We start from the raw sequence: 144179 nt of genomic DNA, 5'->3' as shown, positions 1-144179 counted from the left end.
TTCCCCCATGGCTCAGTGGTAAAGAATGTGCCTGCAATGCAGGAAATACAGGAGCCACAGGTCCAACCTCTTGGTTAGGAAGATCCCCTGGAGGAGAGCATGGCAACCCACTCCAATATTCTTGCCTGGAGAATCCCAAGGACAGAGAAGCCTGGTGGGCTCCCTACAGTCCATGGAGTCACAAAGAGTCAGACATGACTGAGCACAGCACAGAAAAGCACATCCCTTAATTCTAAACTGAGCACTTGCTCCATTGAAGAAACCACCTGTAGTTTTTCTTTATTTTCTTCTTTATTCTTCCATTTCTCAGCTCCCTTTTATAAAAGTAAAAAGTCTGGAAGTTTACGTTTTGCATATGTACTATTTTTCTGTACATTATTCATTTTCTGCACATTACTACATGCCTCTGTCATTTGTACATATCAAGAGTTGAGGATGTAAAACCATACATATTATATTTTATCTGGGATTCAAGGGATTTCCAAGGTAATTATTTACAAGAACTGATTTTTGTCCTACATTTTGACCTTACAATATTGTCTTGAGCTTCTTCTCCTTTGAAATCACTCTACATTGCTTAACGTTTTTTCTCATGGTTCTAATTTTTGAATGATTGTTTTGTCTGATGTTTATTATGTAAATACTTGTAGGTCATAAATTAGTCTTCTCTAATCACCAGCATCCACAGAGGCAGCATGGTCTCAGGGGGGACAGATTGACACTAAGGCAGAGACAAACCATAATTGGAGAAAGAAACCTGGAAACAGCCAGGAAATGGTCCAGCCCCCCAGGGACACAAAGGTGTTCTGGTTCCTGAATTTTGTATTCTGCTTCTAGAAGTTTCTTCCCTAAATTTATTATGTTGTTTTTGGCTGTTCTGTTGGAGTTTCTGTCTCTTACAAACAAACAATGCCTTAATAATGCAGTGACCTTAGGGTCCGTCTAATTTTAAAAAGTCTGTGCTTTGATTCTGGGATTCTAATGCTAAGATTGATTGGAGGGGTCAATTTAGTGTTCTAAATTGTGTTCTAGAGGGACAATAGGAAATGATTGCTCCCAATAATTTTTACACTATGCTCATCTGTAGAGAACTAAGCATCTAAGTTTGATACCCAAGTAGTGAAAAATATTTCAGCAGAGAAGAAATCTAAAGGCTGATATAAAAGGATATAAAAAGTTGTTCTCTCCATGATGACAATAGAAAGGGGTTTCCAAAGTGTGTTTCTGTTAGAATAGGGTGACCATAGAATTTACTCTCCAAACTGGTACACTTTGGGGAATGGAAGTAGATGCCTATAGCAATTATGCAAGGACAGCAGGTGTGAACAAGGTCATCCTGTGTAAAATACGTCTCAACAAAGGGGGTTCCTTGACCCCAAAAGCTTGGAAAGTCTACATACTGTATAGTCTACATACTACATTCTTAAGAATCACATCACACTCATTCCATTAAAAGCTATGATTCTTACAGTAAAGAAACCTATTAAATGTCTACACCAGAATTTCCCAACTGACTTGATTACGGAATCTTTATTTTCAATAATATCTTCTACCATCCTACAGACTCAGTGTTCCTTAGAATATATCTCAAAATATGTTGACCTTGAACATGCCTTATTCAGTTACAGTGTAACCTGATACCTGTATGAATGACCCAAATCTGGAGGACACCAAAACAAAAATATCTTCCCACCAAGTTCCCATTTGCTTGAAATTTCTGCCATTATTTCCTGCTTTAAGGACCTTTTAAACGATAAGCACATTGTAATGAGGTTAGGCATTGTGTCATCTGGAAAGAATAACTCATTAGCTACCTAAACATTAGCAATAATTAGTTTATCTGAATAGCCACTTACCACCCATAGATTCTGAGCAAGAACAGGTCCCCCAGGAATTGTCTTCATTGGAGGAATCGGGAAAAAGGGCCTGAAATGGGGAACACTAGCCTCGCTTGTGTGGTATTTTAGTGAAAGATTTGGTATTTAATATGTTTCCCAGTCTTTACTCCACCAAAGTCCACTTGTCTTTACTGGCTTCCCCGTAGCCCTAGTTTTAAAAGATATTGCCTCCCAAATAAACTGAACTTCCTCAACCGTAGCATTTGTAACTTTATGGGCATTTCCCCTCCTGCCCTTTACTCTCCTGCCTCTGAGAAAGCTCCTTCCCAACTTCATGAAGTTCTAGAAAGCATTTCTCTGTCTTCTAAAATCCCATCTCTCCAGACCTACTGACTAGTCTAGGGTGAGCCTCTGAACAAAGCTGGGCCAATCAGGGAGCTTCCCTGGGAATACTGACATTTGGATCAGCAGGAGCAAGTGTCAGTCCCTCTTGGATTGCCAAAGCTGTTGGATGTGGGCCTGGGAGCTGCCAGCAGCCAGTTTCAACTATACAGAGGAAGCTGGTCTTCGACCAGGGTTTCCCACCTACTACTGACTATGGAATGAGGTTCGTGACATTGTACAGGAGACAGGGATCAAGACCATTCCCATAGAAAAGAAATGCAAAAAAGCAAAATGGCTGTCTGGGGAAGCCTTACAAATAGCTGTGAAAAGAAGAGAAGCGAAAAGCAAAGGAGAAAAGGAAAGATATAAACATCTGAATGCAGAGTTCCAAAGAATAGCAAGAAGAGATAAAAAAGCCTTCTTCAGGGATCAATGCAAAGAAATAGAGGAAAACAAGAGAATGGGAAAGACTGGGGATCTCTTCAAGAAAATCAGAGATACCAAAGGAACATTTCATGCAAAGACGAGCTCGATAAAGGACAGAAATGGTATGGACCTAACAGAAGCAGAAGATATTAAGAAGAGATGGCAAGAATACACAGAAGAACTGTACAAAAAAGAGCTTCATGACCCAGATAATCACGATGGTGTGATCACTGACCTAGAGCCAGACGTCCTGGAATGTGAAGTCAAGTGGGCCTTAGAAAGCATCACTACGAACAAAGCTAGTGGAGCTGATGGAATTCCAGTTGAGCTATTCCAAATCCTGAAAGATGATGCTGTGAAAGTGCTGCACTCAATATGCCAGCAAATTTGGAAAACTCAGCAGTGGCCACAGGATTGGTCACAGGAAAAGGTCAGTTTTCATTCCAATCCCTAAGAAAGGCAATGCCAAAGAATGCTCAAACTACCGCACAATTGCACTCATCTCACACGCTAGTAAAGTAATGCTCAAAATTCTCCAAGCCAGGCTTCAGCAATATGTGAACCATCAACTTCCTGATGTTCAAGCTGGTTTTAGAAAAGGCAGAGGAACCAGAGATCAAATTGCCAACATCTGCTGGATCATGGAAAAAGCAAGAGAGTTCCAGAAAAACATCTATTTCTGCTTTATTGACTATGCCAAAGCTTTTGACTGTGTGGATCACAATAAACTGTGGAAAATTTTGAAAGATATGGGAATACCAGACCACATGATCCGCCTCTTGAGAAATTTGTATGCAGGTCAGGAAGCAACAGTTAGAACTGGACATGGAACAACAGACTGGTTCCAAACAGGAAAAGGAGTTCGTCAAGGCTGTATATTGTCACCCTGCTTATTTAACTTCTATGCAGAGTACATCATGAGAAACGCTGGACTGGAAGAAACACAAACTGGAATCAAGATTGCTGGGAGAAATCTCAATAACCTCAGATATGCAGATGACACCACCCTTATGGCAGAAAGTGAAGAGGAACTCAAAAGCCTCTTGATGAAAGTGAAAGTGGAGAGTGAAAAAGTTGGCTTAAAGCTCAACATTCAGAAAATGAAGATCATGGCATCCAGTCCCACCACTTCATGGGAAATAGATGGGGAAACAGTGTCAGACTTTATTTTTCTGGGCTCCAAAATCACTGCAGATGGTGACTGCAGCCATGAAATTAAAAGACGCTTACTCCTTGGAAGGAAAGTTATGACCAACCTAGACAGCATATTCAAAAGCAGAGACATTACTTTGCCAACAAAGGTTCGTCTAGTCAAAGCTATGGTTTTTCCTGTGGTCATGTATGGATGTGAGAGTTGGACTGTGAAAAAGGCTGAGCACCGAAGAATTGATGCTTTTGAACTGCGGTGTTGGAGAAGACTCTTGAAAGTCCCTTGGACTGCAAGGAGATCCAAGCAGTCCATTCTGAAGGAGATCAGCCCTGAGATTTCTTTGGAAGGAATGATGCTAAAGCTGAAACTCCAGGACTTTGGCCACCTCATGGGAAGAGTTGACTCATTGGAAAAGACTCTGATGCTGGGAGGGATTGGGGGCAGGAGGAGAAGGGGACGACAGAGGATGAGATGGCTGTATGGCATCACTGATTCGATGGACGTGAGTCTGAGTGAACTCCGGGAGTTGGTGATGGCCAGGGAGGCCTGGCGTGCTGCGATTCATGGGGTCGCAAAGAGTCAGACATGACTGAGCGACTGATCTGATCTGATTGACATTTTGGGTGAGATAATCTTTTATTTTTTTGGAGGGGGGGCTCTGTTCTGTGCATTGTAGAATGTTTAGCAGCGTCCTTGGCCTCTACCCACTAGACGCCAGTAGCATGTCCACCCAGATATTGCCAAATGTCCCCTGGTGCAGGGGATTGGGGAGGGATGGGTAGGGTAAAGTCACTCTTCATCACTGGTCGAGAACCACTGACCCAGAGAAGGAATCCCATATTTAGGGGAGAGCACAGGTGAGAGCTGGGGACATGCAAGAATGTCCTGGTGACATTTAAGGCACTGGTCCCAGCTGTCCCCGAGGCTCAGCACACCCCAGTTCTTCCTGTATATTGATTTCATGAGCTAATTAATTCCACTTTTTTTTACCCTTAAGCTGGCTCAAGTTGAATTTCTCTAGATCCACACAAGGGTGTTGTGTTCATCTATAATTTCCATTTGGATTCTTGACAAACTGAAAATAGCTCACTTCCTTTCTCTCCTCCTCCTGTCCTTCCCCTCACCCCCAGCCAGGTCTGTGATTCCACCCAAAGATCCCAAGTGTCAAGGTTCCTCTACCTCTGTCCTGATGCATGCAACTAAAACAGTGCCTTTCCTTGCTCTAGCAAGCTGCAGAACTGAGTTTGCCTTAAAAAAAAAAAAAAAATGTTTTTCATGGGGATGAGAGCTGTAAGGAAGGGGAAGTCTTGTTTCTTCAATAGTAGAAATCAGCAAGGCAAAAAACAGAATAGAACACTGATGTCTTAGTGCCACAGGAAGCCTTTCCCTGGAGCTGTTATAGGCCACAGGAAATTGGGCTCCGAAGACTGTGACCATGCCTGCTGGGCCTAAGGAAAGGCTGTGGCCTGTCCTGCCAGCTCAGGGCTACACAGACACTGCCTCTCTCTCTTTTTTTTTTAATGTTTTATTTATTTATTTATGGCTGTGCTGGGTCTTCACTGCTACTCAAGCTTTCTCTGGTTGTGGTGAGTGGGGCCTACTCTTTAGTTGTGGCACACAGGTTTCTCATTGCAGTGACTTCTCTTGTTGCAGAGCACAGGCTCTCGGGCACACGAGCTTCAGTCGTGGTGTGTGGGTCAATAACTGCGGCTCCTGGGCTCTAGAGCACAGGCTCAGTAGCTGTGGTGTATGGGCTTTGTTGCTCTGCGGCATGTGGGATCTCCCTGGATCAGGGATCAAACCTGTGTCTTCTGCATTGGCAGGGATTCTTTACCAGCGCACCATCAGGGAAGCCCCCAGACACTGCCTTTTGAGCCACCAAGCCCTGGTCATCTTCAGGATGACCCTCACACCTTCCCTAGGACTGAGCCCACTGACAACTCCTCCCCTACCAAAGTGCACAGGCCAGTGCGAGGTAGAACTTTCATTGGCCCAGCTTCACCCCAGCTTTGGGTCCAAAAGCAGAGTCCCTGGAAAGGGGCAGGGGCTGGTACTCAGGCAGGACACACCAGGATAGCCATAAAGTTGTTAAAATATTGGAATGCTTCTGGAACTGAGCAGAACCCTACTGGGCCTTCCCAGGACAGGTCTTTCACCATATCCTCTGCTTTAGCCCCTCTCTGAAGTACCTAGATAATATCTGATGCAAATTTCCTGGGTTGTTTTGGAGATGTGAACCCCCTGACCACCACCAAATGGGAAAACTACCTGATGATCCTGAGCACATAGCCTCAGGCCTCCAGGAGTCTAACGACTGATAATGTTAACCACTATAACTCCATCATGCTGTGCGTCAGGCACACATACTTATGTCAACATTTCCATGTTGGTAGATAAATGGATGCTATTCTGAGCTAACTAGGCAAATCTTGCCTTGTCCTGTCTCTCCCTTGGAACTTGATGCTCCAGGAACTTGTTGCTGGGCCGGTGGCCCAAGACCCAGTTTCAGAACAAGCCTGCTTCCATTCTGATTGGGTGGTGCTGGTGCCTTCCTGGTTGTTACATATTGTAATATTACCACTGAAAGGGAAAACAGAATCCTGGAGGAAAGGAATATTTCCACATTCTGCTTTGGAATGATCCTGCATTGCTGCCTCTTCTTCATGAATGAGCTTATTCTGGAAGCATTTTGGATTTGCTCTTGAAGATGAAGCAGCCTTGGCTCCCGCTGAAGATGCTCACAAGCCAGCAGGGGAGAGCAGATATGTGCAGTAGGCAGAAAGCACACAGGTGATGGAAAAGGTCCGCAAGCAGGAAGGCTGCCGGGGACTCAGCTGGTGATGCCTTCATGTCCTCTGGAGGTGTGTGCAGCTTTCTGTGGTTTCCCAGGAGCTGGGATGATTGGCAGTGTGCATCCACAGCTCTCATTTGATCTTTCCTAATGTGCACAGGTTGGCAAGTCCACTAGTAGGAATTTGGCTTACCTCCTACCACAGAGGAAGCACACCCATCATCCAGGCCACGTCCAGTCTTTGCTGCCACCCACCAGCCCCCAAGCTACATGTTTGCCATGGCACTGATGCCATCAAACAGAGCTAAATTTAAACTGGAAGGGGGCACTGTTTTAGTTATTTCATTGGATTACTTTTACTCTTTCTTACTCAGGCATGACAGACGAGAGAGGCTCCAGCATCCCTCCTTAATTCAACTTACTCTCAGGTCAAGGGGAAAACAACCAACCATTTAAAAATGGCTCCTGTTGAGAAGGTAAAGGAAAAGACTATGGATAAGTGTGAGCAGAGTTCATTCTGGTCAAAATATAAGACCCCAAATGACCCCTTTGATATTCTCTCCCCTTCTTTCTGAATCTATTCGTCCTTCCACAAAATCACCACATTCCTCTGCCATCCTGGCCCCATTAAAGCAGGATCCTATGCTTATGCAAGAGTCAACTATTAACTGATAAGGCTTAACAACTCCCAGTAGGTATTTGCATTTTAATAGAGAATTATTGAAGACCAAAAAGCTTTCAGAGTCCAAAAGAACAAAGCACAGAATTAGAGGTTGTGAGGTGGATATTTGGGAGAACAGAACATAGTCCAGATTATTCTCAAACTTGCCATGTTCATTTTGTCCCCTTCACAAGGGACACCTCTTGTCAAACCCCCTTCCTGTGTTATCCCCTCCCAGTGCCACTCCCATCCCATCTCTACAAACACATTAGTTGTGGGGTACCTGAGAGAGAGAACTGTCTTATTTAGTGAAAAATTTGATAAGCCATTCTGGTTATGGAAGGCTAGCACTCAGGGTGGGGCCTGCCTGGAGACAGTAGCCAGGGCAGTGAACTGCTTGACTTGGAAAATATAAAGGGAGATGGCTGGATTTGGAGACTATCCTCTAAAATGGAGGAAATAAGAAAAAAGAGATTAAAAAAAAAAAGAATGGAGAATATGGGGGTAGATCATGTTTTTAAATGGCAGATTGTGTGTGTGTTACTCACTCAGTCATGTCCAACTCTTTGCAACCCCGTGGACTGTGGCCCACCAGGCTCCTTTGTCCATGGAATTCTCCAGGCAAGAATAGGAGTGAAATGCCATTCCCTTCTCCAGGGGATCTTCCCAATCCATGGATAGAATCCGAGTCCCCTGCATTGCAGGCAGATTCTTTACCATCTGAGCCACCAGAGAATCTGATATGCAAGATTGGCCAAGAACTTCATGGTACAAGAAAGGCTAATGGACATAATAGAGATGTTTAGTGTTTAAGCTGTGATGTGTAGGTAGGTATATACACTTGCCTGAGCTACACTGAGTTAACAGCAACCCTCATACACTCAAAATTTCAATAAAAGTTTGCTATGCCTGTGTCAACATGGAATTTTAGGAAAGCTCATGTACTTGAGTAAGCAATTCTGGCTGCAAATGCAGTTGAACCTAAACCCCACGGGCCTTCATTTCTCACTCTAGCCACAACAAGGATCTGGCATTTGAAACATGGCCTCCAAGATCAAGGACCTGCCTGATGTTAAGAATAGACAGCAACTGGATGATGCGGAAAAGAAACAGCACAGAGGACGTACAATGGAGATTGAGAATCAAATGGCAACAGGAGACTGAAGCCTGAGGCAACTGGGAGGCACTTAAAGCCACAGAGAATAGAGCTATTGGTTGGGAGGAATGTTGAATTCCTCCAAAAGTAAGATAGGAAATTGAGTTGATCTTTAAATCTTTAAAGACATGGTGAGTGCAGGCTAAGAGAACTGAATTGGGGACTTCTAGATTGCTGACACTTAGTCACTCTGAGACAGGGTGTTTATCTGCCCCTCCCCAGTGCTGTTTGGAAGAAAAGTTATGACCAACCTAGACAGCACAGTAAAAAACAGAGACATTACTTTGCCAACAAAGGTCCGTCTAGTCAAGGCTATGGTTTTCCAGTAGTCATGTATAGATGTGAGAGTTAAACTGTAAAGAAAGCTGAGGGCCGAAGAATTGATGCTTTTGAACTGTGGTGTTGGAGAATACTCTTGAGAGTCCCTTGGACTGCAAGGAGGTCCAACCAGTCCATTCTAAAGGAGATCAGTCCTGGGTGTTCATTGGAAGGACTGATGTTGAAGCTGAAACTCTAATATTTTGGCCACCTGATACAAAGAGCTGACTCATTTGAGAAGACCGTGATGCTGGGAAAAATTGAAGGCAGGCAGAGAAGGGGGACGACAGAGGATGAGATGGTTGGATGGCATCATCGACTCAATGGACATGAGTTTGGGTGAACTCGAGGAGTTGGTGATGGACAGGGAAGCCTGGTATGGTGCAGTCCATGGGGTTGCAAAGAGTTGGACATGACTGAGTGACTGAACTGAACTGAACTGTGTGTGGACATGGAAGGAATAAATTAATTTTCCAGGAAAAATTGGAGCCAAGTCCCATCATTTCCACTCTTAGACACCGGACCACGAGAAATCACAGGCTACCAAGCTGTTGAGCTTGATGTGATCATAGCAGCAACATCTTTGAGTGGTGACGTCAGGGCTGTTTTCAGTAATAGTACCCAGGTCGTGTCATAGCACCACCCAACAGGGAACTCTGCTTTCAGGCCAGATCCCAAGTGAAAAGAGACTCTTCCCACCCAAGAAGGTTAAACTCCTGCTCACACTATTATAGGCAGTGGTTGGGAAACAGCAACTAAACCAGAGAGAGGGTGGGAAGTGCATTATTAGCATCCTCAAAGGTACATTCATGGTATAAACATTAATGCAGAAACTATGCAGGTCTTCAAGGGAATCTGCTTGGCTGCAGAAACCACGGCTGACCCAGGTCAGCTTGAAAGGAATCATGGCCAACAGAGCGCTCAGAATAGAAACAGAGCGCTCAGAATAGAGACAGAGCCATGGGCCCAAGAATCCAGACGAAAAATTTGCGAAAAGGACAGGAGAGAGGCCAAGCCTCCCTAGACATAATACATGGAATTTTGAACATTATGGATGCAAATGCCAAGATCTTTCTGCAGATAGCTATAAGGGCATAGCAGTGGCTGTCCTAAGATCCATTTTTCATCCTTTCCCTGCTCGGCTGTACATCCCTCAAGTTGTATGTGTTAAGAGAATGAGAGATCGGCTCACCCTGGGTTCAGCCACAGAGAGACAGTCCTGGGTGACAGTAGCTGAAGGAAAGGAGAGGCAGGGACTGTACTTGCTGCCAGCTCTTGTCAGACGTGGTTCCTGTGTCCGTCAGGAACCCTAGCCTCTGGACTCCAGCAACATTGCCTTCCCTTTTGTCCCTCCAGCTCAGAAGTGGCTGTGACTTTCTGCCATTGCAAATCTCTGGGCGGTCTCAATCTCCCATTTATCTTCTCAAGTCTTCCATCACCCAGGTAACCAATTCCCCACATTAAGCTCCCTCTGTTTTCAATACCTAGAAGGTTTCCATTATCCTAGGTGGAACCTGGCTAACATAGCCATGAAATAAGAAATATCACCAGGCAGAATAGGGTGATGAGATTTTATAGGCATAACCAGGAAGTGGGGCACAGGCAGAGGACCTTCCCGCCCCCACTGGTTAAGGACCTCATCCCTGTCTAGAGACAGGGTATCAGAAGGTGATGCTTGAAGGCTGGCTATGCTTAAGCACATGTTTAGTAAAGTGTTTGAACATAGTTTTCATTCCAGTGTGTGGACTCTTATGATTCTACCCCAATCTTCTTGTAATCTTAATGAATGTGGGCTCTATGAGATCAAAATTTTTATTTGAAAAATAATTGTAAACTCAGAAAAGTGGTAAACATAAGAACAGGACAGAGAATCCCCATGACCCCTATCCCCAGGTTGACCTATCATTAGCATTTTATCCAGATGCATTATGATTTACTCCCTCCCTCTCACATATAAAATGTATGTGATTATTTTAATTATACAACCATACTATGTGATTATATAATACTTTTCTGAACATTTGAAAGTAGGTTGCCTGCATCATGCTCTATTATACCTAATTATTTCAGTATGTCTTTCCTAAGAATTGGGATATTATAAATCACTCTAATATAGTTACCAACTTCAGCAAATTTAACTTTGATAAAATGCTCTAATCTAATGTGTTTAAGTGTTTAATCTAATGTTGATAAGTGACACAATAATGTCAATAGACCTAGCACTGTTCTTTATAGCTTGTTTTCTCCAAGTCAGCCTTTCTTTGTATTTTATAACATTGAATCTTCTGAAGGCTATCGTGTTTTTTCTCACCCCCTGCCTCTCTCTCAATAAAACTTTCCTCATTTGGGAATGATTGGTCTGATTAGTTCTTCACAGTTACATCCATGTTAGGTATTCTCAACCAGAGTACATCATTAATGACATGTGTCCTTTTCAATGAGCGGCATTTGGAAGCACACACTGGTGTTTCTCGTGGGCGATACCAGTTTTTATCATCTGGTCAAGATGTTGTTTAGTTTCTACACTGAACAGTTAATGTTCTTTCCTTTGCAACTGATGACCAGTCTCTAGAGAGACACCTAAGACCATGAAGATCTCCTGTTCCCTATGAAAATTAACTCCTAGATGTACAACCTATTGATGATTCTTGCCTAAGCCAATCTTTATTATGATAGTAATAAAATGGTAGTTTCCAACTGTAGCATTCGCAGCCCACTGACCAACAGGAACTTGGCATTTTACTATAAGCAAGAGCTTTCCCTTCTCCCTTGTGCGTTTGTTTATCTACCTATCATTACAGTGGATTCATCAATTTCTATTTCTTTAATAATTTATAATTCACTATTTTCTTTCATTATTTGGTATTCACATTACCCCAGATTTTGCTGGTGGGAACCCTTTCAAGCAGGCTCTTGCGTCCGCGTGACATGCACTCATCATTTTTTTAAGCATATCCTTACCCTCTAGTATTCATTAGAAAATGTCTGAGGCTCTCTTTTACTCACCCAGGGTAGGGATTTGTGTGTGTGTTGTTCACTGGTGTCTCTAGTACCGAGAACCATACCCAGTCATAACAGGTGTTCAATAAATATACATTGCTTGTATGAATAAGGTTTTGAAAAAAAACCCTTCAGGTACTAAGATAGATATCTGTACTGGGCAAAATCTAAATGTTAAAGTTAAAATTTTGGTGACCAGAAGCTTGTGAAAATGCTTAAACCCTGTAACCTACTAATTGTATTTCTAGAAATCTATTCCTCAAAGGAATAATCTGAAATTAACATAAAATGTGATTACAGAGTGATGTAAATATAGTATTATTTGCACAAAAAAAATTTAAACACAGTGTCCAGAACTGGGGGAATGATTAGGTAAAACTATGTCACATTCACAAGCTATAATATAATGCAGTCATTAGAATTCAGATTTCTGGAGATGTATTAATAATGCTTACCATGCTTTTGTTCTGATAACAACTGGAAAAGAAGAATACAAAAACTGAAGAAAATAGTATACATGAAACATTAAAATATGCATAGAAGAAAAATCAAAATAAAATACAGAAAAAAAATTAGGAAGAAGTTGCCTATATGTAGGATGATGTGTCTTTCTTCTTTTTACTTCTTTTTGTATTTCCAGTTTTTCTACAATGTGCCTGCATTTCCTTTATGACTCAGAAAGCTAATTTTTTGAGAAAGAAAAAAAATTTAAGGTGGCTAATGAGTAACTAGGTCAACGGTATCCCTCATGTTTGCTTTGTGCACTGCATGTTACAAAATCGGCCTGGGTTCTGAAAAGCACTTCTGGACAAACAAAATAGATGAGCTCAGAACAGCTTCAAGACCTTATCAAATGAAATCTTCTGCCTGGAACACTGCACAGGCCTTCCCCTATCTGTCAATATCTTGTCCGTCCTTCAAAGTGTCTTCCTTTGATTTCCTACAAAAGCAGATCCTAAGACAAGGGCTTGGGTGCAGGTGGCTTCTTTGAAAGAGGAGGGTGGTATGGTGTGTGTTAATGAGTAGGTTACTACTGAGAGTAACCTGGGGCAAGGTCCCCAGGGGGATCATCTCAGGAACTGTGTAAGATATGCCATGGAATTATTCCACCCAGGATGGGGAAGCTGGGTTGTTGACTCCTCAGCTCCTACCCCACACTGGCTGAGGGTTGCCCCTGAGAGGGCATTAACTCTGACACTCGCTGGCTCCCCTGCAAGGAGAAGAGTGAACTTTGATGACCTTGGAGAAAGCCTCAAGCAGAGGAGCTAAGAGTCCTTTGAGGTGAGAAGCCGATCAGCTACTCCCAACAGCTGCTGGTGTGCTCAGAGGTGGTCCTGGTGTGTATTGGGGTGAGGCATCAGCAGCATCTGTTACAGTGCCCCAGCTCTGATTCATCCCCATACCAAAGAAGATTTCAAGTCTTTCTTAAAAGCATCAATCTCTTTCTTCATCAGTGCTTCCATGGCCCTTTTGTTTAAGATGCCACTACTTTCTGAGGTGGCTCTAGCAGTAAAGAACGCACCTGCCAATACAGGAGACATAAGAGACGTGGGTTCCATCCCTAGGTCTGGAAGATCCCCTGGAGGAGGGCATGGCAACCCACTCCGGTATTCTTGCCTAAAGAATCCCATAGACGGAGGAACCTGGTGGGCTACAGTCCATGGGGGTCACACAGAGTCAGATATGACTGAAGCAACTTAGCCTGCATGCACTTTCTGTGGGAACTTAGGTACCTCTTTATGCATCAGTTTCTTCATCTGTAAAATGGGGATGATAGTAGTCCCTATGGTAGATTACAGAAGTGTCTACTGCAATTCTTCACTGCTCTGGCACCCATGCTCTTTACAGAGTAACTGCAGAGCTCCTCTCATTAAGAGGTGGAGCCTCTCCTCCATTCCCTGAATCTAGGTTACCCTTGTAAATTTACTTTGGCCAAGTGCAAGTATAGCAGAACTGACTGTGGGCCAGTTTCAAGTTTCAGCCTCTAGAGGTTTGTGAGCTTCCATGTTTTTGGAATCCTGCCTTTGCCATAAGGATAAGCCAGAGCTGCCCTGGTGAAGGAGGAAAGACAGAGTAAAACGGAGGCAAAGCGTCTCATCTGAGAGTTTCTCAGACCAGCCAACCCCCAGATGCACGAGAGCACTCAGCCAAAATGCCTTGGCCAACAGCCAGCTGCCCCAGAAGCAGAAGCTCCCAGCCAATGCTCAGATTTGTGAGCAAAAATAAATGTTGCTGCATGTCACTGAGGTTTTATGGTCGTTACACAGCCTTACTAAGATAGTAGATAACTGCTACAGCACGGATTTCACTAAGGATTAAAGATATATAGAAACACGTGCTGGATTTAGCACAGTGCCAGGACCATGATACCCTCTCCTTAAATGTAATCGTTGTTATAATACTATTGCACTACCACAGGGTGCTATGTTTTCAAATTATGTATATATACGTCAGTTTCTCCTACTAAACTAGAGACTCCTGGATGACAGAAAATCAGATCCAATTCATCCCTGATGACTTATTTCCCTACACTCAGGAACCCATAATTCAGCAGGGGGACAGGTGGGTACAGAAAGTGGGCTGAGGGGACCGGAGATAGCAAGCATCCAAAGTGCTGAATGCAGAGCTGAGCTCGGAGAAGATGCCCAACGACGACAGAATAATGAAAACCAAGCATCCTCCATGTCAGGGCATTTCTGTGCAAGGTGAGATTTGTAAGGACTGGACCGGCCCTCACCTCCACTTCACAGAAGCACAGCCAAGGTAATGACGAGTTTATTTGGTGCTTTTATAGCCACGGCTGCTGCTTATGCTTTCAAACTCTCTCTTCCTCCAGAGACCAACCGCCACATGATGAAAAAACTAATTAGAGCAAGCATGATGCTCAGAATAAGCAGCTATTAAGGAAATTTGAGTCAAATGAATACAAGAAGACATCTATCATAAATATATCCTCAAAAAATATTTATTTGTGTGTATGTGTTTTCCCCCAACTTTTCTAGGAGAGTTTATTATTTGAGAAAAGCCCTGGTAAAAATCAGAATATTTTTACAACTGGCTTCCTGATCCCCAGAGAGGAACTCTCAGTGGTCAGCAGGTTGCAAGGAGCCAGGTCCCAGCAGGAATGTGCAGGTAGCATGCGCTGAGCCTGGACAGAGGGTTAACACAGCCTCAGACAGATTCATCTTCATTTCATGTCCTCGACAGCCTCTCAACTCAGGTCAAGTCCAAGGCAAAGCAAAGGATTTTACAAGAGGCAGGGAGGGGTGGTGGAGACCCTGTGAACTAACTTAGATTCCATTCCCAGCTCCATGACCCACCAGCAGGGAGGCCTCAACCTAGTTACTTAATTTCTCTGAGTCTCAATTCCCTCATCTGTAAAATAGGGATAACAAGAGTCACCTTGTGGGGCATTATGAAGGCCAGAGAAGACACGTCACATGCCTGGCTCTTCATGGTAGGAGTTTCGGGGTAGGGAAGACTCATGGGTAAGCAAATAAGCTTGAGAGCCGGATGGCCTGCCTGTGTTTATTCCAGCTCTGCCACTTACGGATGGTCTTCAACCTCTCTGTGCCTCAGATTCTACAAAATCTGTAAAGTGGGGGAAATTACCACTAGTTCTTAAGGTTGTCATGAGGATTAATTGAGTTCGAATACGTAAAGTCCTTAGAATAGTATCTGGTACATGGCAAGCTCTTGGTGTTAGCTATTATTGTTCTTCAGGTCGAATTATTAACAGAAATCTCTGATGACCAGAGACCTCCTAATCATCTCGCCTTAGTCCAGCTATCAGCTGCAATACATTAGCTCTTACACACAAATGGCAAGAGTGTGGATTTAAGCAAATCATAATTCAGAGAGTCACAATTCCCATTTATAAGCAGAGAAACACAATTCAATTTTATAGGCAGCTGGGCTGCTAATTAAGAAGAAGCCCTTAATTACAGCACCTGATGTAGGAGATGCGTCTTGTGCTCGCTTCTTTATTTTGCCCATCTCTGTTCCCTCCATCTATCAACCACCTATATATTTCTCTGCATTCAATTTACTTCCCTGTCTCCTCAGGGGGTAGGTCAGTTGTCTACAAACCTAAATTCTAAAACTGCTTCCTTACTCTGGAACTCACACATCCCTACTTGAAGTGAGAATGGTGCTCAGCCCCTCCAAACTGGGGCTTTGAGGATTATGCAGGCAAGCGTGAAGCAGCCACAGGAGTTTGGGGGGCTGAGAAAATGGCACACAGGACTGACCCAAGGGAGATGAAAACCTACGTTCATACAGAAATCTGTATGCGGATATTTACAGTGGCTTGATTCATAATCACCCAAACCTGGAAACAACCCAAATGTCCTGCAACTGTGAATGGATAAACAAGCCGCAGTGCATGCACACAATGCAACAGTGTTCAGCAAAAACAAAGAGCAAGCCACCGGTACAACTTCGTGGGTGCATCTCGAATGCATTCACTGAGTAAAAGGAGCCAGACTCAAAAGGCTATGTAGTATAATGTTTCATTAACATGCCTTTCTGAAAAAGACAAAACTTCAGAGGCTGCAAACCAATCTGTGATTGCCAGGGCCTGGGGGTGGGAGAGGGGAGTTGGCATCACGGGGCCCTAGGGAATTTGGAGGAGGCCTGGGGCTGTTTTACACCTTGATTGTGGTGATTACACAGAACACATGTTTGTGAGAACTCATAGACCTCTACACCAAAAAAGGTACATTTTCCTGCATGTAAATTACACCTCAGTAAACCTAACTTTAAACAGTCCACTGGGACCATGAAGCAGCAAATAAAAGGACCTTGACACTTACTAAAGTCAAACAAATAACTGCTATTTTCCCCTGCTTTATATTTTTACTTCATGTATTTCTTGACATACTTGTTGGCTGTCAAAATATGCATTTTTAAAGCTTGGGGGCAATTAATCTCATCAAATGTAATAACCCTAGGATTTTTTTAAAAAATGTCTTTTCCAAATGAAATTAGCCTTGCAGGAAGAAGCAGCTATGAATTCCATTGGGCAAAACATGTTAACAGTCACTACCCATGTCAGAGGATGTGTAGGATGGCACGTGTATGTTTTTCAGACCCTGGAGAAGAGGGGACAACATGCTTTGCCCAAATGATTCATATCTGACCTCAATGCACAATGACCTCAACACAAAGGGAAGCTGGTCCTACAAAATTAGGGCACAGTTGAATATAGACACGTGCCAGATGGGTATTTCAGAAAAACAGCTTTGTCCAAGTGGAAGAATGACAATATGGATAACAATCCAAGAATTCACATTCCGAATCCCCTCAAAATGCCCAGGGTTTAGCATTGCAGAACAAGACCGAGTTTTCACAGTTCATCACGGAAGTACAAACGAATGTGGATTGTTGTGAGCTTTTCCCACCAGTATAAAGATTTTCATCAGCTTAAAACATACTTCACTGATGAGTCACTAGTGCCAGCTTTTCATACAACAAGAGAGCTCCAAAAACTATCACTGGATAAAGGAGTAACCCGAGTCTGAAAGGGGTGGGGACCAGCAGAGAGATAAGAGCCAGTGAGTATCTAGTGTTTACCTAGACTGGCATGACCCAGTCTTGTCCCATCACGACTTGGAGGAAGATGTTATCACCACTTTACTGACAGGACTTAGAGAATGTGAAGCCACTTGGTCTTAACAATTTTATATTTTTAAATGTAAATGTTTTGTGACTCCATAGCGAGTGGAAATAGTGACTTCTGAATTAAATTCAGACAGAGGTAAGAAAATAAAATCATTTAATAAATGAGCAATCATGTGCTGGTAAGTATTTAACAACAGTTCTGGTATAGGGAGGGGTGGTTTATAGTCACTCTATCATGGCCAAGTTGAAACTATCCATGTGAAATCAACCAGCTGGCAAATTTCCTGACAATTCAACAATTTACTATTCTGAGAGTTACTGGTGGGGAACTCTGGGGTGAAAAATATCAGTTCAGAGAAAGCCTTAAGAAAACCCTGAATGAACTGGAACATGAAGATGGTAATAGAAGGGTAACTGGAATAGGAAAGAAACAGTGGATATGGAAGAAATAATAAAGGTAAGACAGAATTCAGGGCATACATATAAAAGATCTGCTGATGAAGATGGAAGTCCTTCTGGGTGTTCAAAGAAACCAGAGAAGCCCCAGATCTGTCCATGGCCCTCTGCCTGTGGCCCCCAAGGTTAAGCTAGTCAGGGATCAAGGAACTCAACAGAAGCCTTTGTCTAAGGAAAGGCTGGAAAATGGTGATCCCTGGTCAGGGTTTAAAAAAGGGATCTGTGGAACAGAAAAAGGACTGAGTTGTCGACAAGAGGAAATGCTGATTTCCAGTGACCACACTGTCAAGCTTGCTCAGATGTCTGAGCATAAAATAGCAACTATCTGGTCATGAGTTCCTCTGATGGCCACTATCAGGGATATCACACACTATTAACTCCAGCATCTCTTGCTGCTCGTAGATCTTACTTCAGAGTATGTGATGCCAACAGTTCCTCCTATCAAGTAGTGTCTGACTCTGCTGCTTTGATTCTGACCTTATTCCCCATCCTTCCACTTGCAGCCTCACCATGCCTTTCAGGCTTGATGGGCACAAAGTCTTTTCCCCTACACACTGGGCTTCCTGTTGGAGTCTCCCAAGGCCACACTCATGACAGTTATAAAATAAGGTTGCAAAATCTTTGAAACTCCTTCCTTCCAGAGGCAGGACCTATGTTTCCTGCCTCTTGAATCTGGGTAGGCTTGTGCTTAACTGTTCAGTTGTGTCCGATTCTTTTTGACCCCATGTACTATAGCCCACCAGGCTCTTCTATACATGGGATTTCCCAGGCAAGAATACTGGAGTGGATTGCCATTTCCTTCTCCAGTAGGTAGGCTTGAACCAAGAGAATAGGGTGGAAGTGCCACCATATAGCTGCGGGCTGTCAAGTAAGAAGACCAGTAATCCTGAGGTCACCTTGAGTAGGAAAAGGAGTACGTCAAGGCTGTATATTGTCATCCTGCTTATTTAACTTCTATGCAGAGTACATCATGAGAAATGCTGGGCTGGAGGAAGCACAAGCTGGAATGAAGATTGCCGGGAGAAAGAGCAATAACCTCAGATATGCAGATGACACCACCCTTATGGCAGAAAGTGAAAAAGAACTAAAGAGCCTCTTGATGAAAGTGAAAGAAGAGAGTGAAAAAGTTGGCTTAAAGCTCAACATTCAGAAAACTAAGATCGTGGCATCCAGTCCTGTCACTTCATGGCAAATAGATGGGGAAACAGTGGAAACACAGTGGCTGACTTTATTTTTTTGGGCTCCAAAATCACTGCAGATGGTGATTGCAGCCATGAAATTAAAAGACGCTTACTCCTTGGAAGGAAAGTTATGACTAATCTAGATAGCATATTGAAAAGCAGAGACATTACTTTGTCAACAAAGGTCCATCTAGTCAAGGCTATGGTTTTTCCAGTGGTCATGTATGGATGTGGGAGTTGGACTATAAAGAAAGATGAGTGCCAAAGAATTGATGCTTTTGAAGTGTGGTGTTGGAGAAGGCTCTTGACAGTCTGTTGGACTGCAAGGAGATCCAACCAGTCCATCCTAAAGGAGATCAGTCCTGAGTGTTCATTGGCAGCACTGATGTTGAAGCTGAAACTCAAATACTTTGGCCACCTGATGGGAAGAGCTGACTCATTTGAAAAGATCCTGATGCTGGGAAAGATTGAAGGCAGGAGAAGACGGGGACGACTGAGGATGAGATGGTTGGATGGCATCACTGACTTGAGGGACATGGGTTTTGGTGGACTCTGGGAGTTGGTGATGGACTGGGAGGCCTGGCGTGCTGTGGTTCATGGGGTTGCAAAGAGTTGGACACGATTGAGAGACTGAACTGAACTGAACCTTGATAGAAAAACCACACATAGGCACTTCAATGGATAGTCATAGCTGAGTTGAGCCTTTCATCGGACTCATCAAGCCACCAGACAAGTGAACAAAGCCAACTGGTACCCTCCTGGCCAGCCCAGCTCCAGCCAAATATTGTCAAGGGATCTTACATGATGCCACATGGACCACTGTTGCTGACTTCAGCCTAAATTCTTCATGCACAAAATCGTGAGATAATTAGATGATTAATGATTAAAGTTTGTTAGAGCAATGTACAACTAGAACACCCTGCTTGCTCCCAGGCTTTTTATGCCTCCCTCTTTGGAGAGCTTTTGGGTCGACAGTGCATCTAGTCCTAAAAGCTGAACAGTTGAGAAAGTTCTTTGAATAGCATCATGAAATATTGGTTTATTTAATTCCATTATATGAACCAAAAAAACAGTTTAACCATCCTAGATATGACATGAGTACCTGTGTGCAATAAAAAACACAGACTTCAGCACGTATTTCCTTGAAAATCACCTCTGGACCTAATGATATCAGATATTTCTAAAATGCCCTATTAATATTGGTTTGCTACTTGGTTATTTGCTTGTTTGTGAACCGTTCCCTATCAGAGAAATAGAAGCAGATTCTAAAGAGTCAGGAACAATCTAAATGAGGAAATTCTACCCATTTATGTCACTTTTTATTCTTGCACTGGAGAAAAACATTCTTCAAATTGAGGAACAAAACACTTCTATCACAAGTCACAAAATAAAGAAGGATAGATTGAGAATCACCCCTTTCAAACCTGTCAGTGCAACTAAATAACTGATACATGAACACATACTATTAGTTATCTGACTGGTTTATAGTTTGCATTTCCCCATTCATTCCACGGCATTTATTGAGCACATAAAACATACCAAGTACCATGCTGGACACTAGGAACACAGATAAGAAGGAGAAAAATAGCAGAACTAAGGGGTTCATAGTTTTGTGAAGGACACAAACACATAACAACAACCTTAATTTTGTGTTGATAGATGCAAATGTGTGTTAAGTTTTTCTATTTCTGGAATTGAAATGTGCCTTTATAATCAGTGCCAATCCTTGTTCTCCTACCAGCCACCAGGTAGAAGAGTGAGTTGCCCCTTCCTGGGATACTACAAGCGAGAAGGCCTGAACACAGGAGCATTTAGTGCAGCACGGTGAGTATATTACTTTTTTTCTCACCGTTATTTGTATTGGTGATAAAATTTTAACTGAACTTCAAATTCCCAACTGTTGCTTAAGTGTCTTCCAAAAAATTATGTTATGATGAAGTAGTAAAACAAACAAACAAAACAACAAAAAAAAATTCCTCTCTTCAGTAAGCAAAGCAATTAAGGACTGTAGAAACAGCCAAGTCTCTCAGGAATAGCTGATAGAACTTTCGAACCTGGGAGAGACAGGTGTAACCAGTTCACACAGCACTCAGGCTTTAGAAGTCTCTGTTCAAAGCTTCTCACTTAAAAAGAAATCATTTAACTTCCAGCAATATATTATTTAATTAATGGCAACCAAGACTCTGAGTTTAACCAACTAAGAAACAACAACAAAACTTTGATAATCTTTAATATACTTTCATACTTAATGGTCTTACCTAAGGATGCTAAAGAGGTCATTATCACCAGCACAGATTACAAAATGATCATGATACACCCACGATGCCATGCAAACTGTATGTGATGAGATGTGATGCAGATTCTCTCATTATGTTGAAGACGTACACTCAGATTCTGTAACACTAAACAAAAAAAGTAAAATGTAATTATCTGGATAAATTTGTTTAAAAAATGTAGATTGATGTAGATTAATAGCCTTTTTAAAAATGTATTACTAAGTAAATATAGCATCTTAAAGTCAACAGTGTCTTAAAATCAAGATGACATTATACCATCAAGTGTACTTACGGAGGGCATGATTTAAGAATATTTGAATATATTGTAATTACAATATATTGTCAAATGTGCTATGTCGTCTTAATTTAAAGTATTTTGTCTGATTGTCCTCATTAGTATAATTAAATTTAACAGAAAATGTTAACTTATTGATTAAGAAGATAAGGTCACAGGTGAAAGGGTAAAGGACTATGGGACATGACAAAGGGAGTGAGACATTTTCTGTGAAACAGGAGAGGGAGGAAAGTAATTGGCTTTCTGAAGTGGTGACTTCTTTAAAGTTTGTCTTTAAAAATAGGTACATTTTTGTCATAGGAGTAATGAAGGTTAAAATTAGAGGAAAATTACATGAGTGAATAAGAACACTTGACTTATTCAGGAAATTCTGAGTAGTTCAATGGCTAGAGTTTGGTGTAATGAGGATGGAGATAGAAGAAGTACACTGGTTGGAGTGATTAGGCCTGTGAAGGGTCTGGTGTTTTACTTTATACATGAGGGGATCACAAAAGGCTTTAAACAGGGAAGTCTCATAAGAAAATGTGTGTATTTTTAAAAACTGAAATAGATGTATAGAAAATGAATTGGAAGAGAATGAGGCTGGAGGCAGGGAGGCCAATTGGAGGCTGTGACAATATCCCCAGGGAGAGATGACGAGGGCCTCAACTAGGTAGGTGGCTGTATGGACGGCTGACGAAAGTGACTCCCTTGGGTTCCTGTTGTCATTCCATTTCCTCACCATAACCCTGAATTCTGTGTGTAGGGCCAGAGCAGACAAGAAGGGGAAATATTACCATTTGAGATAAAGAAGATAGAGCAGAAAAAGTATATGAATCCAGAGATTTATTCTTTGGAGAGAAAATTCCCCTTTTTGATTCATTTTGATTTCTTCTACAGGCAAAAGAAAGTTACCAGAAGTTGATAAGAATTTATTATAGCTACTGAAGCCATTTCCTCAAGGATGGTATAAATGGGAAAGTGCCTTTTTTATTACACAATTGTGTTAAGTTGCAAAAGTCCAGTCATATTTCTGCTATATTTTGGAATGGTAAAATAATTACTAAAGTTTAAAAAAAAAAAAAACTAAATTAATTTACTTTTGAAACATTACTATAAAAGTATTAAAAATATTTTAGTTAAGAAAAAAGTTACCTATAATCTAAACTCTCTCATAAAATTTTCATAATTTTATACAATTAGCACAGTGCAGCATATATATGAACATACTTTTTATCCCCTTCTGAATAATTTCCTCAGAATGACATTTCACAGGTGGGATGGTTGGGTTAAATGTAACCTTTTTATGGCTCATGTGCTTGGAGTAGGGTGAGGAAGTGAGTCACTCTCCCTAGGTGCAAAATATAAGGTGACACCAAAAACTCAGTAATCAAGAGAAATAGTATTAAAATGCAATATTTAAAAAGATCAGTAATGCAAAAAATCAAGGCAAGGAGAACACTGGTGCCCACAATTTATTCCAGAAAATATAAAAGAGTGCACACTTCCCAACTCATCCCATGAATGTAGTATTATCCTGAAACCAAAACCAACCACAGTACAAAAAAAAAAAAGAAAAGAAAAGAAAACTGCAAAGATCTCTCATGAATATTGATGCAAATTTTTAAAATAAATATTAGCAAATAAAACCAGATTTATGTAAGAAGGATTGCACATGATGAACAAGTGGAGCTATTAAGTGGCTAAAAGAGAAAAGTGATGCTGAAAAAACTTTCAACATAATTGAAAACCCATTCATGATAAAAACTCTCCTGAAATTGAGTATATAGGAGAACTTCCTCCATTGGATAAAGAATATCTACAAAAATCTTCAGCTAACATCACACTTAGTAATGAAAGACTAAATGTTCTCCCCCAAAAGATGAAGAAGAAGATAACACTATTTGACATAGCACTGGATATTTTAGACTCTGTAATAGGGGGGAAAGGAACAGTTGGACAGGAAGAAGTAAAACTGCTAATATTTGCAAATCCTGTGATCAGATCAGATCAGATCAGTCACTCAGTCGTGTCTGACTCTTTGCGACCCCATGCATCGCAGCACGCCAGGCCTCCCTGGCCATCACCAACTCCCAGAGTTCACTCAGACTCACGTCCATCGAGTCAGTGATGCCATCCAGCCATCTCATCCTCTGTTGTCCCCTTCTCCTCCTGCCCCTAATGCCTCCCAGCATCAGAGTCTTTTCCAATGAGTTAACTCTTCGCATGAGGTGGCCAAAGTACTGGAGTTTCAGCTTTAGCATCATTCCTTCCAAAGAAATCTCAGGGCTGATCTCCTTCAGAATGGACTGGTTGGATCTCCTTGCAGTCCAAGGGACTTGCAAGAGTCTTCTCCAGAACCGCAGTTCAAAAGCATCAATTCTTCGGCGCTCAGCCTTCTTCACAGTCCAACTCTCACATCCATACATGACCACAGGGAAAACCATAGCCTTGACTAGACGAACCTTTGTTGGCAAAGTAATATCTCTGCTTTTGAACATGCTATCTAGGTTGGTCATAACTTTCCTTCCAAGGAGTAAGCGTCTTTTAATTTCATGGCTGCAGTCACCATCTGCAGTGATTTTGGAGCCCAGAAAAATAAAGTCTGACACTGTTTCCACTGTTTCCCCATCTATTTCCCATGAAGTGGTGGGACTGGATGCCATGATCTTCGTTTTCTGAATGTTGAGCTTTAAGCCAACTTTTTCACTCTCCACTTTCACTTTCATCAAGAGGCTTTTGAGTTCCTCTTCACTTTCTGCCATAAGGGTGGTGTCATCTGCATATCTGAGGTTATTGAGATTTCTCCCGGCAATCTTGATTCCAGTTTGTGTTTCTTCCAGTCCAGCGTTTCTCATGATGTACTCTGCATGTAAGTTAAATAAGCAGGGTGACAATATACAGCCTTGACAGACTCCTTTTCCTATTTGGAACCAGTCTGTTGTTCCATGTCCAGTTCTAACTGTTGCTTCCTGACCTGCATACAAATTTCTCAAGAGGCAGGTCAGGTGGTCTGGTATTCCCATCTCTTTCAGAATTTTCCACAGTTTATTGTGATCCGCACAGCAAAGGCTTCGGCATAGTCAATAAAGCAGAAATACATGTCTTTCTGGAACTCTCTTGCTTTTTCCATGATCCAGCAGATGTTGGCAATTTGATCTCTGGTTCCTCTGCCTTTTCTAAAACCAGCTTGAACATCAGGAAGTTCACGGTTCTCGTATTGCTGAAGCCAGGCTTGGAGAATTTTGAGCATTACTTTACTAGCGTGTGAGATGAGTGCAACTCTGCGGTAGTTTGAGCGTTCATCCTGTGATGATCTACAAAAAAAAAAATTACAAGAATTCGACAAAAACTCCTAGAATTAATAAGCAATGTTAGCAAAGTTGAAGGATACAAGATCAGCATATCAAAATGAATTACATGCTAGTAGTGGAGAAGGCAATGCCACCCCACTCCAGTACTCTTGCCTGGAAAATCCCATGGACGGAGGAGCCTGGTAGGCTGCAGTCCATGGCGTCACGAAGAGTCTGACGCGACTGAGCGACTTCACTTTCACTTTTCACTTTGATGCATTGGAGGAGGAAATGGCAACCCACTCCAGTGTTCTTGCCTGGAGAATCCCAGGGACGGGGGAACCTGGTGACTTGCCGTCTATGGGGTCACACAGAGTTGGACATGACTGAAGCGACTTAGCAGCAGCAGCAGCAGCAGCAGAGATACTAGTAATTGTGTATAGTCTAGCAACAAACATGTGGAAACCAAAATTTAAAATACAACAATTGCGCCCCAAAAGTGAAACACTTAGGTGTGATGTAGCAAAACATGTACAAGACCTGTCTACTGATAACTACAAAATTCTGATGAAAGAAATCAAAGACAAGTTAAGTAAACAGAGTCTCCATATACATCGATTGGAAGACTCAGTGTACCAAAGATATCAGTTCTCTCTAAACTGATATACAGCTTTTATGCAATTCCTAACAATCTTTCTTGTAGATACACAACATAATTCTAAAATTTATATATAAAGGTAAAGAAAGTTAAACAGCTAAAACCACCTGAAAAAGAATAAAATGGGAGAAATCACTCTATCCGATTTCAAGACTTATTATAGAGCTACAGTAATCAAGGTTGTGTGGTTTTGGCAGAGGGACAGATATATAGATCAGTGAAAGACTGAATATAGAGAACCCAAAAATAACCCCACATAAGTACAAGCGAGTAATTTTTTACAGAGGTGAAATGCAATCCAGTAGCAGAAAGATAATCTTTTTAATCAATTATGCTGGAACAATTAGCTATCCATAATCAAAAAAAACAAAACTCTCAAAGATAAATATGAAACTTGACCCAAACCTCACACCTCATAAAAAAAAAATTAACTCAAAATGGATCATAGAGTTAACTGTAAAACGTAAAGCTATAAAATTTTTAAAAGATAATACAGGAGAAAGTCTTTAGGACCTTGGACTTAATGAAGATTTCTTAGACATAACACCCAAAGCACAACCCATAGAAGAAAAAATATGGATAAATTGAACTTCATCAAAATTAAAACTTTGCTCTGTGAAAGACCCTATTAAGAGGATGAAAAGGCAAGCTCTAGACTGGAAGAAAATATTTGCAAATCATGTATTTGATAAAGGTCTCATTTGTAGACTATCCAAAGACCACTTAAAAGTCAACATTATGAAAACAAGCAATCCAATTAGAAAGCAGGCAAAAGGTGTGAAGAGACATTTTACCAAAAAGGATATACAAGTGGCAAATAAGCACATGAGCAGATGTTCAACATCGTTAGCCATTAGGAAAATGCAAATTAATGGTACAATGAGATGTCACTACACACCTGTCAGACAGTTAAAATAAAAAATTGTGACAATACTGCATTAGTTTACTAAAACTGCCATAAAAAATACCACAGACTGGATGGTTGAAGACAGCAGCAATTTATTTCTCACAATTCTGGAGGCTAGAAGTTTAAGAGCAAAGTGTGAGCAGGGTTGATTTCATTCTGAAGCCTCTTTAGTTGACTTATAGATGGCTGAATTCTCCCTGTGTTTTCACATGGTCTTTTCTCTGTGTATGGTTAGTCCTAATCTCTTCTCATAAGGACACCAGTCATATTGGATTACAGTCCACACCAATGACCTCATTTAACCTCTTTAAAGACACTATCTTCAAATATAATCACATTCTGATGTACTGGGGGTTAGAGCTTCAACGTATAAGAAAGACATAATTCAGCCCAGGCTGCTAAGTCACGTCAGTCGTGTCTGACTCTGTGTGACCCCATAGACGGCAGCCCACCAGGCTCCCCCACCCCTGGGATTCTCTAGGCAAGAACACTGGAGTGGGTTGCAGTTTCCCTCTCCAATGCATGAAAGTGAAAAGTCAAAGTGAAGTTGCTCAGTTGTGTCCGACTCTTAGCGACCCCATGGACTGCAGCCTACCAGGCTCCTCCGTCCATGGGATTTTCCAGGCGAGAGTACTGGAGTAGGGTGCCATCGCCTTCTCCGAATTCAGCCCATAACATACACCAAATGCTAGGGAGGATGCAGAGAAACTGGATCACTTGCTGGTGGAGATATAAAATGGTACAGTACAGCCGTCTGTACCAAAGAAACAGTTTGTCAGTTTCTTAGACAACTAACATACACTTCCAATATAACACAGCAGTAAATGAAAACATCTGCACAAAAGCCAGTACATGATTTTTCATAGCAGTTGTAACAGCCCCAAACTGGAAACAGCTGCAACTTCCCTCAACAGGTGAATGTTTGAACAATGGCATGGTAACATCCATACTATGGAATGCTACTCCACAAAGAATACAAATTACTGATGCATGTGATAATTCAGATGAATTTTAAAAGGTCATTATGCTGAATTAAAAAACCTAATCTCAAAAGGTCACATATTGTATGATTCTGTTTATATACTACTCTTAAAATAACAAAGTTACAGATACGAGAATCCGATTAGTTTTGGCTAAAAATTAAGGATAGGGGAGGAGAGGGGATGAGCGTGACTGTAAAGGACAGCAGGAGAGAGATCTTTCAAGGGATGGAATCATTTTGTATCTCAGTTGTAGTGGTGGTTACATCTGTCTACACTGGCTACAAAATGACACAGAAAAACATGCATTCATTGTACCAAATTCAAATTCTTGGTTTCAACAGACTGGTTCCAAATAGGAAAAGGAGGACGTCAAGGCTGTATATTGTCACCCTGCTTATTTAACTTCTATGCAGAATACATCATGAGAAACGCTGGGCTGCAAGAAGCACAAGCTGGAATCAAGATTGCCGGGGGAAAGATCAATAACCTCAGATATGCAGATGACACCACCCTTATGGCAGAAAGTGAAAAGGAACTGAAGAGCCTCTTGATGAAAGTGAAAGAGGAGAGTGAAAAAGTTGGTGTAAAGCTCAACATTCAGAAAACTAAGATCATGGCATCTGGTCCCATCACTTCATGGGAAATAGATGGGGAAACAGTGGAAACAGTGTCAGACTTTATATTTTGGGACTCCAAAATCACTGCAGATGGTGATTGCAGCCATGAAATTAAAAGACGCTTACTCCTTGGAAGGAAAGTTATGACCAACCTAGATAGCATATTGAAAAGCAGAGACATTACTTTGCCAACAAAGGTCCATCTAGTCAAGGCTATTGTTTTTCCAGTGGTCATGTATGGATGTGAGAGTTGGACTGTGAAGAAAGCTGAGCACTGAAGAATTGATGCTTTTGAACTGTGGTGTTGGAGAAGACTCTTGCAAGTCCCTTGGACTGCCAGGAGATCCAACTAGTCCATTCTAGATGAGATCAGTCCAGGGTGTTCATTGGAAGGACTGATGCTAAAGCTGAAATTCCAGTACTTTGGCCACCTCATGGGAAGAGTTGACTCATTGGAAAAGACTCTGATACTGGGAGGGATTGGGGGCAGGAGGAGAAGGGGACAACAGAGGATGAGATGGCTGGATGGCATCACTGACTCGATGGACATGAGTCTGAGTGAACTCTGGGAGTTGGTGATGGCCAGGGAGGCCTGGCGTGCTGCGATGCATGGGGTCGCAAAGAGTCGGACACGACTGAGCGACTGAACTGACTGACTGAAGGTAATGTAAGATATAAGCATTGTGGGAAACTAAGTAAAGAACATGCAGATTCTATCTCTGAAATTTCCTGTGACTGCATAATTATTTCAAAGTAAAAAGTTTTTCTTTAAAAAATCAATAATAAATAACAATAACATTTTTAAAAAAGACAGAATGCAAGAGGACCACGATTGGGGGTGGTAAGTGAGGTGAGTCATACAATTGCAGGACTTCATTTAATTTTTCGATATTTCGCTCATAATAGACTTTTTTACATTAACTTTAATTTTTTAAAATAGTGCATTAATTAGAGGATGTGGAGAAAAAACCCTTCTACTCAGTTGGTGGGAATATAAATTAGTCCAACCACTATGGAAAACAGTATGGAGGTTCCTTAAAACACTTAAAACTAGTGTTACCATAGGATCCAGCAATCCAACTCCTGGGCATATAACTAGAAAAGACAAAAACTGTAATTCAAAAGGTTCATACAGCCCAATGTTCATAGCAGCACTCATTACAATAGCCAAAACATGAAAGCAATGTAAGTGTCCGTCACCAGATGAATGGACAAAGAAGATGTGGTATATGTGGTATACATATAATAGAATATTGCTGCTGCTGCGTCGCTTCAGTCGTGTCCGACTCTGTGTGACCCCATAGATATTACTTGGACATAAAAGAGAATGAAATGTTGTCATTTGCAGCAAGATGGATGGACCTAGAGATTATTATACTGAAAGAAATATACAGATAGAGAAACACAAACATTATATGATATCCTATATATGAAATCTAAAAAATAATACAAACAAACTTATTTACAAACAGACTCACAGACAAAAAAAAATTTATGGTTGTCAGAGGGGAAAGAGATGGGAGGAAGGATAACTTAGGAGTATGGGATCAACAGACAAACACCAAGATGCATAAAATAGATTGAAACAGGGATTTACTATATGAGCAGGGAACTATATTCAGTATCTTATAATAACCTATAATGGAAAAGAATTAGTAAAAATATGTATTTATAACTGAATCATTTTGCTATACACCTAAAAAGACACAATACTGTAAATTAACTATAGTTCAATAAGATATATTTTTTAAATAGTGCATTAAAATCTCATTCATCTTGATTTCTGGGCTTTTTAATATCCTGTTAGATTTTATGCCCAAAGGCTTGTCCCATTCGGTGGCTCAGCACCTGTTGCCTAATTGTTTGTCCAAGGGTTTTGCCTTTAATGCCTGCTATATAAAAAAGTGAGCATTATTTTGCAATGTTTTAAAATTTAATTACAAACATATAATACTTCATATTCATAAAAAGTAAAAGAAAGTTAAAAAAAAAGTCTCTCGTAACTATCACCTCTCAATCCCATTTCCAGAAGTAGCCACCATTAATAAACTGTATGTCTTTTCAGATAGTTTTTATACAAATATGTGAAAAGTATGCATGCTATAAATATTCTTTAAAAAACAAATAGGATCCTATTCTAATTGTCCTCAACTTGCTTTTTTTTTGATTAATGACATAAGACACACCTTTTCATATTCTATTCTAGTATATTCTCTTTGAGAATGTAGAGATCCATTATATACATAGAATGCATAGAGATCCATTGTATTGCTCTGTGATAATAGAATTCCTTATTGATGGACATTCAGTTTGCATCTAGCATTTATTGTTTCAAACAACGCTACCACAAAAGTCCTTAAACATATTTTTGTTTGGTTGTTCTAATTTAAATATTATAATGTTGCCAAATTTCCCTCTCAAATATTTTACATAATTTATGCATCTTCTCACCCTCCGCCAATTTTGGGGGAAGTATTTATCTCCTCTCTCTGTAGCCAAAAGTGTATGTCATAGATTGTTTTAAATTACTAATCTAATAGGTAAAAAATGGAATTTCATTGTTTTACTTTGATACTATTTTATTACCTTTTTATAGATTTATTAGCCATTTACTATCCTCCTATGAATTTTGTGTTCCTATCCTTTGCCCATCTTTTTATTGGAATATTAATCATTTCTATATAGATTGGTATGAACTCTTTGCCTATTGAATAGATTAGTAATTCATGTATTACAAACATTATTCTTTCTGTTCCTTGCCTGTCTTTTTTTTAATCTATGGAGAGTTTTCTGTTTGTTTTGTATGCTTTTTTGCTGCATGGAGATTTAGAGAACTTAAAAAATTTAAACAATCAGTCTAACCTTTTGTGGTTTCATAATATCATGTCATGCTTAGTATAGCCTTCCTCATTCCAACTTTTTAAAAATTTATTCTCATGTTCTTCTGGGGGTTTTGTTATTGTTGTCATTGTATTGGATTAAACGTTTAAGCCATTGAATTTTCTTTGGTGAAAGAAATGAGGTAGAGATTCAGATGACCTTTGCCAAATGTCTTTCCATTTCTCATAACATACATTATTGGAGAGACCACCTTTCCACCACTACTTTTCAAAGGCTAACTTTATTATAAAATAATTTTATACATTCTTCTGATAACCCCGGAATTTCTCAGTCTATTTCTTTAATAGAATCTTTCTGTTTCCATAACAGTCCATAGCATGTTAATTAGTGTAATTTAGTGAAACATTTAAATATTTGATATGCCATTTCCCTTCATTATTTCTTTTTATCTGGCTCTTCTCTTACCTCTATTTCTCTAGATGGACTTCAGAATGAGTGCATTACATTTTTAAGAACCCTGTAAACTGACTGTCATTGTAATACTTGGATAACTTATTTCCAGGCACACTCTTACCTTTTCATTTCTTTTAATAATATTCATATTTTTAAATTCCTAGATAAAAAGAACATATGTCCACCAACACATTAAAGTCTTTTTGAAAAAATAATATTGCATTATATATGTAGACCTTTGATTAAGAGCTTGAGAAGGAAGACCTTTCTGTAATTCTATAATTACTATTTACATTTATGTTAACATGAATTAATTCATTCTATAAGCAATTCTGAAGCACCTACTGCATGTAGTATACAGCATGTTAGACAATGAAAAGATAATGAAGCAAAACATTGTCCCTTCTCTGACATCTTATGAAGATTTCCAGGAAGAAGACAGTCTTATAAATAATTGCAGAATAATATTGTGACTATTACAACATATGCAGTACAGTGTGTCACAGAATACAGGATCACAGGTTTGAAGAAGAGCTTGCTTTCTCTTGAAGCTTCTTGAAGACTGCCAAGATATGACATGTCAACTAGATTTTGAGGAAAAGTGACTGTTGGCTAATAAGAATATTGTCTATTCATGATTCATGTATCTACCGGAGTCTTGATGTTACTCAAAAGGATGGTTTTAAATGAAAATAACCAAAATATTTTTAAATGAACACAATTATTAATTAAAAATTGGATCTTATATATAAGCAGATTTTTCGTAAAAGTAAATTCTTTATATTGTATAGACATGAATTTATTTTTACTATTTTAATGTGATGCAAATACTTTCCTAGCCAACTTTATTAATTTTCATGGAATTGCAATTGAAAAATTTTAGACAGTTAAATCTGTCATTTCCTGTTTAATTTCTCCTATTGTTTCAATCTTTCAAAATCTACCATCTCTACAAAGATCTGGTAAATGGGGTCCCATTTTGGCCACATTTCAGTAATCACATGCAGTTGCTGAACAGCATCCAAAAATGATGAGAAATGAAAAGTAAGCTTCCATTTTTTCACAAGTAAAAATTAGAATAGGGCAAAAAGAGATCTTGTGCATTGTCTCTTAGGATAATACAGAGGATGATGAGCAATGATTTTCCATGGCCAATAATTTTAATTAAGAGAAAATGAGTTGACAGTAAAGGAAAACATTCTAGATGAGCACAGGAAAGAACTTATTTACTATCAGGGTGCTAGAATATTGGAATAAACTCCAAAATAAGATGAGGGGCTCCATTCCCATAGGTTTTCTCAAGATAATAGAAACCATTTATACCAATGGTTTACAAGCCAGAATTCTTAATTGGTGTACCTTGGAGAAAGTAGGGGAAAAGGATAAAACTATTAACAGGAGGCCAAGGACATAGGTCTATTGAACAGAAAGATCTCAGAAAACTGGTTTATCCACATGTTCATCCATAGCTGATTCATGTTGATGTATGGCAAAAACCACCACAATATTGTAAAGTAATTAGCCTCCAATTAAAATAAATTAATTAATTGAAAAAAAAACTGGTCTATCCAGTTGACAGTTGGGATGTTGACAGGTGGGCCGCTGATTTGGCTGACAGCTCAAGCTGTCTTCTCAATCTTGGCTGAGATAAGTAGTCAAAGGGCAAGTCACATTTTTAAAAAATAGTAAATTTTAATTACTTCCCTGGCAGTATGAAGAACAGGATGAATGCATGGAAGATGAAAGAGTGTGGTCCTGCTCACTTCCACTGCAGGGGCCATGGGTTCCACCCTAGGTCAGGTAACTAAAATCCTGCATGTCTTTTGGCTCTGTTAAACAAATAAGTAGATAATTTCCATTACAGTTTTGTGATTATCTATCTATGTTAATTCATATTTAGTCTTGGAAAAAATGGGTTCACAGTGAACACTTTTCCTCCAAATCTAACATAGTCATCAGTTCAGTTCAGTTCAGTCTCTCAGTCGTGTCCGACTCTTTGCGACCCCATGAATTGCAGCACGCCAGGCCTTCTTGTCCATCACCAACTCCCGGAATTCACTCAAACTCACATCCATCGAGTCAGTGATGCCATCCAGCCATCTCATCCTCCATCGTCCCCTTTTCCTCCTACCCCCAATCCCTCCCAGCATCAGAGTCTTTTCCAATCAGTCAACTCTTCACATGAGGTGGCCAAAGTCCCGGAGTTTCAGCTTTAGCATCATTCCTTCCAAAGAACACCCAGGGTTGATCTCCTTCAGAATGGACTGGTTGGATCTCCTTGCAGTCCAAGGGACTCGCAAGAGTCTTCTCCAGCACCACAGTTCAAAAGCATCAATTCTTCAGCGCTCAGCTTTCTTCACAGTCCAACTCTCACATCCATACATGACCGCTGGAAAAACCATAGCCTTGACTAGACAGACCTTTGTTGGCAAAGTAATGTCTCTGCTTTTGAATATGCTATCTAGGTTCGTCATAACTTTCCTTCCAAGCAGTAAGCATCTTTTAATTTCATGGCCATCAAATTACATAAAACTAAAAAAACTGAACCAAGAGTTCCAGAAAAAACATCTACTTCTGTTTTATTGACTACGCCAAAGCCTTTGACTTCGTGGACCACAACAAACTCTAGAAAATTCTTCAAGAGATGGAAATACCAGACCACCTGACCTGCCTCCTGAAAAATCTATATACAGGTCAAGAAGCAACAGCTAGAACTGGATATGGAACAACAGACTGGTTCCAAATTGGGAAAGGAGTACTTCAAGGCTGTATATTGTCACCCTGTTTATTTAACTTATATGTGGAGTACATCATGCGAAATGCCAGACTGGATGAAGCACAAGAGGATTCAATATTGCCGGGAGAAATATCAATAACCTCAGATACTCAGATGACACCACCCTTATGGCAGAAAGTGAAGAACTAAAGGGCCTTTTGATGAAAGTGAAAAAGGAGAGTGAAAAAGTTGGCTTAAAACTCAATATTCAGAAAACTAAGATCATGGCATCCAGTCCCATAACTTCATGGCAAATAGGTGGGGAAAAAATAGAAACAGTGAGAGACTTTATTTTGGGGGCTCCAAAATCACTGCAGATGGTGGCTGCAGTCATGAAATTAAAAGACGGTTGTTCCTTGTGAAAGGTTGTTGTTGAATCACGCGAATACACAGGCATTCTTGGCCCCTGGAGGAGAAGAATTCAATCCGGGGCCAGAGATGAGGCTTGATCACTCAGAGCTTTTGTGTAATAAAGTTTTATTAAAGTATAAAGGAGATAGAGAAAGCTTCTGACATAGGCATCAGAAGGGAGGAGAAAGAGTACCCGCTTGCTAGTGTTAACAATGAAGTTATATACTCTCCAATGAATCCAAAGAATGTCTGGAGGTTGTAAAGACCTCATCAGACCTACTCCCATAATTTACATTTTAAGGTAACAGAATTAGCCAGAAGGTTTAATCCAAAGACAGTCCTTAATCCAGAGACTGTCCTCAGGCAGGATACATTATTGTTATATAATCCTAAGGAATGTAGAAAAAGAAAAAAATTTGTCCTTTCTTCCTCCTTGAGAATTCCAGACCCCTCTCTCCTTGGGGACCCCTAGACTCCTTATCAACCTGCCTAGGAAATGACTCTCTCACTTGGAAGAAAAGTTATGACCAACCTAGACAGCATATTAAAAAGCAGAGACATTACTTTGCCAACAAAGGTCCACAAAGTCGAAGCTGTGGTTTTTCCAGTAGTCATGTATGGATGTGAGAGTTGGTCTATAAAGAAATGTGAGTGCAGAAGAATTGACGGTTTTGAACGGTGGTGTTGGAGAAGACTCTTGAGAGTCTCTTGGACTGCAAGGAGATCCAACCACTCCATCCTAAAGGAAATCAGTTCTAAATATTCATTGGAAGGACTGATGTTGAAGCTGAAACTCCAATACTTTGGCCACGTGATACAAAGAACTGACTCTTTGGAAAAGACCCTGAAGCTGGGAAAGATTGAAGGCAGGAGGAGAAGGAGATGACAGAGGATAAGATGGTTTGATGGCATCACTGATATGATGGACATGAGTTTGAGCAAGCTCCGGGAGTTGGTGATGGACAGGAAAGCCTGGCATGCTGCAGTCAATGGGGTCGCAAAGAGTTGAACGTGACTGAGCAAATGAGCTGAACTGAAAAAAACCTAGAGCATTGAAAACATAAAATTTTTTTTAAATGAGGGACTAAAAAGCACATTTTTATGTGGTTTCTAAATGCTATGCTGGTAGGAAAGTTAGTTTAAAAATAGTTTTGCACACTCCTAGAACTCCCAAATTAACCGAATTTCTTTTCATAGGGTAGGCATATTCAGCATATAAATCAATGGTCAAAATCTGGTCTTTAGTGACTTTGAAAATAGACATAAAAATGCATATTTTACATTTTGAAAAGTCTTTAATTGACTAGTAGAGCCATGCGAAAGGAGATTAGAAATTTTTCAGCTGCATAAGATTTTCAATGAGTTCCCTAAGGATGTGGGTGGATATCTTTGATTTTAAGATTGAGCCGATCAGTAAGAAGAAAAAGTGGTGTCAGACATTAGAACCTGATTTTTCTTATTTAGCTTTTATGCAATTCATTTCCTCTCTGAATTGAAAAAAAATAATTATAATATCTTGGTTAATGAGAGCAGTGTTACGTTTGAAAGGCTAGAGCTGGAGATCTTAGAGGAAGAGCAGCTGGTGGCCTAGCCAGGCTTCATAAGGCTACTCTGTATTGATGGGGTCACTAGGGCCTGCAGTCCAGTAATTTCGGTTCGTCAGATTCAATCAGACTCAGAGAGTTTGATGCAAACTAACAAACCCCTAATTCTCTGAGGTTGAGGATGGGAGGAGGGAGCACAAATACCTGCCTTTCCTTCCTCATCAAATCCTATGAAATCATCATAGTGTTACTTTAAAAGGAAATAAATCTACAATAGTATGGGGAAACAAACAAACAAAAAAACGTCTTCAGTAATGAGCCAGAAATTTGGAATGATTCCTAAAAGAGTCATATTTAAGAGAAATTTAAAAACCTTATATAACATAACAGCTCAAAACACATATAAAAGAAGAATCATAGCATTGAAAGAACTGGCTTGAGGGGAGCTCCATGCTTAGAGCTAATATAATTTATGAATTCATTCTTTCATTCAACAAATATTAGGCATCTATCATGTGTCAGGCAGTGTTCTAGGCATCTTGTCACATCAGTAAACAAAATAAAGTTCTTGTCCTCTTGGATCTGTGTTTGAGAGGCGTGAGACAGACGATAAAAGATAAACGTTTCAGTATGGAGAAGAGGATGAAAGCATGGAAGATGAAAAAGTAGATGGAGCGAGAGGGATATGTCTTGAGGGAGTGGGAGGCTGGATATTGAATAAAGTGGTCAAGGTAGGGCTCGTTGAGGGGAGGAGAGAGTTAGCTAAGCAGCTATCTGGGAGAAGGGCATTCAGAACAGAGGGGATGGGGAGTGTGAAGGCTCCAGGGTGGGAGCTGTATACCTACAATGTTCTAGGAATCTGGAGGGAGCTGAAAGTAGCAGATGAGGTCGAGAGGTCACAGGGCGCTTGACCCTGTAGCCCTTGTATGGACCTTGGGTTTTAATCTAAATGAATTGGGGGTAGTGTCAGGGGAAGTGTGTAGGCAGGGAAGGGAGAATGCAGAGTTTTGAGCAAAGGAGTGATATGGTCTCATGAACCTTTAAATGACTTGACCCCCCACCCCCGCCCCAGCATGTCCTGTTGAAGGTCAAGAACAGACACAGGAAGATCAGTAACGCAGGTGAGAGAACGTGGTGGTTCCAACCAGGATGGAAGTATTGGTGGTAATGAAAGCGGTTAATTCTAATATATTCTGAAGGTAGAATGAATGGAATTTCCTGATGCGTTGAGTGTAGAATGTGAAAGAGAAACATCACAAATGATACATTTTTTCTGGCCTGAGAACTAGTTAGCTGTGGTTGTCCTCACCTGTTATAGGGACACCTGCATGTAGAATAAGTTTGGGGAGATTTGGGGGCTGAGAACTAGTTAGCTGTGGTTGTCCTCACCTGATATAGGGACACCTGCATGTAGAATAAGTTTGGGGAGATTTGGGGGAGGAAGGAGAGGTGTTTGTGAGTTTCATTTTGGGCATATTAAGTTTGAGATGTCTTTAGACATTCCAGAGGAGATGTCCCATGGCTGATTCATGTCAATGTATGGCAAAAACCACTACAATATTGTAAAGTAATTAACCTCCAATTAAAATAAATAAATTAAAAATAATAACAATAAAAAAAGAGATATCAACAGGAAGTTTTCCAGGATCTAGAGTTTGGAAGAGAAGTCTGGGCTGGAGACATGTATTTGGGGATAGTTAGCACATGTAATGATGTTTGAAGCCATGAAACTGAATATCAGGTGGGAGAGTACAGATATTGAAGAGAAAATAGCATTATTTAATTAGAGGAGAAAAAACAGATGATCATCTCAATAGATGCCCCCCAAATATTTGATAAACCTGAAACACTCATTTCTGACTAACAAAACAACAGTTATCAAGAAACTTTAAGGGGAAAAAAAGACTTAAATATATAATGAAAGATAATACGTTCTGTCAGTGGAAGACTACATTTTTTCTTTGTTCCTTCTGCTTGATGTTCCTCAAGTTATCAAGCAATATGGCTTTATTGTAAACCAGTACGATGATGTGTAAAGAAAAAGTTAACCATCATTTCATCCCCATCTCAACCCCCTTTGAGGTAACAAATGTTAACAACTGGCATTTATGCCTTCACATCTTGTTCATGGCTCATTCAGTATTACGAGTTATACAGCCCACAGTTACAGTGGTTTGTTTATATATGCTTTGTTTTGACCAAACAGAATCATGCCATACACATTTTTAGCTTTTAAAAATTTAACAACATATCAAGGACATCTCTGCAGATATATTGATATAGATTTAACTCCAGCTTTTGCTCTTAATATATAGACACACATATTATACTTGTATATAACTTGTGTATATATAATGTGTATACATACTAATGTGTGTAATTATATATACATATATATACATTTAATATCATCATACTAGTTTTAAAATTTTCTATAGCTTTTTCTTTCTTTAATCCTCTTCAACCTAAATCTAACCTCCCTACCCTCAACCCAGCATAGACCTTATTAACAATGTTTTTCAGAGCATTCCATGCTTTTTTCCCCAAGCTCATGTAACCATAAGCGAACTGAAGTTTGTATAAATATATACATTTACATAAATATACACACACAAACATATGCTAGTTTATATATGGGAACCATAACATATACAGTTCCCAGCATTGTGCCTTTATGATCACTCAACATCATGAAGAAATCCTTCTGATTTGTGGGCAGTAGTTCTAATTCCTTCTTCTTAGTAGCAGCATAGTATTTTATGATGCAGATACATGCACAATCTATTCAACCATTTCCTTATGGATGCATATTCACTTTGCTTTTAGATTTTTGCTACTATAATTCTGCAATAAGCAAGTTATATATAGCCTTCCATACTGGTTCTTTTATTTCTTCTGGCTACATTCCCAGTAGTACAATCATTGGGTCAAAATGTATGTGGATTGTTTAATAGATGCTATTAGATTTTTTTTTTCCAAAAGGCAGTTAACAACTCACATTTTCACAAGTAATGCATGAGACTGCAATAGATAATATTATTCTTTTAAATTTTTACCAGTCTGATGGATGTAATGTCTCATTATTATTTTAATTTGCAGTTTCCTGACTGCTGTTGAGTTTGCATGCTCAGTTGCTCAGTCGTGTCTGACTCTTTGCAACCCCACAGACTGTAGCCCACTAGGCTCCTCTGTCCATGGGATTATCCCAGCAGGAATACTGGATTGGGTTGCCATTTCATCCTCCAGGGGATCTCCCCTACCCAGGGATCGAACCCACGACTCCTATGGCTCCTGCATTGACAGGTGGATTCTTACTGCTGAGCCACCTGGGAAGCCTCCTGCATTACATGTATTTTACTAAATGCCTATTTTTAATCTTGACTTCATTTATGGTATATTTTGCTATATAAAAGTTTTCCATTTTTAGGTAATCAAATTTGTCTATCTTTTATACTTCCGGTTTCTGGTTTTAGTTAAGAGGTGTTTTCTATCCCTTCGATTTCCATGTAGCCACCTAAATGTTCTTCTAAGATTTACTGTTTACCTTTAAGTTTTTAATCCACTTGGAATTTATTTTTGGATTTGTTGTGAAATTGGGATACAAGTTCATTTTGTTCTAGATGAATAGCCAGTTATGCCAGCACTATTTATTAAATAAACCATTCTTTCCCAAAGAATTGAAATACTACCTTTGTCACATATTAAATTATGATATATACTGAGATCTATTTTTGGATCCGTTCTTCTGTTCCACTGATTTGTCTACTCTTACGCCAATATCGTGCTGGTTGTATTACAGTGATTTTTATTACAGTGGCTTTCAGTTGAAGGCAACTCTCTCATTATTTATCTTCTTTGTAGTTTTCTTTGCTATTCAGGGATTTATATTTCCATCTATATTTTTAAATAATTTTACCACCTCTCAAAAAAACTTTTAGGATAATAAGCGGAATTCTGTTATATTTATTTGGGGGTAATATTGTTATTTTTTTATCTATAAGAGTTTCAGTATTTATTTCTTTTAAAAAGAAATACCATTATCACATCTTAAAAATTAACAAATTCTTGATAATTAAATGTCTAGTCATTGTTTATAAATGAATACTGGAGTGAGTCATTGTTTAAATTTCCCCAATTTTCTCATGATTGTTTAGTCTATTTGTTAGACTCAGAATCAAAATAAGGTCATAAATTTCAGTTGGTGGTAAAAGGTCTTTAAGTCTTTTTTGGATCTATAGATTCCTCCACACTTTTTTCTTGCAATTACTGAAGAAAAAGGGTTGTTTTTTCCAGCAGCGTTTCCTAGCCTGCACTTTGATATTTGTATCTCTGTGGTGTCATTTAATGTATTATTTTGTCTGCAGTAGTTTCTGCCTATTGGTGGTTAGATCTAGAAGTTTGATCAGATTCAGGTTCAGTTTTCTGGGAAATCCTCTTTGCAGAGGATGGCATAGGATGCCTTGTCGTCTCTTTGCTGTTCAGCACTCCTCTATCCATGGATTTGTTAGAATTTGCACAGTGGTAATGTTTTGAGTCCATCACTCTTTCTGTATTGTTAACAGAAGCAGCTTTCAAAGTTTCTTCTACGAAAGTGTTTTCACTACTTAGGTACCTTGACATACATGTTATACAAAAAACTACAAGATCAATTATTGATTTTGGATGAGCTGACTTCCTAGAATCCTCTGAAAGTGACCACTAAGTTTTGTTTTTGTTTGCTCTGTTATGAACTGGTGGGCATAATCATATTGGATACATCAATCTGTTAAAGATATTACTTATGTTTCAGTGGACTGTGGGAGTCTCTTCAAGTTGGCTTGGAGGCCTTTGGACATGGCCCTGGGACTCTAAAGTCACACCAGAGAGCAGGGAGCTCAGTTATTCCAGGTAGGTGGTGTGTTTCCTACCCTAGATCTGTCAAGGCTATAATCCAAGGGGCCCTTTGGCCTTCTAGGTGAAACTGAATTTGGGACCACCATCTGGGCACTTGATGTTAAAGGCTTAATCAGTTTTTCTGGACTTTGTCAGTGGATGAAGAAGAAAATAGCATTTGTTGGTAAGATTATATGTCATGAATTTATACTAACAGGTTTGATTCAAATTAAAGACTACAATGTTATTACTAAACTCATTGAAATCCTTTCTACAACAAAAAATTTCAGTTGTTAATCCCAGCAGAATTGCCCGTTTTCTTCAGGCCACTCTGCATACACTTCAGTCTGAAAATAATGGTCTCTATACTGCCACAAAAATGTGGAATTTCTCAGAGCAGCTTAAGATTTTTTTTGCAATTCTTTTTTTTGTCTGTGGGGCATATCTCACTAGGCATGGGCTATCAAACTAGTGTGCTTTAAAAGTCACTTTAAATTGGTTCTCTTCGGGTAGCTGTGCCACCAACCTGATTCTGGTTGAGTTGGGTTCATTTGTTTTATTTTGCTTTCAGTGTTTAGAGATTGCTTTTTAAAAATTTAAGTTTGACGTACAATTGTGTAAAATATACAGTTTTAAAGTCAGCTCTAAAAGCATGGTATGTTACTCTCTGCTTGTCCACTACTTCCCCACAGGATGTCATTTAAAAATGGTTTTATAATGAATTAACTTTGTATTTTTAAATTTAAGTAGTTATGGATTTATGCACGTGTGTGTGTGTGTATGTGTGTGTGTATTATGTGTATTTGTATCTCCTATTTCCTAAACATATATATATATACTATATATGCTTCTCTCCATGTTGTTTTCTCATTAAAAAGAAAACTATCTCAGAGATTACTCTGTCTCCTTACACTTTAGAATTTCAATTTTTTAAAAATTCTTATTTTATTTTATTTTTTTAAATATAAATGTATTTATTTTAATTGGAGGCTAATTACTTTACAATATTGTATTGGTTTTGCCATACATCAACATGAATCTGCCACGGGTATACACGTGATCCCCATCTTGAACGCCCCACCCACCTCCCTCCCTGTACCATCCCTCTGGGTCATCCCAGTGCACCAGCCCCAAGCATCCTATATCATGCATCAAACCTGGACTGGTGATTCGTTTCATATATGATATTATACATGTTTCAATGCCATTCTCCCAAATCATCCCCCTCTCTCCCTCTCCCACAGAGTCCAAAAGACTGTTCTATACATCTGTGTCTCTTTTGCTGTCTCTCATACAGAGTTATCGTTACCATCTTTCTAAAGCCCATATATATGCGTTAGTATACTGTATTAGCGGAGAAGGCAATGGCATCCCACTCCAGTACTCTTGCCTGGAAAGTCTCATGGACGGAGGAGCCTGGTGGGCTGCAGTCCATGGGGTCGCTAAGAGTCGGACACGACTGAGAAGCTTCAATTTCACTTTTCACTTTTCACTTTCATGCATTGGAGAAGGAAATGGCAGCCCACTCCAGTGTTCTTGCCTGGAGAATCCCAGGGACGGGGGAGCCTGGTGGGCTGCCGTCTCTGGGGTCACACAGAGTCGGACACAACTGAAGTGACTCAGCATAGCATAGCATACTGTATTAGTATTTTTCTTTCTGGCTTACTTCACTCTGTATAATAGGCTCCAGTTTCATCCACCTCATTAGAACTGATTCAAATGTATTCTTTTTAAAGGCTGAGTAATACTCCATTGTGTATATGTACCACAGCTTTCTTATCCATTCGTCTGCTGATGGACATCTAGGTTGCTTCCATGTCCTGGCTATTATAAACATTTTCATCCAGTAGAATTCCACTGCCTTCCAGCTTATTAACCTTGCATTGGCCAGAGTGTTCTCCATTGGGTCTTCAAACGCCCAGTCCAATTGTATCATGCATCCTCCCTTTCCAGGTTATCAACAGGCATCCAGCAGCTGAGAAGTAGTATTTTATGATATTAATTTTTCCCATCCAAGGGCAAGGTATGTGCAAGCATAAAGGTATCAGTTATATCTCATATTATTATACTGAATATAAATTTAATTCAATATCAATCCAAAATCAAATAAGATTTTCTAAAGGAATTGGGTAACCTAGCCATACAATTCCTGTGAAAGAGAAAGGGATCCATATGGCCAAGAAAGTTTTGAAATAAAAAGAAAAATGAGGGAAGACTTTCCCTACTAGATACTGGAACATTGAATCTACAGTATAAACTTAGTTTACTAACACACTGTAAGGCTTATGCTCCTGGCCGTGATGAAACAACAGGGTCTGGATTTAGCCTCCTCTGTATGCAATGAAATTAGAAAACAAGAAAAAGTATGTAAAACACCAGTTTTCAGTCACTGAACAGACAACAGAAGGAAAACAAGCAAGGTGAACCCTAAGATTGTCCGAGCATACTGCCTAGAGAGAATTTCTCAGCTGCAGCCCAGGAAGGAGCACCTCAACAGAGTGGTCTCTGACCCCCGAGGAGGTCTAGGTGGCTGGAATTTGTGGGGCAGGCTAGAGAGTGAAGAGCCATGTGGAGAGAACTTGGAAGATCTGCTAAGAGTTTCTCTTAAGAAGTCAGCTTGGGACTCAGTACGTGTGTCTTAGTCAGCTCAGTTGCTGCAACAAATGCCGTAGACAGTGTGGCTTAAAAAACACTTATTTCTCTATAGCCATTACTTTGAAATAACTTTAAGTAGCGTATAATCTATAAAAATATTGAATAGATACGTTGTACACCTGAAATTAACATAATATTGTAAAGTAAAAAACACACACATTTATTCCTTACAATTCTGGAAGTTGGAAGTTTGAGATCAAGGTGTCTGGTTGGGTTCTTGGTGAGGGCTCTCTTCCTGTTTATACTGTCACATGGCCTTCCTTGGTGCCTAGGAGAGACTGAGATGCCCAGGATCGTCCTCCTTTTATAAGGGCATTAATCCCATCATAAGGGCCCCACCCTCATGATCTCATCTAAACCTAATTACCTTCCGAAGACCCCCTCTAAATGCCATCACATTGGAGGTTAGGGTTTCAACATGTGAATTTGTGGGGACACAAGCACTGTATGTGAGAAAACTACATGAGGCTAGGAAAAGACCACCAGAAAAGATCAGGCAGAGAACAATCTCCAGAACTAGCCCTAGACTCAAAGCTGTCCTGAACACAATTAGCAAAGTATAAGTAAGACAAGTTTCGAAAGGATTGAATTCCTTCCAAGTAACTTAACTGTGTCCTAAAACAGAACACAAAGCTATCCAAAGGAACAAAGAATAACCAGTATTGAACAAGACAAAATTCAAACCATTTGCATCCAATAAAAATTTGCTAGGCATGCAGAGAAGCAGAATAATATAACTCAAAAAGATGAGAAAAATCAAAGTATAAAACAGATCCAGAAATAACACAGATGATAAAATTATTAAATCATAGCATTATAAGAGTAATCACAAGTATGTTCAAGAAGGTTGAGGAAAGCATGAGCATGTTAAGGAGAGACATGGAAGACACAGAAAAAAAAATCCATGCCAGACTCCTTCCTGGTGATTTGAGTTTGGAGACTGGGCCATTCGGTATATCAGCTTTCAGTGAGTTGGCTTTTAGAAAACTGGCTTTGGAGAACTGACCAAGAACTGTATTTTAGATGTGAGATTGATAGTGATGCTAATACTTCTTTCCTTTTTGAATGGAGGTAGCACAGCTTGGGAACTACAGGCCTCCCTCCTCTTGTTGGAGGAACAGGTTGGGGTGGGTGAGAGCAGTGTGGGTGCTCTCTTTTTGGAAGCTTCTTCTGAGGATCAGGAGTGGAGAGGGAGAATGGACTCTGTGGGCGTGCAGATCCAGGAGAGCAAAAACCAAAAGTCTGGTTGCACAGTGACACTTATTTCACCCAACTGAGAAACTGGGACCAGTGGAAGGCAGGCTCTGCTGAGTTGGTGAAAGTGGTGAAATCTTCCTCATTGGTACTTTACCAAGAGAAAGATGTGCCTTAAAAGACTGTAAAGCTGGGGATGGAGAGAGAAGCTGTCCTCATATACCTAGAAAGTTCCTAGTAAGGCATTGTGTTGAAGATCCAAGCTTGGGTGTAATGTGGCCACTGTTCTTCAGTCTCTCACAGTCTAATGGGCTTGCCTTCCTCACTTTCTGTTCATTTTTATTTTCTTTATTGGCTCCCATTCTTCTTGCATGCATACTAAGTTATTTCAGATGTGTCCACCTCTTTCGACCCTATGGGTCACAGCCCATCAGGCTCCTCTGTCCATGGAATTCTCCAGGCAAGAATAGTGGAGTGGGTTGCCATGCCCTTCTCCAGGGGATCTTCCCAACCCAGGGATCGAACACAGGTCTGCTGCATTGCAGGCAGATTCTTTACTGTCTGAGCCACCCGGGAAGCCCAAGAATACTGGAGTGGGTTGATATTTCCTCCTCCAGGAGATCTTCCCAACTCAGGGATCAAACCAGTGTCTCTTTCATCATCTGCATTGGTAGGTGGGTTCTTTACCACTAGTGCCACCTGGGGAGTCCTCATTCTTCTTGCTGCTGCTGCTGCTAATTCGCTTCAGTCATGTCCGACTCTATGCGACCCCATAGACTGCAGCCCATCAGGCTCCCCATCCCTGGGATTCTCCAGGCCAAGAATACTGGAGTAGGTTGCCATTTCCTTCTCCAATTCATGAAAGTGAAAAGTAAAAGTGAAGTCGCTCAGTTGTGCCCTACTCTTAGCGACCCTATGGACTGCAGCCTACCAGGCTCCTCCGTCCATGGGATTTTCCAGGCAAGAGTACTGGAGTGGGGTGCCATTGCCTTCTCCACCATTCTTCTTACTAGCCTCTTAAATAATTTGGTGCCTATATGGAGCTGATAACAAGGTATCCTGAGCTTCCTACTGCTCTATTTATACAGTTATCATGATGGAGAGGGGGAGGAAACTGTACACATTATTAGAGCCTAGAATGAGAATTCCCTTAGACCCAGGGAACCAGGGCTCCTGCCTTGAGCTCTGCGCTACAGAGGGCTCGCCCAGGGCTCTTCTCAGGCAATACTAGCCCACTTGGCCGGAGGTCCAAAGCCCAAAGGCAATGTGACTGTTTCAAGTCCATGCCCCCAGGAACCCAGACCAGAGCCATCACAGTTGGGCTGGAGTGTCCACACAGGGAAGAGAGACAAGGTGTATGTGCCACAGGAAAGGAGACACTTCCCTGCTGGCTCAGATGGTAAAGCGTCTGCCTACAAATTGGGAGACCCGGGTTTGATCCCTGGGTCAGGAAGATCCTCTGGAGAAGGAAATGGGGACCCACTCCAGTACTCTTGCTTGGAAAATCCCATGGACAGAGGAGTGTGGTAGGCTACAGTCCTTGGAGTCCCAAAGAGTCGGATACAACTGAATGACTTCACTTTGTTTATTTTCTTTTACCCCAGATACCTCAAATGTTCACAGTAAACTGTCTGGAAATCCAGAGGTGGCCTGACTTCTTGCTGGGGGAGCCCAATATTACTTTTTACCAGCTTGAACCCTGTCTCTGGGGCCTGGGCAGTGTAACAGAACTCATGACTTTACCAGTCATTCTGTGTCATGTCTCTTAGCATCACCAAATTAGAGCTCTCAATTTCATTCCCTTCAACCCACAGTCCTTCCCATCTTAATAAACAGTTTCACCATCTACTCAGTTGATCAGACATTCTTCTCTTGTTATCCTGAGCTTCTGCTGAGACAATCCCTTAGTATGTCCTGTTTGATGTGCCTCTGAAATAGATCCCAAATCCAGCTACATCTTACCTGCTTTATTGCTACCACCTCACATTGAGTCACCATCATTTCTCACCTGGGCTACTTCACCAGCTTCTACAACACTCTCTCACTTTGCCTCTCTTCCCACTAGCTGATTCTCCAACAGCAACTAAAGTGACTTATTAAAAAGTAAGACAGATGATACTATTCCCTTGTTTAAAATCCGCTAATGGATTTCCACTGAGATTAGAATTATTCCAAATTCCTTTCAATGTCCCATAGGTCCTATACAAACTGCCCTCTATCTATGCTCAATAGCCTCCTCTTAGCCCATTCCTTCTTAATCATCACCTCCTTCCCCTCTGGTCTCTATATATTTCAGATGCTCATACTAATTTCCTTCCCTACACATGCTCTTTTGTTTGGTCTGGAATAGTCTTACCAAGTTCTTAAAAGGTGTGTAAATGCTCAGTCGCTCAGTTATGTTTGACTCTTTGCGACCCCACGGACTGTAGCCTGCCAAGTTCCTCTGTCCATAGAATTTTTCAGGCAAGAATACTGGAGTGGGTTGTCACTTCCCACTCCAGGGCATCTTCCCCATCCAGGGATCGAATCTGTGTCTCCTGTGTCTCTTACATCGGCAGGCAGATACTTTACCATTGAGCCACCTAAGAAGCCCTGGGTTCCTCTTATCTGGGCTCAAATGTCATCTTCTAAGAGAAGCTTTACTTAACCACCTTCTCAATGGAGCCTGTCACACCTCTAGCATCTCCAGTCACTCCCTAGCATACTATCCTGTGTTATTTTCTTCATAGCACTCATCAACACCTGAAATTACCTTATTTTGTTCATGCTTATTGTTGGTTGTCCTCCATTAGAACATAAGTTCACAAAGGAAGGACTCTTTTAATGAATTAAAAAAAGAGTCAGCATCTAGAATAGTTCTTGATATACAGTTGGTATATATAAATATCTGTTAAATGAATGAACTAATCAATGTACATATGAGGTTTTCAAGCTTTCTGACAATTCATCCAGAATTTGTTTGCAGGTTGTTCATACTGAAAATAAAGAAATCAATCTGGTATCTTAAACTGGGTTTCCTGGGAAGCAACTCTGACACTGAGATTAGCATATAGGGAGTTTACAAGGGATTGCTTCAGGGATCAACACCAATGGAGAGAAAGTAGAATTTGGCAGAAGGAAAAGTTTGGTTATTAGTCCCATAAAAGGTCTAAGTTGATCCTAATAGGAATTCCAAAGCTAGGGTAACACTCTAAGTTTGGTTTAGATCATGATGGCTGGGACCAGGATTTATATTTCCATGATGCCCCATCATTGTTGTGTCGCCAAGTCATGTCTGACTCTTTGCAGCTCCATGGATTGCGGCATTCCAGGCTTCCCTGTCCCGCACCATCTTCTGGAGTTTGCCCAAGTTCATGTCCATTAAATTGGTGATGCCATCCAACCAGCTTCAGGGTCTTTACCAATGAGTCAGTTGTTTGCATCAGGTGGCTAAGTCCAGTCATTAGACACAGGTTACCTTGGGGAGGAAGTACACCATTGGGGATCAACTACAGATACCACAACTACAGTAGGTCTCAGTGCTGCAACTAGTACTCATCTCCCTCCTCTCCTGGCCATTTATTTTACCCTCACTCTCAGCCTCTGGTGTCACCCTCTGGCGTCCTGGTGGCTTTCCTGGTAGTATGATCCAGACTCTCAACTCTTAAAGAGTCTGAGTCCCTGGTCACCCTGCTGTTCTCGTGCTAGAGCTACTACACTGGTCAATTTACTATCAAAACTAAACAAGACAGTACCAAGAAGTGCTCAAATGGATCACCTGGGTGGAAAGCATATTATTATTATTATTATTTTGCCTCTACTGTCTAATAGAAGTCTTATGTCCTCCTGGTGACTAGGGATGGTGATTTTAGCCAGGATGGTGATTCCTCTTCTTGTTCTCTGATCCTTTGGCATAAGGAGCTTTAAGAGCCCAGGTGGTGGCCATGGTGAAAGTACTCTGTTCTAGCAACCAAGACTCTTGACTGTTCAGAACCAGAATTTCAAGAATAAGAAGCACAAATTCCCCAAGTGGGTCATTAGGAGTGAAAGAAAACAGGACAACTTCTGCTTTCACCTCTTGATTCCTAGGCCTGTGTATTTTACCTCTTGGGGAAACAGCACCACATAAGGGTCGTTTATTTAGAATGTGCCCTGCATTGTGGAGGATGGCATTCCACTTTCATAAGGAGTTGTCTCTGAGTTGGCTCTTCTATCAGGCTAGTGGCTTCTGGGTATTGCAGTATGTGATGTGAACAATGTATTTTCACCATCATGTGCCCATTCCAACTGCCCTTTAAGTGGGTCCCTTTGTGTAACACAGTAGTATGTGAGATCTCATGCTAGAAGATTAAGTATTCTATGTGCACTCGAATAATGAATGGTACTGGGTGAGGCACTGCCAAAAGGAAAAGCAAATCCACATCTAGAACATGTCTATTCTTGGGAAAGGGTAGATGGTAACCAAAGTAGTTAACTTGTCTTCAAGTGGTGGCTTGGTCTCTTGGAGGGACTATGTTCTTGGTTTCTGTTGCAAGAAGGTTGGACATTCAGTCATGGTGGTAGCTCAACCAGCCTTAAGGGAGCCCTGTGCCACTGCATTCATGAAGAACCTTCATTCCTGTTACCATGGGAACCCCATTCACATGCCCATCATGCAAGCAATGGAGTGGCTGATGACAGAGGCTGGCTTGTATCAACTGGGATATGCAGGTTTTTTAGTACCTCTCCTGTGATGCTCTCTGACTGTCATTAACATGTGAAATTAAGATCTTTATACTCTGTGCTCACTTCCATGTATTCACCCACACAGCTTTATCCTTGTTTTAGTTGTTCTCCAACCTTCCAAGCTTTCCGCTCCCAGACCCCTGACCAGATGGCCAAGTTATTCAGCACTGCCCACAAGTACCTGTGTATTCTAATTTCAGGCCACTTTTCTTTCCACATAAAGTGGTTGACCAGGTGGGAGACATTCTTCTCACCATTACCTTTCAAGGCCATATTGGGTGGGGCAGCAGGGCAGTCATCACTCTTTTCTAACTTGCACCAGCAAATGAAGTTGAGCCATTTCTGAGTAAAGCTCAGGCTTTTTCTCCCTATATTAACTGATCATCAAGGATTCCCCCATGCAGTAAGAGATGTGAACTGAGTCGTAAATAACCACCAGTGGTAAATAACTGGTAAATAACAACCAGCTTTCTGAGAAGGGGAAACAACCTGATTTATAACATTAGCTAATATCCTAGCAATTTCTTGTTCATTTTGTCCAGCATGATGTAATCTATTTACTGGATCAGTGTGATATTCTGCACGATGTCCAGCTGGTTCAAGTCTCTTTAGACAATGTTATGACAGAGGACAGAGAGTTAACACAGCTTAAGGACAAGGCTATAAGTGGACACTGTTGCACAGTCCAAGGAATCTGAGTTATTTCTGATTCTCCTTTTGATAGGGATATAAAGAGTCCATTTGTCAGATCACTGGCCACATATCATCTACCTGCATCCATACTAATCTGCTCTAGCAAAGATAACATACCTGACACAGCAGCTGCTAACTATTAGGTTAGATTTGTGATAGTCCATTGCCATTTTCCAGGATTTGTCTGGATTTTGTAAAGGCCAGAATGGTGAATTAAACAGAGTATTCTTGCCTGGAGAATCCCATGGTCAGAGGAGCCTGGCAGGCTACACAGTCCGTGGGGTTGCAAGAGTTGGACATGACTTAGCAACAGAATAACCAACCAACATGATGAGAATCATCACCCAGCCATCTCTTAAGGAGGCAACCACATTTACCTTTTTCTCTCATTCCTTTTAGTTATGAATGGTACAATACATACAGTTGACCCCCCATATCTGTGGGTTCCACATCCACAAAATTCAATCAACAGTGGATGAAAAATATTAAAATAAGTTCTAGAAATTTCTAAAAAGCAAAACTCGAATTTGCCACACTCTGGCAATTATTTGCATAGCATTTACATTGTATTTGCAACTATTTACATAGCATTTACATTGTATTAGGTAATATAAGTAATCTAGAGATGATTTCAGAGCAGGCAATGGCACCCCACTCCAGTACTCTTGCTTGGAAAATCCCATGGACAGAGGAACCTGGTAGGCTACAGTCCATGGGGTCACGAAGAGTCGGACACGACTGAGCTACTTCACTTTCACTTTTCACTTTCATGCATTGGAGAAGGAAATGGCAACCCACTCCAGTGTTCTTGCCTGGAGAATCCCAGGGATGGCGGAGCCTGGTGGGCTGCCATCTATGGGGTTGCACAGAGTCGGACACGACTGAAGCAACTTAGCAGCAGCAGCAGCAGAGATGATTTAAAACATACAGGAGGATGTACATAGGTTATATGCAAATATTACATAATTTTATATAAGGAATTTGAGCATCTGTGGATTTTGGTACCTACAGGGGTCCCAAAAGCACTCCCCCTTGGATACCAAAGGATGATTAGATAATACAAAATTTGCTGATTCAGCCTTTTTTGAGTATACAGTTCTGTGGCATTTAATACATTCACATTATGTGCAACCTCCACCACCATTAATCTCTGTAACTCTCAATATCTCATTTCACTCCACATAATGTCTTCAAGATTGATCTACATTATAGACGGTCTGATTTTCATGTCTTATTAAGGTTAAATAAAATTCTATTGTGTATAAGTACACTAGATTTTATTCATTCATCCATCGTTGAACATTTGGGTTATTTCCACCTTTTGGCTACTGTGAAATGCTTTATGGACATGGATGTATACATGTCTTTCCCTGAAGAAGTTCTGTTAATATTTTTTGCAATGCAGTCTTCATTTCAGTTACAACATTTTTGACTTTTAGCATTTCCTTTTCACTCTTTGTTAGAGTTCCCATCTCTCTACTTATATTACCCAGCTTCCCAGGTGGCTCAGTGGTAAAGAATCCGCCTGCTTTGCAGGAAACACAGGAAACACTGGTTCAATCCCTGGATCAGGAAGATCCCCTGGAGAAGGAAAATGGTAACTCACTCCAGTATTCCTTCCTGTGAAATCCCATGGACAAAAGGAGCCTGGTGGGCCACAGTCCAAAGGATCACAGAGAGTCAAACACAACAAAGTATGCATGCTCATTTAGCTTATGCTTGCCAATTTCCCCATCTCTTCTGGTTTTTTTTTTTTATTGTTGTTTGTTGATGTTCTTTATCAAGCCTTTATCAAGTGTTGTAGTAAAGTTTTTGTATACATATATAAAAATAGTATCTATAATATATATTTTAGAAAATGTATGAATTTTTACTTAACTAAAAAATTTATGACATTTTGATTCTACTTGTTTGGCTTAACATGAATAGAATGCTAGATTTCTAATTTTAAAAAGCAGATATGCAACAAGCAATAAAGATTTACAGTATAATGTGGGAAACTATAGTCAATATCTTATAATAACCCTAATAGAAAATAATCTGAAAAATAATATATATTTTAATATTATATATATATATAATAATAATATATATGCATCTGTAACTGAAATCTCCTTCTGGTGCACCTGAAATATTATAAGTCAATATACTTCAAATATATATATATAAAAAAAAAAAAAACCAGGAACTTCTCTGGTAGTCCAGTAATTAAGAATCCACCTTGCAGTACAGGAAACATGGGTTTGATCCCTGGTCGGAGGACTAGGATTCTACGTGCTACAGAGCGACTAAGCCTGCGCCACCACTGCTGAGCCCACTGCCACAAGCAGAGTCCATGCACCACAACAAAAGATCCCACATGATGCAATGAAGATCTCCATCCCACATCTAAGGCCCGATGCAGTCAAATAAATAAATCTTTTTTAAAAAAACCCAACCCCCCCCAAATAAGAAAATGGAATATTATTTAGCCATTCAATGTCAATGTAGATTTATATTTATTGACATGTGGAGAAAAGTACAATATATTGCTCCATTGAAAAACTACAGAGAATAAAAAGTATTCATAGTGTAAAAAAAAAAAAAAAATCAGTAAGGCTAGAAGGGGTTGGAGTGGGAGAAATGCCCTCCCGTAGGTGAGAAGGCTCTGGTAAAGTCTTCTCTCCTGGAAAGTCAACTCTTGTAATGGAGAATGTTCTGGGCATATTTCACAATGGCTGCTCTTCCTCCATCTCTTCCAGAAGCATAAGGGTATCTACTTGGCTCTTTATTATGAAACTTGGTGAGATTTTTGGAGGTAAAACTCTCTGTGGTGTGGGAGCACAACTAAGACTGAGGCCCAGCAGAGCTTCTCGCTCTCTAGATAGTCCCCACTCAGTCATCAGCGATTGTCAAAACGACCACTGAGATGAGTGTTCCCACCATTTAAGGCTCCAGAGTCTTCTGCTGCTCACAGTCACATCTTTGCTATGACTCTCTGAACTTGTCAGTCTTTTCAGACTTCAGGGTGGCAGTTTACCCTGCAACCTCAGTGTTCTAATGGTTTCAATAAAAGCCAGTGGCTTTCCATTTGTTCAGCTTTTTCTTCTAAGAACAGTAGTGATAACTTCTAAGCTCTTCACATGGTGGTGGTGTAGATGGAAATTCCTCCTCAGGTTGTTTTTATCTAGTACCTTGTCTGAGGTGGGGGGTATGGTTTCATAAGCTTTTACTTGGTGTTCCCTACTATGATAGTTCTTACTCCTTACAGGCCAAAAATTCAGTATGGGGGGCTGTGCAAATACCAAGGACATCTACTCTTAAGTGTACATTTGTACAGTGGGGACATGACAAGTGGTGCGTTTGAAAATCCAGTAAAACTACTACAAGCTGGACCTGGGCTAGACCTCCATCCCAGCACCCTCTCTGCCCCCAGTCTAACAAAGTCCATAAAGATTGAGTCTCTCAGTATCAATGTCAGTTCAAATTCTGCATCCAATTGTCCTTGAAATGTTTGGGTACCTTTTCCCCCAAACATTAGGTACTCTTTCCCCAGCCATAAGCAAATGGCTATAGATCCCTTGAGGAAAGGACTCGATTACTGGGGAATTATTACTGTGTACACTCTATGGGGTCGCACAGAGTCGGACACGATTGAAGTGACTTAGCAGCAGCAGCAGCAGCACACTTTTATGGTGGTGTAGTCCTTCCCCCCCAGGGACATGTTTCTCCTTTAATTAATGTATTCCAGGTCCAAAAATTGGTTGTAAATCCAAAACTAAAATGGAGCCACTTATGTTAGGGACAAAATGGAGCTGGCTAATTCAGGTGTGTTAAAGAAAACTGAAACTTATCTAAATTCACCTTATCTAACTTAAGATGCACGAATTTATAGCTCTTCTCAGAAATCAGCAGGGGATGCCAGCCAGTCGTCAAATGCCAAGTGTGTTCATGCCATCTTCAGGTTTCCTTATTCCTGGGACTCAGCTACCCTGAGCTAAGGCAGAAGACCCCCAGGCAACCAGTCCACTAAAAGTGTTAAATAACTTCTGTATTTATCCTCCCCAACCCCCCACCAAAAAATAAAACCGTTAATCTGAGCAACTTGAACTCATTTCTTGGTAACCTTGAGTGTCCCAGCTTGCAGGTCAAAAGCCTTTCAATAAACTCATCTTTCTGCTTTGTTTTATTCATTGTGAAGAATTTGGGTTTTGACATAGTTCAGGTCCAGAAATTGGGCAAGTTTTCACTGCGGCAACTTTCTTCGACTTCTTGATCTTCCATCCTTGATTTATTTGAGTTGTTCAGATTGAGGACTTCGTTTGATGGTTGCCCATCTATTTTGCCCTAGATGCCTTGTTCTATTTACCATCTCTATAATTTTGTGGGTCAGGCCCCTTTGACTGCACTCCTGCCTTGTAGCATCCACTTGGTTTCGGATATTTAAATGTCACCATAAGATCCCTGTGTTACAGGGTCCTAGTGTCTCTACCTCTCTCAGGAAGCCCAGTACTGAAATGTCATCTTCTACCTGTAGCCCTGGACTCCAAAGAGAGTCACCACTGAATTTATGAGTGATGTTGTCGCCTCTCACTAGAAAATTTCTTTTTGATTTGGTAAGTGGTATATCCTCTGGACTTTCCTGTGAAATATATTCTTCTTCTTAGTTTTCCAGTTCTATATAAGGACTTTTGCTCTAGCATGCTCATTTGTCTGAGCTGTTTAATCCCCCCTTACACTGTCAACCACAGCAGTTCCAGCATTTCTACCTTATTTGGTGTAGCACGGGCCATTGCTTTTTCCCTGCTTCTAGATGACATCTTAAGTGTGTTCACGCCATTACTTGGGGTTCTTGTCTGAGTGTTAAAGCCTGTGTCCTGGGAAGGTAATCCCAAATGAATAAAATTCTCCCTCATCTGACCTTACATTCCACCTCTCTCTTCTCTTTTTATCCAGAACCTTCAGAATTCAATCCTATGCATACTTCCTTGGCTTCTGTTGGTACTTGTCATCTAGCTTCTACAACTTCTTTGGGGTTGCTTTCCAATATTATCAGCCTTAGAATGTCTGTTACTTAACTCTAATCTTTGCCTAGTGGTCAGGAGGGAGTGTGGGGGTGCATCCTGAGGGAGGTACATGTTATCTTGCACAGAAGGTCTCTCAGAATCTCACAAGGCAGGAGCACTAGCTTTTAATAGACACAGTGGAGCATTTTGCCAGGCCAGCAGGTTGTAGCGAATTTAAGATTTTTCATGTATATTGAACTAAATGTCCTCATCCCATGTGTCAGGGTCCCACTCTTTCCCAGGCTTGAAATGGACCTAACCTGCCCAAGTGGAAAGTTTAATCTTCTTTGGAAGTTTCCACTTGGCCTTCTATGAGTATTACAGTTAAGTCCTAGGATGATCCTCAGTTTTCTCTGTCTTCCCACGGCAGGAGATGAGAACTTCTTTATATGCCTCCAGAAGGTCTTCTGGGGTTCACATTGAGCTTTGAATTGTAGATTAATCATACTCAGCCTTTCATAATCTCTCTTCAAAGTATCAAGTCCACTTAGCAATAGCCAATCAAATCCCAAGGGTCTTATAGATACTATTTCCCCTATATTTTGGCAACAGTGCCTGATCTTTCCCAGTACACCATGATAGAAAGCTTTAATAATTGTCCTGCTTTTTTGTGGTAGCTCTGTTTCACCTGCCATCACTGATTTATTGCAAGCCAGTGAAATTGGTGGCCAACTCCAAAATTCAATCATCGTATCTGCTTTCTTGGACCGTTTCTGGTACCAAAGCTTTTAAATCAGGTTCCATGAAAAGTAAACTCTGAAGCAAAGATCAGTGTTCTGGAAGTGTATTAAGAACACTAGTGCAAGGAAAGGCATAAGAGTAGGATCAGACAGAGTGAAAAATTAGGTTATGAGGCTGTTGCATAATAATTTGACTGGCTTTTGTCCCTGGTTCCTGGGAGGTAACTTCTAAACCACTGGAATTTCCAATGGGACAGGAGTGAGTTTGTTATTTATAGTGGGTCCTTGGACCACACCTGAGTTTATGCTAATGAGATGATTCAGGATGAAGGTTGGTCATGCCAAGAAAGACCAACCATGTGGTTAAAGAGTTGAGACTTTCAGCCATGTGATATCAACCCAAGTTCTGGACATCTAGGGAGGTAAAGGGAACTGGAGACTGAGTTCAGTCATGGGGCCAGTGATTCAATCAGTTATGGTTGTGTAATGAAACCCCAATAAAAAGTCAGGACACTGAAGTCAGTGGAGCTTCTTGCTTCATGAACAACACATTGATGTGTCAGGAGGGTGAGATGTCCTGACTCCATAGAGAGAGGGCACAGAAGCTCTGTGTTCAGGACCTTTCCAGACTTCACCCCAGGTATCTCTTCATTTGGCTAGTTCTGATGCGTACTCTTTATAATAAAATTGTAGTCATAAGTGTAGCACATTCTTGAGTCCTGTGAATCATTATTCCCTCAAATTACTGAACCTGAGAAGGTTGTGGGAAATCCCAGAATTGTAGCTTGTCAGTCAGAAGTACAGGTGGCCTATGGGTCCCTGAGCCTGTGGATAACATCTGGAGTAAGGGCAGTCTTATTGGACACTGTGACCTTAAATCATGGGTTTTGAGCTAACTCTGGGTGCTCAGTGGCCAAAATACACAGCAGGACAAGAGATAACATTCTAAATGATACCAACCTCAGCTGATCCCACAGGGAGTTCTGATGCTCTGAAGCTCACTGTTGTTCCAAGTTGCGCAGGGGGATCAGACGTTTATAGTTCCATGACGTCTTCAAGCTGCCCTTGGGCAGCTCTCTTTAACCAAGGGAATTCCTGAAGAGAGCAGATAGCTGAAGGTTATGGCCAGGTAGCATTCCTAGAAACTGAGGGATGCTGTTCAATCTTGAAGCAGAATTACCAGGCAAGTCACAGTGCTTGCTACACTTTGTAACTCCTTCTACTAAATGGTAGTGAGCAGAGTGATTGAACAAAGAACTGAAGATTCTTTTGGATTTGTAAACATTTTGCCCCTAAAGAGAATTCAAAGAGTCAAAGAGCGAGATTGGCTGGTTGATCCTGGCAAATCCTCACAAGTGATCATATCATTTTCCCAATTAAATCTTTTTGACGTCTTCCTATTGCCCTGGGGATGGATAGTCTTAATATCCTTAGCACAACAACTTAGGCTTTGTGTGAAACGGCCCCTTCTTGAATCTGCAGGATCATGTCTTTCTCATCTCACTGCACTCATGTTCTCTCTGTCTGTGGGTTATGCTCAGTCGTTAAGTCACCTCCAACTCTATGTGACCCCAGGGACTGTAGCACACAGGCTTCCCTGTCCTTCACTATCCCCTGGAGTTTGCTCAAATTCATGTCCATTGAGTCAGTGATGCTATCTAACCATTTCATCTGCTGTCACCCCCTTCTCCTTTTGCTTTAAATCTTTCCCGGCATCAGGGTCTTTTCCAGTGAGTCGGATTTTTGCATCAGGTGGCCAAAGTATTAGAATTTCAGCTTCAGCAACAGTCCTTTGAATATTCAAGGTTGATTTTATTTAGGATCGATTGGTTTGATCTTGCTGTCGAAGGGACTTTCAAGAGTCTTCTCCAGCACCATAATTCAAAAGCATTAATTCTTTGGTGCTCATCCTTCTTTATAGTCCAACTCTCATATCTGTACACAACTACTAGAAAAACCATAGCTTTGATTATACAGACCTTTGTCGACAGAGTGATGTCTCTGCTTTTTAATATGCTAGATTTGTCATAGCTTTCCTTCCAAGAAGCAAGTGTCTTAATTTCATGGCTGCAGTCACTGTCTGCAGTGATTTTGAAGCCCAAGAAAATAAAATCCGTCACTGCTTCTACTTTTCCCCCTTTTGTTTGCCATGAAGTGATGGGACCAGATATCATGATCTTAGTTTTCTGAATGTTGAGTTTTAAGCCAGCTTTTTCACTCTCCTCTTTAGAGTGGTATCCTCTGCATATCTGAGGTTGCTGATATTTCTCCCACCAGTCTTGACTCCAGCTTGTGATTCATCCAGCCCAGCAGTTTGCATGATGTACTCTGCATATAAGTTAAATAAGCAGGGTGACAATATACAGCTTTGATGTACTCTTTCCCAATTTTGAACCAGTCCATTTGTCCATGTCCTGCTCTAACTGTTGCTTCTTGACCTGCATACAGCTTTCTCAGGAAGCAAGTAAGGTGGTCGGGTTATTCCCTTCTCTTTAAGAATTTTCCAGTTTGTTGTGATCCACACAGTCAAAGGTTTTAGTGTAGTCAATGAAGCAGATATCTTTCTGGAATTCTTTTGCTTTTTCTATGATCCAATGGATGTTGACAATTTGATCTCCGCTTCCTCTGCCTTTTCTAAACCCAGCTTGAACATCTGGAAGTTCTCAGTTCATGTACTGCTGAAGCCTAACTTGAAGGATTTTGAGCATAAACTTGCTAGCATGTGAAATGAGTGCAATTATTTGGCATTGCCTTTCCGTGGATTGCACCTGACTTTTTAAAGTTTTGGAGTCTTTTCACAGGCTGCTTCCTCTACCTGGAAACGCTTCCCTACCTCTTTACCTGGCCAATTTTTACTGATTTTTAGGTCTTTAAATGTCTGTTTCTCAGAGAGGTCTTCCCTAACCTTCACTCTAGATAAGGGCCACCTGTTATACGCTCTCATAGTACTTGTGCCCTTTAGATGGCCTAAAAATACTTACCAGACATAGTTACCTGTGTGTTTAGCTGTTTAATGCCTGTCTTTCTCCTTCTGGTAAGTGTCATGAAGGCAGGAACTATGGCTATTTTGTTCTTCCCCTTTTCCCAGCACTTAATTCAATGTGGCATGAGAGTTTAATATTTGTTGAGTGAATAAGTAAATGAAGTAATTAAGGATAGACAATATTGATGCAGGTTAGTGGCTAAAATCATATGGCTCTGGAAGCAGATGGGGTTCAAGTGTTTTAAATTCTGATTCTTCTATTGAGAGCTCTGTAAATATGTCCTTACCTTCAACAATGTAGAAACTTCAGATTATCAGTTCACATTGAGTTTGTCTGACTTGGGAAACCTAACTCAATAACCAAATTCTAGGAGAATAATGTGGGATGAGAATACCTATTTATTAGCAGCAGTACTGCATACCCCTGAAGCACATGGACTGTCCTGGGATGAATCCAAAACTGTCATCTTGGCCACAGTATTCAGCCTCTTGGTACATCAGTTTCCTCACCTGTAAACAAAGCACCTGTGTTTAACCTGTCAAACATGTCTAATTCACAGCACCCAGTTTAATGTTGCTATAAGGATCCAATGGAACCTGATAAGTGCTTTATATGTGTTGGCGAATATTACTTATTAATTTAGGTTGAGAGACACCTCTGGCTTGACAGCTGGAGCTGGTTAGCTGCAGAAGACATTCCCTCTGGGTGAGTAAATTCAGGCCATAGACCAAATAGACTAGAGTTGTTTGGTAGGATAAAAGTAATGGAAATATCCTCTGGCAACATTTCCAGAAAGCTGGAAGGGAGCTAGAGGACAGATCTTCTCCTTCCCAAGGACTGTTTTGCCTAAAAATCCATGGCGAATCACTCAGACCCAGAATTCTCCTCCTCCTCACAGAGAGTGTAAACACCCTGGGAGATTTTGGACACTTGCTCCCCTTGTAGATTCCAGGAAGGCCATTATCCTTAAGGAAAAATGGCCTCTCTCCAGTCATTCAGGTCATAACACCATTGATTAGTTTTCTTTAAACACACTAGACCTAAGGAAGAAGTCTTATCACCTTGATTCCAGTTCCTCCTTTGCCAAATTTCCTTGCACATTCATGAGAGGCTGATGCCTCTTATGGTGGAACATTTCTTCAGGTAGAGTTCTAATTTTTCCCTCATCATTTCTGAAAAATTTTAGAGCACTTATATAGTAGCCCTCAAACTGGGAAACTGGAGACCCGAGCCTGGAAAATTATGAGAATGAGATATGGGTTTTAATTCTGACTTTGATACTAATTGGTGAACTTGGTCATAACCTATGGCTTAGGCTTCTTCATTTGAAAATGAAGCAGAAAGAGAAAATAAGCTAGATACCCTCTTAGGTTTGCAATTCAGAGATTTTGCATCATGCTCTCAAAAAAAACTCAATATATTGTTAATGTACTTTCAGAGTAGAAAGTTGTACTGAATATTTTGTAAATGAAGATATTAACTTTTCTTCGTGGTGATCTTGGAAAGTAGATTTGGTACAAAAAAAAAAAAAAAGATTACAATTCTGAGGATTGGATAAGAACCCAAATATGGTCTTCCAGGGCATCCATATGACCATTGCACAAAATATTGGGTTGGCCAAAAGGTTCATTCATTTTCTTCTGTAAGATGGCTCTAATAGTGCTTAGTTGTCTTTAACATCATTCATAACAATTTTGTTAGATTGTATTGTGACAGCTGTCAGATCAGCATGCATTTAAAAAAAACATCAAAACTGATGAATTTTTGTGTAGCCATTTTAATATTGCTGATGGAAGAAAAAAGGCAACATTTTGGGCATATTGTATTTTGTTATTTCAAGAAAAGTAGAAACACAACTGAAATGCAAAAATGATTTGTACAGTATATGAATAAAAATCTGTTGAAGTGGCTTGTGAAGTTATTTATCACTGGACTATGCTCCATGGTTAGGTAGACCAGCTGAAGTTGATGGAGATCGAGACATTGAGAAGAATGTTATACCATGCAGGAGGAAGCCAACATACTCAAAATATCCAAATTAAATACTGAAAATCATTTGCACCGGCTTAGTTATGCTCAATGCTTTGATGTTTGGGTTCCACATAAGTGAAGCTGGGGGGTGGGGTGCAGGCGGGGAAACCTTCTTGATTGTATTTCTGCAAACAATTCTTTACATAAACATAATGAAAATGTTCTACTTTAAAACAGATTGTGATGGGAGATGAAAAGTGGATACTGTACAATCATATTGAAAGGAAGAAATCATTGGGCAAGCAAAATAAACCACTAACAACCACATCAAAGGCTGGTCTTCATCCAAAGAAGGTGATGTTGTGTATTTAGTAAGATTGAGAAGGGATGCTCTATTATGAGCTCTTCCCAGAAAAACAAATTATGATTTCCAACAAGTACTGCTCCCAATTAGAACAACTTAAAGCAGCACTCCACTTAGTCAACAGAAAATGCATAATCTTCCATTAGGATAAGGCAAGACCACATATGTCTTTGATGACAGGCAAAACTGTTACAGCTTGGTTGGGAAGTTCTCATTCATCTGCCATATTCACCAGCCACTGTCCCTTTGGATTTCCATGTATTTTGGCCTTTACAAAATTCTCATAATGGAAAAAAATTTCAATTCCCTAAAAGACTGTACAAGGCACATGGAACAGTTTCTGCTCAAAAAGATAAAAAGTTTTGGGAAGATGGAATTATGAAGTTGCCTGGAAAATGGAAGAAGGTAGTAGAACAAAACAGTGAATACATTGTTTAATACAGGTCTGGGTGAAAATGAAAAATATGTCTTTTTTTTATACTCACCTGGCTTGGGTTGGTTTATAGATCTTTTCCTTGACTACTTCTTCTGGGAAATGAATGTAACTGAGCAAGGAGATAGGTTCTTAGGGGGGAGAGAGTCACAAAAGTCATAGTCATTCTACCCCAACAGTTTGCCATGGCTGTAGAGACAGCTGTAAAGGCTGTGTGACAAAACCTCTCTCAGCCTCAGTATCTATGTCTATAAAATAACACCAACTTTGCAGGGTTACTGTAAGAATGAGAACAGCAGTATATAGTATTTCAGTTCAGTTCAGTCACTCAGTCGTATCCAACTCTTTGTGACCCCATGGACTGCAGCACACCAGGCTTCCCTGTCAATCACCAACTCCCGGAGTTTACTCAAACTCATGTCCGTCGCATCTCCTCCCAACTTCAATCTTTCCCAGAATCAAGGTCTTTTCAAATGAGTCAATTCTTCACATAACATGTCCAAAGTATTGCAGCTTCAGCATCAGTCCTTCCAATGAATATTCAGCACTGATTTCCTTTAGGATGGACTGGTTGGATCTCCTTACTGTCCAAGGGACTCTCAGTAGTCTTCTCCAACACCACAGTTCAAAAGCATCAATTCTTCGGCGCTCAGCTTTCTTTAGAGTCCAACTTTCACATCCATACATGACTACTGGAAAAACCATAGCTTTGATTAGACAGACATTTCTGGGCAAAGTAATGTCTCTGCTTTTTAATATGCTGTCTAGGTTGGTCATAACTTTCCTTCCAAGGAGTAAGCGTCTTTTAATTTCATGGCTGCAGTCACCATCTGCAGTGATTTTGGAGCCCCCAAAAATAAAGTCTGACACTGTTTCCACTGTTTCCCCACCTATTTGCCATGAAGTGATGGGACAGGATGCCATGATCTTAGTTTTCTAAACGTTCAGTTTTAACCCAACTTTTTCATTCTCCTCTATCCCTTTCATCAAGAGGCTCTTTAGTTCTTCTTCACTTTCTGCCATAAGGGTGGTCATCTGCATATCTGAGGTTATTGATATTTCTCCTGGCAAACTTGATTCCAGCTTGTGCTTCATCCACCTGGCATTTCTCATGATGTACTACTCTGCATATAAGTTAAATAAGCAGGGTGACAATATACAGCCTTGATGTACTCCTTTTCCTATTTGGAACCAGTCTGTTGTTCCATGTCCAGTTCTAACTGTTGCTTCTTGACCTGCATACAGATTTCTCAGGAAGCAAGTCAAGTGGTCTGGTACTCCCATCTCTTTCAGAATTTTCCACTGTTTGTTGTGATCCACACAGTCAAAGGCTTTGGCATAGTCAATAAAGGAGAGATAGATGTTTTTCTGGAATTCTCTTGCTTTTTTGATGATCCAGCAGATGTTGGCAATTTGATCTCTGGTTCCTCTGTCTTTTCTAAAACCAGCTTGAACATCTGGGAGTTCATGGTTCACATACTGTTGAAGCCTGGCTTGGAGAATTTTGAGCATTACTTTGCTAGCATATGCTGCTGCTGCTGCTAAGTCGCTTCAGTCGTGTCCAACTCTGTGCGACCCCACAGACGGCAGCCCACCAGGCTCCTCCATCCCTGGGATTCTCCAGGCAAGAACACTGGAGTGGGTTGCCATTTCCTTCTCCAATGCATGAAAGTGAAAAGTGAAAGTGAAGTCGCTCAGTCGTGTCTGACTCTTAGCGACCCCATGGACTGCAGCCCACCAGGCTCCTCCATCCAAGGGATTTTCCAGGCAAGAGTACTGGAGTGGGGTGCCATTGCCTTCTCCGTTGCTAGCATATGAGATGAGCGCAATTGTGTGGCAGTTTGAGCATTATTTGGCATTGCCTTTCTTTGGGATTGGAATGAAAACTGACCTTTTCCAGTTCTGTGGCCACTGTTGAGTTTTCCAAATTTGCTGGCATATTGACTGCAGCACTTTCACAGCACCATCTTTTATTTATTTATTTATTTTTATTTGCTACAACGGTGCTGAAAATCCTTTTTAAAAATATAAATTTATTTATTTTAATTGGAGGCCAATGCAGCCATGAAATTAAAAGACGCCTACTCCTTGGAACGAAATTTATGACCAACCAGAATCATGGATTCCGGTCCCATCACTTCATGGCAGATACATGGGGGAAACAGTGGCTGACGTTATTTTTCCTCGCTCCAAAATCACTGCAGATGGTGATTGCAGCAATGAAATTAAAAGACGCTTACTCCTTGGAAGGAAAGTTATGACCAACCTAGATAGCATATTAAACGGCAGAGATATTACTTTGTCAACAAAGGTCCGTCTAGTCAAGGCTATAGTTTTTCCAGTGGTCATGTATGGATGTGAGAGTTGGACTGTGAAGAAAGCTGAGCGCCGAAGAATTGATGCTTTTGAATGGTGGTGTTGGAGAAGACTCTTGAGAGTCCCTTGGACTGCAAGGAGAACCAAACAGTCCATTATGAAGGAGATAAGTCCTGGGTGTTCATTGGAAGGACTGATGCTAGGGCTGAAACTCCAATACTTTGGCCACCTCATGGGAAGAGTTGACTCATTGGAAAAGACCCTGATGCTGGGAGGGATTGGGGGCAGGAGGAGAAGGGGACAACAGAGGATGAGATGGCTCAATGGCATCACCGACTCAATAGACATGAGTTTGTGTAATCTCTGGGAATTGGTGATGGACAGGGAGGCCTGGCGTGCTGCGATTCATGGGGTCTCAAAGAGTTGGACACGATTGAGTAACTGAATTGAACTGAACTGAATTACTTTACAATATTGTATTGGTTTTGCCATACATTGACATGAATCTGCCATGGGTGTACATGTGTTCCCCACCCTGAACCCTCCTCCCACCTCTCTCCCCATCCCATCCCTCTGGGTCATCCCAGTGCACCAGCCCTGAGCACCCTGTATCATGCATTGGACCTGGACTGGCGATCCATTTCACATATGATAATACACATGTTTCAGTGCCATTCTCCCAAATCATCCCACCTTGAACCTCTCCCACAGAGTCCAGAAGACTGTTCTATACATCTGTGTCTCTTTTGCTATCTCGAATACCTGGTTATCGTTACCATCTTTCTAAATTCCATATATATGCGTTAGTATACTGTATTTATGTTTTTCCTTCTGGCTTACTTCACTCTGTATAATAGGCTCCAGTTTCATTCACCTCATTAGAACTGATTCAAATGTATTCTTTTTAATGGCTGAGTAATACTGCATTATGTATATGTACCACAGCTTTCTTATCCATTCATCTGCTGATGGACATCTAGGTTGCTTCCATGTCCTGGCTATTATAAACAGTGCTGCAATGAACATTGGGGTACACGTGTCTCTTTCAATTCTGGTGTCCTCAATATGTATGCCCAGCAGTGTGTTTGCTGGGTCATATGGCTGTTCTATTTCCAGTTTTTTAAGGAATCTCCACACTGTTCTCCACAGTGGCTGTACTAGTTTGCATTCCCACCAACAGTGTAAGAGGGTTCCCTTTTCTCCACACCCTCTCCAGCATTTATTGCTTGTAGACTTTTGGATAGCAGCCATTCTGACTGGCATGAAATGGTACCTCATAGTGGTTTTGATTTGCATTTCTCTTGAGCATCTTTTCATGTGTTTGTAAGCCATCTGTATGTCTTCTTTGGAGAAATGTCTGTTTAGTTCTTTGGCCCATTTTTTTATTGGGTCGTTTATTTTTCTGGAATTGAGCTGCAGGAGTTGCTTGTATATTTTTGAGATTAATTCTTTGTCAGTTGCTTCATTTGCTATTAGTTTCTCCCATTCTGAAGGCTGTCTTTTCACCTTGCTTATAGTTTCCTTTGTAGTGCAGAAGCTTTTAATTTTAATTAGGTCCCATCTATTTATTTTTGCTTTTATTTCCAATATACTGAGAGGTGGGTCATAGAGGATCCTGCTGTGATGTATGTCAGAGAGTGCTTTGCCTATGTTCTCCTCTAGAAGTTTTATAGTTTCTGGTCTTACGTTTAGATCTTTAATCCATTTTGAGTTTATCTTTGTTTATTGTGTTAGAATGTGTTCTAGTTTCATTCTTTTACAAGTGATTAACCAGTTTTCCAAGCACCACTTGTTAAAGAGATTGTCTTTTCTCCATTGTATATTCTTGCCTCCTTTGTCGAAGATAGCACCATCTTTTAGGATTTGAAATAGCTCAACTGGAATTCCATCACCTCCACTAGCTTTGTTTGCAGTGATGCTTCCTAAGGCCCACTTGACATCACAGTCCAGGATGTCTGGCTCTAGGTGAGTGATCACACCATCGTGATTATGTGAGTCATGAAGATCTTTTTTGTATAGTTCTTCTGTGTATTCTTGCCACCTCTTCTTAATATTTTCTGCTTCTGTTAGGTCCACACCATTTCTGTCCTTTATTGTGCCCATCTTTGCATGAAAAATGCCCTTGGTATCTTTATTTTTTAAAAAAGAGATCTCTAGTCTTTCCCATTCTATTGTTTTCCTCTATTTCTTTGCATTGATCAATGAGGAAGTCTTTCTTATCTCTCCCTGCTATTCTTTGAAACTCTGCATTGACAACAGAGGATGAGATGGTTGGATGGCATCACCTACTCAATGGACATGAGTTTGAGTAAACTCCAGGAATTGGTGATGGACAGGGGGAACTGGCGTGGCAGTCCATGGGGTTGCAAAGAGTCAGACACAACTGAGTGACTGAACTGAACTGATTCAAATTGGTATATCTTTCCTTTTCTCCTTTGCCTTTCACTTCTCTTCTTTTCATAGCTATTTGTAAGGCCTCTTCAGACAACCATTTTGCCTTTTTATATTTTCCTTGGGGATGGTCTTGATCACCGCTTCCTGTACAAGGTCATGAACCTCAGTTCATAGTTCTTTAGGCACTCTATCAGATCTAGTTCTTTGAATCTATTTGTCACTTCCACTGTATAATCGTAAGGGATTTGATTTAGGTCATATCTTAATGGTCTACTGGTTTTCCATACTTTCTTCAACTTAAGTCTGAATTTGGCAATAAGGAGTTCACCATCTGAGCCACAGTCAGCTCCTGGTCTTGTTTTTACTGATTGTATAGAGCTTCTCCATCTTTGGCTGCAAAGAATATAATCAATTTGATTTCAGTATTGACCATCTGGTGATGTCCATGTATAGAGTCTTCTCATGTGTTATTGGAAGAGGGTGTTTGCTATGACCAGTGTGTTTTCTTTAAGCCTTTGCCCTGCTTCATTTTGTACTCCAAGGCCAAATTTGTCTGTTACTCCAGATAGTTCTTGACTACTTTTGCATTCTAGTCCCCAATAATGGAAAGGACATCTTTTTTGGGTGTTAGTTCTAGAAGGTCTTGTAGGTCTTCATAGAACCATTCAACTTCAGCTTCTTCAGCATTACTGGTCAGGGCATAGACTTGGGTTACTGTGATATTGAATGGTTTGCCTTGGAAATGAACAGAGATCATTCTGCCGTTTTTGAGACTGCACCCAAATACTGCAGTTCGGACTCTTTTGTTGACTATGGACCTACAAGACCTTCTAGAACTAAACACAATCACAGAAAACTAACCAATCTGATCACATGGACCACAACCTTGTCTAACTCAACGAAACTATGAGCCATGCCATGTAGGGCCACCCAAGACGGATGGGTCATAGTGGAGAGTTCTGACAAAACATGGTCCACTGGAGAAGGGAATGGCAAACCACTTCAGTATTCTTGCCTTGAGAACCCCATAAACAGTATGAAAAGGCAAAAAATATAGGACACTGAAAGATGAACTCCCCAGGTTGGTAGGTGCCCAATATGCTACTCGAGATCAATAAACTAACTCCAGAAAGAATGAAGAGACTGAACCAAGGCAAAACCAACACCCAGTTGTGGATGTGACTGGTGATGGACATAATGCCTGATGCTGTAAAGAGCAATATTGCATAGGAACCTGGAATGTTAGGTCCCAGAATCAAGGCAAATTGGAAGCAGTCAAACAGGAGATGGCAAGAGTGAACATTGACATTTTAAAAATCAGCTAACTAAAATGGACGAGAGAGGGGGATGAGGGGGTCAAGCTGGTTTTCGAAAAGGCAGAGGAACCAGAGATCAAATTGCCAAAAATCCGCTGGATCATTGCAAAAGCAAGAGAGTTTCAGAAAAACATCTATTTCTGCTTTAGAGACTATGCCAAAGCCTTTGACTGTGTGGATCACAGTAAACTGTGGAAAATTCTGAAAGAGATGGGAATACCAGACTACCTAACCTGCCTTTTGAGAAACCTATATGCAGGTCAGGAAGCAACAGGTAGAACTGGACATGGAACAACAGACTGGTTCCAAATAGGAAAAGGAGTACATCAAGGCTGTATATTGTCACCCTGTTTATTTAACTTATATGCAGAGTACATCATGAGAAACGCTGGGCTGGAAGACGCACAAGCTGTTATCAAGATTGTCGGGAGAAAGATCAATAACCTCAGATATGCAGATGACACCAGCCTTATGGCAGAAAGTGAAGAGGAACTAAAAAGCCTCTTGATGAAAGTGAAAGAGGAGAGTTAAAAAGTTGGCTTAAAGCTGAACATTCAGGAAACTAAGATCATGGCATCTGGTCCCATCATTTCATGGGAAATAGATGGGGAAACAGTGGAAACAGTGTCAGACTTTATTTTTCTGGCTCCAAAATCACTGCAGATGGTGATTGCAGCCATGAAATTAAAAGACGCTTACTCCTTGGAAGGAAAGTTATGACCAACCTAGATAGTATATTCAAAAGCAGAGACATTACTTTGCCAATAAAGGTCCGTCTAGTCAAGGCTATGGTTTTTCCAGTAGTCATGTATGGATGTGAGAGTTGGACTATGAAGAAGACTGAGCGCCGAAGAATTGATGCTTTTGAACTGTGGTGTTGGAGAAGATTCTTGAGAGTCCCTTGGACTGCAAAGAGATCCAACCAGTCCATTCTAAAGGAAATCAGTCCTGGATGTGCTTTGGAAGAAATGACGCTAAAACTGAAACTCCAGTACTTTGGCCACCTCATGCGAAGAGTTGACTCATTGGGAAAGACTCTGATGCTGGGAGGGATTGGGGGCAGGAGGAGAAAGGGACGACAGAGGATGAGATGGCTGGATGGCATCACCGACTCGATGGACGTGAGTTTGAGTGAACTCCGGGAGTTGGTGATGTACAGGGAGGCCTTGCGTGCTGCAATCCATGGGGTCGCAAAGAGTCAGACACGACTGTGCGACTGAACTGAACTAAAATGGACTGGAATGGGTGAATTTAATTCAGATGACCATTATATCTACCACTGTGGGCAAGAATCCCTTGAGGTAGGTAAGTCGCTTCAGTCGTGTCTGACTCTGTGCGACCCCAAAGACGACAGCCCATCAGGCTCCACCTTCCCTGGGATTCTCCAGGCAAGAACACTGGAGTGGGTTGCCATTTCCTTCTCCAATGTATGAAAGCGAAAAGTGAAAGTGAAGTCGCTCAGTCTTCGACTTAGCGATCCCATGGACTGCAGCCTACCAGGCTCATCTGTCCATGGGATTTTCCAGGCAAGAGTACTGGAGTGGGGTGCCATTGCCTTCTCCATAATAGGCACGCAAGAAAAAGTTACACCTTTATTGCCAACTTTCCCTATTCCAGTAAAAACATCGATAGACTGAATGCATATTGTCCTTTTCTAAGACAAAATGTTAAATCAACTGTACTCTGATACAAAAAAAATTTTTTTTAAAGGCAAAACTGATTACGGTAAGTCTTGAAATTTTCTCAATTCAGTTTCCTCACTGCAGCTGAGCTCAGCAGTTTCAAGTTCCAGACCTGGAGTTATAATTGGGTTCCAGTCCTAGCTCTGTCCCCCTAATGCCAGGGTAATACAGATGGATAGAACCACCTACCCAGGATTAGACTTTCTCTTCTCTCAATTTCCAAAATCAGAAGGGCATGAAAGACCCAAAGGCTCAACCCGCCTAGCACCCACCAAGAGGGCGGAAAGTGGTGGCAAGAGGGCGGAAAGTGGTGGCAAGAGGGCGGAAAGTGGTGGCAAGAGGGAGAAGACAGGCACGGAGGAATAAAGGCGGGCCCACGAGGCAGAGGGCGGGGCTGGAGTTCCCGCCTCCGCTGCGCGCGCGCGCACTACAGACGCACGCACGCACATCATACCGCGGAAGCGCGCGCGCAGGCCCAGCCCTCGTCGCCGCCGCCATTTTAGCTCCTGGTTCCGGCCGCACGGTGTAGGCTGTTGTAGCGGGAGGGGTGGGGGTCCTCCAGAGTTTAGTAGGTGCCCTCGACTGCGCCGATAGAGCCGCCAGGGTTTGTTTTTTCCTTCCTTCATAACCGCCTGCTCGAAGAGTTCGAAAATGTCTAAGCGACACCGGTTGGACCTGGGGGAGGATTACCCCTCCGGCAAGAAGCGTGCGGGGACCGATGGGTAAGCCAGGCCGGGGGCGCGAGGCAAGGGCTCGGGCTTTGTTGGGGTCCCGGCGGCGGACGGGCCAGGGAGGGCCAGGCCGAGCGGACTCCGGGGCCCGACGCTTTGTTTCCCTTTCGGCTTGGGTCATTGGCGGCGGGGCACGGGAGAGCGGTGCCACTCCCGGCGTTCGGCCCGGCAAGGGCGCGGGGAGCTGAGTGGCGCGGCCGCCGCCCGCCCAGTCGGGAGAGCGGAGAGGCCTGGCGTGGTCACTGGGCGCCTCCTCCCCGGGCGGAGTCGAGCGAGAGTCACTTCGAGGGGAGCGGACGGGAGGGAACCGCGGACCTCGTGGTCTGGGCTCCCGGTAAGGCCTGGATCCGGAGGAGAGAGTGGGGGAGGGCGCGGCAGGAGTAGTCGCTTCCAAGGGCACTAGGTACTTCTCGGGCAGCGGGGTCTGGAAGAGGGCCTTGGCGGGAGGTTGAGTGCCCAGCAAGGGGAGAAGCGGAGGCCGAAAAGTGAGAGAAGCGCGTGGATTCTGGTGTAGGCGGGGGTGGAGGTGGTGGAAGTTGAGTGAGGCGTGCAGACGAGGAGTTACCGGCGGGTGGGAGAGTAGAGGGCCCGCCTTGAGAATAGAAACTGTGGAATATACCTTTTGGGCAGCAGCTGGTGATTTGAGGCCGCTGAGTTTATACTTTGGCGGGAGAGCGCGTGCCTCGGTCCATTCAAACACTTCAAAGTAGGTACGAGGCAAACTTCCGCTCTCTGCCCACGCTCCCGCCATCTCCTTTATTTCCTGCTTTGGCCGAAACAGTAGTTACAGGGTTATCCCTGGGATAGATATTAGAAGATAGTCTTTCTCTCTCTCTTTTTCCTGTGAGTTCTTGTTTTCTGTCCCTCTTCCCCGCCCTCCTTCGTAAGGAGCTTTTGAAACAAGACCCATTTCAAAAGTGTCTAGTAGTTAAAACGGCAAAATGTCGCCCTTGGGGAGATTGCTTGGGAGTTGAAATACACAGGTGTTTTCAGATTTCTTTCTACTCAGCCTTTTCTTCAAGATGCAGAGGAATTTAACAATTGACTTTCGCAATTGCATGAAAATAAGTTTTTGTTCAGTGTGTACTTTCTTCCCTGATGTACAGAGATTTATTTGAGTAATTCAGGCAGAGACTTGAAAGTCTGGATACCTTCAATACTTTGCATAATTTTGCCTATTATTGTGTGTATACTTGTGCAGAATCGCTGTGTCAAGTGTGTATAACTTTTTTGAATTTCTCTTCACTCAGAGTCCTTCCTTTGGGTTGATTGAGGTGTCTGGGGAGTATAAGCCAGGATAGGGTGTACTTTTTGATATCTTTTCATGTATTGAATACGGGAAGTATAAGTATGTAAGATTTTAATCTGGTAAATTTTTTAGTTTGCAGTGTTACATGTCAACTTTGTCGTTTTCGGCAGTGGACCCTCACTCCCCCCAACACACACAGCAAAATTTTAGCTCCTTACACGTCACAAACTCTTTAGACCTGGAAGTGACTTGAAAGTATAATTGTTTACACTCAAGGGATGGGGAATGGAGATCCAGAGTTGTTAAGGTGGCTTGTGCAACCTTTCAGTTTACAGCTGAATTTAGAACCTTGATCTTTTGATTTGCCTCTTGCTTTTTCCAATACAGCACACAGACATGACTAGTTCAGAGTCATTACAGCCTATTTTAATGACATTTATATTGGGTTAGTAAAGTAGGGAACACTTGGTTCTTTGTTCCTGTGAAGCAACAATAAGTTGCTTGTCATCTGGTTAAGGAGCAACTTAGCATCTTAATCTCTCTCACAGAGTTGAAATTGGAAAACAAATACATTGTAAACGAATGAATTCACTTATATTATGATGTATGTGCACCATTCAAATGCTTGGAATTAGTGGTCCCATGATAGGGACACGGATTTGCGCCTTTTTTCTTGTAAATCTGGCCTCTTTAGTAAAAATATTAACTTTTCGGGTCTTTGATGGTGAACTTATGATTCACCCGGGTATTATAAGTGACATCTACCTTAAATGAAGGAGAGTTCATCTTTGAAATAAAGCTCAAGTTCTGAGATGTTTTGGTGGGGCATTTGTATAGTAATTACTATGTCACCTGAATGCCATTTCTCATAGAACTTTCTCTAGCAGTGAGTTTACAGTGTTTGTAAGTGCTTGGGATTCCCACCCCCTACCCCATTTAATAATTTTAAGTTACTTTTGTTACTGTCATGCAGCCTTGCGGGGTTTTTTTTTTTTTTTAAGCCCTGCTAGTTACAGTTAACAGGTGGCTTTACCTGGGAGAGTAGGCTTGTCGGTCATGTGAACTCCACTGCCAAACATGAATGTCCCATTTTCCCCATTCCTGAGAAGTGAAGGTAATTTCAGTGAGAGATTATACTCAGATTCATGCTCCTAACTATATTTGGCTTTGTTTACTCATGCTATATTTTAGTTTTGGAGTCAGGTAGAGACGTTGAAGGTTTCTGTTACATATTGACTTTCTTTTTTCCATTATTCACAACATTTTCTGTGTAAAATTATTAACCAAGAGACAACTTACTGTTGAGGTATGGAAAAAATTTTTGAAAATAGGGACTTTTTCATCTTAATATTTGTTTTTGTTATTACTGCCTGATAAGTTTTTTCTGTTAAAAATGTGAAGCAAATATAGTGATAAAATAACACGTGTAGTTCCCAAAATATTTTAGGTACTATATGTGTGTGTGTGTATATATATATATGTGTGTGTGTGTATATGTTTTTTTCACTGAAGTTTTGCAATGTAGGTGAGGTTAAGTAATTTGCCCCAGGGAACACAAGAAATGTCCATTCATAAAAATGTAAAGTAAAAGTAAAGTAAAAGGCAAAAAATTCTCAGATGCCTTCATCCCCTTCTTTATTTAATCTCTTGATGAAAATTTGTTTTACTTATATGTCTGCATATTTATTCACAGGTATGAACTATAATATTTGATAGCCATAGGATCTTTTTCTTTTATTTCATTGGGAGGTACTTGCTTTACAGTATTGGGCTAATTTCTGTCATGCACATGAATCAGGCACAGGTATACATATGTCCCCCACTCTTGAACCTCCCTCCCATCTCCCGTCCCATCCCACTCGTCTAGGTTGTCACAGAGCCCTGGGTTGAGTTCTTTGTGTCACAGCAAATACCTACTGGCTGGCTATTTTACATAGGGTAATGTATATGTTTTCACGCTACTCTCAGTTAATCCCAACTTTTCCCTCCCACACTGTATCTACAAGTCTGATTTCTACGTCTGCTTCTCCATTGCTGCCTTTTAATATGTATTACTTAGGCTTTGATTTTTTTTTTTAAATTCACCCAGAAATGTGTCATAAGTTGTGGAATAGATATACATTATTCTTTTCATTGGCTGCATAGTATTCCATTTGTAAAGGAGTATCATAATTTATTTAACTAGTTTCCTGTTCACTGATTTTTTTGGGTAGTTTTCCAATCTTTTAAGTAAAAAGTGTGATGAACATCCTTATGTGTACTTAGTAATATATCTTAAAAGTTCAGTATATCCTTGGAAAGTGAGAATGCCAGATTAAGAGCAGTGCTTATTTAAAATACTTGGATAAACAGGTTACATCTTTAGAGCGTTTCTGTTATTCTGTGTAGAATTTTAACCTGGTATTTTAAATTAAAAAATACGATAACCAATGTTATATTGGACATTTATTATGTTCCAGGCTCTATTTTAAGCACATTACGTATATTAACTCATTTAATCCTTGCATTACCCCATGAGATTTTTATTGATGAGGAAAGAAATAACTGATTATATAGTTAGCTTAAGTGCTGAGGCTGAGGATTAAGCTGAGATAGAATACTGAACCCTGTGCTCAACAACTGTGTCCTGTTGTGTCTCTTCCTGTCAGTATTGTGGCTAAGTGATTATAGTGCACTGCTTTGATAATTGGTTTTTTAAGCATTAGACCTCAATTAGTAAATCTTCTAAATAACAAACTCCTTTATAGTAAGAGTACTTGTGTTAAAAAGGAAATATGCATATATACAATATCCTACATATATTTATGAAGAGGTGAGTTTGAGCCCTCCTTAACTGGCCCTTTTATCTTCCCTGTCCTGTTGAAGTTAGAGAGTTAGAATCATAGGCAACATTTCAAGGTGATTGAATTTGCTTTCTTGTTTTAAGACTCTTAATACTGTTCACTTTGCAGATTAGTACACCGAGGCTTATATATTTCCGGTGGATATGCAACTGTGATCTTGGTGCTCCTTTTACACTTACATCAGAGTTAAACCCCAGTATGTGGTCAGCAGTTAATCTTTGTGTCTTCAGAATGTATTTATTCCTTCCTCTGTTGTGGTTGTTTTTGGTAATAAAGTTTCTGGTGAAGAAGGCCCCTGAAAAACACGCCAGGCCGCCCTGTCCCTCACCAGTTCCTGGAGTTTACTCAAACTCACGTCCATTGAGTTGGTGATGCCATCCACCCTTCTCATCCTCTGTTGTCCCCTTCTCCTCCTGCCCTCAATCTTTCCTAGCATCAGGGTCTTTTCGAATGAGTCAGCTCTTCACATCAGGTAGCTGAAGTATTGGAGTTTCAGCTTCAACATCAGTCCTTCCAATGAACACCCAGGATTGATCTCCTTTAGGATGGGCTGGCTGGATCTCCTTACAGTCCAAGGGACTGTTAAGAATCTTCTCCAACACCACAGTTCAAAAGCATCAATTCTTCTGCACTCAACTTTCTTTATAGTCCAGCTCACATCCATACATGACTACTGGAAAAACCATAGCCTTGACTAGACAGACCTTTGTTGAGAAAGTAATGTCTCTGCTTTTGAATATGCTGTCTAGGTTGGTCATAACTTTCTTCCCAAGGAGTAAGCATCTTTTAATTTCATGGCTGCAGTCACCATCTGCAGTGATTTTGGAGCCCCCCAAAATAAAGTCAGCCACTGTTTCCCCATCTATTTGCCATGAAGTGATGGGACTGGATACAAATAAATGGCTGTCTGAGGAGCCCTTACAAACAGCTGTGAAAAGAAGAGAAGCGAAAAGCAAAGGAGAAAAGATATACCCATTTGAATACAGAGTTCCCAAGAAAGGATGGTTGGTGGTTTATTTTGAAGTTAGGCCAGGAAGCTTAAGTTCTGAACTGGTGGGGCTTCATTTTGTATGCTAGGTAGATTATCCTTTAGATTCCTTTGATTTCTTTCTTTTTATGCCAGATGGGATGAGAAGTTTCAGTTTTAGCTTGTGTATCTTATAGTTCTGTAAAAGGTGAACACTGGGATGAGAGAAGGGAGAAATCACTTTTTATAGATACGTGTATGAAAAGATTTTGTGTGAAAAGTATGTGTGTGTGAATATTTGTGTACGTGTAATAAGATTTTTCTCTCTAGGCAAGTTTCTGTAGAATACAATTTTATTTTCAAAAGGACAAGAACAAATAAAATTGGTCAGCTTATCATTTTTTGTAATTGGGGAACCATTGTAACTCATGCTGGGTTCAGCATTTTAGCTGTATTCTCCTAAGGAGTAACTGTTGCCCAGCCGATATGCTCTTACAGAGAGTGAATGGTTTTCCCTTGTCTGCTGCCGATAATTGGGGCATCAGAAATTCATGACTTTTGTGTGTTGTGGATAAGGAACAGTGACATATTTAGCAGCTTGTTTCATGGTTCCATGTTGCCTCACTGTTTCAAGTCTGAGTCCAAATACCTTGTACATTGTCTGCTGTAGAATTTGGTCTGAAGTAAACCAGATTAGTTCCCAAGAGTAGGAGATGGCAACCCACTCCAGTATTTTTGCCTGAAAAATTCCATGGACAGAGGAGCCTGGCGGGCTACAGTCCATGGAGTCAAAGAGTGGGACACGACTGAGCACACACACATACACACACTAGATTTGTAGAATGAATAAACATAGATAACTTTAAAATTCTTACTGTATTAGGGATCGTCTCTAGTCAAAGAGTTGGACCCAAATTAGCGACTAAGACACAACAGTTAGTAATTAAAAGTAGATAATAGAATTGACTAAATGACCTAAGATTAATATACTAGTCATCTGCATGATTTTAAAATTTTAAATAACTTAATAGTAACCCATGATTTTTTTTTTAATGGGCTACTTTTCACTTTATGGATGATTAACGTATACATAGGTTCTACAGAGTATTTTCAATGTTTTACTATTGCTGTTAATGACAGATGCAAGAGTAAACAGTGAAAACCAGAGTAAAAAGTTTTAGTTTTTCTTGTAGAGTAATATATGCTTTTTAAACAAAATCTGGAAACTATAACTAAGAAAGCAAACTTACTTGTTCTTCAACTCATATTTGTGTGACTGTAATGTGAGGTGGAATTATCTTTGAGGCTGAAGCAACAAGATTTATTTCTTGTTAAGTTTTAAATACACTTTCAGTGCAAAAATACATTTTCACATAACCTGAAGGAGAGTTTGGGAAGGACTGATGCCATTCTCTTTGCCTAATTTGTCCCTGCCTTTTTCCCACACTGCCCTTTGTCTTTAACTTCTAAGAAGGTAAGGATTTTACTTGCAAAACGAATTCTTGTGTTACTTCAGCTGATGGGTAAAAGGTGGAGAGACACTGTTGTTACCAGAATTTGAATCATCATCAAAGAAGGGAAAGATGGTTATGAATGAGGCATGGAGAATCCTTGATTAAAAGTTCTTTCTCATTGTTTCTAATACTTTTGAGTTTTATATCAGTTTATTTATTTGGTTTTTGGACTTTTACTTTCTTGTGACTATAATGCTGCTGTGAACATTTTGCATAGAATTTGGAATCTGAATTGTAAGATTTTTTTTTCTTCTATTTTTAGGAAGGATCGGGATCGTGACCGTGACCGTGAAGATCGGTCTAAAGATCGAGACCGAGAAAGAGATAGAGGAGATAGAGAGCGGGAAAGGGAGAAAGAAAAGGAGAAGGAATTGCGAGCTTCGACAAATGCTATGCTTATCAGTGCTGGATTACCACCTTTAAAAGCTTCCCATTCAGCTCACTCAACCCACTCGGCACATTCAACACATTCGACACATTCTGCGCATTCAACACACACCGGACATGCAGGACACACGTCACTTCCACAGTGCATTAATCCATTTACCAACTTACCCCACACACCTCGATACTATGATATTCTGAAGAAACGACTTCAGCTCCCTGTTTGGGAATACAAAGATAGGTTTACAGATATTCTGGTTAGACATCAGTCCTTTGTACTTGTTGGTGAGACTGGGTCTGGTAAAACAACACAGGTGAGTTACTGCATACCATGGTACGTAGTTTATTAATGTTTGTGTTTACTAAGTGTTGTGAATTTGGTCCTGGCAGTTATTCTCATTGGCTGGGCTGTCAGAATATTTTGAGGCATAGCTGCTTTCTCTAGCACTTTTTAGTGACTTACAGGGTGGAGATTCTGTAGGGAGTACCTATTTTCCTGAGTCTCTTTGGGAAAACAGCAGTACTGGTTTTGATACCCACCCCCCCGTTTTATTATGTAAATTATGACAGTGACACTCTCCCACCCACTCTGAATTTGGGGTGGTACATACTTGGGGGTGCCAAGGTGAGGAGATCTGAACCATTGGAGTGATTTTTGTTTTGTTTTTGTTTTTATAATTGTTTTGAACTATGCGAATGATACCTATTCTTTTTAAAAAGAAGAAGAGCTAAGTAAAATCTCTTTACTTATGATCTCCATCCAGTAGTGTCCCCATCCTCCCCACCCCTGAACTAAACATACATATTAGTGTTGTGTTAGTAATTAGGATATTTCTCAAACATGGATGAGCCCTTATTTGCTAGGCCCATATCATAGACATCTAGGCTGTTTCTGATGATTGTTTTGCATGGGCAAGTATGTATTTAGGATAAATTTCCAGATATTGCTGGGTCAGAGGAGGATTAATTGTAATTTTGGTACATACAGCCAAATAGCCTTTCATAGTCAATAGGCAACATAGTTTACCCTTCCATGAGCATGTATTAGAACAGATGTGGGAAACCACTAGAGTGTGTTACTCAACTTTTGCAAATGTGATAGGTGGAAAGTGGTATTTCAGTGTAATTTTTAACTTGGATTCTCTTGAGAAGTGAGGTAACTGTATTTTCAGATGCTTGATCCTGACCTATCAGAACATTTCTTAGATTTTACAAAAATAGTAGTCCCTGGCTATTGTAGAAAATTTGGAAAATTCGGGAAAATGTTGGAATGAGTTTTTTATTCCTCATGCTGAAATAATTACATTGTTTCCTACTGGCCTGTTTTTCCATATTTATCTATGATAGGTGTTCACATTTGAGTGTACTGCATTTGCAAGATAACATTTTTTTAAGGTTACATGACACAAATTATTAATTATTTCATGGAGACATTTTGAAGACTACAATAGCAACCCAAATTGAAAGTTTTTGTTACTTAAAAGACTGAGCTTTCGTTAATATGATATTTCTTTTAAAGTGGAGAAAATGCAGTGTTGATGTTAGAAACTAAAACTGTTGCTTTATTTTTATCACCTTATGGAAATTTAAAGAATTAAATACATGGAACGATATAACTCTGAATTTATTAGTTTAATGTTTTTAATAATTATTTCAGTGGTTTATGTAGTTTGTTTCATCAGCAGTTGAGTAAAGCCAGGCACTGTGTACTGTGTATTAATGCATTTTTTCAGCAGCCATGCAAGGAAGTTGTTAGTTACCATTTTACAGATGAGCAAAAGGAGATTGAGATTTATGAGAGGTTTAGTAGGTTGCCCTAAACTACATAGTAGGTATGATTGGGTTCAGTATTTAAAACTTTTTACCTTTGTCTCATAGCCAAAGTTACTTCATATTGCTCTTCTGGGGTCTTACATGGTTAACATTATTTCAGAGATGAGCTTATTTAGAAGCAGTTAGTAGAGAAGAAGGTCAGGTGAACTCAGAACAAGAGGTTTGTGATTATTTGGATTGTTACTTGGGATTTTTTGTTTGTTTTTAATACTTAAGATACTTGGATACTTAGGGTTGCAGGGCATTTGGGGGTTTTGAAGGGAACTCTTCAAATAATGAATTTGATGCAAATACTTTTTTTGGCATACTTCTACTGAATTTTGACTCAAAACCGTTAAGAATTGTCAGCCATTTTGAGTAATTTTTGTGTGTGTGTGCCTGGCAGAAAATGAAATTCTCCAAACAAAATCTACCGTAGTTTAACTTTTGACTGAGATTGATAGTGAAGACATTGTACATTGCAATTTGGTATGCATATACTATAGCCAAATAAAAAACTAAAGCTAATTCAGCCAAAGGGACAGCATGAGAAAGGGCATATGTTTAGAGAGAAGAGAAAGCATATCCCCTGGCCAGAGTGTGTAGTGTGTGTTTGGAGACGGAGGTGGGGCTGGGGAGACTGAAACAGTAGCTTTCTTGCTGTAGATCAAGGGGCCAGCAGAACCTTTAGGTTGAAGGGAAATGACAAGGAATTTTATAGAAATGTCCCGTCTAGTGAGAATTTTGATGACAGGCTTTGTAGGAAGTCATAAAATTTGATTTTGTATAGAGTGGTAGAATGGAGAATAAAGGACAGGTTGATGACTTCTGTCAGTCCAGTGGTTAAGACCCAATGCTTCCACTGCAGGGAGCATTGGTTCAGTCCTGCTTAGGGAACTAAGACCTCCCATGCTGTGTAGCCAGGGAAAAAAAGACAGATTGGAGTTAAGATGTTACTATTGTTGAGTAGGAGACATGGGAGGGATTTTTAAGTATTTGGAGAAAGGTGAGAAGTGGTGTTGGTTTTAAACTTGTTGGATTCAGGATACCAAAAAATTAGCCATTCTTCAAGTGAAATGATAAGGTCAGGTGTAGGACTAGGGTTGGGATTGACATTTATGTATGACAAGAATAAATAAATCACTCAGGATGATATATAAAACAAGGAGACTGAGGGCTATGGATCAGTTTTTAGGTAGATGGTCACAATTGAAGGAAGGGAAGAAGCTTAGGGAAGGGATGGCTTAGAACTGATATCTGGCTTGAGCAAGTCAGTAGCATATTTCATGATGTACTTCCCTTCTTAATGCTATTCTTAGAAATATGGATAGGTATATTGATGGAGCCAGGTTCCAAATCTTGTCTAGAAACCTTGGAAGTTCCTGAAATCCTTTCAGAGTTCCTGAGATTTTTTTATATACTTAAAACAAATATTGTAGTACATTCAAAATAGAAGCAATTAACTGTCTTCTGTTAAGCCAGACATTAGAGATAAGCAGATCTAAAACAGTGTAGTCTCTTGCTAAATGTTTTTTAGGATGTACTTTCTTCATAGAAACTGTTAAGGCTAACATAGAATGGGGTTTTACTGTTAAGGAATTAATAAATATTTTAACAAGTTTTCAGTTTTAATTTCCTAACACAAGGAATGTATTAGTTGTTGGGTATCCTGGGTTATTTTAAAAGTATAAAGAGGTCCTGAGATCAAAAGTTCAAAAACTGATGAATTAGCCAAAGTTGTTCCTATCTTATTTTTAAAGTGGGAGTAAGCTATTTGTTTCACTAGAGTGAATTTAAAAATCTGTGAATGTTCTTGCCTTGAGAGTTCTGAATTAAGTTTTAATAACTTTAATTGACCAATGAATGTTTATTTGAATTCCATTTTGTTTGATCATATGAAGTACATTTTGCCTTTGTAGGCAGTTTGCTGAAATGAAGATACATATAAAACTTTTCTGGAAAGCCACATAAACTTCGATCTGTTGGTTTACAAGTCCAGAGATGCCCTTCTATTTTAGTTTAGTATTTGTGTTCATTTTAAGTCCTTTAAAGATACGCACATTTACATTCCTAGAGAAGCAGCATAATCTCTCCTTTCCCCTTTCAGATACTTGTCAATGACAGCAGTTATCCCAAAATTGCAGAAAACCTGACTACAATGCAATAATAGTACAACAGCCAGTGTTCTTCAAATATCACTGTACAAATTCTATACCAAAAAAATTCCCATGTTTCCTGTAACATTAAAACCAGATAGACTTGAGGGCTTTGATGGAGACCCATTGTGTCTTTGTAGCAGTGGGTTCCAGTTTAATGTAGTAAGCACTTAAGATTTTTCCCATGGTTCTTTTTCGGGTAGATGGGTGGAGAAAGAACCATTAAATTAGAGGATCTCTGAGCTTCTGTTGATAATGAAACAGCCAGGAAATGCACTGTCATCATGGCAACAACCAGCTGCTTATATCTGTTGGTCTCCCCCTCCCCTTCTGTACCCTTCATTGCACTCCTTCAGGGAAGTGCTATTGCTACTTCTCTAGGTTCTATTGAGTTTGAGATTGAGAGTTAATTTTAAGATCTTCCTAAAATTAACCTTTAGGATGTTACTGTTGTGTATACTTCTGAGGGGAAAAGGATAGGAGTTAGATTCTCTTGACTTAGCTGTTTTTTTTTTTTTTTTTTTTAACATTTTGAATGTGCTTCACAGCATGTAGGATCTTAGTTCCCCAACCAGGAATAGAGCCTGTGCTCCCTGCATTGGAATAGTGGAGTCTTAACCACTGGGCTGCCAGGGAAATCCCTAACATAACAAATTTGAATTGAATTGAAAGATGCAACTTTATAACTGCAAATAGATATTATTTCTACTTTTATGTGCATTACTTTGTAACTGAAATTGTATAAGAATTTAAGTTAACAGTTTCTTAGAATATTTTGGGGAACTAACATTTGTTAGAAACCTAGAATTTTCCTAAGTTGAATTTTTTCCCCCTGTGTATAGAAAAATGCTTGATGGTGGAACATTGATACCATACAGCATATTCAGCTCAGTGTACTTAGCTCACTGAGGTGGGTTTACATCATATCAGTGTTGTCTGTGACCTTTCCTTGCCTTGGAGAGCTCATGCTATTAAAAGTTGGAGTCGTAAATAATAACTGTGATGTGCCTAAATTGAATTTTGTCTTAAATTTTTAGAATGAGATAAAACACTTCATGTTAAACATACTCGATGTGTAGGCAGAGTAGAATTAATTGAAATGTGAAATTATTTGATAGATTCCACAGTGGTGTGTGGAGTACATGCGATCATTACCAGGACCCAAAAGAGGAGTTGCCTGTACCCAACCCAGGAGAGTGGCTGCAATGAGTGTGGCTCAGAGAGTTGCTGATGAAATGGATGTGATGTTGGGCCAGGAAGTTGGTTACTCCATTCGATTTGAAGACTGCAGTAGTGCAAAAACCATTCTTAAGTAAGTACTGTCTTTAAAAATGGACACTATTTCCCTTCTGCTTTTAGTTTTCTGCCACCAGATAGCAGACCTTGCTAGTGGAGTCTCAAGTTATCCAGTTTTAGAATAATCCAGATTAAACCTTCTTATGCTTACTAGATGACTTTTTAATATGGATTCTTTTTTTTTTGTTAGTAATATATATAGCTGTTCAGTAGACACTGAAGTTCATAGGTCAGATTTTAGTTACTTGGTGCTATATCTTAGGTGAAGTGTATCATTTCAATATGACAGAAAGGTAGATGATATATCTTAGTAAAGGAAAAATATTTGTAGAAAGAAGGATGTATGGGAAGGGATATGATTTATTTGGGGTAGAGGGCTTTTGATACTAATTACACTGGTGTTACTATGGATGTGTTTTGAACTAAAAGGAGCAATCTTTTGTAATACACTCTTATTAGAGTCTCCTCAAAAACCTCTTCGTTATACCGTATTGAACTTCTTTCTAATATGATTGACAACCATATTGAGCTTCTTTCTAATACTTTAACTTCCCTGATTTCTCATCTTCATCTTCACACTTGCATTCAGCATAAATAGTGTGATGTTTGTTGCCTGATGGTAATTCTTTTGAAAATCTTTTGTTCATTCCGTGTGTATGTGTATGACAGTTCATTCATTTTTTTAAAATGAGTTCTTTGTCTTGATACAGTCTTCCCCCTGAGGTTGTTTTTAGAAGACAGTGGTGGGTAAGATGTTACATAGACAGTGACAGGAGTCTTTGATGGCAGACTTTGATACAGCGTTACAGGGGAAGCTGTGTATTTTACAGAAAACTTCAAATGTATGTAAAAATAGAATAATGCTGTAATAAACTTATATTTATTTGTCTTGCATCTTCAGAGTTGACTCATCTTATTTCATCCATATCTCAACCCATTTCTGTGTCCCCCAAAATAAGAAGCAAATCCTAGGCATCATATACTTTTGATCTGTAAATATTTCAGTGCATCTGTCTCAAAAATAAGATGTCTCTAAATGTAACTGTGCTATCACAACTTAAAATTTTTTTCCATAATCAAAACCTGGTTACCTTTAAGATTTCATCTCAGTTTCTTTGATTTATTATTTTATTATAATTTCCAATTAATTGCTTTATTAATTAGTTGTTAATAGTAATTGAACTTAAGTGTTTACTTCAGTCAGCTTGTCTTTATGACTTTATGAGGTGTGTTTTTGACTTAGACCTTAATCTTTACTGAATAAATTTTTAGTGACAGTCATGGTATTTATCAGTTGTAAATACAGTATAATTGACAAAAGTGTTACCTAAAATCTAAACTTATTTTTTATTACTTTAAGATTAGATAATGTCAAGGAATTGAGGATAATAAAGTGCAGATTTTGCTCACCTTTAGGAGAAACAATATGACATTTGATTTACTGTGTGTTGAATTTTTTTTTAAGTAAGCCATAGTTGAGCAGGGAGAGCAGAATTTAGGAATTGGGAGATGAGAAAGTTACATGCAATATTAGGGCAAAATGTATAAATGTTTATAATAGGAAGTGGTAGGCTTTCAAAAGATGCGTGCTTGGGAAAGATTTTAGTTCAGTTAATAGGGAAAGAATGACAACAGATTTGAGAGCTCTGTCTTTGGCATTGTGATGTTTTTTACGGAATGGTTTCTAGAGGCTTTATTTAAATTTAAAAAGAAACCTTAATTCTTATAGGGTAAGCTTATTGGAATTTCTTCTGGAATCTTCTGAAGAGCTAGAAGGTAACCTAGTATTGTCTTTAAGTGATATCACATCCTATTAGTATGGAGTGAGTGGTAGTTTTAACTAATGGGAGTGCTTTATTAAGTGCAGTGTCTTATGAATCCCTAGATATATTTTGTGTAGTCATCCATCAACTTGTTTCTTGAGAACCCAGATGTTCAAAATAGCTAAAGCTTTAACTTAGAATTAGTTATGTAGTTAATTGGGTAGGAAGAGTGAATACATCAGACAAGTATCAGATGACTATTTGAGCCCTCCATTGAGCCCTACATTAACTGTTTTCATGTGTAGATATAAAATGCCTATGTATCTACTTTGTAGCCAGAAGAAGCCTTTAATCTTCACTGTAGAAGGATGGTGATGAGGACTAACTCATAAAGATTCTGCTTGAGGAGCTGAGAATTTAACCATATCCTTCCTGATTCATTGTGTACACTACATAAATGCTGGTTTACTAATTAATTTGCTTGGGACTACTTTAGCTTCATCTTTATACGCTAATGGTCCAAAGATAGTTTCTCCAGTGTTTGGGACAAATAAGTGTCTACATTATAGGTCTTAATATTGCTCTACTTAGGATTGGATCTAGTGTAAATTTGTGTACACTGTGTTAAACTAGCCTTAAATAGCTATCCAGTCCCAGTAGGCAAGTTACTTTTCAAAACCACCACTGCTAAATGGTTTTTATAATTTGCTGTGTGTTTGCCTGCTCCCATCTTTTTTTTCTCCTAAAGTATTGCTTTTGCAATGTACGTATGTTCCTTTGGCCATCTTGGAATGGAAGTTATTGGGGCGGGGGGGTACCTCAATGAGGTGGTTAAAATATTTAATATTTACATTATTATTTTGGTAGCTAATTTCACTATTATTTTTGGTGATATGCTTCCTATTTGTTTTTTCCTCAAACTATAAAATTACTGAGAGATCGTGATACCGAGGGAACCTAGTAACTTTAACTTACGCAAGTAATGCTTAGTCATTCATTCAGTCAGCTAATAACTGAGTACCTTCTGTGTGTTGGGCAGTGCTAAGTATAGTAGTAAAAGTAAAACTGGCCCCGTCCACATTAAGCAAATACACAGTAAATATAAAATTTCAAATTGTGATTAGGCTTTGAAAGAATTTTGAAGTGTATTTGAAAGCATGATTTGAGAATTCACTTGAGGTTGGAAAAGAGAAGGCAGAATTTCAGTCAAGAACTGAAGTAAAAGTAATGGTTTGCCAGGAGTAGCAATAGGGGTACAGACTTTAGGCACATGGAACACCATTTTTAAAAACCCTTTTTGGAGTGGCATCAGTCCAATTCACTGTGCAGCAGCAGGAGCACACCCCAAATGCCTGGAACTTCTTATCCAGGCGGGAAAAAAAAAATAAAAAATAAAAACCCTTTTTTTCTGAATGGAAAAAAAAGCATACTTTTTGCTTGAAGGCACTGTAGTCTTCATGTTACTTACACTGATTTGTGTAAGTCAGCATTTCTAAGGCAGAACAGTTTTGAGATGGTTCAGGACAGGTTTATAGACAGTATGGATAATCAAAGATAGGTTTGATTCTTTTTCTTAACCTGATTGGAACATAAACCCATTGGGAAGGGAGTTTGTATCTGTATACTTGTGCGTGGATCCTTTTTTTAAAAAAAAGTGACATGGAAAGGGCAGCAGAGGAGTGTGAAAATTTGTCACTACAGTGTACACTATCAGTGAACACTATCAGTGAACATAATTGTGGAAAGGGTAGAGTTTTCACAGAAAGACATTTTCCCTGATTGTTTAAACTTGCCTTGGTGGAGAAGGTACAGTGATAGGTTGATTTGGTGTATATAATTTGCCTTTTATTCTGAATTGTTTGCTTTTAAGTATCAGTTTCATTTCAGTTTTGGAAATTGTCAGAAGGCTAGGAACTCAATCTGGGATAATGTGTATGAAGCAGAAAGTGTTGCAGCTCTTTCTTGGAGGACACATGCTGTTAGCTCTGTAAGAGTAGGTAAGCATCTTGAGATGTTTATCTTTTATATAACTTAAGGACAAGCTGCTGGAAATCAGGAACAATTAAGATAGGACATAGTCTAGATCTAATTGAGTGATGGGGAAAATAAACAGCCTGGGTTTTAAGATATGATAAACCCTTTGTAAAACCTAAGGGAGAGATGTTTTGAACAAACCAACTAAAGAAGTACTATTTCACAGAACATGGTTCAGAAACTTGGGGAATTTTTTAATTTCCAAAAGGCAATCGAGGTGAGAAGATGAAAGAGAACCTAAAAGTACATAACAAATACAAGAGCCTAGTATAACAGAACCTCTAAGGTTGCTACTTGGGGGGGATTTACCAGCCATTGCCATAGCAGATTCTTTGGGACCTCAGGAAACAGTTTGAAGGACCAGCTGCATGACTACTTAGAGTTTCCAGAGTGAATTTCTACAAGGCAGTCTTGTTCTAAAAACTTGAGAAAAGAATCAAAAGGAAACAGATTGTAGAGCACAGACTCTAGGATCATAGTGCCTAGTTGTGTCCTAGTTCTGCCACTTACTGGCTGTGACTTTGTCCATGTTAATTAACCTCCTTGAGCTTACGGCTTTTTCAGAAGATGGAGCTGACAATAACAGCTACATCTTAGGATTGTTCTCAAATCAAATATGTAATTTTTGTGTGTCCCTTAGAATAATACCTGTAACACAGCAAGTGCTAAGTCAACGTTTCTTCTCTTGCTGCTGCTGATAGTGGTGGTAGATTTTCACTGTGAGAAATTGTTGTATTTTATTAACCAGTTAACCTGGTTAATTTAAAATGGACTTATAAAGCTAGTTTAATGAAGTCCCTTTTAATACAGTATTTGAATTACAATGTGAATTACAATTACAATTTGAATTACAATGAATTAAACATTGATATTACTTGTCAATATGAAATGAATGAATGAATCCAAATATTCTTTTAGGGTTGAAGGTAAGATGTGGAAACAAATCTGGTCTTTAGAGATTATTATATAACCATCAATTATAAACTAATTTATTGAGCATCTGTTGTATGGTGGGCTTTGTTCTAATTCAAGTGCATCTCTGAATTAGGGGAAAATAGTTTTACTGGATCTTCAGAAAGGAGTAGGTGTAAAGAATAAATGTGGTTATTTACCACTTCAGCAGTTCCTGTCATAGAAACTAAAAAAATCAGTTGTCACCTTAGAAAAAAAGTCTGTTGACTTTAAATTCATACAAAGCTAACTTGATTTCCTAAAGGTCTACATATAGTATTACATTTGACCTTTGTATTTAAAGCACTTGCAAGGGATTAGTTATAGAAGTTTCTCTTTGTTTATAGTGCCAACACCTTTTAAGAAAATACTAAGAACATACACGTCCATCCTAGCTTTCTGTAAATTCTGTTGTAAAGATAAGAGATCATTTCCTTCAAAAGTTATGAAAATGTGAGGAATAAGCAGTATATTTTGAAAAAATGATTTAATTTCCTTGTATGCTCAGTGGCTCAGTTGTGTCTGACGCTTTGCAACCCCATGAACTGTATAGCCTGCCAGGCTCCTCTGTCCATGGGATTTTCCAGGCAAGGATAGTAGAGTGGGTTGCCATATCGTTTCCTTATTTCTTGTTAATTTCTTAGGTGTTTCTTTAGCTTGATTAGATCTCTAATTCTGAAACACATACCAAATGTATTTTGGCTGTTTGCCAAAATAAAGCTGTATGCTTAGGCTGCTGATCTTCAGCATGTAAGTTAATAACTAGGAGGCTATGTATTTGATAAATAAGGTGTGATGTTTTCTGTTTGGCTTTTTTTAAGTGTTGGAATTGCATTAAAACATTTTAGATTCCACATTATTCAGAATACCATATGGCACCTTTCCATATGACTGTTCACATTTGATGGTTTGTACTCATTGTAGCCAATGTAATGCTACATAGTGTTGTGGCTATAGTAAGATTAGTGTTATTCATAAGGGGTAATGCTTTTGCTGAGAATGTCAAATTAAACTTCAACCTATATAAATCTTTATTCCTTTACAAATGAAAGGAGCATTATGTTTATTAAGGAGCTATGTCAGTGTCGTTGACTCTTTCCTGACTTGATAGAGGAGGTATGCTGTGAAGCAATTAAGGTAGTTTGAATGTCACATGAATTGTATAGATGATTTCACAAAAGAGGAAGTACTTCATTTGAGCTGAGAAGGATGGCGAGACCTAGATAGGCAAGTTAACTAGGTGGATAAGTTGGATTTTAAGTAGAGTAGACGTTCTCATGCTGCTTTGGTTTATAGCATGCTTAATGTCAGGAGTTTTTCATGGCACTCTAGGCCTAAAGAAATAACTCAAAATTTTAATAAGAATTTACGTTCTAACAATCTAATAGTCCATTAAACAAATGTTGGACATTGAAAGAAAAAGCTCAGTAATTGATTTCATTCTTATTCACCATTATTTATTAATGGATGTCTTTGCTATTGGAACACAGCAGTTTCTTACACTTTCGAATCGGATTGGATGCTGCCACCTTTATTTTTCTACACAGTAATGTAAACCTAGATTGTGCTAGGGAATTGTATGTGAGCTGTGTAAGTTAGAGGTGAGTCCGGAAATAGCCAGATCACTTGAAAGAGGTGTGTTAGTTGCTCAGTCGTGTCCAGCTCTTTGTGACCCCATGGACTGTAGTCCACCAGGCTCTGTCCATGAGATTCTCCAGGCAAAAGAATACTGGAGTGGATTGCCATTCCCTTCTTTAGGGATCTTCCCAATCCAGGGATTGAACCCAGGTCTCCCACGTGGCAGGCAGATTCTTTTCCGTCTGAGCCACCAGGGAAGCCCTCTGAAAGAGGTAAAAAAAACTTTATTTTTTAAACTGATTTGTATATATACTTAAAATACATGATCAACTCTTTGTACCCATGTCATATGGAAGTACTAATTGACACAAGAAAACAGTTGTTTTGATGGATGAAGGTCATTTGATGAGTTTTATCAGTAGCTGTTCAGTAAGTATAATAGCTTTCACTCTAAACACGTTTAAAAATTGTTGGCTTTTTGGGGGATGATCAACCATTTCATCAGAGAAGGCATTGGCACCCCACTCCAGTACTCTTGCCTGGAAAATCCCATGGACGGAGAAGCCTGGTAGGCTGCAGTCCGTGGGGTCTCTAAGAGTCGAACACGACTGAGCGACTTCCCTTTCAGTTTTCACTTTCATGCATTGGAGAAGGAAATGGCAACCCACTCCAGTGTTCTTGCCTGGAGAATCCCAGGGAACGGCGGAGGCTCGTGGGCTGCCATCTATGGGGTCGCACAGAGTTGGACACGACTGAAGCGACTTAGATCAGCAGCAGCAGCAACCATTTCATAGTGTTGATATTGTGAAGGATGGGTAGGGTATTTAGACTCATCATATTTGGTGGTGAAAAGAACAATATTTTATAAAATCACTATGTATGGTTTTGTCTTCTAATATTATCCCTGATAAATGCAAGCTGTTTTAGCTTTGTCATTTGTTCCTTACTGTTGTCATTCAGAGAAGTATTCTGCTGATAGGGGCTTTGAACAAAAAGTAAGTTACATGTAGAAAATTGCATTAAGTACTACTTTTGGTCATGGTCTCTTTCAGAAGTCTTGATCCATTATAAGTTAGAAGAAATTACCACACACAAACCTGTTTGTGTAGGCGTTTTATCGTAGGTAGCTTTTCTTTAATAGAGACGTCACTTAACTGGATTGTAATGGATTAGTCTAAAAACTTAATGGTAAATAGAAATTTTATGTGAACTTTTAACATTTTATTTTAACCTAAAACTTAACACATTCATTTATCAATCTCTTAGTGTAGAACCAACACCATTTCCTTGAATATGAGCCCTTTGTAGTTCTATTACTTAGTAAAATGTCTAGTTGTTAAAGTGAGATTAAACTGAGGCACTTGCAAAATACACAGGTGTTGCTTTTCTTGAATTTTAAGAGTTCAGTCTTCTGGAATTCCTATTTCACTCTTCTATAGTTATCTCACATTTGATGGTTTTTTTGTGATTTATCTTTTTCAAGCTTTTCTGAAGCATATAACTTAGGATACATACATACAACTCTTTTCTACCCTAAAAGGTTATCACTGTGTAACATAAGATGATATTGGCCTAGTTGGTAGGGACAGAAGTGTGGTTATATTCTAATATGTTTGTAGAGTAAGATTGATTTTCCCAAGGATTCATTCATTAGGTTAGTTAAGAGTGTAGTGTGCAGTTCTGCTATATTGAATACTTACCAAGTGCCAGACAGTTGGTGCATTTAGGTGGTTTATATATATTGTTTTATTTAATTTGAACGATAGCCACCATATTCTTATTTTTCAAATGGAGTATTAGAGGAAGTTGAACTTAGAACACCAGTAAGAAAGCAGGGACTTGACCAAGGTTTGTCTCGCAAAAAGCATATGTCCTGAATCACTGTATATGCTGTTATTTCTCTCTCATTCTTCAGCTCCATAGAATCATTTATGTGTAAGTATTTGTAAGGTAGTAAATCTAATTACTTAGGTTTTACTAGATCTGTGAAATAGATACCAGGAATTTCTTTTGGTCATGCTGAACGAATTTTGGATCCTCTAGAAACAGTTTTGATTTATCTGCATGTTAGTCATGCCAGAATAAAGCCTATACTTTGAAAGGTAACCAAAACCCTAACAGGATTGGAATAGCAGCACACAACTAGGATTTTCAGAACATATTAAACTTCAGCTTTAATAGTAGGGCTGGTTCAAGACATATGGCTGCTAATTTCACTTATATTTTCCCTGGAGATTGTTCTAGAACAGTGTAAAGTTTTTTCATTCATTTTAATGACAGAATAGTTTAATTCCTTAGATGGACATTCAGAATTTACAGCTTCTTTTATTAAAATCAGTTGGTGTCCTTAGTATTCTCTTATAATCTTGTACATGCATTTTTTCACACGTGTTCAGGTGAGTATATCTGTGAAATGAGTTTCTTAAAAATGAAACTGGTTGGGTCAGAGGGTGAGTTGGAATTTTATTAGCTGTTGCCATATTTTAGCTACTCTGACTAAGGGATGAGCAAATGAGTATCTGTTTCTATGGCCTTGCCAACACTTTGTTGTGGAACATGTTTATCTTTGTCTATATTGTAAGTTAAAAAGTGAAATCTCAGTATGATTTTAATTTGCATTTATCTTTTATATGAAATTGAGCATCTTTACATGTACTTATGAGCCATTTGTATTTCTTTTTGGAATCTAAGATGCTTCTGTCAGCTTTCCAGACATATTGCTACCTGGTTGACAGTCATTTTTATGGTGCTGTTTTAAAATGCATATCTTAAACAAGGTCCTACTGTATAACACAGAGAACTATGTTCAGTATCCTGTGGTAAACCATAATGGAGAATATATATTTTAAAAATATATGTAAGTGAATCTCTTTACTATGCAGCAGAAATAAACATAACATTATAAATCAGCTATGTGTCTGTCAGTCTCTCATTCGTGTCTGACTCTTTGCGATCCCATGGACTGTAGCCTGCAAGGCTCCTCTGTTTATGAGATTCTCCAGGCAAGAATACTGGAGTGGGAAAGTATTTCCTTCTTCAGGAGATCTTCCCGATCCAGGGATTGAACCTGGGTCTTCTGCAGTGCAGGCAGATGCTTTTACCATCTCAGCTCCTGTAGTTCAGTTCAGTTCAGTCACTCAGTCGTGTCTGACTCTTTGAGACCCTATGAACCGCAGCATGCCAGGCCTCCCTGTCCATCACCAACTCCCGGAGATTACCCAAACGCATGTCCATTGAGTCAGTGATGCCATCTAACCATCTCATCCTCTGTCGTTCCCATCTCCTCCTGCCTTCAATCTTTCCCAACATCGGGGTCTTTTCAAATGAGTCAGCTCTGTGCATCAGGTGGCCAAAATACTGGAATTTCAGCTTCAACATCAGTCCTTCCAATGAATACCCAGGACTGATCTCCTTTAGGGTGGACTGGTTGGATGTCCTTGCAGTCCAAGGGACTCTCAAGAGTCTTCTCCAACACCACAGTTCAAAAGCATCCATTCTCCTGTGCTCGGCTTTCTTTATACTCCAACTCTCACATCCATATATGACTACTGGAAAAACCATAGCCTTGACTAGACAGACCTTTGTTGAGAAAGTAATGTCTCTGCTTTTTAATATGCTGTCTAGGTTGATTATAACTTTCCTTCCGAGGAGTAAGTGTCTTTTAATTTCATGGCTGCAATCACCATCTGCAGTGATTTTGGAGCCCCCAAAAATAAAGTCAGCCACTGTTTCCACTGTTTCCTCATCTATTTGCTATGAAGTGATGAGCTCTGAGGGAAGCCCTAAATTGACTATACCTCAATTTAAAAGATCATGAGTGGAAAAAATAATAATTTTAAAAATACCATTGCAGTTTCAGACAATGAAGTTTAAGTCATTGCAACTAGGCTCAAACACATCTTTATTAATAAATTTTTGCCCACGAGAAGTAAGTTTGTTTATTCCTGTAGTATAAAAAAAAATCCATGCTTCAACTCTTGGAAGGCACTTTTTGCCTCCCTGCTGTGGGAGCATTTTCCCTGCAAAGAGTTGTCGAGATGCTTGAAGAAGTACTGGTTGGTTGGTGAGAGGTTAGGTGAATATGGCGGATGAGGCAAGACTTCATAGACCAATTTGTTCAACTTTTGAAGTGTTGGTTGTGCAACGTGCGTGCAGTCGTGCGTTGTGGCAAAGAATTTAGCCTTTTCTGTTGACTAATAGTTGCAGGCATTGCAGTTTTCAGTGCATCTCATTTTGAGTTGCCAAGCATACTTCTCAGACGTAATGGTATCTCAGGATTCCATGAAGGCTGTAGTGGATCAGATGGGCAGAGACCAAACAGTGGCCATGACCTTTTTTGGTACAAATTTGGCTTTGGGAAATTTCAGCGCTTTGAAGCTGCTTCTTGGTCTAACCACTGAGCTAGTCATTGGTGGTTGTAGTATAAAATCCACTTTTTGTTGCATGTCACAATACGATTGAGAAATGGTTCACTGTTGTTGCATAGAATAAGAGAAGACAACACTTCAGAACAATTTTTTTGATTTGTGGTCAGCTCATGAGGTACCCATTTACTGAGCTTTTTCAGCAAACCTTTCCAGTTTGCTTCAAATGCTGAACGACCATAGAATGGTCGTAGTTGAGTTCTTCGACAGCTTCTCGTGTAGTTATGAGAGGATCAGCTTCAGTGATTACTCTCATTTGGTCGTTGTCAACTTCCGATGGCCGGCCACTGTGCTCCTCGTCTTCAAGGCTTTGTCTCCTGTGCAAAACTACTTGAACCACTACTGCATTATATGTTCTTCAGTGGTTCTGAGTGAAACACATTGTTGATGTTGCAAGTTGTCTTTGCAGCTTTACAACCCATTTTGTACTTGAATAAAAAATTGCTCGAATTTGCTTTTTGTCTAACTTCATTTCTGTAGTCTTAAGTAAATAAAAAATAAACAGCAGGTAATAAGTCAGATGGTAAAGAATCTGCCTGCAGTGCAGGAAACTCGGGTTGGATACCTGGGTCAGGAAGGTCCCCTGGAAAAGGGAATGGCTTCTTGCCTAGAGAAATCCATGGATGGGAGAGCCTGGTGTGCAGTTGTTAATGGGGTCACAGAGTGTCACGACTGAGTGACTAACACTTTTCCGCAGCTTAGCAAGCATCAAAATGTGAAAACGTGAAAGCAAACACAGGTTGCTATCTATGCAAATTTTTTGATCAAGTAGATCCCAAATGAAGCCAGTTCTGTATTTCTAACAAGTTCCTAGATGATACTGATGACTTTTTAAGCTAGTATTTTCCCAAGACAGTTAGAGAAACATTGTGGATAATAGGATACCCAGTAAAATGTAGAGTTTGGCTGCCCTGGGAAATTTTGGTTACTAGTCCATTACTAAAACTTCAAAATTATGTAATTACAGCTTATTATTGTGACACCCTATTTTTATGGCTCACCCCTGAGTCTGGGTAAATATTTAATTGCTACTGTGGAAGGTAGTAAAACTTGATCTAGGTAAAAGAAAATAGTTAGGGTCTTTGTAGGGCTATCAGAACCTGGTTCTGCCTTTTTTGTCAGGTTACTTTGGTTTTTGGGGAAGGGGTTTCATATATCTAGCAAATCATCAGGTGATAGCTTTCTACGTTTTTTTTCTGGGCTTGTTTAAAATTTTTCTTCGTTGTGCACGAGAGCTTTCTCTCTAGTTGTGAGTGAGGGCTAAGCTACTCTTTGTTGCGGTGCTCTGGCTTCTCATTGCAGCTGCTTCTCGTTGTGGATTAAGGGCTCTAGGGTGTTCAGGCTTCAGTAGTTGCAGGTTTGCGGCTCTGGAGCACAGGCTCACTAGTTGTGCTTGGGTTTATTTGCCCCTGGGCATGTTGGAATCTTCCCGGACCAGAAATCAAACTTGTGTTTCCTGCATTGGCAGGCGAATTCTCAATCTTTGGACCACCAGGGAAGTCGTGGGACTTTGAGGAGAGTATGTCAGTGTCTGAGGGGCCTGGGATTACGAATTGGTATACTGATGCCTAGTCTTAGCAGGCTATTCCACTGATTTTAAAGCCCTGGAAAAGTTAACTGCTAATACTCCCTGGGAAAGCAGCAAATTTAACTATGTTAATTCTGATTGGATTCTAGAATCTGGAAGTCTGAGGATTTGGGTTTAGTTGACCATTTAACTTGGTACAGGTGATAATGCATAATTGTTAATAAAGAGCAAATAATAGTTCATTAATTATAACTGTAAGCTGCCATTTGTAATCGTTACCTTCTTCTCAGAAAAATAAAGAATGAGTATTTGGGTCAGCTCGGCTTTTAGATGCCATCATCACATTGTGGTGGTCTGAAGCTTGTTGAGGAAAGATCAAAATAAAGGGGTATTGTTTTTTAAAGGGGTTTTCAAGTGAAAGTTTGATACTTAGTGACTTTTTAATCACAATTTAATATGTAACAGAATGCATTTTACAGTCTTTTGAGGGTATTACAGGTGGAAGTTAGATGGTTGTCAGTGATTGAAGTTGATCTAGCTGTACATATCGTCACTTCACATAAGTAATACATATTTCTGGAACTACATATGTTGAGTTCGTTAATTACAGTATTTTCAAAAATAACTACACTAAAATTCTGTGTTGAATTGAGTAGGCTTGGAAACTGAGCAACAGGGTATAAATTTGATAGTGTTTAAGCAGATATTGTTCAAAGAGTGACCAATCCATGTTTTTTGCCTTGCAAAGCAAAAGAGTATTGTTGAAACTAAGGAAATTATCCACAAGTAGATGAAACTGTATTAATGTTTTGCTACTGAGATAATGTGCAAAAGGACTGCCGAGCTTGTGTCAGTAATACCTGCAGGCAGGAGAAATTACCAAGTGTCCTCATAGATCAAGATATTTCAAAACATCTAGAGACTAGAGTAGCTGATTCATGCACTGTGGTTAAGGCATTGAGTCATAGTTTAATTGGCTCTGTTTTTGCTTTCATGGTCTTCATATAAAATAATTTTGCAGGTAGTGCTGTGCCAGTGTCAAGAATGTGATTGTTTCCTTTTTAAAATAGGACCAAAGAAGAAAGAAGCATAAAATATATCAAGTAAAGATGTATTTCTTTGCTAAAAGTCTTAATCTACAACTAAGTTTAGGCAGAATAAAGAGAAGGCTTCACTTGGGTTGTACACTGTCATTTTGTTGAACTTGGTGCTTCAACAGATGGTTTTGGCTAAAAATACAAAGTTGGTCCTTGAAAGATTAGATTAATTTGTGAAAAATAGAGCCAGAATAGTGAAGTCATAAATGATGACTTCAGATTTTTATACTTGTTTTAATTATGTAAATAAAACCATGGATTTGTATTTAACTGAATGGCCTGTGACTTCAGCATTTGCAAGCAGACTTCATTTTGTCCAAGTGCCAAATGCAGGATATTTTGTATTAGTGACAGTAGCAGCCAGAAGGGAACAGACAGGAGATTCACTGACCCATACAAATTATTCCTCACACCACCTTTCATCTGAGTGCCTGGATTCTCTCAAACCATCCCTAAACCTAGTTTTCCTCTTTGGTTCATTGATACAGATAATGCTGTATGCCTTGTCTTTCCGTAATTCATCAGCATTTCCACAGCGTAATGTTGCTCCTCATTTCATGCATGTATTCCTTTTTCTGATTCTTTACCATCATTTTATTGAATTAGATGGGACTGAGGAAAAAAAGATGGTAGACTCATGCTGTCTCAGCCCTTTTGAACCTATTAGCTTAAGTGGGAAGTTAGTGAAGTTTTAAAGAAATAACAAGTTTAGTGCTGTAATGTGATAAAGCAATTTAAAATGGTTTCTTGGTTTTGTTTTTGCAAGTTGAATATTTTAAATTTTATTTTGTTTTTAAGAAATTTATTTAAGTGACCATTTTCACTTTGGCATTTGTGTGAAATGTGTTTAATTCTGTCATCAGATTAACATTGTTTCTCAGTGCATTTTGGTATTACAGTCTCATTTGACAGAATTTGATAATGTATAACTTGTTTGATACATTCAATAAAACGTTTTTATGGAAGCTTAATTTTGTAATTGATTATGAAATAATAACATTTGAACAAGGGTTAATTTATATTTATCTGATGTCTTTGCATTTCATATTTATGTCTTAAACTTTAAACGCACTAAATAACCAACATGTTATTTGTCAATATAGGTATATGACTGATGGGATGCTACTTCGTGAAGCAATGAATGACCCTCTCTTGGAGCGTTATGGTGTAATAATTCTTGATGAGGCTCATGAAAGGACATTGGCTACAGATATTCTCATGGGTGTTCTGAAGGAGGTTGTTAGACAGAGATCAGATTTAAAGGTGAATTAGTTTATTTGGTTCTTTAAAAATCCTATATGTGAATATATATATATATATTTAAAAGGGAGTACATGCTGATCACTACAACTACAAAAATAATCACCTATAAAAGCAAATATGGAGAGTACCAGCAGTGGTTTATACTTTCTTTTTAATTTTTCTTGCTGTCTTTGTTTTAGATTTTAAATATACTTCTTCTTAGTAATATGTTTATAATCATTTCATTATATAGTCCATCCAGTTTTTTGTTTCATTTTAAATGATTTTATGTCATGGTGTTTTTAAACCTTGTGCTCACCCTGCCTTTTATTCAGTACAGGGGATACCTTCATTAAGGATCAAATCTCTGTTCTTGTCCTAACACAAACTCACTCATTCTAACTCATAATGCTGGAGAGTGGAATAACTGTATCCAGAACATACTGCTCCTCAGAAATGCCTTCCCTTAACCTAGGGTCTTGGTTCTTCCCTCTCCCACCCCCGCCTGCCATCCGTTGTACCATTTAAACCCTGGCCAGTGTTACTGTATTGATAAGGGCTTAAAACTGACTGACTGTGTGGACATTGTTGTCTCCCAAATTTTCTGAAGTTCCCTTTTTGCATTGTATGTGTGCAGTTCATTGGAACTTAGTATTGAGTGTTATTGTATGTGTTACAGAGGTTTGTACACTGGGGAGAAAGATTCTGGGTCTTAAAAGAATTGATACTGAGTTTGTTTGACTATAAAATTAAATGTATACTTTAAAGAATATATTTGAATAACTATGAGTACTATTACTGGTTCAACATTATGAGCTATTGAAATTTCGAGGAGGAACTCAAAGTAGAAAAATTTAATGGGAGAGCTTTCTATTTAATGGGTTTTGTCATGTGTAATTTAAATAAAGAGAGGATGACCACACAGTCATGCAGCCGGCACCTGAACAACCTTTTGTTGCTGTGGCTTTTTTGGTAGTATAGAAAACCTCTGTTTTAGAAAATTTTCTGAAGAACTTATGCTTAGTAAAGATGATTTGGAAGAATGGAGAAATATTTGTACCACTGATTTATTTTATTTTATTTTTTGCTTTCTTTATTTTTCCCTGTGTGCAAGGTTGTCATTTTTTTTTAATAGCATAGTAGCAATCATATTACATATTGATGTCTTATATCAATTCCTTTTGTGTAATTTTATAAACTTTGGTTGTTAAGGTGTTGCTTCATGAAAACATATGGTAGTTTATTTATGAAGAGTGAAAGTGTTAGTTGCTTAGTCATGTCTTGACTGTTTGTGACCCCATAGACTAGCCCGCCTTGCTCCTCTGTCCTTGGAATTCTCCAGGAAACAACACTGGAGTGGGTAGCCCTTCTTTTCTCCAGGGGATCTTACTGACCCAGGGACAGAACCACAATCTCCTGCATTGCAGGCCGATTCTTTACTCTCTGAGCCACTAGAGACACCGTAGTTGATATATATATGGAGCAGTAAACATTACTCGTCTCTTTACAATCTTTGAAGACAGCTTCAAATAATTTACTGTTTTCTTTTCAGGTTATAGTTATGAGTGCTACTCTGGATGCAGGAAAATTCCAGATTTACTTTGATAACTGTCCTCTCTTAACCATTCCTGGGCGTACACATCCTGTTGAGATCTTTTATACTCCCGAACCAGAGAGAGATTATCTTGAAGCGGCAATTCGAACCGTGATCCAAATTCATATGTGTGAAGAGGAAGAAGGAGATCTGCTACTTTTCTTAACTGGTCAAGAGGTATTGTCATTATTTGCTTCCTTATTTATATTATTTCTATTAGACAACAATTTAAAACTTAAGAACCCAACATATATTAACCATGTATTTCTCATCCCAATGTCTATAAAGTTTTTCTTCAGCATGATTGTATTTATATGTGAAGTATATAACTCCCTTTATCTATGTACTCTAGGAATATACCCTTTTATGCCGTTAGTCTTTGTGTTCTAGTTGATATCCTGAGAATATTAAATGCTTTTAGAATTTTAAGATTTAGCAGTTTTAATCTCAACTTTGGAGAGACCTGAGTGGCAAGTGGTTTTGTGCTAATTTGCCATTCTGCTGAGGCATGAATGAAATCTGGTTACTCTAGGCAGTAATTTAGTTTGTAAGGGAATTTGGGTAACTCAGGTGCCCATCTACCATCAAAACAAGTGTTTGTGTTTTGTTTTTGTCTTCTTGCATGTGTCTATTGAGAATTGGAAGGAATCACTGAAATTCTTTAGACTTTACATCATTTTTAAAATAGGAATTTTACTCTCACATGCAGCATTTTCTAAACTCATTTCTATCAGGATGTTTACAGGTGTGCTATGAAATTCTTGATGGCTTAAGTAAGCTCAGTGAGTTATCTGGGTGAAATAAATTCTTTTAGAGGTTTTCTGAAAGTTTGTCATTTGTTGTAATAGGCTTTGTGAATTTTCTACAGTGTCCTTCTCAAACTAATATACATGCCAGTCATTTGGAAATCTTGCAGATTTTTATTTGCTAGGTCAGGTGTAGGGTCTGATCTAAGAGTGTGTTCTGAGTAGGTGTCTAGAACAGTGCTACTCCATTAGAACTTCCTTTACATCTGGAAATGTTTTTATATCTATAGTGTTCAATATAGTTGTTGCTGTTCAGTTGTTCAATCATGTCTGATTCTTTGCAACCCATTGGAATGCAGCACACCAGTCTTCTCTGTCCTTTACTATCTCCCTGAGTTTGCTCAAACTCATGTCCATTGAGTCAATGATGCCATCCAACCATCTCATCCTCTGTTGCCCCCCTCTCCTGCTCTCAAGTCTTTTGCAAGCATTAGGGTCTTTTCCAATGACTTAGCTCCTCTTCGTATCAGGAGGCCAAAGTTGGAGCTTCAGCATCAGCCCTTCCAGTGAAAATTGAGGATTGATTTCCTTTAGGATTGACTCGTTTGATCTCCTTGCAGTCCAAGGGACTCTTAAGAGTCTTCTCCAACACCACAGTTCAAAAGCATCAATTCTTTGGCACTCAGCTTTCTTTATACTCCCAACTCTCACATCCATACATGACTAGTGGAAAAACCATAGCTTTGACTAGATGGACCTTTGTCAGCAAAGTAATGTCTCTGCTTTTTAGTATGCTGTCTAGGTTTGTCATAGCTTTTCTTCCAAGGAGCAAGCATTTTTTAATTTCATGGCTATAGTCACCATCTGCAGTGATTTTGGAGTCCCCCAAAATAAAGTCTGTCACTGTTTTCATGGTTTCCCCATCTATTTGCCATGAAGTGATGAAACCAGATGCCACACTACTAGTTTTTGTAGCCACAACAATATAATGGACTTGAATATTTGCATTGCAGCTAGTGAGAGGAGGAACTAAAATTTAATTTTATAGAAGTTTAATTAATTTAGTTACATGTGTTTGACCGCCTTGTTTTAGTTTTTGTGTGGTCTGCTAGTTAAGAACTGTTTTTACATATTTTAAGGGTTTACATGAAAACAAAGAATGTGCTTCAGAGGTGGTATATGGATGCAAAGCCTAAAAAATTTTGGCCCTTTATAGTAAGAAATCTGATCCCTGCTCTAGAACATTTTTTTCTCAAGTGTGGTCAGTGGATTGCCTGCCTTGGTAGGGGAATTTGTTAAAGCAAGTTCTTGGCCCTGTTTCAGGCTTGCTGAAACAGATGAAATTTACAGATGAAATACTGTAAGAATCTGCATCCTTGCTGCTGCTGCTGCTAAGTCGCTTCAGTCGTGTCCAACTGTGTGCGACCCCATAGGCGGCAGCCCACCAGGCTCCCCCATCCCTGGGATTCTCCAGGCAAGAACACTGGAGTGGGTTGCCATTCATTTCCTTTCCCAATGCATGAAAGTGAAAAGTGAAAGTGAAACTGCTCAGTCATGTCAGCAGTCCCATGGACTGGAGCCTACCAGGGTCCTCCATCCATGGGGTTTTCCAGGCAAGAGTACTGGAGTGGGGTACCATTGCCTTCTCTGCATCCTTAACAAGCTCTAAAGGCCATTTTTCTGTTCCCTTAGGTTAAAAGTCACTGTTCCAGGTGAATGTTTTAGCTATTTTAATGCCCGTGGTACATTAGTGACACCACCCTAAATAATATAGTGAGAAATTGCCCTAGTTCTTTAACATAATCAAAATCAGTGGTCTGCTGTGTGACCGCCTAACCTCCAGGAGAATGTGAACTGTAACTAGTGTTCAAATTCTACAGGGATGCTTGATATATAATATTTAATTAAATATGGTTGCATTAAGAACTATAATTGTTTAGTAATTTTTTTATCCTTGAATTTTTTTTCCAGTACTATTTCTGTTTTTTCCAGCACTATTTATGTTGTGAAGTGAAGTTGCTCAGTCGTGTCCGACTCTTTGCAACCCCTTGGACTGTAGCCTACCAGGCTCCTCGGTCCCTGGGATTTTCCAGGCAATAGTACTAGAGTGGATTGCCATTTCCTTCTCCAGGGGATCTTCCTGACCCAGGGATTGAACCCAGGTCTCCCGCATTGTAGACAGAGGCTTAACCGTCTGAGCCACCAGGGAAGTCCTTATTTATGTTGTAGGCTGATTAATTCTTTGCTGTGGGAACCCCATGCGTAGTAGGGTGCTTATTGTGTCTCTGGCCTTTACCCATTAGATGTAGATACACTCCCCCAGTTTGCAAACATTCCCAGTAAAGTATCATACTTGTTCTTTTGGGAAATACAGTGTGTTGCAAATTAACTTTTACAGATAAACCTCTCTATTAGTCTGTGTATGCATTTTGAATGGAAGAATTTTTTAATATTTTGCAGTGTTGAGGCATTTGTGTTCATTTTGTTCTTTGGTGTCTGGTCCCTAGTTTCTCATTTTCTCCAGAATGAGTAGCATGTTTTTTTTAAACGGCTGTTCAAAATAATCATCATGTTTAGATAGTCAAGCACATTAGAATTCTATAAGAAATATCAGATGGCCTTCTGTTGGGGACCTGAAATGCTTTTCTGTGAGTTGAATTTCTGTGGCTGATACTTTGGCAGCTCTCCCACAGCTGGGGAACGGAAAGGAATAAGCTCCAATTATCTCGTGTATCCTGTTGAATTTTTAAGTTTCTTTTATACGACTAGCTAGTCTTGAGGAATTTGAAGACCTTTGAGGAGAAAGTAGCAATTCTACTGTTTTCCTCATGTCTGTGAGCCTGTTATTTTTATTTGGTCAGTTAAGTGATAGATTTTGGGAGTTCTGTACCCCATCTCCATAAATTTGAATAGTACCCATAAAATTTATCTATCTCAAAACTTAAAAATGACAACCATATTACCATTTTAACCATGTAAACAATAGTGTTTCTATAGTCCCTTGAATTAATTTGGGAGGGGAAAGACCAGTTTTAATTAGTGAAGGTTTGGAAAACGTGAATGTTGATTTTTTTCGTTGTTGTTAATCTGTTAAACCAGGTGTTCCTAGTAGAACTCCCTAGAGGAGCTGTGCTACCAAGTTTGGTAACACTGATTGTAATTAAAATATGAATTGTTTTAAGTAAATACTTGAAGATGTTGAACTCTTCATTCTTTAAGCAATACATTCTTTCATCTTTAATTTCATTGAGTGAAATTAGTCTTTTCAACATGTAGGAGTTTAGATTCTTTAGTAGTGTCTAAATTAATTTGCTAATATATATATTGATGCTTTTGGAGCTGAAAGTCTTGCTTAATTCAGAAACTCTTGAACTTTTGTCTCAGTTCATGACTAAGCAGAAGATTGCATTGTGCTGATGAATGTCAATGAGCTTTCTGGTCTTTCAGAACTGTCAATGTTGATTCTGAAAGTTCAGTTAAATTTAGGGAAAATTTTGTTGCCAAGTTTAAAAAAATAATGTTTAGAACTTTGTCTACATAAAAACAAACTGTGGGATTTTTTTTTCCTCACTCTTTAGCGTTGTCATTATATCACATGCAGTAGTGATTTTGTTTCAGCTCCATACATGCTTAGCAGATAGTTTCAAATAAATTTGGAATAATCTTGTTAAAATTTCTAGAGTCTGCAAATGCACAATTTGGGGCTTTTAACTTTCTATATAAAATCTGGTATTTGGTGACTTCTGAATTAACAGAATTGAAAAATATTCTGAATTTGGCATCAGTTTTCCTATACAAGATATATATATATATGTTTTTAAGAACTATGTGTATGTATGTGTGTGTATATATATATATATAGTTTGGGGTTTATATTGTGTGTTTTTTTTTTAAGATCTAATTTTGTTTTTGTATACCAGCAGGGGGCATTCTAATCTAGATACAGCATTTGAAAGCAATTTTTGGGTAAAAATATTTCTTTCTTTTTTCTTTTTTTTCAATGAATAGCAAACTTTCATTTCTTTTGGAAATTGTATACCTCAAAGGAAATTGGTATATAAGATCTTTAGTAATTTTCTTTGTCACAGTTTTTAAGACCTTATCAATACTCCAGAAAGCTGGTATGTTTTAAATTGGTTTAAAATCTGTTTTTGTTCTTACATATATTCTTTTAACACGGAAACAAAGTTGCATTTTAGTTAAATCATTTTAAGGAAAATTATTCTAGCTTGATTATAATATATAATAAGTTTTCTTGGTAAATTTTTAAAAATTGTTCTGTCTTTTGAATAAAGGATAATTTGTCAATAAGGGTAACTTCTGATTGATACTGGCCATACTGCCAAATCATTTAGCGTACTTCTGAGTTTAACTGAATTAAAGCTTCTGTAAAATTTTAAATATAGCTCCCTTCCCATGTTAAAGTCCCTTTCTCATCCCCTAGAGCCTTCACCTACCTCTCTGTCTCTCACACCCTCCCAGTATTCATTGTGTCCTCTCTTGAAACCTGAAATTGAATGCAAATGTGTTGGAATTGTTTTGTGTATTAGGGAAATTTTTGAAGAGGCTTTAAGATATTTGGGTTAACCTAGTTCTTAAATATCTATGTTGATACTGTAGAGGTGTGTGTTCTCATTAGGCACAATGAAGCAAATCTTCCATATAATTGCATTAGTGATACGTGACATTAAAGCCTAATTGGCTTATTTAAAATATCTTGCACATCAATTTCCTGTAGATTGTGAAAATTGAAAAGGTTATGAGTACAGTTAAATATTCCTGGGTGAGAAATTTCAATTTTAGTACAATTTGTTGAGAATTAATTAGGACATTGACTCTTAAGAAAAAAGGGTATGGAATGTCAATAAGGCAATTGTGTGTTTATGTGACTAGAGAAATCAAAGTTTCTTGGATTATTTCTGAAATCCCAATGAAATCTGCTGAATTAATTGTGATAACTAAAATAAGATGCATAGAACTAGGATTATGGTAAATCCTTAAAATGTTTCAGTGTGTATTCATTCTGTTTGCACACTTAAACTTTTATTTTGTAGGAAATTGATGAAGCCTGTAAGAGAATAAAGCGTGAGGTTGATGATTTGGGCCCTGAAGTCGGTGACATCAAAATCATTCCATTATACTCCACACTCCCACCTCAGCAGCAACAACGCATCTTTGAGCCTCCACCTCCAAAAAAACAGAATGGAGCAATTGGAAGAAAGGTAACATTGAAATGTTCTCTATAAACATTGCATTGATACTGAAAGATTTGTCTGTGAGATATCAAATTGTATTGAATTATAATTCAAGGAATAAGTTACAGGTGATTGTGGTCTGAATTGTATGCTACGTAGTTATCTGTGTTTCCAAAGTAAATAGAAGGAAATGTATTTGTGTAGAGTTCTGCATATCTTTTGACAGGTACTACTACCATGTCCCTGGGAAATTCTTCCTTAGCAAATGGAAGGTTGCTTAGGGTGAGGAAGGTGGCCAAATGTCTTTCTCCTGATTAAATCACTTGGCACAAAGTACTTTTTTCTTCAGTTCCTTGGCTTCTCCCCAGAATTTTTGCTCAGTTGCTCAGTCGTATCCTGCTCCTTGCAACCCAATGGACTGCAGCATGCCAGGCTTCCCTGTCCATCAGTAACTCCCGAAGTTTGCTCAGACTCATGTCCATCGAGTTGGCGATGGCATCCAACCATCTCATCCTCTGTCATCCCCTTCTCCTGCCTTTAATCATTCTCAGCATCAGGGTCTTTTCCAATGAGTCAGTTCTTTGCACCAGGTGGCCAAAGTATTGGAGTTTCACTTTAAGCATCAGTCCTTCTCCTTTAGGATTGACTGGTTGGATCTCCTTGCAGTCCAAGGGACTCTCAAGAGTCTTCTTCCCCACCGCAGTTCAAAAGCATCTATTCTTTGGCACTCAGCTTTCTTTATAGTTCAACTCTCACATGCATACATGACTACTGGAGAAACCATGGTTTTGACCAGATGGACCTTGGTCAGCAAAGTAATGTCTCTGCTTTTTAATATTCTGCCTAGGTTGGTCATAGCTTTTCTTCCAAGAAGCAAGCGTTTTTAAATTTCATGGCTGCAGTCACCATCTGCAGTGATTTTGGAGCCCCCCAAAATGAAAGTCTCTCACTGTTTCCATTGTTTCCCCATCTTATTTGCCATGAAGTGATGGGACCAGATACCATGATCTAACTTTTTCACTCTCCTCTCTTACTTTCATCAAGAGGCTCTGGTTCTTCTTTGCTTTCTCCCATAAGGGGGGGTGTCATCTGCTTATCTGAGGTTATTGATATTTCTCCCAGCAATCTTGATTCCAACTTGTGCTTCTTCCAGCCCAGCGTTTCTCATGATGTACTCTGCATAGAAGTTAAATATGCAGGGTGACAATATACAGCCTTGACGTACTCCTTTTCCTATTTGGAACCACTCTGTTGCTCCATGTCCATTTCTAACTGTTGCTTCCTGACCTGCATATAGATTTCTCAAGAGGCAGGTCAGGTGGTCTGATATTCCCATCTCTTTCAGAATTTTCCACAGTTCATTATGATCCACACAATCAAAGGCTTTGGCATGGTCAATAAGCAGAAATAGATGTTTTACTGGAACTGTCTTGCTTTTTCGATGATCCAGCGGATGTTGGCAATTTGATCTCTGGTTCCTCTGCCTTTTCTAAAACCTGCTTGAACATCTGGAAGTTATAGTTCATGTATTGCTAAAGCCTGGCTTGGAGAATTTTGAGCATTACTTTCCTAGCGTGTGAGATGAGTACAATTGTGTGGTAGTTTGAGCATTCTTTGGCATTGCCTTTCTTTGGGATTGGAATGAACACTGACCTTTTCCAGTCCTGTGGCCACTGCTGAGTTTTCCAAATTTGCTGGCATATTGAGTGCAGCACTTTCACAGCATCATCTTTCAGGATTTGAAATAGCTCAACTGGAATTCCATCACCTCCACTAGCTTTGTTCGTAGTGGTGCTTTCCAAGGCCCATTTGACTTCACATTCCAGGATGTCTGGCTCTAGGTAAATGATCACACCGTGATTATCTTGGCCGTGAAGATCTTTTTTGTACAGTTCTTCTGTGTATTCTTTCCACCTCTTCTTAATATCTTCTGTTTCTGTTAGGTCCATACCATTTCTGTCCTTTGTCAAGCCCATCTTTGCATGAGCCTGCTGCTGCTGCTGCTAAGTCGCTTCAGTCGTGTCCGACTCTGTGCGACCCCATAGACGGCAGTCCACCAGGCTCCCCTGTCCCTGGGGTTCTCCAGGCAAGAACACTGGAGTGGGTTGCCATTTTCTTCTCCAGTGCGTGAAAGTGAAAGTGAAGTCGGTCAGTCCTGTCCAATTCTTTGCGACCCCATGGACTGCAGCCTACCAGGCTCCTCCGTTCATGGGAGTTTACAGGCAAGAGTACTGGAGTGGGTTGCCATTGCATGAGCCTAGTGGAGTATAAATTAACAGGAGATTGATTGGTGGTGGGGGGGGGTCAGGTTTAGAGTTAATCAAATCAAAAACTGTGAACATGACTTTAAAAAAAGTCTGATCCTAGCTTTATTATGTTGAATGCTGCAACTAGAACATGTTAAAATATTTTCTGTTACTTTATTTGCATTCAGAATTTGGGGGGGAACTTTTGAAATTTTAAGTGATAAATTTAGTATATAATTTTGAAGGTGATTTGTTGACTGAAAAGTACTCATTCTCTGTAGTATTTTTTTACTTCATTCTTTGTCAGTTGATGTGTATAAAAATAGTTGTTTCTTAAACGTTTCTATAATAAAGTGGAGTTAGTGCATCTTCCATGCAAATGGTTTAATTTTTCTTGAAATCATGGGTACTTTGTGTATCTGCTTTTAATTTTAAAATGGTGATTTTATTTATCTTGGAGTAAATACAGCAAGGTTTACCATGTTTGTCTTTTCATGTAGTTCTCTTCATTCTGTTTTGAGTTAACTTTGATGGGGCCCACCTTAACTTCATATTTGAGCTCTTCTTTTCTCTGTTAATACTAGTATACTAGAAATTTAGGTTCAGTCTGGTGCCGGTTCTGTACACGGTACATTTTGTAGACTCTTCAACAGTTTAAGCCCATGGAATAGAATTAATTGTTGTTTTGTTCTGTTTTTTAAGCTATTGCTTTTCATGTTCTTGTAAATCCTAGAATATTTAGAGGAATTTTGTCTTTCTAAAAAGAGTGATTTAGCAGCAGTTGTGTATGTATAATGTTGAGGCCACTGGAGTTTCCAGGGCTTTGGTTTACCTTGGGATATCTCCAGCTTGTAATTCAGAATCAAAACTAAGAGCCACAGTGCTACTTCATCATCCACTAATTATGTTTTTCGTTCGGCTAAAGCTATAGGATCTCTTGCTGGGAAATCATGTTATCTCCTGGCATGAGTCAGCTTCATCTTAGAAGTTGAAGGAGCACTCTCATAGCCTCCCTGGATTGACCCCAGTGGGAGGGGGAACTTCCCTTGCAGTGGTGCATCATACTCTATGAGGGAAAACACTTTGAAGCCCCGCGTGTTTAAGGGATAATGAACGATTTTTATAGAAGTTTATAGAGAAGGGTTTACTCATCCAGTCATATATTTTGAAGCTGGTTATGGGAGATAGTACTAGTTGAAAACCTGAGACCATTGAAATGCACTATGGCCAAGCACTGACTGGCTGGCAAGATGAGTAAGTGACCATCAGACCCAGGGCCTGGCAGGTCCAGTTAAAGTAGGAGAAAGGATTGATGGGATTGTGGGGAAAGAGGAAAGGTAATGAAGATGCACACAGGTTATATGAGGGTATGGAAAAGAGGAAAAACTGGTATTCAGTTGCTGCTTTCCTGTCCTCTTTTTTTAAATGCTGTAACTTTGGTAATATTCTATTTGTAAAGGCCAAGGCTTAATTCTTCTATCATGAATTCATTAATTAAACATTACTGTGCCACTTACTGGAATGGGACTTTTCATTCAGGAATGCTATCACTGATTGATATTCACAAGTAATTTAAAACTACAGGAAGGGATAGATTGGGAGATTGGGATTGACATATACACACTACTATATATAAAATAGGTAACTAATAATGTCCTACTGAATAGCACAGGGAACTCAGTACTCTGTAATAACCTGTATTGGAAAAGAATCTTAAAAAGAGCGGATATATGTATATTATGGAGAAGGCAATGGCAGCCCACTCCAGTACTCTTGCCTAGAAAATCCTATGGATGGAGGAGCCTGGGAGGCTACAGTTCATGGGGTCACTACGAGTCGGATACAACTAAGCGACTTCACTTTCAGTTTTCACTTTCATGCATTGGAGAAGGAAATGGCAACCCACTCCAGTGTTCTTGCCTGGAGAACCCCAGGGATGGGAGAGACTGGTGGGCTGCCGTCTGTGGGGTCACACAGAGTTGGACCTGACTGAAGCGACCTAGCAGCAGCAACAGCATGCATATATTATAACTGATTCACTTTGCTGTACAGCAGAAAGTAAGACAACATTGTAAAAAAAAAAAAAATGATAACTGACCAAAAGCACAAAAATAAATAAAATTATGTAGAAAGAGTTAGGGATTTAAGGTCTCCTTCCAATTACTTAAAATACTATTTGATTCATACTTCTGTTAAATTATATTGGATCACATTTTGTAATGTAGTACTTCATTTGTTGTCTTACTCCTCATTGTATTTATGCAAAATAGTTTCTAATTGATAGTGATGAAACTAACAAAAGAGCCTTTGAAACTAAAGTTTTAAAATGTAGGCTATATTAAAGGTAAACTTCTATGGGCATTGGGTACTTAACTGGCATTCCTTTTACAAATAATTGAGATCTTTTTGCATGGTGCTCTAACATAGCATCAGTGGTATACTTTCAAGCTTTCTAATAGTCAAGAAAAGTTGAGAATGCAGTACATAAATTTTTGAGGGTGGGTACTTTACCTCTTTTAATCATCGTTGATATTTGTTCAGGTATTTGACTTTAAGCTAAAGCTTCTGTTGCTTTCTACATGCATTAACATTTACTCATAAATTATGCATTTTTTTTGACTAAGACATATTTGCTATTTTATAGATTTGGTGTTATTAAATCCAGCAACTATGTTTATTTTTATTTCATTTTCATTAATTTTGTCCATACAGATAGCTGATTTTTCTGTATCTTATCTCAGAGTTTACTAATTAACATGGCTCAGAGCATACATTGCTCAATAAAAAAGAGAAATGGCCCTTGTGGAGATGTCTCTCTAATTTTAAAGAGAGGCTTAATGATCCACTATCTGAAGATAACTTAGTGTGGTACTGCTGGAATATTTACAAACAAATAAGCTAATGTCCTCACTGAATTAGAGACCCCACCGAGTTCCCTAGGGACTAAAAACCCACACTTTTTAACCTAAATGCATTATTGTGTCCAAATAGAATTCAAGTAGAGCATCTCAAGTACTTTGAAATGGAATTATTGAAATAAATCAACGTGAATTCCATTAAAAAGCAGATTATTGAGGGGAAAGGAGATAAATCTACATGAGAGTTTATTCTTAACACATTTAATATAAAAAGATTAGAATTGGCATTGTCTTGATTTTTTTTATCATAGAGTTTATTCTATATATTGGGCTCTTTATCTGAAATAATTCCTTTGTCGTTGAGGTTTGAACACTCTTTAAGGCTCTTTGAGCACTATTGCCAAGCTATAGTCTAGAAGGCTTTGTAGCATATGTACTCTGACAAATTCAGGACCACTTTGTGTTGTGACCGCTTCCTACATAGGTCATGTGCCACTTAATACATCTAGAAAATACTTAGGGCTTGCCTCACCCCACTGTTAAGGTTCCAAGGCAGCTAGATAACTTGTATCATTTATTTGTCTGTTGGTTTTTTTTTGCTGAGTATGTGTGCATGTTTTATTTAGCCTTAGTGAGTATTATATCTGCAGCTCAAAGTTGTACAGTTTAAGAGTTTTTCCCTTTTTTTGTCCCAAAACCCACTTCTCATGGGGCAGGGAGGTCCTACTCAAGAAATTATTTTATTGTCTTAAAGCTTTCTAGCCCATTAATTTTTTTAATTAAAAAAATCAGAAAAAACCTAAAAGCCGTGCTTCTCTAGGTCTTTGTTAACACTTTGGATTTCAGAGTTTAACTTCGGGTGGCAGTTGACTCAACAGTAGACACAGAGGTTGCCGAAGTCGGTGTGAACATCACCTGATTCTTAATATCTGTGGAATCACAGATCCACACCTCCTTACAGATGTTGTACAGTTTGTCACACAGACCCAGAGAGAACATGTGAACACCAATTTTTATGGACAAAAATTATTTTTAAATTTAAAGAGTTTGCACCAGTACATTTTTATTACATTGACTGTATTTTGTTCTAGAAGAAATAGATGAAGTGTATTTTTCCCTCAAAATATGTTTTATACTTCTATTTATATGTACATTTTCAAGAACTACAGTTTTTACCCCAGAATTCCAGAAAGCCACAAGACCTCTTATATAATAACAAGCATGTGGTTTGTGATTCTGTATAGTTTATAAGGGCTCTGTCTCAGCTGACTAGTATGCAAGAGTTATAAAAGGAAATTGAAGTTTGAGTGTGTTAAAACCGCTCCACTCTTTTAGCTACTAGATTTGATTCCTGGCTTTGATACCTACCTTTCCACTGCAACACACTGACTTTGTAGAAGAATATTAAACTCTGGTTATACTTATTGAAGTTTACCTCCTGACCTTGTTTATGCTTGCTTCAGCTCTAATTATTGAATGTTCATGTCTTTGAAATGTTCTGGAAAATATATTTCATTAGCATCAGACCACTTAGAGTTTACTGTTCATTTGCTAGTTAGTATGCTTTTCAGCTGGTCAGTGCAAAAAGGGAGCATTTTGGTTTTAGATATATAAGTAATTGTATAATAATATCATCCGGTTAATGATGTTCTAGTAGCCTTTTAAACCTCCAACATTACCTGGCAATGTGCCTAAGGGCATCCTTATCCACATGCTCTTGTTTAAGCAGAACCTTCCACAATGCTCTTCACTTGTCCCTTGTGGGTTGATCCCACCTTATCTTCAACAGCTCTCCTAAATGCCATTTTCTGAGTAAGTTTTCCTTGTCTTTGCTTGGGCAATAAATCCTTTAAAAATCTTATGGCATGTTTTTTATGTCATTGTACTTCCATTCCACCTCTAATCTTTCTTTGCAGATTTTAAAAGCTTTAAGAGCAGACTCTGATTCATCTTCTGTGTCAACTGCTTGCATATTCAGGCATCTCCACCTTAATGGCAGTAATCTTCCTCAGATCAGATGCTCTGAGAAAAATACTAATGAAGATCCCATTTTTCCATTGCTTAAAAAGAAAAATTGTGACATGTCATTCTTAGGTCCCTAATTTTCTAAAGCATATTTAAAATACAGTAAAACACCCACATGAAAAAACAATCATGTTAGTATATAAATACTTTGAACCTTATTCACTTTCAATAAAAAGTTCAAATCATTCCTTAAGATTCCTTGTATGCTGTGACACCCCCTCTGAGATTTCCAGAACATCTATGTTCAATTCTGATGATACACCAATTCTTACTGGATTCTAAGTTGAGATTTTCACCACCATGTGCCATTTCATTTAAAATATTTAGTTGACTTTTGGTGATATAGTTTTCCTTTGTAAATGTTGCCTGAAAGTATTGAACCATGTACGTGTTGTACAGTTTGAATATTAACCAAGGAGTGTTTTCTCAGGGAGACTCTCTGTGAGACAAACTTATTGCTTTATCAGTTATTTTCTTTTGATTTTGTTCTGCTATTTGAATAATTAAAACCTAATGTAGTCAAGTAATAACCTGAAGATTTTTTGTTGAAAAATAAAGGTGCTATGATGAACTAAATGAAACTTTGAATTCTTAAATATTAATTTGTCTTTATATAGCATTGGTTATTAAAGATTAAACCTAATTCCTGTTTATTTACTGGTTTGTAATTGTTTAGTATAAGTTAAAGACTAATTATTTGAATTGTACTTGGCTTGTAGTTTAAGTTAAATACTGTTCATATCTTAACAGGTAGTTGTGTCAACTAACATTGCAGAGACATCTTTGACAATAGATGGTGTGGTGTTTGTAATTGATCCTGGATTTGCAAAACAAAAGGTACATATTTTAGTACTATAGTACTTTATAAATTAGTGTTCATTTAATAGTACTTATTGCTTATTTGTTTCATGAGTGAAGTTTACTTTTTAGAATTATTTTCTAGTTTGTGTTTCATTTTCAGAAGTCTGTGATTTGAGCCTTTGGTTCTAGCTGGCTTTCACATACTAAGCCCATGTTTATAATCCTGTTTTTCTTTTCATTGGTTTCTTTGTTTCTGTGTGGTGATCCTGAGTGTTTCATATGTGAGTGTATATTCATGTAAGGAGTACTAAAAAGTACAGGATTATCATCCCTGCCTATTAGTCACTCAGTCAGCTAAATTAGTTTCTGTTATGTACCAGTCATAGTACTTGGGGGGAAAAAAAAAGTATTATGTTAACCTCTAGTTCAGCAGTACTGAATACCCAAGCACTTTAGCCAAATTAAGGGATTACTCAGTTAATAAATAAAACTGTTTTCTTACCTAAGATCTTTGATTGCATTTGATTATGTTTTATAATTGGGAGAATTTGTTGTACATAGTATTCATGTTTTTGATGGAAAACAATTCTTTAAATTGGCAGCATATAACTGACTTCTGGACTGAGTTCAAAATATTTTCTTGGTGTCCACACTGAACATTGGGTGTTGAAATTGACAAGTTTTTTTTTTCAGGCAAAAACCTTCAGCACTATCCACCATATAAGAGTAAGGTAAAACTGAAAGTATTTTAAATTAGGAAGAGTAGAGCTACTTCTGTGTTAAGTGACTTTTCATTTAGTCTTAGAATGCTGGAGTCAGAATACCTGAAAGAAAGTTAAGGAATGATGAATTCTATTTCTGCCCCAGCATGATTTATGCTGGTCGTCAATACTACTTTGTTTATTTTGGGGTTAACTTTGGGCTTTGGATACTTTTGTTAGATCACAGTTTTGTGTTTAACTGGAGGATGAATTGTAATGTTATTTACATTCCAATAGGTGTATAATCCTCGAATCAGAGTTGAGTCCCTTTTAGTGACAGCCATTAGTAAAGCTTCAGCTCAGCAAAGGGCTGGTCGAGCAGGACGAACCAGACCTGGAAAGTGCTTCCGACTTTATACAGAGAAAGCTTACAAAACAGAGATGCAGGTAAGGGTTTTACTGTGTCCTTACTCTGTTTTTGGAAGGTTAGGTTAAACTTGTTACCAGAAGAAAATTACTTCACTTACTTTATCTTATCTTTTGGCACTATAAGCTGTTCAGGTTTTCCCTGAAGTTTATGGTGTAGTCTACCAGTACAACCCTTTGTTATAGTTCTAAGTTGAATTGGGCAGCAGTGGTAACCTTTCAAACCCTATAGTTTACAGGAAGTATCTGATTCCTTTTTAGTCCACAAATACTTTTCTCCTGTTTAAGTCAGTCGTTTAGAAGAAATGCCAAAGGAAATAGCTAAGGACGAGAACAGATATGTTTTTTCCCCCTGGAGCAAGAAGATTATGGGATATTTAACAAAACAAATGTTTTTGTATTTTTCTAGGATAATACCTATCCTGAGATTTTGCGTTCTAATTTAGGATCAGTTGTGTTACAGTTGAAGAAACTTGGTATTGATGATTTGGTGCATTTTGATTTTATGGATCCACCAGGTATAAATTCTCAAAGCATGTTTTGTCAATCTTTTTAACCAAAACTGACTATCCTATTCCTTATATACGTTGAATACATTTTACCTTTCCCTTACAATACATCAAGAGGAATTTTGTGTGTTGGCATTAAATCTAAAAGAGTGGGAAAATAGCGAATACTCTTTTTTTCCTTATCTTTCAGGGTAACTAAATTATTTTAGGAGTTATTAGCAGGGCATGAAAAGGGAAAATCTTTTTTTTTTTTTTTTTTGAGGCAAAATAATTTGATAAACACATTGTTGAGTTAACAGTTCCTGTACTTAAGAGGTGACGTTTAACTGCCGTACAGGCAAGTTTTGCAGCTTTGTATGAGTCATAGTTTGCTAGATCTCTGTAACTGAATTTGATGGCAGTTTGAGTTTTACGTTTGGTCCACTGTAGAATGAAAAATGAGATTGCTTCTAACAGTGTGTGCTTTGTCACGTTTTTGCTTATTAAGGCAGCTTGTCTTAATAGATTGCCTTTTCCTCCTAGCTCCTGAAACTCTGATGAGAGCCCTAGAACTTTTGAATTATCTGGCTGCTTTAAATGATGATGGAGATCTGACTGAATTGGGATCCATGATGGCCGAGTTTCCTCTAGATCCACAGCTCGCTAAAATGGTTATTGCAAGTTGTGACTACAACTGTTCTAATGAGGTCCTATCTATTACTGCTATGTTGTCAGGTAATAGAGGGAAAGGAACTAAAAAAAGCCCAGCTCTTCAAAGTTTGGGTGGACTTCACTTTTGGGTTTGTTTTTTAATTTTTAGTATGATAGTGAATTTTATAGATGTTTTTAAGGGACTTATTTTGTTTGCTAAATATTTTGAAAAATTGCTTCATAATAATATAGTGTTTACAAAAGTAAAGCACTGTGCATAAAATGTAGTAAAAAACATTGGCTCAGATTAAAATATCAGTAAGAAAAGAATAGGTCCAGGACTGCCTGGTGGTCCAGTACTTAAGAATCTGTGCTTCCACTGCAGGGGGTGTGGGTTCCATCCCACAAGCCTCACATTATAGCCTAAAAATTAAAGAATTTAAGTCTGAAGATACTATAACTGAGTTCTTTGGTAGGTCCATCAGTTTTGGAGTTTATTGCTGAAAGTTCAGGAAGAACGTTGTTCTAGTAGCTGGCACTATTTAAGTGAGCCTGAGACGAACCAAGCTATCATTTAAAGAGTAAGCTTTTTCTTCATGTGTAAATTGTATTGCAGTGGCAGTCAAATAATTATTTTAAACTTAGTATCAAATAAATAGAAGTAGTAATGTATAATTTTAGGTTTAAAATCTAATCTGATGGTAATTCTTTTACAGTGGCAGGGAAACACTTGATAAAAGAAATATGTTTAATAGGTAAAATTGCTTAATTTTAAAAATCGAAACATTGAGCTGAACAAATACTACTGTTTTTTATTAATAGCTATAACATTTAATTCACAAATAGTAACTTGGAATTTAGATTTTCCAAAACAGAGAAATATTAACGTAGAAATGTACACTGAATCTTACAGCTAAAAATAGAAAGTGTATTAAGTTTTTACTGACTGGCAAAGTACTCTATAATACTAATTTCAGTACTGGGGAAAATTGACTTCCAGTCACAGAGTGGCTTATTGGTCTTATTTATACCTCAAATAATTCAAACTCTTACATGAAAGTAAAGGAAGAAATTTTTTAAATTTCTAAATATAAAATTTTTGGCTTAGTTTAGATGTATGTTTTAATGATGTGAATTTTTAATTTAAGAACTAGCGAAAATGTTTTTTTTTTGCAGTTATGATTGATCAGACTCAGAGCAGATGGGCAGGGCAGTACTGAATCATTTTAATGAAATTGTAGTTTCTTGCGGAGGTGGTGGTAGGTTGTTGTCTGCCTTTTCTTATATATGTGATTTTTGTTAGATTCTCCTGGTTGTAGTTAACCCAACATTTTAGCTTGAGAGAGTGTGGGGTAAGAGTTAACAGACTGTGTTTGTTACCTACCTAGTTTTTATATTTCTAGCTTCTCTTTTATTGGGAATACTATAGAGTTAGCATTGTTCGAATTTAGAAAACTAGCTAGCCCTTTAAAAAATTGGTCATTATGATGCAGTTGAGATCTCCCATCTACATCTCTTACTTGTGGTGGTTCTGCAAAGCATGGGGATAACTGGTTGTCTTTATCACATCAAGAGAGTGAACATTTTTGTACATTAGTTATTAAGCAAGGCATTTGTTAGCGGGAGGAATGTTAAAGGATTAAGAAGAAGTCATGCAACTAAAACAGTTTACTTAGTTTGTAATGCTTTGTTTACCATTTAAGGAGTTTCTGGAGTTTGGGGGTCCTGATATAAATAGTAAAAAATCAGGGGCCTTAATTGAGTGCTTCTTAAACCCAATTATTTAACTCTGGTAGCTAGTTCACATTAACGTTCACAGCTATGAGATTTCTGTATTTATATCTTGTTACCTTGCTTCAGTTACATTAAGCAAGACTTAATATTTACTGTGATCATGTGTCATTGTTTCTATTTGGCTTCTTTGGAATCATTTTAAAGGGGGAACTGTATGGATGGCAAAGAGTAATTTGATACTGTATTTGATCTTGTTGATTATTCCTATTATCTTTTATCTGAACTGATGATATATAATTTTTTAATTGACAAGGTTTTAAGAGCTTTAAAAATGTGTTGACAAAGTCCCAAGCTGTTAAGTATTTTTCATACTGCTTTTATAACTGTGGAATTGCTAAAGTGAATTAAGGAAAGTTGTATTTGAAAAAATGTAGAACATACTTTGTAACAACTTCAAGTTTTATGTGATTTAAAATTGAGGCTCTAAAAAAATATTGTAGTTCATTTTGATGACCCTGACATAATGACTGTTTCAGACTAATTGTCAACGTTTAAAATATTGGATTCTGCTTTTATATGAGGACTTCGAGTCAAATATCAATTTTTAAAAAGAACTTGGGACTTTATTTGCTAATCTTTTTCTTAAAATGCTGGAAAACTAGGCTGAATATTCCTAGCCTTTTTGAATTTTCTTAATTCAAAGGCGGTTTAACCTTCCACCACTACTGCTATCATCAAAACCCAAGATTTCATGATATTTTTTATGTTACATATGCTTCTGCTCACCAGTGCTAATAGTGATACCCACCAGCTGGTAATAGCCACAGCACTAGGGAAGAATTACGATAGAAATGTGGCAATAGACTGGTTGGAAAGTTGTTTTTAGTCCTTCAGTGGGGAATTCAGCGAATTAAATGGATGAACTTTTGAAAAATTTTTGTTTAGCTAAAAGGCTATTGACACCATAATTCTGGTTATTGGTAGAGCTATCGGCACTGGTTTTTTCAATAAGTTGAGCTTTTAGTATCTTGATGGCCTTCAGAATAGCTGTTTTTGATGCCTACTTTTAGATTTAGTTAAAAATAATCAGGTACTCTGTAGCTTTGAAACCCTCTTGTCTTACAGATGTGGTTAGGTGTTGATGTACCAAACAAGGTAGTAAACAGTCCAAGATGCAGTTGGAGGCCATCCTGCCCTGCCCTATGCTCTGTGAACTGACCTAGCTAGGCCTTGTTCCTCTGTCTGTGAATGCGTGACTCATCGATATGGGCGTTTGTGTTGGGCCCATACCAACCTTGTTTAGTCCCACAGTGTTTTGTTCGTCCCACGGAGGCCAAGAAAGCTGCAGATGAGGCCAAGATGAGATTTGCCCACATAGATGGAGATCATCTGACACTGCTGAATGTCTACCATGCTTTTAAACAAAGTAAGTATAAATTAGATTGAAGGCAATCTTTTGTCTAAACGTCACTTGCAGCATATAAGGTATTTCTTCATCTCCCTTTCATTTATTATCTGTGACAACTTTACATTAGAAACCCAGAGGTACTTGAGAAAAAACTCCTGACTAGCATTTAAAATAAAAATTGCCCATCTTTTCCAAAGTTGTTTATTTTTATAATCAGGAGGAAAGCACTAGAAAGCTGGAAAATACAGAGCAGTAAAAATGAAATGCTGGTATAAAATTTACCACAAACATACAGCTTTTGATAGTTTTTTTAAAAACTTTGCCTTTTATTTGAATAGTTTTGTATTACTTACAGAATTATTACTAATATTTTTCCTAATAAATAGCTCTTATGTAAAAGTAAACTAACGAAATAGGGAAATAGGCTACAAATGTCAATGACCATGTGGTAAGTGGTTCATAAACTCAAGTGGGGGGCTATTCAGCATTACTTGCAGTTCAGTAAATGTGCATTATTATTTGAGAGGTACCATTTCTTCACCTATAAAATTGGCAAAGGCTAAAGAAAAATAGTCTTTAGCTGTGTAGGAGTGGGTCTAGTGCAGTGCAGCAGTCTTAACACCAGAGGTGGGAATAGAAATACATGTTATCTTTATGAAGAGCAGTAGATTTGATATTACCAAGACCCTTATCAAATTCATATGATTTGACTTATAGATAATCTGTGAAATTTTCTTTTAGTATTCTTTGGACAGAGATACGATTCAAGTTTTTTATCTCACAGTTATTTATGATAGTAAAGAAAAATGAAAAATACCTAGATGCCCACCAATAGAAAGATGGTTCAGTGTGATGCTATCGCTACATGATGACATATTCTTCTAGCTTTATATCATATTTTCAGAGAGTATTTAACAACATGAAAAAACATTTTCCAATTATTTGAAAACAAGGAAACAGTGATAATGAAGAATGCCCTATTTATAAAAATTAAATGAGAGGAAAATGTGACAATAGTCTCTTGAGGTTCATTTTTATAACTTTTAAGTTGTATTTGATAGTCTTAATCTAAGCCTGTTTTTCTTTGAAAATGAGAAAGACGTGGCATTTTTCCAGATTCTCTGAATCTTCCCCTGTTAAGACTATCTATTGAAAACAGCCAGGTAGATTTTCATGGGTAAAATAACTTAAAAATAGTTTTTCCAAAATCATTGTTTTGTCATTCAGTAGCCAAAAACCTTAGTGCTGTTTTTAATTTTGACTCCAGATTTTTAGTAAAGTTGATTAAGACTATGATTAATTTATAAAAATGATGTGATTTAGTTCCCTTGTTGATTTAGCTTGCTATTTATATGGATTTTATTTTTTAATTAGATAATACACCTATTTGGATGATTCATGTCCCCTCTTAATTTCCCTCTTTCCAACTTTGTAGATCATGAGTCGGTTCAGTGGTGTTATGACAACTTCATTAACTACAGGTCCCTGATGTCAGCAGATAATGTACGCCAGCAGCTATCAAGAATTATGGACAGATTTAATTTGCCTCGTCGAAGTACTGACTTTACAAGCAGGGACTATTATATTAATATAAGAAAAGCTTTGGTTACTGGGTATTTTATGCAGGTATGTGGACTGTATAGGAGTACATAATTAAATGCTTACTTAATATTTGTTTTCTATAAGCAGTGCTTGGATTCCACTTAAACACAAAATTCAGTTAAAGAATGCCTATAAATAATCTTTAATTTTTTGTCCAGATTCTTGAATGAACTAATATACTGAGAAGTTTTTACATGTCTTAAGTTTACCAAATGGCATAGTTAGGGATCCAGTTATGTAGAAATCAACTTTACAAGCACTTTTTAAATAATGGAGTCTTTTTATACTAAATAGATATATTGACTATTTTCAGGTGAGTTTTATTAGTTATTTCTTCAATGCAAATTTTGACTTTGGATAAATGTATCAAAGAATTTCTTTGAATCTTGATCTTAATTGGAGATGTATAATTGTACTGGAATGCTGAAAGGAAGCAGTTTTCTGGATGGATCCAGAAGTACAATTCACTTTGTTCTCTTTGTGGAAGCTAATCACCCTTAAATTCAAATAAGCAACTGTTTTATGCACAATCCTGTAGCGCGATCTTTGGTATTTATAATAAGACACGTGGGTGCTAGGAAAGTCAGCTATGGAATAATGATTTAAGATGAAAAATAATTTTTAAATGTTTCTTTTGGTTTTAAGTGTTTTATATTGGAGGCTGAAGTTAAAACTTATCTGGTAATTCTTATAGTTTAAGGGACATGAAGCCAATTAGGTTTTTCAAAATGAAAGTGTTTGTGGTGAAAAAATGAAAACACGTCAGTCCCTTATTTGAGATGAGATTGATTTTAGTTATCTTTTAAATATCCCACTTGTTCTTTGATGCTCTCCTTTGGCTATGTATAATAAGTAAGATGTCGCCTGCCTTAAGGCCAAATGAGCCCAATACATAGAGTGGCCATTAAGTGCATGGAGGCAGAATGAAAGGAGATCGGTGCCTGTCTGTGTTTGAGATCGGAATAACAATGTTTATTGTGGCATCTTATTCTGAAGTTTCAGTGCTCATCAGAGTTAGGATTTTCACTATTACCCAAGCATTATGGATTTCTAATTCTCTCTTAAAGCTAAAGTCCATTAGAAATGGGACTTTCTAAGTGTAGTGCCTGGCACCTAGTAGGTGCTTAGTAAATATTTATTGATTGAAATTGAGTTTATTTTCTACTATATGTTAATAATTATGAATTGCTCATTTCTGTTCTTCATACATGCTCTTTGTTACTAGAGTTCTAGAATTGGAAAGGGCATGTTGTCATCTGCTTTGATACTTGTTAATTGTTAGATGATATTGATCCAATTGATATATTTGATTATAGATAGAAATATAGGACAAGAAACCCATGCATCTCCTCTCTCCTCTCCCCACCCTCCAATTCCTTTTCTTATTAAATCTCTCATTGTGGGTTACTTTTGCTCTATTTTTCTATCTTAAACATGAATTTTCATCTTTTAGTAATTGTTCATCTGCTACATAGTTCCCACCTGGTATTAAAGAACCAGTCTCAGGCAATAAGACCAAATAGTATATATTAGGCTTTGTGGGCTCATTCAGTTCAGTTCAGTCACTCAGTCCTGTCCGACTCTTTCAATGAGTCAGCTCTTCGCGTGAGGTGGCCAAAGTCCTGGAGTTTCAGCTTTAGCATCATTCCTTCCAAAGAACACCCAGGACCGATCTCCTTTAGAATGGACTGGTTGGATCTCCTTGCAGTCCAAGGGACTCTCAAGAGTCTTCTCCAACACCACAGTTCAAAAGCATCAATTCTTCGGCGCTCAGCTTTCTTCACAGTCCAACTCTCACATCCATACATGACCACTGGAAAAACCATAGCCTTGCCTAGACGGACCTTTGTTGGCAAAGTAATGTCTCTGCTTTTGAATATGCTATCTAGGTTGGTCATAACTTTCTTCCAAGGAGTAAGCGTCTTTTAATTTCATGGCTGCAAATCACCATCTGCAGTGATTTTGGAGCCCAAAGAAGTCTGACACTGTTTCCCCATCTATTTCCCATGAAGTGATGGGACCAGATTTAGGTCCCTTATTGAAACCATTCAACTCTGCTTCCTCTTGTGTACAAAAGCAACCTTGGACAAATGGGCATACTTTGTTTCAAAAAACTTTACTTACCATTTTGAATTTCATGTGATTTTCACTCCAGCATCACCAAGTGTTTCTCTTTTGTTATTTTTCCCCAGTCATTTAAAGGTGTATAAACTGTTCTTGGCTAAGAAGCTTTAAAGATGTAGGCAGTGAGTTGGATTTAGCCTGCTGTAGTTTGCTGATTGCTGCTTTTATTGGGCAGTGGTAAATAAGTCTAGCCATCAGATTAAAAGCAACAGGTGAGGCTTGCCTTTCCCTGATTATATAGGTATAGATATATAGGCTTTATATCACTTTTGTATAGCACATCAGAAGCATTGTATTAATTTACTGGGTTTCGGTTTCAGGTGGCACATTTAGAACGAACAGGGCATTACTTAACTGTGAAAGATAACCAAGTGGTTCAGTTGCATCCCTCTACTGTTCTTGACCACAAGCCTGAATGGGTGCTTTATAATGAGTTTGTTCTTACAACAAAGAATTACATCCGGACGTGTACAGACATCAAGCCCGAATGGTAAGCTTTGTGTCTTTAATTCTAAAAGTTTTCGTTACCATTTTGCTCAGAATGGAATCTGAAAAGTCTTGTCTTGTTCTTCTATTCACTCAGGGGAACTCGGATGTTCCCCAGCTAGGGTGTATACTCCTGTGTATAGATTTGGGGCACAAAATGGTGTGATTATCTCTTAAGAATAATTGCTTTGTGAAGAGGATGGTAGAATTGTTAGTATGGGCATGGGCAATTTGGAGACAAAGTTATACTTGACTAACATGAGAAGTATCTTTGAAGCCATTCTCTTGCTGTTGTGATTAACTTGGTCTCCAGGTTCCAGTAGTCAATCAGTCTTTGTATTTCAGCTCTCAATGATTGTTTATTTGTATGTTGGTGCTCTAAAAGCAAAGCAGGCATTAAAAACTGCACCTCTTTTTGTACCATTGCATATTTGATCACAAAATGTGATCAGAACTGACTGACTTTAAGCAAAATTACCCACCCACTGCAGTCCCCCTTTGTGACTTTTTTTTAGGGGGCAGAATCTATTCTGTAACTTAAGATAGAAAATGTCAGTCAAGAATGGTGGGACTGAAAGCACTTACTTTAGTTGATGTCACTTGCTATATATTTTGGGGCTTCTTTCCTCCACTGATTTGTGACTTTTGACACTTAAATTGTGTAGGGCATTACCATTTTATCTTAAATGCTTTGTTGAGAAAAAAATTATATGGCTAAATGTTTAAAAAGATTCAGTCAGGTGTATTCTTTGGGGTATAGACTTACATTTATGGTTATTAAAACTTAGAAAATGAGAAGATCCAGTCATTTGAATATCAGGGTGTTTCTTGTATGGAACTTGTAATATTGTAACTTTAAAGAGGTAGATCAAAATAGTGTTCCAGAGTGAAGAAACTTATGACCTTATGTTACTGTCTGTGTAAAAGAAAGGGGTATTTTTTTTTTACAAGAATTTATCTTGAGTGGTTTTTTGTTTTGTTTTTCAAGTTTATGAAAAGTCCACCATCAGAAAATCTGCAGCTTACTGAGAAGTGCACATTTCTAAAAGTGGTGTTTATAAGGATTAGGCATTTGTAATTTTAACATTGGCTTGGATTATAGGTTTGCATTTATCAGTGTATTAATGAATAATGCCTATCCTATCTGAAGCTCCAGTACTCTAATTGTTAATTTGGTGATTTTTCCCCTCCTTCTGGACAGGTTGGTGAAAATTGCCCCTCAATATTATGACATGAGCAATTTCCCACAGTGTGAAGCAAAGAGACAGTTGGACCGCATCATTGCCAAACTGCAATCCAAGGAATATTCACAGTACTGAAATTCAATGCTTAGAACTGAAATTATTCAGAGGACAGCTTTAAAAGATGAACGAACTGAAAAGTTCAAGTTGTGCTCTTCATGTTGGTTCAATAATGGCCTTTATTTGAAAGCTTTTTAATTTTTCTTTACAGTAAATATTCCATTCTGATTTCATAAATTAAACATTTATGCCTCCCTTTTGTGTTGACACTGTAGCTCATACTGGAAAAGTCGATCAATGTTTTGCAGTTTATTGAAAGTAGTTCTATATATAACAATGTTATAAGCATTTCTTTAGAAATGGTTGAAAATGCTTCTAAAATGTGATTATCGACCATGGTATGCATGATCGTTGTAATTGTTGACATTCCTTTTAGAAGTTGTGAAATGTTACAACTTGTGCTTATGTAGACACAATCTTCTGTCTCGGTACAGAGGCACTGACTTCAATAAAGTCTATTTATACTAATTTCGGCCACAGCACTTTAATATTTTTGTTCTAGTCTAAGTATGGCTTCTTTTCTTCCCAAGTGTGGGGCTTTTTTTTTTTTGTTTCCTTAAATTGTAAGCATACTATGACTCCATATTCAGCATCTTTCCACAGGGGCTGCTCTTGAACGTAGTCTTTAAAGTGGTATGTTTTAAAGAACATACTGTAGCACTTTGTTAGGCTAGTTAGGATATGATCTAGTGGGATGAAGTATGTCATTTTTAACTCAGAATTGGATCCCCAAAGACAGAGTAATGATAGTTTTCATCATAAAGTTCATTCTATAAGACTGATTATTTATTTTGTTACCAAATTTTTAGCAGATCTTTTTGTTTTACTTAGACATTCTATGTACTCTAGTCACTGAAACAAATGTTTGTATTAAATAGACAATAGGAAGTGATACTGTAGATCTTGGTCAGTTTTTTGAATTCTTAATGTTGGATGTTTTGTGCAGTGTACAAAGTCATTAGTATAGTGTGTTAAAATGTGAATTTCCTTCCCTGTGACAGGCATAGACTATTTTATCTACAAATGACCCATCAGAGGGTAGGTGTGACCATCTTTAGGGTCAGGTGTATTCTTCAGGGTGAGTCCTATCAAAGGGTCCCTAGTAAATCAGTTCCTTATACTTAAAGCATGCATACTGTACTCATTAATGCCCGGACTCACCTCTTCTACTTTTCCTACTCAACAAATATTAAATGTTAAAGTAAATTGTAGGTGTACATAGTTGGAATTTAAATACTACTTTGAGGCATATATCTAGTATGGTTTAAGGGAATTAACTGGGAAAGTTAAGAGTTTTTCACACTACTGGGATATTTCTATTAAGTGCCTAGTTTTGTTCCTATGGAGTAATCTATGTGCTGAAATAATATTTTAGGTTTTGTTTAAATTTGTTTAAATTTTTCCTGGGTTTAACTGTTGGCAACATTATATGCTTACGTTGTCTGTTAATCAAATTATACCACAGTATACAGTTGGTGAATCAGTTGCATATCTTTATAAATCTATCTGATTTTATAATAGATAGGTTTCTAGTATATGTACTGTTTAACCTTGTGCTTTTTAAAATCTGGAGTTTGACCATTATGTTTTCTTACAGAGACAAGTTATAGAGCAATGTGTAGAACAGTGTTGGTTATTTATTTGGCAGAGTTTCTAGGAATGGCTCGTATTCTTTGTATCGTGTAAGTGGTGAATATGTGTTGGTAGTGGCTACATGGAATCATTAGAGCAAACTGAGTTTTTATTCTTTATTGTCATGCCTACCAAAAGATTAAAATTCCCCCCATAATATTCAGAAAAATCTTTTTTGAAGATTTCTTAAGAGATCTCCTTATCTCTCAAAATAGTAAAATAGAACTATTTTTTGTTGTGAATATAGTTCTCAGTATCTGCGAGGGATTGGTTCTAGGGCCCCTTGTGGATACCAAAATCCATGGTTGCTCAAGTCCCTTGTATTAAATGGCATGATACAGTTGGCCCTCTGTTAACCCAGGTCCCACATCCCTGGATTCAGCCAACAATGGATTCAGAACCCCTAGATACAGTGCAGACTGTGTAGCATAAGGAAGCAAGACCAGCAGCAAATGGAGCCTTTGCTTGTAAATGGTGAGGGAATTAAGACAGCTTGGGTATAGGACAGGATAAAATAAACATAACCCTGTAATCAATCCATTTAGCTAGAATCCCCCAAAATAAAAGCTATATGATTTAGTCCTAGGATTTTTAGATTTGTATGGTACCTGCAAACAATTTCACTTCTCTTCTCAATAATTTTAACGGTCATCCCTTCTGCTCAGATACTTTAGAGACACCATTACTTTAGAAGACATCTTAATAGTTGTGTTTGAAATGCTGAGCTGAATACTGTTTCTTTGTAACTTTTTAATTCTTCTAGAGTAAAGTTTGGCACCCCACTCCAGTACTCTTGCCTGGAAAATCCCATGGACAGAGGAGCCTGGTAGGCTACAGTCCATGGGGTCGCTAAGAGTCGGAAACGACTGAGCGTCTTCACTTTCACCTTTCACTTTCATGCATTGGAGAAGGAAATGGCAACCCACTCCAGTGTTCTTGCCTGGAGAATCCCAGGGACTGGGGAGCCTGGTGGGCTGCTGTCTATGGGGTCGCACAGAGTCGGACACGCCTGAAGCGACTTAGCAGCAGCAGCAGAGTAAAGTTAAATATGTCTGGCTGTTCTGCATGATGCCATTTAGTTATTTGAGTTAACTGTCATCTTTATTATTTGGCTGAATAGTCTGTTTCCCCTGAGCTGCCATCTTTGAACAGCTTTGAACATTCCTGCTTAACTTCTGATAGGTGTTTTCTGGATTATAGTCAGTACTATGGTCTAAACTGGGCAGAGTGTAATGGAATCTGTATTTTCCAGGGTACCAGACATGCCATTGCTTCTGTTAATGCAACTTAAAATTGTTACCCTTTCATGCAACCATTACCTTCTAGCTTCTGTGAATCTCACTATAAATTTACGGTGTCTAGTTATTACATGATAGTTTTGGATGTGGCTCAGGATTCACAATGTTAATATTTGGAGACCTCACCCCACATTAAATGCATTTATAGCCCATTAAATAACCTTTTAAGGTTAGACATTTTAAAAATTGCTTCTTAAATACTGCTATCAGTCATATGCTAAGTTTAACCCAAATCTGGGAGTTACTTGTATTTGGCAAGTTTCTTGCATCCTTTTAATGTGTGGGCCTATTTTATTCTGTTTGAAAAGATGCTGGGTTTTTTGTGTGTGTGGAGTCTTTATTTATAATTAAAAATAGACTGTAGTAAGTGGAACCAGATTGAGAATTCATGATAAAAATGGGAAGACTACATTTATAACTTTTTTTTTTAACATTTCTCCGTAATAGACATTTTTGTGGTATTCCTTCAGAGAATTTCTATATTAATTGCTTAGTAATACTGATCATGTTCATTTTGTTAAGTACCAACTCTGGAAGGTATTGTGTGAGTCTATAAAAATAGATTGGTAATTCAAATGTCTCAAATAATGGTTTGGTTGGAGTTTTAAAAATGTGTTCAAAGATCTGTAATATAAAAGCAAGGTATAATGAATATGGTAAAGATGAAAGAGCTAATAGGTATCAGAAAGAAAAGATGGTTAAAGGATTAGTTGAGTATTGAGGAAAGAGAGGTAAATAAGCAGCCCAGTAAGTTAAATGGTTAAGTGTGAGTCACTGGAAGTGGTGAAGGCCTGGGATAAATAAGCTCACATCCCTGGCTTTGTCTTGGACAGTGCCTTAATGATATTTTAAATCAAGCTGGAAATTCAAATTTATATGCTAAATCTCCCTTTTAGAAGTTTTAGATTTTTTTTTTTTTTCCTGCTCAAAGCTGGCTTCTAGGAAGCCAATCATAACTTTGGAGTTAATAATCAAAACTTTGTGGTGGACATTTCGTTGTGTGTCAGACAAATAGTAGGATTTCAACAGGCACTGAGTATTTCGTAGACAGATTTACATACAGTAAGTTTTCTTTTTTAGCTGTAGTTTGATGAAGCTTAACAACTCTATGCAGTTGTATAACCATCACCACAATCAATGACACTTTGATCACTCCGAACGTGTTCCCCCTGTCCCTTTGTTCACTAATCCCCTTACTCAACTCCCCAAGAGTTTTGCAAACCAACAGACTTTCTGTCCTTTTAGTTTATTAGCCTCTTCCAGAAGGTCATAAACTGGTTGCCGTTTTGGAGCCTGGCAGGCTACAAGTCCATGGGGTCGCAAAGAGTGGTATACAACATTAACACTCTCCTTCATTGGGCATAATGTTCTTAAGGTTCATCCATGTTGCGTATATTAGTATATTCAGTAGTCCCTTATGTATGTATCATACTTGTTTATGCATTCACCTGTTGCTGGAATGTTGGGTTATTTCCAGCCTTTGTATTGTGAGTAAAGCTGTTTGCAAATAGGTATTTGTATGGCTGTGTGTGTGTGTGTGTGCTGAGTTGCTTCAGTCATGTCCAACTCTTTGCGAGCCCATGAACTGTAGCCCACCAGGCTCATCTCTCCATGGAGATTCTCCAGGCAAGAATACTGGAGTGGGTTTGCCATGCCCTCCTTCAGGGGATCTTCCCAACCCAGGGATCAAACCTGTGTCTCAGGTCTCCTGCATTGGCAGGTGGGTTCTTCACCACTAGTGCCACAGGGGAAAGCTTTACCTAGGAAACATTGCTAGGTTGTATGGTAAGTGCATGGTTAATTTTATGAGAAACTGCTAAGCAGTTTTTCAAAGTGCTTATGCTATTTTGCTATCCTACCATCAACATGTGTTGTTCTGCATTCTTGTGTTTTGTAATTACCCATTTTTATTTTAAATTTTAGCCATTTAGGTGGGTATGTAATCCCTGTTTGTGGTTTCCATTTGCATTCCACTAGCAACCAGTCTTTGGAGAAGTGGAGTATCTTTCTACATGCCTTTTTGCCATTCATGGGTCTCCCCAGGTGGTACAATGGTAAAGATCCACCTGCCAGCGCAGGAGACGCAAATGCAATCCTTGGGTCGAGACTATCCCCTGGAGTAAGAATGATAAACAGTATTCTTGCCTGGAAAATTGGCATGGACAGAGGAGCGTGGTGAGCAACAATCCGTGGGGTCACAGAGAGTGAGATGCAACTGAGCACACACACGTTTGCCTTTTGTATCTGGTGAAATGATTGGTTACATCATTAGTTCTTTTTATAACTAAATTTATTGTTGAGTTTGAGTTTTTTACGTATTCTGGATCCAAGTTCTTGATGAGGTATATAATTTACATGTTTTCCATTCTCTTATGTTAAGAGTTTCTTTTGAAAATCAGCAGAACTTGTAAATATTGTCACACACACACACACACACACACACACACACACACACACACCTCCCCCCCCCCACACACACACCCCCTGCCATTTATCCTCTTCTTTTCTTCTTTTCATGATTTGTGTTCTTGGCATTCAGGGCCAGCTTCGACGGTGTATTAAGAAGGGAACAGTGAGTATTCCGTCTTGACTGGAGCATGATGTCTATACTATAGTGTGAGGACAGATGAGTCTATCTATGAATTTAGGTTGGGAGGGCTTTGAAGGCTAGGTTAAAAGTGGATCCAAGTTCATTATAGAGGATAGATTGGAAGTGGTGGGAGACACTGAAACCACTTAGAAAATAATATAATCCAAGTAAGAAGATTGAACCCAAGCAGAAGAAGAAGAGTGAAAGAGCACAAGATAAGGTAATGAGCTGGTTGAGGGACTTCCCTGACCGAGCTTCCACTGTGTTAAGACTGTGCTCCCACTGCATGGGGCTTCAATTTGAGCCCTTGTGGAACGAAGATCTCAAATACCATGTGGTATACCCCCGTATCCCCCAAAAAGCTGGTTTAGGGTACAAGTGAATGAAATGGCTTGGTGTGCCAACTGGATCTCAGCTTCATTCAGGTCGTTTTATTGAGATCCCAGTTGCTACCTAAAGAGAGAAATGGCAAAGATTGCAAGTACAGAACATTTGATCAAAGAGCTGGGGAGTGAGAGACGAAGAAATAAAACAGCTTGCATAGTGCAGTTACAGGTAGATTTGGGAATCTACAAAGTTGTTGGATTCACCAGTTTACATACATTTAAGGTAAAGACTGCGAACTGGTAGCCAAAAGAGCCAGATTTTCGCCTGCTCGTCTGTTTTGTGTGACCTTCTAGTATTTGAAACCAGCTAGAGCCATTGTTCAGAAAGGTTTTTCAAAATATTCTGAAGTGAGGCAAGGACAGGCCCACCTGAGGTTTAGCCTGGCACTCAGTAATCTGCAATGGGGTTGTGGCTGTTCCCTGTAGGAAAACACATTTTCTGTCATTTGCACACCCCACCTGGCCTCTGTTAGTCATTGTTGAATGAGAGAGTTTTTTGAATTAAGAATTATTTCCAAACCAAAGTGAATCATATTCCCTCCTACATATTCACAGCAAACTGCTTTTCCCCATCTTTTGGAGCCATTATGATGATTGTCTTTCCCATTTCTCTCCTTGGAGTTTCGAGTATTTTAAGGCTGTTTTTCTCTGATGTACTGTGAGTTCCTTAAGGTCAAGTTCCTTGTCACATGTCACTGTCCCTGGTACCTAACACTAGGCCTGATATGCAGTAAGGTATCAGCAGATATTTTAAAAATCTGATCGCTGTGGCTTTCTCATGTTTGCATTGTTCCTTCCTCACTGGTGGTGGGGGAACTTATAGACTGCCTTCTCCTTTTTTAATCACCAGGCTAGAAATCCAGTTGTCCAAGGAATTTGGGCTGGGGAATATGGTGCAATGAGCTGATTGGGTTTGAAATAACTGGATGTGACTTAACCTGAACTGTTGCCCATTTTTCAGGGGAGAACTGGTTATAATACTTGGCCAAAGGGTTGGGTTAACTAAATGAAATGCCTGTAAGGAGCAGCTTTTCCTATTCCATTGCTGTTAATACAACTATAATTGGATATTTTGTGGGTCCTGAGTAAAGCTCCATTCTTTACTTGAACTCTGAAATATTTATTGTGATCACCTTCCAGAGGTCTGTCTTGCTTAGTTCCTGACTCTTAGGATTCTTAAAATCACCTGGAAGGAGATTCCCCTGTGTAAACATTGATACTACTGTGACTATAACAAGAAGATGTAAGTAACATGAATGTTCTCTTCTTATATGCCAGAGGATGTTTGCAGGCAAGTAGCCTGAAAGAATGCATTGAATGTTTTGAAAGGAATCACAAACTTTTCATGGACAATCCACATTATATTTAATAATGCAGCGTCCATGTAGTGTTTCCGATCCTGTGCTGTCATCTGCTGAAGTCAGTATCTGATTACAAATAAATGACCAATGTATTTGTCTACAAGAGAACTTGAGGATGTCGTGCACTGTGAACAAATGCAGTTGAAATGTCCAGAGAAAGGCCTTATTTGTTTTGATCTTCCTTTTTTTAGTCTCTTGACAGGGTTTAGGCACAGCCAGGCAAGTAGGAGACAGGTGTTTAGACTTAAAGAAGACTTTTTGAACTGTTAGGCAGAAACCAGTTTTTCTTCTGTAGCATTTCCCCCCAGTCCCATAAGGGAGGAGAGGAAAATAATATTTAAATGTATAAGTAAGGAAATTAGTTTATTTTGTATTAAAATTAATACTCATAGCTTTTGTATATGTCTTATATTTAAAGAATCATCTTTTCAAAACTTAATTGCGAAAGGGAATACTGTGTCTTTCACCAAATTCATCTTATTAGTAAATACAAGTTTTATCACTGTGTTCATATGTGTTATTAAATTATGTCTGAACAGTATAGCTGAACAGAGACCTTGTAGTGGTCTAAAAGTTTTCCAGGGCCATTGGGCTTCCCACAGACCCTCTTAAGTCTGCTAGATTTATTTTTTCAGTTAGGGTTTTAAGTTTAGTTTTGCTATTTATTTACAAATAGAAAACTTAAAAAACAGGTAAGTGACAGTTCCTCAATTCTCCCTGTCTCCTTTTTTACTTCCAAGTCCTTATGTAGTTTCTAAATGTGTCATTGCAATCTTTATTTATTTATTTTACTGTTCTGAACTAAGACTTTTGAGATAAGTCCTACGTGATGAGGATACCTTGAATCCTAGTGCGGGGTTGGGGATAGGGGTTAAGAATTACAGTGACAGGCTATGAAATAGTGTTGTCATAACTTATCAGTGGCTAGTAAATAGGCTAGTTGCCTTCTGACACCATTTTGAGTGAAGGCAGCTTAATTGCATTGCTTCTGTTTAGATAAGCATTTAGAATCTACTGTCAAAGGTATGAATGCTGTGCTTAAAGTATTTCTATTATAAAAGATTTGATTTCTTAAGTGATTTTTCTAAGTTCCACTTTACATCAAAAGTTATTTGGACAGTGTCTTTCACTGTATGTGTATGTGGAGAAACACTGCTTACAAATGTATGTAAATCTGGTGACTAAAATATTGAAAATTTTGCAAATACATGATTGATAGTTGGTGATTTAAACTCCTGTGTTACCTGTCGTTCCCCTTCCCCCGCCGGCCAAAGAAAAAGAATCCTGTGAAAAAACAATTAAACCTTTTGATAACAATTTGTAATTTTTTAGTTGTGTTATTTTTACTTGGAGGAGACTCCCTGTTGAATGAAGATTCTATTCTAGTTTCTAGGCAGATACATTCATGCTTCCAGCCTCATTGCTTTCTGCAGCATAAACAATAAACACTTAAAACTACTCGGCATTTACCAGAATGCTCATAGAGGCAGTCTGCAGCTATTTGAGCTAATTTTTGCATGCTTTGTGAATTCAGATTTTCTACCACGTTGAAAATCCACTTTGGTTTGCAGTAGTGATGGGTTTTATCCTCTGATGATTCAACCTTTTCGATTTTTGAAAGAGGAGTTTTAACCTTAGCAGTCATGTAGCACTTGAAAATTCAAAACAAGAATTTGACTCTTGACTCTTAAAATGATACTGTGTGTTTTGTTTTTGTGGAATGGGAGGGCCAAATAGATAGTTACTTTCTGTTGCAATTGTAACAGCTGTCAAAATCAGGAAATGCTAGAAAGGACCTCAAAAGTCATTGATTCTAAACCCTCATTTTCAAAGATAATCAAGGCCCTGAGGTAACCAAGTTTGCCTCAAGGGTATTCAGTTTGTTATTTTCTTCTCTCATTCCAAGTGAGGGCTTCCCCCTACATGCAGTTACATACATGCTGGTTTTATTTTTATAATTCCTTTTGATTTTTTTGCTTTTCCCAAACAAAAATTGTTTTTAAACTATGCCTGTGGCATTAAGAGAACTTGGATGACAGTTACTAAAACATTTTGTGTGTTTGTTATTTTAGTAATTTCATAATGGAGTTAGTTTCAAACCTTTGATAATTTCAGGCTGGTTTTTTTCTAATTATTTGATTAGCATCTCAGGGATGTGAAATCTCCGTCCTTTATAACTAAAGATGGAGTTACTTCTTTTCCAACTTTCAGATAATGCGTATCTTTTTTTCTTTTTACTTAAGGAAAAAATCTGAAACTCTGGAAGAAAAACTCATTTCCAACATATTTTGATTTGCCCTACCATTTTGGACACTACTTTTTTATGTACCAAGTAGTATACTAATTAAGCACTTAAACTAAATTTATGGATCATTCACCAAAGCCCAGCCAAGGAGAATAAGGTGCTATGAGGTTATGTAACCTGCCCAAGATTTCAAACCTAATAAGGGAGAGCTGAGTTTTAAACCTTGAAAGTGGAGGTGAAAGGTAGGGAGAGCAGGCCCCAATGTCTTATCTCTACTGCATTGTTATTTCTGTTTAACATCTTACCCTACCCCCAGCCAGTGCAAAATTGAGCTTCCTTGTCTTAGCTGTGCCACTGGAGACCTACATTTTTGGAGGCCAGGATTTAATGTGTAAATCACAGTTGTGCTCCATCCCTTAGTCCCAGTGCCTCTTGTCCTTGTCTTGCCGAATTTGTCAAATGTCAAAGCTACCCACTCACACAATCTTTACTTGAGTTGTCAGTCACTTTGTTTCATCCCAGCCCCATCTTGGGGATTTCCCCCCTTTCCTCCTAAACTTGGTTATGCACTGAAAAAGATGTCGTTAAAGTGCTTTTCTTCTGCATTCCTAGGTGGTCTGTTGCAGGAAGCTTTCCAGTTACCTGTCTCTAGAATTGCTTCATATATAGAAGTTGGCCACTCCCCTTTAGTCTTTAAATCAAGAGAGGATTAAGGTCATACCACTGTTTGAGCAGATATAGAAAAGATATTTATGAGCATTCCCTGACATATTGACATACTTGGGCCAGCCGATTTTCTGTCCTTTAGAAAATCTTACTTGAATTCTGTTGGCACAATTAAGTGGAGTTGGTAAACCATCTCTATTTTCCTTTGCTCCATAAGCCTGATACCCAGTGGTCAAGGTTTGAGACCAAAATACTTCCTTGCTAGGATTAACTAAGAAATGTGAAAATTGTTCTTAGCTTCCTGCCTCACACATTCATCTTCAGAGTAGGTGAGGTGGCTGAGATTCTAAGCCGGCCAGACCCAGAGAGCCACCTGGTTCTGGAGATGCAGCTAAGCAGTCCCTTCACAGAGGGGTTGTCTTGAGGAGACAGGGATTTTAGCCACTTCCTTGTTTGGGGTTCTTGTTACTTGACTGTTGAACCTTTGTTCATTCTCTCATCTTTTGGGGAGGGATAAAGTGGAGTTTCATCTTTCACCCAGAGGTCAGACTCAAGTCAAACTTTAAGGCAAAAATCATTATATAGTCCAAATTAGATCTCTCCAAGTTATCCTGTTAGAAGTGCACGCTGAGGGACTTGCCTGGTGGTCCAGTAGTTAAGATTTCATCCTTCAATGTAGGTAGGGTCAGGGAGCTAGGATGCCACATGCCTCCTGGCCAAAAAACCAGAACAGAAGCAATATTGTTAACAAATTCATTGAAAGACTTGAAATGCATGCTGGGCTATTTCAAGGAGAAATATTGACCAGTTTTTCCTACAATATTGAAAGATCACAATTTTTAAGCCGAGAATTGATATGGTTGGCCTTCATTCAGGGGCCATTTATAAAACACTATCAGAATAAAATGAGAATCTCATTATCAAAGACATACTTCAAGAGGCAAACACTTCTTGAGATGGGCAGACACCTCTTGAGGTGAGCAACACTTTCCATTTCATCTGTTCCAGGTACTTTGACTCAGAATAATGGGCTGACTTGCCCAGACTGTTTATTCTGGGTTTTCTCTGTTTTTGTTGGTATTTACTGATGGCTTATCATTGAATTATCACATTTAATTAATTTTTACCTTGGATATTGTGAGAATTGAGTAATCATTGTGATGAAAGCTTTGTAAGATCCTTGTGATAGTCGTTAATGTGGAGCCCTATACGAAGGTCACAGGACAAAAGTCTCTGGAACTGACCGAGCTCCATAGCAACTATTGCCATAATTTAATGTACGTGCTCAGTTGTGTCTGACTATTTTGTGACCCCATAGACTGTAGCCCATCAGGCTCCTCTGTCCATGGAATTTCCTAGGCAAGAATACTGGAGTGGTTGCCATGCCCTCCTCCAGGGACTCTTCCCAGCCCAGGGATGAAAAGCACCTCCTGAGCCTCCTGCATTGGCATGTAGATTCTTTACCAGTGAGCCACCTGGAAAGCCCCAGTCATTAATGTGATTCTCCAGATATTTCTGGTTCTAGTCAGGTGGTAGTTTTTTTCATCCCCCTTGGAGTTAGGTTTGGCCATGTGAACAAAACTTGGTCTCTTTAGGCCAGGGCAGAAGTGCGACTGGAAGCTGTTAAGAGCACAGTCAACGTGTGAGTCCATTTCCCTCTGCCACGGCCCTGATCTAGGATGAGGCCACACGAAACAAAGCTCCCAGCTGACCCCAGATGCAGATGAGCAAGAATGAAACCTGTGTGTGTAAAAGCCACTGGGGTATGGGGATTCATTTAGCTCCTGCTTGTATCCACACAAAACTTCCAGGTCTTATTTTTACTGGGGAAAATCTGTTTCTTTACTCTAACCTTTGCTTTCAGTTGCTATTGTTCACTAAAAGGATGCTGTCTACAGAATGGCCTGCCTCAGGGAACCCTGCCCCTTATCTAAATGTTGACACATCCCCTCCCTAAGGCTAGCCATTCCAGGAGATATTTGCAAGATTAATTGCCTTTTTTTAAGAAAAACTTTACTGCCTCACCTCCTCTCCCTTTCTGTTCTGTTAAAGAAACTGACATCCAGACCCCATAAGACGGTTATTTTGAGACATTAGTCTGCCATCTTCTTGGTCTGCCAGCTTTATAAATAAAGTTGTTATTCCTTGTCTCAACACCCGACTTTTTGGCCCGTTGTGCAGTGAGCAGAGTGAGCTTGGATACAGTCACCTGTGAGACTGTGCAGTTTGATGCACAAGCCTAATCCAGTCAACAAGGCTTATGGTGAAGCCCTGTGATGATATTTAACAAACTTCTGAACTAACAGGAAAAGCTAGCTCCAGAATCCTTCAAGGATATATTTGAATCATGCCCTGTGTCCACTAACTGAGCATGACCATTCATGGGAAAGGCGGAGAACTCCTATTTAGTGAGGCCCCTCTCTGTTCCTGCCAGTGTGCTAGACTGATCTGCACAAATGAACACATTGAGTCCCAACAACAACACTGAGAAGAACCCTGAGCATTATTCCTATTGCTCAATATAGACAGTAAGGCTGAGAGATACTGAATGGCTTGGGTCACATAAGCAGGTGATAAAATTGTTTTTGAGAGTACAGAAGGCTACTTTAATGTACAATGACAATTTCAGCTTTGTTGTTGTAGTTCAGTCTCTGTCGCGTGACTCTTTGTGACCCCATAGACTGCAGCCAGTCAGGCTTCCCTATCCTTCACCATCTCCCAGAGCTTGCTCAAACTCATGTCCATTTAGTCAGTGATGCCATCCAACCATCTTGTCCTCTGTTCTCCCCTTCTCCTCCTGCCTTCAATCTTTCCCAGCATCAGGGTCTTTTCCAATGAGTTGACTCTTCCCATCAGGTGACCAGAGTATTGGAGCTTCAGCTTCAGCATGAGTCCTTCCAATGAACATTCAGGGCTGATTTCCTTTAGGATTGACTGATTTGATCTTGGAGTCCAAGTGATTCTCTAGAGGCTTCTCCAACACCAAAGTGTGAAAGCATCAGTTCTTCGGCACTCAGCCTTCTCTGTGGTCCCAGCTCTCACATCTGTACATGACTGTTGGAAAAACCGTAGCTTTGACTATACAGGCTTTTGTTGACCAAGTGATTCTCTGCTTTTTAATATGCTGTCTAGGTTTGTCGTTGCTTTTCTTTCAAGGTGGAAGAAGTGCTTCCCCATCTATTTGCCATGAACTGGTGGGACTGGATGTCATGATCATAGTGTTTTGAACATTGAGTTTTAAGCCAGCTTTTTCACTCTGCTCCTCCACCTTCAAGAGGTTCTTTAGTTCCTCTTTGCTTATAAGGGTGGTGTCATCTGCCTGTCTGAGGTTATTGATATTTCTCCTGGCAATCTTGAGTCCAGCTTGTGCTTCACGCAGCCCAGCATTTTGAATTTTGCATGATGTACTCTGCATATAAGTTAAATAAGCAGAGTGACAATATACAACCTTAAACTCTAGGTTTAAGCCTAAATTTCAGCTTAAACCTAGAAATTGGCTAGGAGTACCTACTTACCCAAGTCTAGTTGCTCAGCTTAAGGGTTAATTACTGTTATTCTGGATTTAAAAGGGAAAATGTAAGTCTCTCCACTGCACCTTGACCTTTCTCACTGACCTTTTCAAAAAGTCACCCTGAGGTAAAGGTCAACATAACAAGACCCTAAGGGCCACCCTTGGAATTTGGGACTCCTAGATGGGTGGGACTGTTGGCTAGACTCTGTTTTTTATCACAGTCCCTTTTTATTGCTTATTTTCTTCATTTAAATTACTATATCTTTCCAAGAGAGTTCCAGAAAAGCATCTATTTCTGCTTTATTGTCTATGCCAAAGCTTTTGACTGTGTGGATCACAATAAACTGTGGGAAATTCTGAAAGAGATGGGAATACCAGACCACCTGACCTGCCTCTTGAGAAACCTATATGCAGGTCAGGAAGCAACAGGTAGAACTGGACATGGAACAACAGAGTGGTTCCAAATAGGAAAAGGAGTACGTCAAGGCTGTATATTGTCACCCTGCTTATTTAACATACACAGGGTATATCATGAGAAACGCTAGGCTGAAAGTACCACAGTCGTCAATAACCTCAGATATGCAGATGACACTACCCTTATAGCAGAAAGCGAAGAAGAACTAAAGAGCCTCTTGATGAAAGTGAGAGTGAAAAAGTTGGCTTAAAGCTCAATATTCAGAAAACTAAGATCATGGCATCTGGTCCCATCACTTCGTGGCAAATACATAGGGAAACAGTGACTGACTTTATTTTTGGGGGCTCCAAAATCACTGCAGATGGTGATTGCAGCCAAGAAATTAAAAGACACTCCTTGGAAGGAAAGTTATGACCAACCTAGACAGCATATTAAAAAGCAGAGACATTACTTTGTCAACAAACATCCGTGTAGTCAAGGCTATGGTTTTTCCAGTAGTCATGTATAGATGTGAGAGTTGGACTATAAAGAAACCTGAGCGCCAAAGAATTGATGCTTTTGAACTGTGGTGTTGGAGAAGACTCTTAAGAGTCCCTTGGACTGCAAGGAGATCCAACCAGTCCATCCTAAAGGAGATCAGTCCTGGGTGTTCATCGGAAGGACTGATGTTGAAGCTGAAACTCCAATACTTTGGCCACCTGATGCAAAGAGCTGACTCATTTGAAAAGACCCTGATTCTGGGAAAGATTGAGGGCAGGAGAAGGGGACAACAGAGGATGAGATGGTTGGATGGCATCACCAACTCAGTGGACATGGGTTTGGATGGACTCCGGGAGTTGGTGATGGACAGGGAGGCCTGGTGTGCTGTGGTTCATGGGATTGCAGAGTCAGACACGACCGAGCGACTGAACTGAACTGAACTGAGAAGATCAGGTTATCCTGGATTATTTGGTGGGTCCGCTAAAACCTTAAGAGTCCTTATACAAAGGAGGCAGAAGGGTCACAGAACGATAGATTTAATGACTGAGACAGATGGGAGTTTGGAGGGATTTGAGGAAGGAGCCAGAAGCCGGGGAATGCAGGCAGCTTCTAGAAGCTAGAGGAGTCCAAGGAACAGGTTTTCCCCTGGAACCTACGGAAGGGATACAAATGTGGTGACGCTTTGATTTTAGCCTGTTAAGACTCACTTTGAACTTTTGACCTCTAGAACTGTAAGATGATAATGCGTTTCAGGGAGGATGGGGGTGGGGGGGTGTGTTTTGTTTTTAATATTTATTATTTATTTGCCAGAATCAGGCCTTATCTATGGCATGCAGGATCCTCACTGTGGCTCATGGGCTTAGTTGCCCTGTGGCACTTGGGATCTTGTTCCCCAACCAGGAACCAAACCCATGTCCCCCTCATGGCAAGGCAGACTGCCAACCACTGGACCACCAATGAAGTCCCAGTAATGTGTTTTAATTTTACTAATTTTGTAGTAATTTGTTACAACAGCAATAGGAAACTAATACAACCATCATCACATGCTTTATGTAAAAGCTATAAATCAATATAATAATGTCTTGTTCCTTCTTGCTAAAATGCCCTTCCACCAGTTACCTGCCTGGGTTTCTCCTCCACCTTCTGCACCTTCCTGGGTCTCTACTCATATGCCACCTGCCCAGAGAGGTCTATTTTAAATTATACCCTCTTATTACTGTATCTCCCCTTTCCTTGCTTTATTTTTCTTCATAGCACTGATAACCTGACAATATATACATTCAAATGTATAATTTATTTATATATGAGAGCAGAAGCTTGTTTTGTTCACTTTACCTGGCACAAAGTAGGGACTCCATGAAACACTTGTTGAATGAAGGAATGAAGGGAAGATCATGCTTATGATATGAATCCTCTCAAGGGCTTCCTAAATGACATTCCCCATTCACTTGTATTCTTAGTGTAGTTTGTGGATTTCTTCCTTGAATCTTTCCTTAAGATGAGGGTACTCTGCTTAAATCAAGTGCTTCAAACACACTGTGGGTTCCCACAAGAAATCAGCAGTAATTCTACTTTGCAAGGCTAGCAGCCTTTTAAAACCATAATCGTGGGGATTTGGGCCACTGTGCTGGGCAGAGGACAAACATGAATTCAATGGCAGGTGATCTGATGGCTCACCGGGGCTTCCCTGAAGAAGCATATTTGTTTCATTCTAATTCACCCTCACAGATCAGCAGAGCTAGGAGGGAGCCTGGGCGGGGTGGGGCATCATCTGGATTCATTCCCTGCCTTTGCCATATGACTCCTGAAACATTCCCTAGGTTCTAGGGTTAAAAAAAATAGTACCGCGTTCCCCACATCCCTTCTCCCACTCTGAGCTGGCCCCAAACTGCCCAGGTTTCAGCCCAATACTTGACAGGTTTTATGATACCACTGGGGACAGAGTCCTGGCTGTCCTGGCTTGATGCAGAGGGAGTCAGATGGAGCGGTGGCTGTCGCAGACCTGTGGGGCTACCACTTGTGCCCAGCTGCCCAGGCTGTTCCTGGTTTTCCAGCAGCAAGGTGATGGCCCCAAGAGCAGCCTTGAGCTAGTATGGGATGGCAAGTTTGCAGATAAATACTTCTGTCTCCGCTCCGCAGCTGGGGTGATTCTCAAAACATGTTTCACACTGGATAGAGCCCCAGTGCCCTTGCAGTGATGAACCTGATGGTGACCCTTTTACTGGCTTCCTTCCTTTCCCTGACCCCACTTTCCTACCAGTATTTCCAGGAATCATCTTCCAAATAAGACACACGTACTGCATTGCCATTTCAGCGTCTGCTTTGGGGGTCTGCCACTTAGTTCTTTCCTGTCCAAGTCCTACTCTTTTAGCTGCATCTTTCCTGTGCTCCAAGACCCAGCCTTACCTTCTCAGGCCACTCCAGCCCATTCCTTACTCAGCAGTAATACTACATTCGGTACATACTCTCTGTCTTGCAGCAGTTCTAATATTATCGAACATCTGATGGAGTCAGAGTGGATAGGATGGGTATATCACTCCCACTGAGACAGTAAGTTCCTGGTTGGCAGGAAGTATGTCTTTTTTTAATTTTTATAAAACATTTATTTATTTTACTTATTTGATTGTGCCCATCTTAGTCACTGCACATGGGATCTTTGATCTTTGTGGCATGTGGGATCTAATTCCCTGACCAGGAATCAAACCTCGGGCCCCTGCACTGGGCGCAGGAGTCTTAGCCACTGGACCACAAGGGAAGCCCTGGTACTGTGTCTTACACTTGATAATTTCCCTTTGAGAATATAGTTTTGGGCCACATACCTAATAAGTTCTCAACAAATACTCATTCAATGATCGAAGTATTCAGAAAAGAGACTGTGATTAGAAATTTTTTAATTAGAAAAAATTTGGTTTCATATGACAGAACACCCAGCTCAAATAAGGTTAAGTAAAACGGGGACTGTTTTGGTGTGTACAGTAGAAAAATCTAGGGGTACATTGGCTTTAGGTAGGGCTGCAGCCAAAGCCCAGACAATGGCCTTGGAACTCTGTCTCTCCTCTCCTCTTGCTCCTGCTTTCCTCTCCCTGTTGGCTTTTTCAGCCTTCTCTTGGGTATGCCACCGATATCTCATCAACTTCATTGCCAGCTGTCTCAACAGAGAAGATAGTGGCTCTTCTTGGGAGCCCTGGCCTCAGGATGCATCCGCTGGGATCCTCCATACCCATCCCTGAGCCAATCACTGTGGCCAAGGAGGTGAAACCCTGCTGGCTGTCTGGACAGGGGAGCTGGTAGAACATGAGGTGAGAGTGGTCAAGCCCCGCACGGTTCACGTGGCCTCTGAGTGTGAGGGGCTCCTCAGAGAAATCAGACCCTGCAGCCAGATGCTGTGACTAGGCGCCTGAGCTCATCGTGCCTGTTTCCTGATCTACAAAATAGGAATAATAACACTGGTATCTGGAACGAAGCAGAGGATTAATGAGTTAACACACTGTGTGCTTACAGCATTGCTCAATCCATGGGAAACACTCGATAAATGCTTGCTAGTATTATAGAAGCTGATATATACATATTTGGCTGCATCACATGTGGGCATCCCAGCATGTGGGATCTTAGTTCCCCAAACAGGAATCAAACCCATACCCCCTGCATTGGAAGCGTGGAGTCTTAACCACTGGACCGCCAGAAAGTTCTCTGAATACATATTTTTGATACTGCAGAAGCTCTGTTTCCAATAGAATCTCCATTCGGAACTTAGTTGGTTCATACATGATGGATCTTTAAAAATGTATCCCTTCAGTGTTTCACTTCAAAACCTACATAGATCTGAGACCCTGGCGGGACCGGTCCCAGGGGAAGGCAAGTGAGATACTTAGGACACAAAATAGAAGGAGGTGCTCACTGTCAGGCGCCAACCCTGTACTTGCACACTATTGACCACAAGTCCTCTTGTAAATCGCACCCTGGGTTCCTCGCTTGGCTCACCAGTGTCCCACCACTCCAGGTTTATTGGTTCAAGTTTCTGGTTGTCTGTTGTCTGCACAAGCCATACACTGACGTCATCTCTTAACTTCTGTTTTCGGTTTCTTTAAAGACCAGCAAGAACTTGAATACACCTGCAAAGGTGAATTCTGGATTTTCACCAATTTCCCTAACACTATCTGATTGTCTGGTCCACACCAAATTCAGTAGCTTCCCTGGTGGCTCAGCAGTAAAGAATCTACCTGTGATGCAGGAGGTACAAGAGACATGGGTTCAATCCCTGGGACGGGAAGATCCCCTGGAGGAGGACGTGGCAACCCACTCCAGTGTTCTTGCCTGGGGAATCCCATGGACAGAGGAGCCTGGCGGGCTACAGTCCATAGCGTCGCAAAGAGACACAACTGAAGTAACTTAGCACACATTCTTCTAGCAACTTAGGTCTCCTCAGTCATTGCAAAACATTTCAACCGGTTTTCATAGGAACAAGAACTTCTTTTTCTCACTTGTTTTTCATTAGTTTCCTACTTTGTGATTTAAGTATGAAATAAAAGAAGTATAATTGGAATAGAAGGTCCCTGAGGGCAGGCCTTCTCTGTCTTACTCACCAGAGCATAAAACTGTGCCCACACATCGCAGATGCTCAAGTGTCTGTTGTTTGAATAAATTAAACTGGCATCCACAGATCTTGGAAACAAAAGATTGACTCAGTTTTTGGGAATGTGTGGGTGAACTCAAGCAGAGCAAACCAGCTCTGAGCATTTCACGGGCCCTAGGCATTGTCAGCATGCTTTAGAGAGGGACTGGTTGGCCTCGGTCAATCTGGCAAGTTAGGAAAGAAATAGTTGAACAAGAAAGCAGATACCACATTACGTGTAAATACCAAGGGGAAGAGTCTAGAAGCATCTGCTTGTTGGTCACACATAGTAGGCAGGTGCTTCCCTGGGCTGACTTCTTTTTTCTCTTCTTCCAGCTCTTTATCGTCTGAAGTATCTTCCTCCTCCTCTTCAGAGCTTCTGCTTTTGAGAGTTAATAATGTATCAAGCACTATAAGAGATATGTATTATTTCATTTAATCCCCAATAACTCTATGGAGTTATCACTTTGCTGACAAAGGTCCGCAAAGTCAAAGCTATAGTTTTTCCCGCAGTCCTGTACAGATGTGAGAGCTGGGCCATAAAAAAGGCTGTGAACTGAAGAATTGATGCTTTTGAACTGTGGTGTTGAAGAAGACTCTTGAGAGTCCCTTGGACAGCAAAGAGATCAGTCAGTCCTAATGCAAATCAACCCTGAATTTTCATTGGAAAGACTGATGCTGAAGCTCCAATACTTTGGCCACCTGATGCAAAGAGGAGCTGACTCATTGGAAAAGACCCTCATGCTGGGAAAGACTGAGGGCAGGAGAAGGGGGCAACAGGATGAGATGGTTGGATGGCATCTCCGACTCAATGGACATGAGTTTGAGCAAACTCTGGGAGATGGTGGAGGACAGGGAAGCTTGGCGTGCTGCACGCAGTCCATGGAGTCACAAAGAGTTGGACACGACTGAGAGAATCAACAACAACAACTCTATAAAAGTAATAGAATCTCCACTTGGAAAGGTTAAGACCTAGCCCACAATCACATGGTCAATACTGCAGTAAGGACTGGGTGATTCCACAGGTCTTAACTATTCTTAACCACTTAGACATACAGTCCTTCCATCCTTCCATGCATGCATCCATCCAGCTATCCATCCTTCCCACGAATGGTGCTTGCTCTTCTCTCCAACCATGGCGCTTAGGCTCTTTGTATATGCAAGACTTGCTTATAGACTCATGAAGGAAACATGCATATGCTATTACAATGCAAGCTGTTAAGGAAGAAAGCAAGGGGAAATCAGCACGCTAGTGGGGAGAGGGAAGCAAGGAAGGATCATATTTCTCAATCACATAGGTGGTGCCTGATAAATATTAATTATCTGTTGATTAATTTGGCTCTGTTTGCTCCCCAGGAAAAGCATCTGCTCTCACGATGAAATGAGCATGTGGGTAAATGTAGTTTGTGAACTCAAAAGCACTTACAAATGTAAAGAAATATGCCTGTGGTTACCTGACAGGTGACGCACCTGAAGCGATGCCTATAGGTAGTAGGTGCTAAATGCACGGGTGCTGTTATTAAAGACAAATGCCAGGGCACAGTTGGTGTGCTAGCCTTGGTAATTTAAAGGGGAAAACGTTTGTAATATTGTGAAAATATTCTCTCCCTCCATTTTTCTATTCAGTTGCAGAGTGGTGATAAAACTGAAGCCAGAGGGGGCACATGTTTTCATGAAAATACTCCATTGCCTACAACTTTTATTTTAAGGCAGAATCTGAGGTGTATTCCCTGCTACCCACACAAACTCACCATTCACTGCTTGTCTCC

At 39.3% G+C, this 144179-nt stretch overlaps 1 protein-coding gene across 1 annotated transcript; it reads left to right on the top strand.

The window, feature by feature from the left end:
- Positions 1 to 69743: 69743 nt before the first annotated feature.
- Positions 69744 to 123683, top strand: DHX15 (DEAH-box helicase 15). The gene is made up of 14 exons (XM_005897080.2): positions 69744 to 69981; positions 76826 to 77261; positions 82034 to 82227; positions 96690 to 96849; positions 98381 to 98599; positions 104223 to 104390; positions 112243 to 112329; positions 113292 to 113441; positions 113830 to 113938; positions 114452 to 114643; positions 117597 to 117719; positions 119137 to 119327; positions 121748 to 121917; positions 123115 to 123683. Exons 1-14 carry the CDS (start codon positions 69911 to 69913, stop codon positions 123230 to 123232), a joined length of 2388 nt encoding a protein of 795 aa, XP_005897142.1. The 5' UTR covers positions 69744 to 69910; the 3' UTR covers positions 123233 to 123683.
- The last annotated feature ends 20496 nt before the right edge of the window (positions 123684 to 144179 follow it).

Source organism: Bos mutus, chromosome 6 (assembly GCF_027580195.1).
Source record: "Bos mutus isolate GX-2022 chromosome 6, NWIPB_WYAK_1.1, whole genome shotgun sequence".
NCBI classification, from domain to species: Eukaryota; Metazoa; Chordata; class Mammalia; order Artiodactyla; family Bovidae; genus Bos; species Bos mutus.
Note: the sequence above shows the minus strand (reverse complement) of the source record. Positions and strands in the feature narration are given on the sequence as shown.

What these genes read in the sequence shown, in the direction of transcription:
- DHX15 (XM_005897080.2), top strand. Translation starts at nt 69,911, where the DNA reads ATGTCTAAGCGACACCGGTTGGACCTGGGGGAGGATTACCCCTCCGGC. An exon ending in AGTGCAAAAACCATTCTTAA is followed by an intron (nt 82,228 to 96,689) that starts GTAAGTACTGTC and finishes TTGTCAATATAG; the next exon opens with GTATATGACTGATGGGATGC. An exon ending in CTACCATGCTTTTAAACAAA is followed by an intron (nt 117,720 to 119,136) that starts GTAAGTATAAAT and finishes CCAACTTTGTAG; the next exon opens with ATCATGAGTCGGTTCAGTGG.